The 143,280-nt window shown below is 40.5% G+C and overlaps 9 protein-coding genes across 10 annotated transcripts in view; 5 read left to right on the top strand and 4 right to left on the bottom strand.

Annotated features, from left to right (window-relative positions):
• Positions 1-85: 85 nt before the first annotated feature.
• On the bottom strand, positions 86-1,972 carry foxd2 (forkhead box D2). Its single transcript, XM_030082736.1, has one exon. The coding sequence runs from the start codon at positions 1,529-1,531 to the stop codon at positions 428-430; it is 1,104 nt and encodes a 367-aa protein (XP_029938596.1). The 5' UTR covers positions 1,532-1,972; the 3' UTR covers positions 86-427.
• Positions 1,973-6,603: 4,631 nt separating this feature from the next.
• On the bottom strand, positions 6,604-7,857 carry foxe3 (forkhead box E3). Its single transcript, XM_030082731.1, has one exon. The coding sequence runs from the start codon at positions 7,855-7,857 to the stop codon at positions 6,604-6,606; it is 1,254 nt and encodes a 417-aa protein (XP_029938591.1).
• A 23,293-nt stretch (positions 7,858-31,150) lies between these two features.
• Positions 31,151-35,712, top strand: sac3d1 (SAC3 domain containing 1). The gene is made up of 4 exons (XM_030082733.1): positions 31,151-31,198; positions 32,201-32,615; positions 33,805-34,087; positions 34,369-35,712. The coding sequence occupies exons 1-4, from the start codon at positions 31,170-31,172 to the stop codon at positions 34,833-34,835; spliced, it is 1,194 nt and encodes a 397-aa protein (XP_029938593.1). The 5' UTR covers positions 31,151-31,169; the 3' UTR covers positions 34,836-35,712.
• Positions 35,713-38,545: 2,833 nt separating this feature from the next.
• Positions 38,546-82,253, top strand: cpamd8 (C3 and PZP like alpha-2-macroglobulin domain containing 8). Its single transcript, XM_030082718.1, has 44 exons — positions 38,546-39,276; positions 42,395-42,546; positions 43,046-43,068; positions 43,614-43,779; positions 44,619-44,671; positions 45,239-45,256; positions 45,815-45,869; positions 46,133-46,246; positions 46,540-46,624; positions 47,118-47,226; positions 47,341-47,568; positions 47,743-47,913; positions 48,004-48,132; positions 48,938-49,136; positions 49,405-49,580; positions 50,558-50,707; positions 50,870-51,031; positions 51,114-51,256; positions 52,834-52,896; positions 54,283-54,514; positions 55,957-56,110; positions 57,258-57,388; positions 57,486-57,537; positions 57,708-58,006; positions 58,677-58,745; positions 58,855-59,011; positions 59,180-59,356; positions 60,639-60,720; positions 66,063-66,219; positions 66,794-66,868; positions 68,445-68,610; positions 69,124-69,210; positions 69,398-69,534; positions 69,639-69,794; positions 70,411-70,473; positions 72,970-73,232; positions 73,318-73,405; positions 75,763-75,837; positions 76,017-76,122; positions 76,330-76,440; positions 76,531-76,743; positions 78,424-78,495; positions 80,852-81,053; positions 81,166-82,253. Coding segments are annotated over exons 1-44 (5,604 nt in total). The 5' UTR covers positions 38,546-39,193; the 3' UTR covers positions 81,167-82,253.
• A 2,706-nt stretch (positions 82,254-84,959) lies between these two features.
• On the top strand, positions 84,960-88,921 carry cimap1d (CIMAP1 family member D). The gene is made up of 4 exons (XM_030082737.1): positions 84,960-84,999; positions 85,568-85,678; positions 86,094-86,207; positions 88,434-88,921. The coding sequence occupies exons 1-4, from the start codon at positions 84,960-84,962 to the stop codon at positions 88,919-88,921; spliced, it is 753 nt and encodes a 250-aa protein (XP_029938597.1).
• A 614-nt stretch (positions 88,922-89,535) lies between these two features.
• cks2 (CDC28 protein kinase regulatory subunit 2) lies at positions 89,536-94,942 on the bottom strand. Its single transcript, XM_030082741.1, has 3 exons — positions 94,788-94,942; positions 93,884-94,011; positions 89,536-89,811 (listed from the first exon to the last, which is right to left on the bottom strand). Exons 1-3 carry the CDS (start codon positions 94,838-94,840, stop codon positions 89,747-89,749), a joined length of 246 nt encoding a protein of 81 aa, XP_029938601.1. The 5' UTR covers positions 94,841-94,942; the 3' UTR covers positions 89,536-89,746.
• Positions 94,943-99,936: 4,994 nt separating this feature from the next.
• Positions 99,937-113,688, top strand: shc2 (SHC (Src homology 2 domain containing) transforming protein 2). The gene is made up of 13 exons (XM_030082743.1): positions 99,937-100,968; positions 104,899-104,969; positions 107,118-107,178; positions 107,336-107,455; positions 107,762-107,815; positions 108,014-108,065; positions 108,295-108,421; positions 109,258-109,438; positions 110,676-110,769; positions 112,357-112,536; positions 112,657-112,985; positions 113,115-113,266; positions 113,511-113,688. Exons 1-12 carry the CDS (start codon positions 100,225-100,227, stop codon positions 113,241-113,243), a joined length of 2,142 nt encoding a protein of 713 aa, XP_029938603.1. The 5' UTR covers positions 99,937-100,224; the 3' UTR covers positions 113,244-113,266; positions 113,511-113,688.
• Positions 113,689-115,860: 2,172 nt separating this feature from the next.
• Positions 115,861-128,157, bottom strand: ankrd24 (ankyrin repeat domain 24). The gene is made up of 22 exons (XM_030082742.1): positions 127,869-128,157; positions 127,457-127,587; positions 126,599-126,687; positions 126,436-126,500; positions 126,219-126,276; positions 125,923-125,993; positions 125,697-125,803; positions 124,901-125,073; positions 124,352-124,374; positions 124,011-124,103; positions 122,364-122,453; positions 122,129-122,248; positions 121,883-122,012; positions 121,564-121,742; positions 120,421-120,584; positions 119,321-120,093; positions 118,919-119,235; positions 118,147-118,380; positions 117,305-117,481; positions 117,060-117,224; positions 116,835-116,900; positions 115,861-116,211 (listed from the first exon to the last, which is right to left on the bottom strand). The coding sequence occupies exons 1-22, from the start codon at positions 127,938-127,940 to the stop codon at positions 116,143-116,145; spliced, it is 3,366 nt and encodes a 1,121-aa protein (XP_029938602.1). The 5' UTR covers positions 127,941-128,157; the 3' UTR covers positions 115,861-116,142.
• Positions 128,158-133,469: 5,312 nt separating this feature from the next.
• The window catches only part of shdb (Src homology 2 domain containing transforming protein D, b), a 23,318-nt gene continuing 13,507 nt past the window's right edge, over positions 133,470-143,280 (top strand). For both annotated transcript variants that reach the window (XM_030083809.1, XM_030083808.1), the window contains exons 1-4: positions 133,470-133,728; positions 134,433-134,810; positions 136,688-136,838; positions 139,582-139,803. In XM_030083809.1, coding sequence (XP_029939669.1) covers positions 134,481-134,810; positions 136,688-136,838; positions 139,582-139,803 — 703 coding nt within the window. In that variant the 5' untranslated portion in view covers positions 133,470-133,728; positions 134,433-134,480. The remainder of the gene's footprint in view (positions 133,729-134,432; positions 134,811-136,687; positions 136,839-139,581; positions 139,804-143,280) is intronic.

The following is a 143,280-nucleotide window of genomic DNA, read 5'->3' as shown; positions in this document are numbered from 1 at the left end:
ATTCTCAATTTATACCTATTTAAAACATCGGAAATAATCCCCATAGCAATTGGTGACAGCTTTAATTTATGTTAAAATAGCAGAATTCTTTTTTTCATCCTCCACTGACACATGAAGGCCTCATGTCAGATTTCAAGCTATCATTGTTTAAAAAGATTATTCTCTTGTGTGTCTCTCATTTTTACACATATTTACAACCCATAAATAAACACATCTCTCCACTCGAATTGTCAGAAAATCAGGAGAGCATCAAAACACTCTTCAACAAGAAATACCTTCACCCTACCTTCACATAGATGCCACAAGTGGCGTTTTATATATGATTTACAGATGACACTCCTGCAAATTTTTTAAAATTTGTTTTTCCCTTTTTTCTGTTTTTTTCTTCTCTTGTTTTCTCTATTTGTTTTTGTTGTTTTCTTTCTTTTTAGAAAGGACAAGTATTTATATTCTGAGTTTTGCTGGGAAAGGTCTGATTTTGTGGTCCTGCTTGCAATATGCTCTCCTGTGATAAGTTCAAATGACTGGAAGCTGAGGCCAGTGCAGGGGTCAACATGGCCAGGATCTGAGCCTGGCTGCTAGGCTGGGCGCTGTATGAAGAAGATGTGGAATTGGCTGCACCTATGATGTTGTCGATGGAGAACGAAGGCCGACTCTGGGTACTGGAGTCCGTCTTGATTGGCTGCAGAGAGGGGCTTAATTGAGGGTAAAAAGGCTTTCTTAAATCGGCCCCTAAAAGTGAGGGCAGGTGATGCGGTGCAGGGAATATGGAGGCTGATGAGGGCAAGGTGCAGGGGGCATTGGGGAAGGTGAATGAACCACCTGTGTGGTGAGGGTGATAAGGGCTATGAGTTGCATGGAAGTTCTGCAGCTGCAGTCCATAGTTGTATCCATACGGGCCGTATCCAAACCCTGGAAGAAAGCCCCCAGACTCCCTGAGGATTTCGTTACTTTGGTGTCTCTTGAAGCGCTTCCTCCTGCGCAAGAAGCTCCCATTGTCAAACATGTCAGCGGAATCCGGGTCGAGGGTCCAGTAGTTGCCCTTTCCGGGGTTGCCGGGTTCCCGTGGTATTTTGACGAAGCAGTCGTTCAGAGAGAGATTGTGGCGTATCGAGTTCTGCCACGCCGGGAATTTTTCTCGGTAGTATGGAAATCTATTACTGATAAACTCACAGATCTCACTGAGAGTTAAGCGTTTCTTGGGGCTCTGCAGGATGGCCATGGTGATGAGGGCGATGTAAGAGTACGGTGGTTTCACAAGTGCACTCTTCCTTGGTTTGTCCCCAATCATGGTCCCATTCTCCGCTCCGGACCCCAGCTGGTCTGAGGGACATTCGGAGCTGCTGAGTCCGGGAGACGAGCCTCTTTCAGCTGCGCTCTGGGTGTAATTATCGTCCGAGTCATTCTCCAGGTTGAACTCGTGGTGGATGTACTTTCCGTCTTTCCCAACGGATATGTCGCCACCAACAACATCAATGTCCACGTCTTCGGACAATGCAGAGCTGTCGGACATATCCGTACCTAAAGTCATCTTGTGAGACTTCGCCTGTCTTCTTCCTCTCTCCCAGACTCCCTCCCTCTCTCTAGTCCAGCGAGGCTACTGAGCGAGAGCGCAAGCACACTCTCCCGACAATATCACACCCTTTCAGTGCAGCTTTATCTCCCACTCAATGCACGCATCGCAATAATCAATGAAAGAGATGGACAACTCTTTGACCTGTGAGTCTGGCGAGTCCTTGGCATCCAGCGCTGGTCAAGCACGGCCGCGTGAGGTTCCGCCGCAAAACTTCTGATTTACAGGCGCACAAAGACAGTTAATGATCAGCGAGCTTGCCCCGATGTGAACTTGCGGTTTCTTCAAATGCGTTCTGTGCCGCCTGGAACTTCACTGTGCCGTTGATCATCGAAAACACTACTTTTGGATATCCAAATGTCGTTCCAAAATAGCTTTTACGCACGGGATTGGGTAGGTATCCAGCCCGACTGTCACACTATCTTCCTTCGCTCTCAAAAGGTATTTATAGGACCTCTCCGGTCACGTGGTCTTTGAGTCACTGTTACCAGGAACAGGGCTAAGTTATCCCATAGTGGGTGATATTTGTTTTTGAACAAAAAACAAACAAAAAAAATCTTAAGAACATGGATTTAATGAAAATGCTATGAAACCATGAGTAATTTTTCGTTATAGTATTTTTTTCACATCATATACTTAATTTTAACTTTGTTTAACTTTGTATAGAAAGTTTAAAAAAACGTGAAAATGCACATTAAAACAAAATAACGCTCTTTCAGAATATACTCGTCACGCTCTCAAACAAAGGTGCTCAGTTTGTGGTCAGGAAACTTTTAATCAATCCAGATGTTCCTTGCTTTTGTAAGGTGTGCAAGGTGCATATCTCTGAAGATGATTGATCATAATGAAACAGCCTTGAAATACAAGCATGAAAAGGAAAACATGCATCTATATGGATAAATCGTTGCTGGTCATTCATAAATAAATGCGTTTATGATACACAGGCTCAAAGTCCCATTATTGAAATACTTGAATGATATGAGGCGTTCAAGGTGTGTATTACTGTTAGAAGTAGTAGTTGTAATAATAATAATAATAATAATAATAATAATAATAATAATAATAATAATGATAATAATAATAACAATAATAATAACAATTATTATTATTATTATTATTATTATTATTATTATTATTATTATTTTGGTTCTATTTGATACTTAAATATTGTTTCGATTTCAAATCTTTAATCACATTCTCTTTTTCTATGAGAACCTCAGCGAGTGTCGAACTAAACTTTTTTGCTTCCAGTCTGACTGTATTGAGCGGAGCCTCGTGGATAATTTATTCTCCGACCATTTGTTCTTCATAACTTCTCGTGGGGTTTGTTTTCTTTGTGAACAAATCACAACATTGTGCGTCTGCATTTTCTGCATAATTCACACGAGCGCACTGGGGTAAAGGTGGCTGCAACCTGCTTCAATCCGTCTTCGTCAGAAGTGAAACGCCAGTAGATGAATATATGTCTGTCATGTGTGCGGGCTTATTTAGAGCGGGCGGGCATCCCAGTTCAATAAGCTGCGCAAACACCGAGTTGTTTTAATGAGTTCACTTCAGCAACCCATTAATCATTCAGGTCAATTTAACATGGAGACATTCAGACTATGAGAGTTTTTGTTGTCATTTTATCTAAGAAGCAGTAGGCTAATTCCCAATTGTTTGAGTTTTGATTTCTCCCGGTTTTTGCTTGTTGAGGATTTTGTTAATTTCATTTTTCAAAACTAATAATAATAATTATAATAAAAAAGTCAAGTTCAACTCTAACATGCAATACCTCCCGACTGATTGTACCCTGCTCTCTGACCTGCCATGAGCCTTTAAAAAAAATGTGAAACAGACAGACACTTGTGTGACAGCTGGTCCAGACAGTCGACCAAGTACTTTCGCCATGCAGGACTCCGACCACATTTTTTATTTAGCTCAAAGATTTTGTTGCAATGCGTCCTTCACGAATGCTTTAAAATAATGCACAACTTCGTTGAGGTAAACGACTTAGTTGCGCCATCTGAGAGGCCAGTGGTGGTGAATATACCAAACGCAATTATTTCCCCCCTATTATATTATTATCTAAAATATAGTTATTTTCTTAAAACAAGCAAGCAAACAAACAAACAAAAAACAAACAAATGAATAATCGGCAGTCTAATTCTGTTTTTATTTACAAGGTTATTAAAATGCTTCGAAGCTGCGGCCACACATTAATAAAAAGTAACGAGATCACCTGTTTCGGAAACATTTGAATTTATAATAAATTGATCATAAAACATGTGAGATTCCTCCACTGTCAGTAATTAATAACAGAAATGTAAATGGCCGAGGGTTGCCGTGGCGGCAGTTTATGGTGTTAAAGCGCCCCCTATTGTTACCGCGGGAGAATAAAACTGAAGGGTTTAATTTATACTCAACATTTACAAGTCTTTCACAGTCATACCAACACTGACACACACTAAAGGCTACCAAGTGTCTACAGAGCACTTTTTCGCTTAGCCGCAAACTAGGAACCCGACTTGAAATGGAGGGATCTGTGCACCAGCTGTATGACGGTGTCAGTTTTCACTGTTAATTTACCGCAGAACCAAACGTGTGGATTCCAACATTTCCTATAGCTACAACTTGATTTGCAAGCAGTTATCAATTTTTAACCAAGTGTGTATTACAATTTCTCTGGATGTTTTTTTTTTTTTTTCAGACTGTACAAGTTACATTAGACTTTTCATAAAGATAAAGTATGATGGCACTTTAATGTCATTAAAGCTTGTCTTGTTACATTGTTTATGTCACTGTGACATAAAAATTAAAAATGAAGGAAAGTCCACCTCACCATATCTACACACTGGCTCGCGCACACGCACAATTATATATATGAGAATAAGCCCATTTATTGCAACACATAACTAAATAAAGCCATTGACACAAAGATAACAACATAACCTTGTGTTCACTACTGCCTTGCTGCTGCCATCTAGTGGCAGGGACTGAGCGAGACAACTCCAGCAAAGGAGGGCTTCTTATTAGCCACAATACCAGATTCATTCATACTGGGCAAGCTATGCTTCTCTGGATTAATTTAGCCGTGGGCAGATTGTGTATCACGACGACCAGCTGCATCATTAAATGCTTTAAACCAAAAAGCCTAATTAGCTGTTCTCTATGAACTGCAGGAGCTGCCGAGACTTGTTATATTGTTGTTTTGACCTTCTCATTTGATCACAGGCCGATATCATTAAACAATACTAGACATTGCATATTTATTTTTAATTTAATTTAACAAGGGTTTCTACTGATGCATGGTTTTCGTTTTGTATCCCTTTGTTAGTTCAACAACAGTTTTTTTTAATTAACTTGTTTGTTTTCTGACTAAGAACTTTCATAATAACATTTTAATGATGATCATAATTTTCTTGTGAAGTGGTGATAGGTAATTAGGTAGTTGATGTAATTTTAAAAATTAACTTACCAAAATCTTTTTTTTTTTTTTTTAACCAGAATGCATTCTAAAAAAAACCAATTGAAACAAAGAATTTTAGTCCCACGTTTTGGACATATAAACTTTAAAACGATACAGTTATTCCCTATATTTCAAAACTTTGGTTTGCCAGTGAAGTTATTACATAAAGTCTTAAAATGTTATTAAAGATAAGCCGCGCTCTGATATTCAGGTCTAATGTAGGTTGTTGAAGACCTGTTTATTGAAATTGTCTCGAAAACAAATTGCTCTGTATAAACATATCAGAAAAAATATTTACCTTATACTTAAAGAAATATATAAAATTTATAATATATATGAATTAATATTTATACAATCTACTGCATGTTTCACTTTTGGAAAAGAAAATGAACTGTTGTTATTGTGACGGAACACCCGCACAAAAGTGGTGGATCTGCATCTATGCAAGTAAAGTAAAAATAAAAGTATTATTTTTAAAACTTTTCCACCTGGCAGTCTTCAGTTTTGGGAAAAGATATTTTTTTTTTTTACAACAGACAGCTCCATTTAATATGGTTTGAAAAATACAATGAAGAGAAGGTGAAACTAGAATACAATGTGAAATTGAGGCCGTCTCAAGCACAAGCTACAAGTAAACTATCCATCATAAAACTGAATCCATCTTAAATCATTCTCTTATGATTTTGAAATAGGAAGTTCAGTCATCACTGTAAGAGGTTGAAATAGATAATAAAACAGTTTGGAGGATGTAAGGAGTTTTAAGTATAGATATAAGTCTATTTGTGTTCACATTTAGGGAGTAAAAATAACAAGCCTTCCAAAATTGGCTATTCATTTGAAATAAAGTAACTCCGTTACTTAAACCCCCTGCAGACTAAACGTTGCTATTGTCTGAAATAAATTTCATAAAGAAATTGTGAGCGGGTGGTTTTAGTCGTCTTCAATATTAATCAGTGGATAAAATTTCAGATTGGGAAGCACAAGCTCACTTGACGCACTTACCGCTTTCATAAAAAAGTGGTGAATGGAGAAGCGTGTCTATTGTGTTGAAACGTTACATCAGTATATAACCATGACCCATCATGATATAATATAAAGCCGACTATGACTGATTTCATTACACTGTAGAAATAATTTTATTTCAAGGGACAGTTGTATGTACATTAATAAACTTTTTACATCCACACAAACAGAAGCTGAATGGTATAAAAACATGTAAACGCATTCTAAAAACACAAATACAAGCCAAACAAACCACGGTGGAACAGTAAAAAACACATTTAGTAACTCCATGCATCGAACTTATCAAAATGGCTTTGTAACTGATAAGTAGGAATGTTTTATAAAGAGGCTCGGTCATATTGTAACACGTCTTTTTTAACTTGACAACAAATAAATTGTCAAAATTACTGCATGAAATGAACTTGACAGGTGTAACATTCTGACTATTCACATCTCCAGCAATGGTTATTTTCATTGGTGGCACGTTGCTGTAATTTACTCTTGACAGGTCTTTCCTATATATAATTACTTTGGGTGTAGGGTTTTTCTTGTTGCTGTTGTTTATGTCAGCTATAAGAGCTCACATGTAGCGCTCCAGCCCTGAAGCAAAGTTGGCCTGCCTCATGTAGGTGTTGTTGTAGGAGTTCATGGGGCTGGAGAGGCCCAGCAGCTGCTCCGTGTGCTCCGCACAGGAGCTGGGGCGCAGAGCGGGCAGTGACAGCCGATTGCCCGAACAGTACACCTGAGAGCTCCCCGGGGAGAACCCGGACTGGCTCATGGTGGTCAGGTTTGGAGGGGAGCCCGGAGAAGAGTAGGGGTACCCTGCAGTCAGGTTGGATGACAGGCTGCCAGCGTTTCTGCCCAGCATGTTCGCCGAAGGGTTGACAGTCTGGGTCTGGAAGCACGTCGACGGGTCTGTGACCGCCACCGAGCAGCTGGAGCTCATGGAGCCCAGGTCTCCTCCGCCCAGCCCCAGACCTTGCGAGTTGAGATCTCCACCCGGTCCGCCCTGGACCACCGTCTGCTGACTAATGATGTTGTCAATGCTAAACATGCGCGGCTGTCCCTGGCCCACTCCGGTGGAGGTCTGGTAATGATGCAACATGGCCGGATGAGGGGATGCGGTGGTCAGCTGTGAGCCATAGCCGGACCCGATCCCTGCGTACAGCGTGTTGGGGTACGATGGCCTTCCCATTGGTGTTGGGGTGAAGGCGCTGGAACTCTGCATGTACCCAGGATATGTGCTCACATCTGTGCGCTTGAATCTTTTCCTCCTCCTCAGGAAGCTTCCGTTGTCAAACATGTCCTCAGCTGCGGGGTCTAATGTCCAGTAGTTTCCTTTACCCGGCCTCCCGGGCTCTCTGGGTATCTTCACAAAGCAGTCGTTGAGGGTCAGGTTGTGGCGGATCGAGTTTTGCCATTTCTTGGAGTTCTCCCTGTAGAAAGGAAAGCGCTCCATGATGAACTTATAAATCCCCCCCAGGGTGAGCTTCCTCTCCGGGGAGTTGGCTATGGCCATGGCGATGAGAGCGATGTAGCTGTAGGGGGGCTTCCCCCTCTGGACTGGCCTCTTCCTGCGGCGACTGCCCGTGGGCAGGTGGTCCTCCGTCTGCACCAGCGCGGCTCCATCCTCCGTGCTGGGACTGCTCCCCCGCGGCTCAGACTTGATCAAAACACCGTCCTTCGACCGCGCCTGCAGCATCAGAGGCGGCGGAGGCAGAGGAGAGTCCAGGCTCATATTTGGAGACATGACCACAGGACTTGCCTCGGCGGGCGAGTGCTCTGCGGTCATGTTGCACATGCCAGAGAAGTAAGAATAACTTGCTAGATTCATAAAAGAAACAATATCTCTCTCGTCTTTTAGCGGTAATGAATTACAGGGGGATTGAGACCCGTCGAAAATAACTAAAAGCGTATTTCACCACTTACTTTTATCTGAGTAAAAAAAAAAAGAAGAAGAAGAAGAAGAAGAAGAAGAAGAAGCATGCGCTGCTTTTTGGGGCGGTGCGTGTCAGTCCAGGTGAGAGAAATGCTTTGACAGTTTTATAAGACAGGCTGGGAATGACGACACAGGGTCTCCTGTGACGATGGAGCCACCCACTCTCTCCACATCCACCTCTGGCCGCGCACAAAAGGCTGTATTCACCACTGGATCAGGATGATAAGAGTTACACTGTCTTTATAGCGTTACAGTGTTGGATTAACTTCCATCACCTAATCTGAGAGATCATTGTATATGACCTAGACAACTGAAAACATGGTCAAACATTCGCATTGACTCAATACATTGTGAGGTCTAATGGTGGAAACACAGGAGATTTTCTGGAAATCCCTTCTCTGTCTCTGTATCTCTGCTGTTCTCTCATCACTTTCACTGAAAGCTGTGTGTATATCCAAGGCAGAAACAACACTCACAGAGCTCCTCCATATACTCCAAACCCAACAGCCAATCCGCCAATTGAAAAATAATAACAAGCCACTGAAAACAAGCAATTGAGTTATCAAAGCTTTTGGGGATGAAAAGTCAATATCCTTCATTTCATTTTTATTTTTGGAGAGTGATAATCAAACAGTTCCCTTACTGGAGAGGAGAGGTGTTATCTTATGGATTCTGAAGTAAAAACACAGTTGTGCACACAGTTGGTATGCTGACAACACCCTTTAAACACCAGGCTGTGCAGTGCTTTAAATGGAATATTTAGGGAAAACAAAAGAACTGGATGTAATTACAAAGGACAAAATACACAGTGACCTACTGCCATCTTAACAGTGACAGAGACACAGTGCAGTGTAGCAGGTCATCTACATATTGATTTCTGACCATTTGCAAAACTGATTAATAAAAGAAGAATTTTTAAAAGAACATCAGCTGAATAGACCCCATAAGAGTCAATGTGGTTTCATTAATGTAGAAATAATTAGCTATTAGAGCGATTGATATTGAACCACCACATTTATTGAGAAAGATCTGGGATATTTCAAATCAGTTTGTATCACCCTCTGCAAAAAAAAAAAAGACTCTTCTGAATAAACAGACAAAAAAGTGCATATCTGCACACATGAAATGGGTAATGAAAAATATATTGCATATTTAAAACCCAAACAAAGCACCAGTAGACATATTGGGATATTTTTAAAGAATACATTTCATTTGTGTTCTTTTGCTTACTAACAGTACAGTAACAGTATTTGCGAGAAATTAATACAGAGATAATGAAAGTAGATTTAGATGACACTCCAAAGACTTTTGCTTGAGGATTTTTTCATCTTCAGCAAAAGATAATGTAAATATCCCAACCCAGGGTCTTAATCATCACCATCCATTGTTAGATGCCTGTTTCTCCTGTCTCCACCACTCCACCACACATAGTCACAAGCCCCCCTCCCAAACCGATGACTGGACCCCTTCCCACCCAGCCACAGCTCAGACAATACTAAGCCCAGCTAGCTACTCACAGCCAGTGGCTAACAGCTTCAGACAGGCGTGGGAGCGTTGATGTATCCAAGCAGGATCTGCCCCCAGAGCTGCCAGGTCAGGCAGGACAAACAGGGGCTCAGGCCAGGAAACGAGGCCCTCTGCCTCGGGGCCTACGGCCTCTTGTTAATCCCGTTCCACTCCATCCCATTACCACTCAGAGAATGCACCTTTGCTGTACCAATGCCTTAGTTTTCTTATATGGACAGTCTGGGTATGTATTTAGTAGTCACTTGCCAAACTAGACTGTACGCTACATAACTGTGCAGAAGAATTGACATTTTTCAGTGTGCCTCATATCATTTTCACATGGCTCTACATCTTTTATAAAATTATGCAAATAGTAATAATAATAACTGAGTGTAACAGACATATCCTAATATTATAACAATTTTCTTGTTCATTCACATCTACATTTTATTTCTGAATCAAGGTAAGTCTTTACCTAAAATGTCAACAGGTGACATGCTTTCCTGTTGCCTGTGGCTGAGTGTATTCTTTAATATCTCCAATGAAGCTTACTGTGCCATTTAGCATGACTGCAGCCTGGAATAAATCTATTAATCTAAATAAATGCATCTACATGAATCAATGTTTGCCTTTTCTGATGTCATCTCCAAGTGAGAACTTTATCTAATTTGTCATGAATTCTGAATATACACAGGCATTAACAAGACTCCAATTAACAAGACAATTGAATGCAATGCAGTGGTGACACAACATAACACTGCATCCTCACAACCAACAGGAGCTATTTGGGACAGAGGTGCAAACAGTTGTTTTCATTTACAGTAACTCTTGTCATCAAGAAGTAAACTGCTCTATAAAAACTGTGATAAAATGTCATGCAATATGATATTTATTTGCTTGCCTCACTGAAGGTTGCTTTATTTCCAAGTAAAGTGTACAACATTCATTGTAATCAGCACTCAGCAGGACGTTTTTCAGGGTTCTCTGAGGTGGAAAGTGTTTGTTCCTCTGTGATTTTTTTCCTGCATGTTTGTGCTTCAGTGTTTTCAGAATTTTTGGGAGTTCTGTTTCTAATGACTACACAGTGGCCTAAAATAAAAATGACGGGGTGCAAAAGGTACCTCAGTATATATTCACCAATGCTGCTCATTCACACCTACAGTCTTCTCGAGTGGCAGTTCCCAGCTCCTTTCCCATTTTTTATGAAATTTTGAGAAGTATAGCGGATGAGAGAGACAGAGAAGTTGCTGAGTAAACACTTGGAATCCATTCATTCGCAAAGTGGCTCCAGGGAATGGTGCAGAGGGGGGCATGAGAAAAAAAAGGGGGGAATGAAAGAGTGAGAGAGAAACACACAAGAGAGCGCAACCTTTTTCTTGCCCAAGCTCATCAAGTACGGGCCAGGGCTCCTGAAAACGCAGGGATTATCAGGGTACTCGGGCTGTACTGCCCCGGCAGCCTCTGCTCGCTCCTGCACTGCACGGTACACTGCGCTGCTAAAGCACTGCATATGGTTCTCACACACACACACACACACACACACACACACACACACACACACACACACACAAAACCAGTCATGCTTGCTGATATGGTGCTCATTTCATTTGTGAAACATTCACATGGATGTATAACATAGACAAGTAAAAACACAGTGTTTTGAACAAGCTCACATGAATACTGGTATTCAGTAAATTAATATGCTTATAAGGTATCTTCTTGCTTTGTAATTACTTGAGTTCAGTGTTACATTTACGGTTGATATTTAAAAAAAAACAAAAAACTTCTTGGTCACACAAAACAGATGATTTTGTCTGACTAGCATGAACCTCTGACCTATGACATGAGATAAACTCCTGTGTGAACTTTCATCATCCTCCTGCCCTGCAGACACCCAAGGAAATCTTTCAGCCTCCAGCAGTGCAGCAATGGATGATACAAAATTCAGCGAACACCATGCTGAGGTCAAATCCTGTTAAGATAAGTACAGCGATTAAAGAATTGACATGTGGCATGTGCACGAGGTGGAAAACAAAGGCCCTGACAGTCTGATATCATTTAGAGTATCCTTTAAGCACAGGTTCTCCTATTCATTAATTAGAAGCTAATGTGAATTAACAGCATTTATAAGCATGTATTTACTTTTCTGACAATTTCTTGTCAACATATTTAATTTGCTAGAAAGTCAGTTGCTGCCTTCTTCAAGGAGTTAATTTTACAATTCAATATTTGTTTCTGCAACAAAACTCACTTATGTTCGTAATCAAAGTAAAATGAGAAAATACCTTTTTTTAAATTTAGACAGGGAAATATCTATTACCTGCACTTTAGTAGAATATATTACACCTGTTTTTTCTGCGTTACAACACTGTCAAGCTAAAATGCTTCATTTTGTTCAGGGTCATGGACAACAACAGCTGATTCCAGTTCACGATGGACGATGCCAGGATGCACCCTGAACAGGTTGCCAATCCATCACAAACACACGAACATTCTAACACACGCTGAGCGGACAATTTATGGCCATCAGTTAACTTGACGTGCATGTTTTTGACAACGAGAGGAAACCGGAGTACCTGGAGGAAACCCATGCACACGTAATGAGCAAAAGCAAACTCTACACAGAAAGGCCAGGCCTGTAATTGAATGCAGGGCTTCTCACAGTGAGGTGAGAATGCTAACTAATGTTCCATCCTGCGGTTCTGCAACCTTTCACAATTTAAAACAGCAACTATCTTCATGCAGTCGTACTCTTCTGGTTTGAAGATGACAATGGACCACTTGAGCAGCAAAGCCATCCTTTAGTGGTTCATATCAGAGAAGCCTTTGTCGCTCTGATGCTGCTTTCTACAGCAAAAACTACTGATGTAAGAGCAGGGGAAATCATGCACACATGTTTAACCAAGCTCAGGTGAATACGTTACCTAAACCTAAAAAAGAAGAAGACGAAGAAAAAAAAAAGGCATGTAAACTTTATAAACTTTGTTAATAGTCTTTAATGAAGACATGTAGGCTACACACAAAATAAAGTCTCTAGCAAGTGACATTATAGGTCGGAGCAAGTGAAAGACATTGCCAAGTGTGAAAACAGTTCAGTTCAGATTTGAGACCAATGCTGCAAATAACGCTTGTGTGCTTTACTGCATGAGGCACTGTGTATTTGCAGCATTCCTGGAAGGCTATGTGGACCAGACTGGCAGACTCGGTGATGAGTAACAGCTTACCGCAAAGGGATGAGGGGCTTTTCTGGGCTGTGTGTGTGTTGCTCCCGATGTCTGTGTGTGCGCGCATATGTGTGAAAAATTGCAGACACAAATTTTCTTTTCATTTTCACAGCAAAAAACAACCCTGTTTCATCTTGATTTTTATCACCCCGAATTGTCTCTGAGTGGCAGAGCGGAGTATCAGTGAGGTCACAGTGACATAGGTAAATCCTTCAGCAGACGTCAGAGTTTCGGAGCAGAGAGAAAGGTAGGCAGGGTGCACTCCAAAAACAGACAAGGACTCTCATTCACTGACTCCATGTCTCCTTTTAACGCTGTCTTTCAGCATGCTCTTCTCACTCTTGTAGTTCAACTCCATAAGCTAAGACTAGATTTCGCTATTCACTTTATATCACAGGTAAAACCTGAAGTTTTTTTAATCAAAAAATTTACAGCACTGAATTAAAAAAAAAAAATCAAAATGTAGTATTTTTTTTATGTGTTTTAAAGTTCAGACTGTTTGTCCATCTCAAAGTTCTCATTGGTCTGGGCATTACTCGGTGGTGAGAGATGGATAGCTGACACGTAGACACTCAGCAGGCAGACCTGAGGTCTTTATTTCAGTGAAGGAAAGAGCTGGAAACCATGGAAAGACCTTTGTGACTGATAACATAATTTAAGGCTAGAGTCTCTCTCTCTCTCTCTCTCTCTCTCTTTCTCAAACACACACACACACACACACACACAGACACACACACACACGCACGCACACACACACACACGCTGGTGTGCTTTTTCATGAAAATTCTGTGTTAGTATGAAGCCCAAATGGCCAACCTTGTGATGAAAATCAATTGAACCAGAAAAATCAGAATAAAACTTGTTTCTTAGTCGGATGTCATCCATTACTGTCACTGTGGTGAGAAGCTATGGTCTTTAATAAATATGAGTTTGATTACTGTAAAAAGTACTCTAAAGATGAAGTATGTTCAGAATAATATTTCAGTAAAGTTTGTTTTGTAAAACATTTCTTCATCCATTTATTTCAACTTTTGAGTGCCCACCTATGAGTCACCAGTTTCAGCTTTGCACTCTGTGACCTGTGCCTGTTCATAAACCTTAGGATAAACTGTATTTACCTTCCATTACCACACCTCCTTACTTTCAGCTGTCCTTCCCTTTGTCTGACACTGGCTTAGATAGGTGGGATAATCCTTCAGAAAGACTAGCGCACGCCAACAAGTAGTAAGGCACCAATAGGAAAAGAATTTGCAGAGGGCGCTCACATAAGAACTGAAGATGTACACATGCAGGTAAAGCCGTCCTCTTAAGTTCATCACCTTGCATAGAGAGCCAGTGCCACTGCTGCCTGGAAAGTCCGAAATGTGACTAATATTTGAAGTTCTTTGAGTACCGTTCAATCAGTTGCAAAGCAAAATATAAATGAAATCCATTCACCAACAATACACATGAATTGATATTGACTATATTCTCTATAGTCACTCAAAAAATATAGACATAAATTTAATCTGAAAAGACACTAGAAGAAGATTTCCCAGATGTGTGCATCAATTCAAAATGCAGAACTTTACACCCATCTAGTGGTTATTAAATCAACTGTAGTCTTTGACGTTTATATGCAGCAAACTTTTTATGACAGGTAAGGATCACCTTGGGCTGGTTGCGGTGCATCACGAGCTTTGTGTTTCTAAAAGGAATTAAATCTACAACATTAAAAACTAAGTAGTTCCCCATCTTGATCAGTTTCATCATCTTATCTCTCTGTTGATTTGACAGCATGCCATTCCTGCTATAAGCACACTGCCAGCCACTGGCCCAAAAAACGGTATCAGCTTTGATTTTGCAGAGCCCATGCATGTATATGAGACAGTTGACTGAAATGTTCGATCAACCTTCAGGCACAGAAAGCCCACCATAATCAAATGTAAATTATTAATAAATATCCAATCCTTTTCATCAAAATCTTTACCAGTAAACCGACAGATCACTAATTTGACTTATTTACATTCAGTGAAATTTGGTTGCTGTCGAGATTAAGTGATCCCCAATAATATTGTTTGACATCATATTCCCAAGAAGCTGGTTGAGGAGGAGTAGTAGTAAAATCTTTTAAGAATCTCATTCTGAGCCTCATGCTCTGACTGGAGAATATTGAAGCTTATTGTCTTAGGGTGTCATCCTGAAGCTCCACTATGAGTTTTTATCTAGATTCTCAGGCTTTCTTTCCTGCTTATCATTGTGCTATCAATTATCATTGGTGACAGTCATGACAATGATAACTAACTTCAACACTACATGTTGTTCATTATTAGATACAATTAGCCTTTTACAAAAGGTGAAAAAAACTCATTTGAATGACACCCTTGATCTTGTTCTAACATATAGTATAGACATTGATCAAGTTGATTTTTTTTTTCCTCACACCCCTCTGTTTTCTGGCCACTTCCTGATACTGATGGAAAGCAGTTATTTTACTACCAGCCCCATTCAGGTTGATTTGGTTGTAGATGGTGCAGCAGCCTCACTTCGCCTCACAATTTATTCTACTGTCCCACCAAAAATGAAAGCAAGAACTCTGAGGTTAGCACCATGGCATAATTAATAATTGTAAACATTGTTAAAGTCAGCAATAAAACTGGAGACAAAATGAAATATAATTGAAACAGAAGTGTTTTGTACTGCCTAAAGAGACAGTTTTTTGATCTATGAAAAAAAGCTCTTCTCAAAATTTGAACTGCCTACTATTCTTCCTAAATAGAATAATACAAGAACAACGCCATATTTTTCATTATTATCTATTTTATTTATGCCTTTAAACTTTCAATAAAGTTCAGTTAATTTGTGTCCCCATTGGACAATTTGTTTTGCAGGAAAGTATAAAAAATGAACAACGAGCATACATACACACATAAACACATACACATGTACAACATTTAAAAATCCAAGAGGGAGGGATACAGTGTGCTGAAACAGCATCAGCAGCAGTGAGTGACTCAGGCAAAATAAACTAAAATAGCCTGTTGTAAAAAGTTTGCTAAAGTGGCTTCCATGTATATTCTAAAGTCCTGTCTACCTGTGTGAAGTAACAGATTAGTTACGATTCCTTTTGCTCTGTTCTGAATTCAGAAGGAAAATTAACAAACCACTCCCACAATCTTCCTTCTAGTCTCAGTCATACTGCTCAGTGCAATTTTTGACCTGGTTTTAAGGTTACCATACTAGCAAAGAAGAGAATAGGGTCAGCACAGTTTCAATATACAATCTATGAAATAAAAATTTTCCAACTGACTGTGGAAGTCAGTGGTGCACAAAGTATAGAGGAGGCAAGGACACAGCCTTGGGAAGACACTGTAGATAATGACATCTCTCCCAACATACAATCATTCACCCTCACCCTCTGTGTTCTGGATGTTAAAAAAATAAATATATCAAAAACCAACCCTAAAATATTAAAACATAAATTAAAATTGTTAAAACTTTTGTCAGTTAAAATTTGGTGTTGGATGTGTTAAAAGCAGATCTGCAAATAGCAGCTCAGCAAGGAATTTTGCTCCTCCAAAATGTATAAAAACCAGGTTCACTAAAGTTGTGATGGCATTGTGAACTGTCTGACCGGTCCTGTTTACAAAATGGAAGAAGGGTTAAGTAATGTTCTGTCTTGGTAACAATTTCTCTCTTAACCAATTTTTCAAAGGAATTTATGACAAATGAGGTCAGGGCAATAAGTCTAATATCGTTAAAGAATTTTTTGTAGTTAGTTGCAGCCACGAAGCATCACTGTGGACTGCTTAAGCCCACAGTGCTGTTTCTGTACAGTGCTGTAATCCTCTGTTGGTTGAGTGACAGCTGGAGAATAGAATTAAAGATGGGAGCCAGTTGTTCTGTACATGAGGAGAGCAGTCCACCAATTGCAGAACCCAGGGTTTTTCGAATTTTAGAATGTTTAACAGATTTTTGCCACAGAGAGAACATAAAAAAATACCAGGACAGGATAGCTTAGTTTTTCTAATATCTCATTACTAAAATCAAAGCAGTTAAATCTGAAATAAAACCTTTTGAAGTCATGTGCAAATTGGTTGTCAGAGTTAAAACCATTTTAAAATGCCACTTTTGTGTTGCTCTTACTGTCTTGGCAGGTTGCCTTTTCTGAAAGTCTTTCTCTTCTTGTTCACCTGTTTTTTTGGAGATTTTGATGGCCAGCATCTATTGTTAGAAGACTTGGGAGAAATGGATTACATGTAAAGGTGTTACGTAGTTAAGATGATATGAAATATAAATGTAATTTGTTGCAGGACATTAAAAAAATTTGTAATATGAGTTTTTTTTTAACAAGCATCATTTAGCAGGATTAAAATTTATAATCTAAGTAGATGTGCAACAAAAATTATTCTTCAGAAATGTAAAGCGTTCAGTCACATCACCTAGACCAAAAGCAGCATTGTTGTGGCAGTAAAAGTCAGTAAATAGAGCTGGAATAAATTAACCAACTATGCATAACTTTATGAGCAATATTAATTCATTCAGTTCATCGGATTGTATCAGCAGTGTGTTAAGTGTCAGTATCAACACTGTGATCACCTTGTTTCGCTTTTTCAAAAGCTTAATGGTCAGAGCAACAATTTATCCCACACCACAATAAGACCGCTTTCCTCTCACTAACATGGGGGAAGAGGTAAGCGTGCAGGAACCTGAGATATAAAAGAGGGTTTCACATTTTAACATGTAAAAAAGGGTAGAAAGTTCCCCACTCTGACTCCAAAGCCCAACTTCCTGGTATTAAATAAAACAAATGCACATAAAATAAATGCTTGCACATATTTAATTTATTTATAACAATAACAAATGTAGAAAAACATATTAAACACACATATACAGTATAGTTGACCCTGTTACACAAGCACACTCACACGCACTGAAAAATAAATAAATAAATAAATAAATAAATAAATAAATAAACCTGCATACAGATTAATAAGCAGTTAAAACCAGAAGATGGCAGTAGCGTCAAGTGATGTACTCTTTATACCACCGAAGGACTACAGCCAGAATACAAATGCGGAGCCAATCATTACGTCTTGTTTCTCCTGGTCTTTTCAGATACGCCGAACAGTTTGATTCGAGGTGGTATGGCGTCCGGACAGAGAAACACCGTTAAAAGCACCACTCAACTGAGCAGGTACTCTTGGGTTGTTCCTTGCATTTGTATGGGGATTTTAAAAACGATTTAAGGATCATTGTTAGCCAATGTTAGTGGTGGGCGATACTCCAAATTTTGGTATACCAAGTAATTACTGGGCCAGTATCGCTGATACCGATACTTTTCAGTAGGTTTTTTTTTTTTTTTTAACATTTTTATTTTTATTTTGCATACTCCCACCCCTAGTAAATATGTTTTTCTTATGAGCCAAAACATCGATATTTACGGAGCCCCTAAAGGACTGCGGTCAAGTGAGCCTACACTTCTTAGCCCACAGTCAAATGAGCCGCACGTTCACTAGCTGTGCGCAAATACACCGAGCATTACGGTAACACCGTTCCAAAACCCATTTAAAAAAAAAAAGTGGAGCAGTACGGAACACAGTTCACTGCATGTAATACATTATATATTGATGATTATATATTACTGCACTTCATAAATTATATATTACTTTCATAAACACTATGAAGTATGAGTACTGTGTACTTTTACTCTCATTTGTTGCCAAAGTTCATTAGACATAGTAACACAAGCCATTGTTATCCGACTTTGAAGTGCATTAAAATCCTGTTTTTCAATAAGTAGTCCACAAAATCAGTACTGCTGGACTTAATACATTACAAATTACTTGCACAAGTACTATAAAGTACTTTTACTGTGTACTTTTCCTGTAATTTGTCGGCAAAGTGTAACGTTGTTGTAAATAAAAGCCATTTTCGCATGACTTTGAAGTGCAATAAAATCCTTTTCTTTAATAAGTAGTCAAAGAAATCAGTACTGCTGGACTTGGTACATTACACATTACTTGTGCAAGGACTATGAACTACTTTTACTGAGTACTTTTCCTGTAATTCATTGCCAAAATTCCCTGTTGTTGTAAATGAAAGCCATTTTCGCCTGACTTTGAAGTGCAATAAAATCCTTTTTTTAAATAAGTAGTTCACAAAATCAGTACTGCTGGACTTAACACATTACATATTACTTGTACAAGGACTTTGAAGTATTTTTACTGTGTACTTTTCCTGTAATGTGTCACCAAAGTTCCCTGTTGGTGTGAATAAAAGCCATTTTCACCTAACTTTGAAGTGCATTAAAATCCTTTTTTCAATAAGTAGTCCACAAAATCAGTACTGCTGGACTTAGTACATTACATATTACTTGTACAATGACTATGAAGTACTTTTACTGTGTAGTTTTCCTGTAATGTGTCACCAAAGTTCCCTGTTGTTATAAAAAAAAAGCCAATTTCACCTGACTTTGAAGTGCATTAAAATCCTTTTTTTCAATAAGTAGTCAACGAAATCAGTACTGCTGTACTTAATACATTACAAATTACTTGCACAAGTACTATGAAGTACTATTACTGTGTACTTTTCCTGTAATTTGTTGCCAAAGTTCCCCATTGTTGTAAATAAAAGCCAATTTCGCCCGAGTTTGAAGTACATTAAAATCCTTTTTTTCAATAAGTAGTACACGAAATCAGTACTGCTGGACTTAGTACATTACATATTACTTGTGCTATGACTATGAAGTACTTTAACTGTACTTTTCCTGTAATTCATCGACAAAGTTCCCAGTTGATGTGAATAAAAGCCATTGTCGCTTTGAATTGTCGCCCGACTTTGAAGTGCAATAAAATCCTTTTTTTTTAATAAGTAGTCAAAGAAATCAGTACTGCTGGACTTAGTACATTACATATTACTTGTGCTATGACTATGAAGTACTTTAACTGTGTACTTTTCCTGTAATTCATCGACAAAGTTCCCAGTTGATGTGAATAAAAGCCATTGTCGCTTTGAATTGTCGCCTGACTTTGAAGTGCAATAAAATCCTTTTTCTTCAATAAGTAGTCCATGAAATCAGTACTGCTGGACTTAATACATTACAAATTACTTGCACAAGAACTATGAAGTACTATTACTGTGTACTTTTCCTGTAATTCATCGACAAAGTTCCCAGTTGATGTGAATAAAAGCCATTGTCGCTGTGAATTGTCGCCCGACTTTGAAGTGCAATAAAATCCTTTTTTTTAATAAGTAGTCAAAGAAATCAGTACTGCTGGACTTAATACATTACATATTACTTGTGCAATGACTATGAAGTACTTTTACTGTGTACTTTTCCTGTAATTCATCGACAAAGTTCCCAGTTGATGTGAATAAAAGCCATTGTCGCTTTGAATTGTCGCCCGACTTTGAAGTGCAATAAAATCCTTTTTTTTCAAGAAGTAGTCCATGAAATCAGTACTGCTGGACTTAATACATTACAAATTACTTGCACAAGTACTATGAAGTACTTTTACTGTGCACTTTTCCTGTAATTTGTCGACAAAGTTCCGCGTTGTTGTAAATGAAAGCCAATTTCGCCTGATTTTTGAAGTGCAATGAAATCCTGTTTTTCAATAAGTAGTCCCCGAAATCAGTACTGCTGGACTTAATACATTACAAATTACTTGCACAAGTACTATGAAGTACTATTACTGTGTACTTTTCCTGTAATTTGTTGCCAAAGTTCCCCGTTGTTGTAAATAAAAGTCAATTTCGCCCGACTTTGAAGTGCAATAAAATCCTTTTTTTAAATAAGTAGTCAAAGAAATCAGTACTGCTGGACTTAGTACATTATATATTACTTGTACAATGACTATGAAGTACTATTACTGTGTACTTTTCCTGTAATTCATGGGCGAAATCCCCATTTCATGTGAATAAAAGCCATTTTCGCCCGACTTTGAAGTGCATTAAAATCCTTTTTTTCAATAAGTAGTCCACGAAATCAGTACTGCTGGACTTAGTACATTACATATTACTTGTACAAGTACTATGAAGTACTATTACTGTGTAGTTTTCCTGGAATTCATTGCCAAAGCTCCCTTTTGTTGTAAGTAAAAGCCAATTTCACCCGACTTTGAAGTGCAATAAAATCCTTTTTTTCAATAAGTAGTACACGAAATCAGTACTGCTGGACTTAGTACATTACACATTACTTGTGCAATGACTATGAAGTACTTTTACTGTGTACTTTTCCTGTAATTCATCGCCAAAGTTCCCTGTTGTTGTAAATGAAAGCCATTTTCGCCTGACTTTGAAGTGCAATAAAATCCTTTTTTTCAATAAGTAGTTCACAAAATCAGTACTGCTGGACTTAACACATTACATATTACTTGTACAAGGACTTTGAAGTATTTTTACTGTGTACTTTTCCTGTAATGTGTCACCAAAGTTCCCTGTTGGTGTGAATAAAAGCCATTTTCACCTAACTTTGAAGTGCATTAAAATCCTTTTTTCAATAAGTAGTCCACAAAATCAGTACTGCTGGACTTAGTACATTACATATTACTTGTACAATGACTATGAAGTACTTTTACTGTGTAGTTTTCCTGTAATGTGTCACCAAAGTTCCCTGTTGTTATAAAAAAAAAGCCAATTTCACCTGACTTTGAAGTGCATTAAAATCCTTTTTTTCAATAAGTAGTCAACGAAATCAGTACTGCTGTACTTAATACATTACAAATTACTTGCACAAGTACTATGAAGTACTATTACCGTGTACTTTTCCTGTAATTTGTCGCCAAAGTTCCCTGTTGTTGTAAATAAAAGCCAATTTCGCCCGAGTTTGAAGTACATTAAAATCCTTTTTTGCAATAAGTAGTACACGAAATCAGTACTGCTGGACTTAGTACATTACATATTACTTGTGCTATGACTATGAAGTACTTTAACTGTACTTTTCCTGTAATTCATCGACAAAGTTCCCAGTTGATGTGAATAAAAGCCATTGTCGCTTTGAATTGTCGCCCGACTTTGAAGTGCAATAAAATCCTTTTTTTTTAATAAGTAGTCAAAGAAATCAGTACTGCTGGACTTAGTACATTACATATTACTTGTGCTATGACTATGAAGTACTTTAACTGTGTACTTTTCCTGTAATTCATCGACAAAGTTCCCAGTTGATGTGAATAAAAGCCATTGTCGCTTTGAATTGTCGCCTGACTTTGAAGTGCAATAAAATCCTTTTTCTTCAATAAGTAGTCCATGAAATCAGTACTGCTGGACTTAATACATTACAAATTACTTGCACAAGAACTATGAAGTACTATTACTGTGTACTTTTCCTGTAATTTGTCGCCAAAGTTCCCCGTTGTTGTAAATGAAAGCCAATTTCGCCTGATTTTTGAAGTGCAATGAAATCCTGTTTTTCAATAAGTAGTCCCCGAAATTAGTACTGCTGGACTTAATACATTACAAATTACTTGCACAAGTACTATGAAGTACTATTACTGTGTACTTTTCCTGTAATTTGTTGCCAAAGTTCCCCGTTGTTGTAAATAAAAGCCAATTTCGCCCGACTTTGAAGTGCAATAAAATCCTTTTTTTTAATAAGTAGTGAAAGACATCAGTACTGCTGGACTTAGTACATTACATATTACTTGTGCTATGACTATGAAGTACTTTAACTGTGTACTTTTCCTGTAATTCATGGCCGAAATCCTCATTTCATGTGAATAAAAGCCATTTTCTCCCTGACTTTGAAGTGCAATAAAATCCTTTTTTCCAATAAGTAGTCCACAAAATCAGTACTGCTGGACTTATTACATTACAAATTACTTGCACAAGTACTATGAAGTACTATTACTGTGTAGTTTTCCTGTAATTTGTCGCCAAAGTTCCCTGTTGTTGTAAATGAAAGCCAATTTCGCCCGACTTTGAAGTGCAATAAAATCCTTTCTTTCGATAAGTAGTCCACAAAATCAGTACTGCTGGACTTAGTACATTACATATTACTTGTGCAATGACTATGAAGTACTATTACTGTGTAGTTTTCCTGGAATTCATTGCCAAAGTTCCCTTTTGTTGTAAATAAAAGCCAATTTCGCCTGAGTTTGAAGTACATTAAAATCCTTTTTTTCAATAAGTAGTACATGAAATCAGTACTGCTGGACTTAGTACATTACACATTACTTGTGCAATGACTATGAAGTACTATTACTGTGTACTTTTCCTGTAATTCATGGCCGAAATCCCCATTTCATGTGAATAAAAGCCATTTTCGCCTGACTTTGAAGTGTAATAAAATCCTTTTTTTCAATAAGTAGTCCACGAAATCAGTACTGCTGGACTTAGTACATTACATATTACTTGTGCAAGGACTATGAAGTACTTTTACTGTGTACTTTTCCTGTAATTCATTGCCAAAGTTCCCTGTTGTTGTAAATGAAAGCCATTGTCGCCTGACTTTGAAGTGCAATAAAATCCTTCTTTTCAATAAGTAGTCCACGAAATCAGTAATGCTGGACTTAATACAATACATATTACTTGTACAAGCACTGTGAAGTACTTTTACTGTGGACTTTTCCTGTCATTTGTCACCAAAGTCAGGCAAAATTGGCTTTTATTTACAACAGGGAACTTTGGCAATGAATTCCAGTAAAACTACACAGTAATAGTACTTCATAGTACTTGTGCAAGTAATTTGTAATGTATTAAGTCCAGCAGTACTGATGTCATGGAGTACTTATTGAAAAAAAGGATTTTAATGCACTTCAAATTTGGGCCAAAATTAGCTTTTATTCACACCAACAGGGAACTTTGGTGACACATTACAGGAAAAGTACACAGTAAACTCGCTTAATTATGTCTCAGAGCCAGACGGCAGCAGCACCGCGGCCCGGTCTCCTCCTCACAGCGGTGACAGTCCCACCGAGACACACACACCCGGCACCGGACCCGGTGCCAAGCAGGACTCCGGACTGAACAGGACACAGGACTTAAAGGTGCTGTAGGCAGGATTCCGCATGTCCACCAGCACAGCCAATCCTGTCCTGTTTTCTCTGACATCACGCCCTTACACAAGTTAAGCCCCTCCCACAAGAACGTGTGACGAACGCCCCTCGACCAATCACGGTTAGAGCCTCAGGGGCTCTTCTGATTGGTCAAAGATACCTGGAGCTGTCGAGATTCTTTTTCAGCTCAGAACAGAGACAGATGGAAACACTGCGCCCTCGTGGTAGTGCAATTATACTACACTCGTAAAGGATTATCAATGGATACTCTAACATTTAATCCAAAGAAAATACAGAAAAATTAGCATTGACTAGCAAAATCCTGCCTACAGCACCTTTAACAGGACCCGGGACTCAGGCCACAAAGGGCGGCGATTGCCACCTGCTGCGGGTGCTGCTTAAATTAAAGACAATTCATAGCAGTCTTAATAAAATGTTTGACTAGACGTCCTCTGTCTGTATTTAATCTCCCTTTAGCTAATATGTTATGTTCTAGGCTGCTGCACATCACTGATTAAATAAATAGTTTGCTAAACTTTAGAGTTTTTTTTACATGTAGCGGTGAAGGTTTTAGGTGCGCACCTGAAAGTTTTTGGTGAGCACGTGAAAGTTTCAGGTGCGCACCTGAAATGTTTTTTTTATTTTATTTTTTGCACGTCCCTTTAGGGGCTCCGTAGATATCAAAGACAGTCTCTAGAGCTTTTAATTTCATCTGGTGATACGGTTGCAATGGCGACACCTTATGGTCGATACGTGAACACATAGGGGGTCAGAGGTGAGGTGTATTTTCATCAGAGAGCCGCAGCAAGTTGATGACGCAGAGCCGGTGCGAGTAGCATGGATGTTAGCACGTCGTCAGAGCAGCCTTCTGTGAGCCGCGATGGTAAACATCGAACTAACGGATTTAATCCAAAATGGTTCGTGTTCTATCCTCAAAATGATTCACTGTCCAAACGGTGGAACTGCGGTGCTTCTGTTTAATGAAGCAGAACGAACAACATGCTTCGTCAGTCTGGGGGATTCCATTCATACACATTCTTCTTCTACGTGCTTCACACGGCACTATACATCTAACAGTAACACTGCGCCCTCTGCTGGACAGAAGGAAGTACTGCTGGACTTATGCACTGCTGTGAACTCCATATAAACAACAAATACTTAAAGAACAGAAGAATATTATTAACTGTAAGCAATTTAATAATTTTTCTTTAGTTTTTCATTCAAAAAGTAGACGAGGTCAGACAGTCCAGTAGATACCTCTTCAGCCTCTGAGTGCCCTGTTTTTACACCTTGATCATGTTTGCACTTTTTTATTTTTGTTAATTTATTTTACCTTTAAATGTGAACAGCAATGCTTTGTTTTAAGATTCATTAGGATTTAACTTAATTGAAAACAATTGATATTTATTTTAATTGTATTTTTTGTGTTTGTTAAAACTTTATTTAAGATTATGCCTTTTTATAAGACTTTGCATTTAAGTAATGTTAATGCTTAAAATAACACAAAATAGTCATAATTTCCAAATTTCTGTCAACTTTTAACTTTTTTTTGTTACATAAACACGGTGGGCTTCTCTAGCAGTCCAACCACCGAGCTTAGCAAGTTTTTTGGGGGAAACCCTGCATCCATCCATTTTCTGAACCACTTCTCCCTTCCGGGGTCGCGGGTGGCTGGAGCCAGTCTCAGCTTCTGCGGGCGAGGGCGGGGTACACCCTGGACAGGTCACCAGTCTGTCACAGATAGACGAACAACCATTCAAGCAACAATCACACCTACGGGCAATTTTAGGGTGACCAATTAACCTGACATGCATGTTTTTGGACCGTGGGAGGAAGCCGGAGTACCCAGAGGGAACCCACACACACATGGGGAGAACATGCAAACTCCACACAGAAAGGCCCCGAGCCCCGGCCGGTAATTGAACCCAGGACCTTCTTGCTGTGAGGCAAGAGCGCTAATCACTGCACCACCGTGTGCCCCCAGGCAGCATTTTGAAAATTTCTTCTTCTTTGGGTCACTTTTCACAATATACTGCAATGACTCAGAGCTGTTTTCTCCCCAAAACTGTATTTTGATTTAGAATATAACAGTTATGCTTGGATTCATGGTTTGGATTCGTATACACAGGCCAGAGGTTATTTTGCCTACCTTGACATGTTTCGGCTGCCAAGCTGCAGCCTTCCTCAGAAGTGTCACGTGATGTTGTCTGGTCGGCTGATTTATACAGGTTTTGGCGCCAGCTTCCTACTGGGTGCAGTAGGATGACAGCGCCATCTGCAGTCCGACTTCTTCAGTACTGTGTCCCAGGTATGGGAAAGTTGATACGCCCCCTCTGCCCGGTTCACAGTCTGGGGGGCGCATTTCCGGATCTCGATGGCCTCCCTGATCCAGCGGTGGTACTTGTTGCTTTCCGTGCCGATGATCTGGGCATGATCCCAGTCCATGAGGTGGTTTTCCCTCTTGCAGTGTTCGGAAATGGCAGACTTTAGCTGTTCCTGCTCTGCCTGTTGTTTGGAGGAGCGTGTGCACGCTTTAGATGTTTCTTTTTTGCATTCAGTGCAATGTTCTTTTGTCCTGATGTTGAAGGCTCTGCCAGTCTCCCCGACGTAGGATTTGTTGCACGACAAACAAGGTATTTCGTAAATGATATTGCATTTGTGTTGTGGCTCTATTTTGTCCTTGGGATGTACTAGTAACTGCCGTAGTTTTATGTGTGGTTTTACTGGGGTGCTGATGTTGTGCTTATTCATGGCCCGTTGTATTCTCTCTGTGATCCCTCTGATGTATGGAAGTGTCACCATGGCCCTGTTTTGTTTCTCAGTTTGTTTAGTTGTTGTTCTCTTTTCTGTGTCTTTGTTTTGTTTTGCTTGTTGGCGGCCTTTGTTTATGGCCCACATCGGATAGTTGCACTTTCGTAGTGCTTTTATGATGTGTTGTTCCTCCTCTTTTCTGTCTTCTTCCTGTGTGATTAGTTTTGTGCGTTCGAAAAGGGTTCTTACGACTGAAAGTTTGTGGTTAATGGGATGTTCTGACATCCAAAGGAGGTATTGGTCTGTGTGAGTGGGTTTCCGATATATGTGAATTTTAAAGGTGTAATACAACATTTTGATTTCCGGGTGGATCACCTAAATAATTGGTGGGTCTGTTTGTCAATCATTCTGACGAGCTGCTTTCGTAAGGCGGTTCTCCGCGCTTGCGCCCAATCAACTTCTCCCTTTTGCGCATGCGCATTCAGAGTGTTTATGTAGCCGGTGAGCTTCTGAGCTCGTACTTACCGATGGCGAGTCTGACATAATGAAACTGTAGCTGTTTCGGAAAAAAAAAGCTTTATTTGTGAGCGAGGCGGATCGCAGAAACTGTACAGAGCCATGCACGCCGGAGACGAGGAGATCGCGCTCGTACACTTCCGCGTTTTCTGGGAGAAGCAGGAGAGCCGGGCGGATGGTCTGGCGCATGCGCGTTGTTCAAAAAGTGAGTAACAGACGTGGGGCTTCGTCTTTTCGAGAAAATGTTGTATTCCACCTTTAATGCTGCCATCTTCCAGGTGTTTTATGTCCAGGTCCAGGAAATGTATGGTGCTGTCTGTTTCCTCTTCGTGGGTGAACTTGATGTTTTTTGTGTCATCCAGTGTGTTGAGATGATCCGTGAGTTCTTGTGTATGTCCTTTCCTTGTTATTTCCAAAATGTCATCCACGTACCTCTTCCAGAGGGAAAGGCCGCAGTGTGGTGGTACTGTTTTGAGGGCCCGGGCTTCAAGGTCTTCCATGAAGAAGCCGCTCATTATGGCAGACAGCGGATCCCCCGTTGCAAACCCCTCCTTCTGCCTGTAGATGGTACCCCGATACTGAAGTAGGTGGAGGTGGAGACGAATTCCAGGAGCCTTGTGATGTCCTTGACAGTGAGTGGGGTCCTTCTTTTTAATGATTTGTCCTCCTTGAGGCGATTATGTACGATGTGTATTGTGACGTTTATGGGAGTTTTTGTGAATAAAGAAACCACATCATGTGAGATAAATATTTCATCTTTTTGAATTGTTATATCCTTCAGTTCCTGGGCCAATTGCTTGGCATTTTTACAGTGTTGGTCTGTGAGGCCAAGGAGTGGTTTTATGAGGTCAACCAGGGCTTTAGACAGATTGTATGTCACGGACCCGATGCTATCCACAATGGGTCTAAGCGGTGTTCCAGGTTTGTGTATCTTGGGGGTTCCATAAATTCTAGGGGTGATGCTTGCTGTGGGGATGAGATGATTGTATGTCTCCTTACTTATTTTTTCTTCATTGAGAAGGGGTTTGAGTAGTGATTTCAGGGCCTTCTTTTTGTCTTCAGTTGGGTCTTTCTTTAGAATTTCATATGTATTGGAATCTTGTAACATAGTATCCATTTGCTTTTCATAATGCTCCGTGTTCATTATTACTGTGGCTCTCCCCTTGTCTGCTGGTAATATGGTGATGCTCTTGTCTTTGGCGAGTGTTTGTGCTGCTTTCACCTCCTCCTTAGTCATATTGGCTGGTGGTAGCTTTGCGGATTTTAAAATGCCTGCTATTTCGTTTCGTAGTTCTGACTTTTTCCCCTGGTCTTCTATTGATTTGCACGCTATTTCAGTAGCTAAAATGTAATCGTCGTACGGAATTTTAGCGGGTGTGATGGCATAGTTCAGACCCCGGGCTAAAACGCTTTGTTCCGTGGTGGTTAAAGAGCGACTAGAGATGTTATGCACCCACTTCCTGGATGCTTCGTCGTGCGTGTTACGTTCCCTGTCTTGTTTATTTTGAATTAGTGTTTCTAATTTCCTAACTTGGCGATGTTTGGCTTCTGCGAACTGCCATTCGTGTGCATGCTTCAGATGTGTTTCTATCAGCTTGTATGTGTCCTTGTCCATATTGTATGTCTGTCTGAAATGTGCCGTTTTTTGTGCTAGTGACAAGTTGATTTCTTTTACCTTGTTTGCCGTGCAGCGGATCCTTTCCTGTAGCAATGCACTTTGCGCTCTCCTCACGATTCTGTCCGCGTTCTGCGTTGGTATGGGGTTCTTTAAATCCAGGCTTGATGGTATGATGCCTTCGTCTCGGCACCGCAGGTTGAATCTCAGGTGATTCCGGAAACGCGCTCTCTTCTGTTCCAGCTGTTCCATGCAGCGGAACTCTTTGACACAGGTTTGTCCATGATTCGTTCTTAGTAGTCCGATAAGGTTCATTAGGCCTTTTTTTGTTATGCAAGTTATGCTTGGATATTAACCTTTTTTTATTTTCTTTTCCAGTTCATTTGCAATGCTGCTGAAGTTGTGTTGGCTGGGCTGCCGCTATTCAATTAATGTCCAGCAGGCCAAAGAAGAAGAACAACTTGGTGATTCAAGGATCCATGACCTTTTCTCCACCAGTGATGCTCAGTAAAGTCTGAAATTACGTAGCTCATGCACTTTGGCTCCTCTGAGAAAACTGTTAAAATTATTGTATATTTGTGTATTTCGGTTGTATATTGTTCTGTCTCTGATTTGAATATGTATAATAGCATTCTTCATTTTGACGAGGTGATAAGTGACCTGACTTCTAAAGAGCACAGCTGGGAGTAACGGCCACCTAAATGTGACCAGAGTTCACAGTATGAAATGGATATGCAATTGCTGTTTATCTTTTCCCAATAAAGAATTGAATTGCTTTGGAGGTCCTGTCATCTATATTAAGGAAAAACTTCCTGTAAATGGCCACAAGAACATGAGAAATTGCCACAAATGTGAGGCAAAGCTGTATCATGCAAAAAAGCCACAGGAGAATATGATTGCTTTGCTTTCTATTCTGAACCAAAATGTCTGAGGTTAGATAAATTAACTATTCAAATATATGGCACTGAGGATGCCGTGCTTCTAATAAGGACAGCTTGCATATTTGAAAGATATAATAAATGCCAAAAAGTATATGTTCAGGTTTTAGGGAATGTTTTTACATCCAGCTGATTTATGGAAACCAATTTAATATGTCAGCTAAACGATGTCAAAGCACTTGGATCAGTCTCCTTTGCATATCATTGAAATTGAAGAATTTGGATGCTGAATTGCCCTGGATGCAGACCAGCCTTTACACCAGTAGAAAACACCGATTTAGTGCATCATAAACTGAGAAGTCAGACAGTTGAGGCCCAGGGCTACTGTTGAATCTTTTAATGGATAAGAATGATCTGAATTTCCAGCAACTGGCCTTCCCAGTTTCCAGAAAAATATATATGGTTGTTAAACTAAGAGGCTAAGTTACAAAATAACAAATATAGTCTTGTCCCATATTTTCAGGTCATCAAATTCAAAATGTGCTGGAGTTTCTATGACATGATAGTTTGAATATATGAATTTAATGAATTTATTTTTGAACATGGACAACATTTAAACATAGCACTAGACCATAAACTAAAAACAAACTCAATTTATACATAAAACAACAATGAGAATCAAAATTAGCTTGTGTTTTTCAGGTTAAAAAAAAGGAGTGTGAGGAAGTGTAAGTCCCACCCCTTCACTTCGCCTGAGTTAACAACCTAGAATGCCTGCTTCCAAATAAGTTTAATCATAACGATCACAGCATAACAAACAACCAATAATGTAGTGAAATATAAATTAAAATGAAATTATATTAATTAAAAAAATGAATCAGTAAAAAAGTAAATAGTTAAACAAGGAAATAAGGAAGAGGAACACAATCTTTTGTTGACATTTATGAATTTATATAGTTGTATCTTTTAAATATCTAGATTTTTAAACGGTCCAATATTTCAACATTGTTTCAATTCATCATTCAGACGGTTCCATAGTTCCACTCCATATATGGAAACGCAGAATCTTTTCCTTGTAGTTCTTTTATGTTTTAAAATAAAACAATTACATTAAATTATATTTTCCTCATCTTTGTTTAAACATTCCCTGGATGTTTCCTGGTATTTAATTAAGTTTCAAAAGCTAATATATGTTCAGTTGAATATTAAAATAAGTATTTGTTACGTTTTCAACTTCTCCTGTGGATTTGTGTGCTTTATTAGCGCTCAAAAGCATGCATGTGAGATTAATTAGTAAACTGTTTGCATGAATGTGTAGTTGAAGTATGTCAAGTGTTCTCTGCTGTTTGTGGCTAGAAATCAGTATATTAGATGGGTGTGTCTGAAATTTTTAATCATTGCATTGTTCTTATTTATTTATATACAAAAAAAAAAAATCCAAATTTTGGGGAGGGGTTATTGTCCATTCTTCTTTTATCTGAAGCCTTTCACAGTTTACACTCTGCAAAGGGATATTATAGAAAAAGTTACAGTATTAATCCTTAAAATAAAATGTCCACGTTTAAGATTTACAGGATAAACCCACAACGAAAGCCTATATTTGTAGCTATGTTGGCAAACAAAAGAAAAAAACTTTCATTCATCAAGCAGAGAGCTTACGTACGAATGTGACGTCAGAAAAATAGATACCTCTGATTGGATAACAGCACATCGTCACTCGGTGTATTTTCCTGAGCAGTCAATGAATCGGCGGAGAGCTCCTCGTCGCACGTGAGTAAATCCTGTTAATTTATATGAAATCAACCCCATCTTGGCCAGTGAAACTTTTAAGTGTTGCGTTCTATGGCCAGTTCGTCTCGTGATGTGAACGTATCGGAGAAAAGCACATATTGTCTGTGGCGTTTAGCCAGCTAGCAGCTAGCTAGCTAGCTAGCTAGCTGTAGTGTGTAAAGATCGACAGGAAGAAATGAACGATACTGTAGCGCTGACTGCATTGATGTTGTTAAAGCAGCACTTGTGTTGTTCCTGTATGTGTTATTCGTTCTGCGAAAGGTGGTATCGACACGATGTTGCTTATAAGCAGGACGAGACAGAACAACACCGATCAGACCAGTGTACCGCGAAAAGTTTTTGAAGCCCGAGTCCATCCATGTCAATACCTTGTTATGATAGGACTGGCCACACATTAAACGAGCAAGTACCGTCCATGCTTATTAGGATTAACCATCGTATTCAATGTGAATGAAATGTCTAAGAAAGTCCTGCAAACGACAGTGGTTTTCTGTGCTGTCATCGTTTCCATCACATTCCACATACTCTACGTGTTTTAAAACAAATGAGCAGCATTATATGCAGTAGCAACATACAGTAATGATCACACACTGTCGAAGTCACTTACTGTCACCCTCAAAATATTGTTTTATTTGACTTTATCTCATGCAAATATATTAAAATTCTATCAGCTCAGAATAATGTCAATACCATGAAATATTTGTGGTGTATGGTTCTTGACAAAATTACTTGCTCTGTGATTCTGTAATCTCAATCTGAAATCCTTGGAGCATACAGAAGTCATGTCTCTATCAAGAAAACTTCAATCAACACACCTATTAGATACTTTATCTAAAGAATGAAACCCTGTAATTACTTTACTACACAAGAACTTTTTTTCTTTAGCAGAAGATCCCATACTGTGGCCAAAAAAATGAGATTTTACATGATTTAAGTTAAATTTCTTTGTTAAAACGATCTTTTTCTCTCTCTGTCAAAAAGCTCTCATTCGCAGAGGAGCGAGGCTTCATCAAACAAACAGTGGATGCAAATCAATGAACAACAATGCCAGAGCAAAGACAAAGCGCATAGGAAAGAAGATGAGGAGAAGAGACACAGACTGCTGGGAAAGGAATCGGTACCCTTGGGGACTTGCCAGACCATGTGCCCTACTCATGAGCTACTGGATCGTGAGGCCAAGAACCGCCTCCATTGTTTTGAGATGTTGCGTGGAACAGAAAAAGATCGAAAGCCAAGGGGGGATCCACTACGGGCAGTCAAGGAGTATTCCAGGCCAGCAGCTGGGAAAGACTTGACTAACCCCAGTGCCCTCCGACCACCTGCAGTGTTGCTGAACACTGTCCATTACCTTATTGATGACATTGCAACTTCCCCAGGTCTGCATCCATGGACTGAGGCAAGTATTTACAAATGTTTGGGCCAATTTTAAAACTGAGTTTTTGTCAAAATAATGATCAAGTTCAATTTGATTCCAAGTGTTAACATATGAACATTTACAAGATGTCTAAGGATGTCCTGCACGCAGATAAAGGCCATCCAAAGTTCACGTTCACGTTTGTTTGTGCAGATTTTTTTTCTCCTTTTATTAAATCATAGTTGGTTCCAGAAAGCATTTAAAGTTTCACATTCACCAACACTTTTTAGAAATTGTTCCACCCCGTTTAGATGTGGATTTGGTAGTTATCGATATCCTCCTATCTCGATTTTATGGACAGTCACCTGCTCTACACCAGGGATGTCCAGCTCATTTTTTTGTTGAGCCCAATGGGGGCATAGTAGGAAAGATATCATGATAACTTAAAAACAAATCTTGAGTTTTCTTCATAATTTCAGATCAAACAGAAGCCAATTTACCTTTTTGTTGTTGTTGTTGCTGCGTGGGGCTGTGCATTTAATCGAGTCATGGACATCACATTCACCATTAGCTACATAGTGAGAATGGGATTGTGTTTATGTGAGCACTCCTTCCACAGTTGTTACCGCCACAGTTATTGTTTATTGTTCTTTCAGTTAGTACCACATACTTAGTTTTTCAATTCCATTGATTTTATCAAATTTAAAATGAGCTTTTTTCATGAAATGATCAAATGTTTTTATCTTTTTATCTCACCATTTGATCGTGTGTTCTGTTGTAAATAAATCCTTGCATCCTGCCTTTTTTCCCCCCCACATTTTCCACATTGTTCAAACTGTTTCGGAAGTGGGGTTTTATTGTTTGTAACAAGTGTTGGTTACATTACAGAACCTATTGGGAAACATGTTTTTTTAAAACCCTAATCCTATTGCACACAATTTTAAGAATTAGTCAACTTGATTGCAGCTAACGTTGATTTAACTTTTGTTGTATATTTTTGTTGAACACAGGCAGTTTTTGCCTGTTGGTTGGTTGAGCTATGTCTGAATTTGTGTCAAACATCTTTAGCTTTACTTACTCTTGCAAATGCGGTGCTACAGTAGATTAGTCTTCTCTGCATTGACGGCGCCGACTTTAGACTTTCACTCAAACCTCTGAGGGTGTGTATAATGTTTGACTTCATTGGCTGTGTATGTAGAGATAAAGAGACTGAATGTGTTCTTCTCTTCAGGTGTACAGCTTTGTCTTCGATCGGCTTCGTGGTGTGAAACAGGACATGATCATCCAGAGGGTTTCTGGTAAAGACTGTGTGGCAATTTTAGAGCTGACAGTGCGTTTTCTCATCTACGCCTCTTATCGGCTTTGTGGCCAGCCCCTGCGACTCTATGATCCACTCATCAATGATACACACCTACAAGAGAACCTTAGCTGGCTTTTGGATTGCTACTCAACAGAAACAGGACCGCATCCAAACCAGGAGGAATTCCAGGCTATTGGTTTGCTGTACAATCTAGGTTGGTGCCCATGTTTGATCATTTTCTCTTTGGTGGATTTATAGGTATAATCTGGGAATATCATGGATTTTTTTTTTAATTGTTCCAGATTGTTGTTGCATAAGTGGGTTGGTGTTTGTCATTGTCTGAAGAAGTTACTGAAGATTTGACCTTCCGTCATGTTATGTTTCAAAATGCATGCTGATTTCCAATGTCGGGGGCGAAGATTATTGGCTGACAAGGTCCTCTTGAATCATGGTGATGCTATTCATAATTCCTTACTTTGTCTTTGTGTTCTCCAGGTTCCCATCGTGCCGCTCAGCACATCATTGAACTCCCGGAGCAGCTCCGCAGCAGTCCCTCTGTCCGACTCGCTTTGTCCATCAATCAAGCTTTCCTCGAGACAAATCCTGTACGTTTGCTACGGCTGGCTCACAGGCTGAGCTTCCTGCAGGCATGCGCCCTGCATCGTCACCTCCCAACATGCTGTAGGGATCTTTTGCTGATTTACAGCCATGGATACAGCAACCGCAACTGTCGCTTCCCTCTCGGCAAATTGGCGCAGCTCCTGTCCCTGGACATGAAACTCACAGCTGAATTCTGCAGGACGTTTGGAGTGGATGTGAATCAGGATGACCAAGTGTTTTTCTCCAAAGGTGCTTTCACTGAGCCACAACAGAAACAAATGTATTGTCATCTCTGTCACAGTATTGTGTCTGACAAACAGAAAGATTTAACCCTTGGGAACATCATTCATGGCTGTGCTTGAGGCAGCTTCTTAAGGTACATGTAAAAAGTCATGTTTTTTTACCCCAAAGTATTTAAAAGGGATTTCTTAGTTTGCTCTGATTGTTTTTCACCAGTACTTGAGGGGACTGTTTGCCCACAGCTTAATATCTTGAATTGGTCCTTTTGAATTAAGTGATAAGGACAGGAAGGGCTGGATTAAGGTTGTTGGTTAGGTGATATAGACCTAATTCAAGATCAGGTGATAGATCTTTGCTCAACATAGCCAAAATTACAATTTTCAAGATTTTTTTCCCCCCCAAAAGGGATCTTTAATGTAAATATCTCTGGTACTGGTATTCAAAGCATTGGAGCACAAGGTAGTTTTATAAATTTGTTATTGATTGCTGAAACAGTATATTGTCTACAGACACAACATTTAAATGAAGTGTCCTTTAACAAAGGAAAAAGTCATACCTAAAAGCATTTCTTTGATTGAATGTAAGTTTGTACTTTATTCAGGGATAGGCATCAGCAATGACAGATGAAATAAACCACTGACAGTCTTAATTAAATAATTAACATTTTGATGCTTGTTTTGCTTTCTGAATGTGGTTTTGATCAAAAATTACCACCGTTTTGTTTACACAAGAGACACGTCCAAGTAGTTTTCACAGACATTTGCATTAAGAAAAGACAAAATAAAAACTTGTCAAATCTCAACAAGTGCTCAATACGTTTGCAGAGTGACACGTACGATATACACGTATATACAAATGATTGTACACCTGATCTTGAACTTGGTGACTGTATCCAACTTATAGGGATGAAATTACATCCATTTAAGATATTTATGTTGCTACTGTTGGGTGTTGATACTGTCTGAATGTTTCTTATTTTGTGAATAAAAATACTTTGCAGATGTGTTGAGTTATCAATGGCTTGTGACATATTTTAATAAACCTTAATACATTTTGTACAAGTTAGGGATTTTTTTTTAATTAAAATTAATAGTTACTTAAAGGTAATGCAGCTGTTTTGTTAAGTTTGGTTCTGATAATACATTTTATTTGGCAAAACCTTTCAACCTTTATCTAAAACAGGTTGATAATTTTACTGGTTTATGATATTGATATGAACCTTTTTGATGTCAAAAATGATGAAGCTTCATTTGAAGAGGGTATGCTCAAGTATTTATAACACTCACACTTTAAAATGGCATTGCACATAAATATATGCCTTTAAATCCATCATTAATGGCTCTTATATCACTCTCAATGTAAAAGTGACTTCATCCTGGCCACTAGATGGCCTGCAAGAGAGAACTAATCAGGGTCTCTTTCAGTGGTGGCTGGCCAATAAAGACATTTTCCCCTTTATTAGACCACTTGATAAGTGAGTATGAGTGTCTCAGCATCATTACCTTCAGATTTCTGTCATACCAGAAAAAAAATTTAATGATGGTTGTTTATTGGTAGGCTTTAGACGTTTTTTTATTGACCATGTGGCTACATGGTAGTTCTTGATGACACTTTAGCCAAGGCTTAGCTACTTATTTAAATTGCTTCAAACAGGGGTTCCTAACCCTTTTATCACCGTGGACTTTATTTTTCAATCATTATTTAGTTTTAAACTACATAATGGTCAGTTATGGAGATTAGGACAGAAGATTGGGGGTCTTTCTCATCTAAATTTGATTAAAATGAACAAAAAAGGGAGAAGGTATCTCCTTCCAGCTCGGGTCCTCTACCAGAGGCCTGGGAGCTTGAGGGCTCTGCAGGATCTTAGCTGTTCCTGGTCAGATGTTGTTCCTGGTGTTTCCTGGAGCCATGCATCCAGCTTGGGGGTTACTGCTCCCAGTGCCCCCATCACTCCTGGCACCACTGTTGCCTTCACAGCCCGTCGCATCTTCTCCAGCTGCTCTTTCAGCCCTCGGTATCTCTCCAGCTTCTCCTGTTCCTTCTTTCTGATGTTGCTGTCACTGGGGATTGCTACATCCATCACTACTGCTCTCTTCTCATGTTTATCCACCTCTATGTCAGGCTGATTGGCCATCACCTGCTTGTCAGGCTGAATCTTGAAGTCCCACAGGATCTTGGCTCGGTTGTTCTCCACCGCTTTCGGGGGTGTGCTTTATCTAGACTCTGGGGTCTCCAGTCCGTACTCGTCACGGATGTTTCTGTATACTGTGCCCTCAACCTGCCGTGTCTGCGTTTCCTTCCAGCATCTTGCACCCTGCTGTGATGTGCTGTACTGTTTCAGGGGCTTCCGTGCACAGTCTGCACCTGGGCTCTTGTCTTGTGTGATACACTCTGGCCTCTAATCATCTTGTGTTTAGGGCCTGTTCTTATGCAGCCATGATCAGTGCCTCTGTGCTCTTTCAGTCCTGCTTTTTCCAGCCACTGGTATTTTCTCTCTATGTCAGCTACTTCTTCAATTTGTTGGTGATACATGTTGTGTGTTGGTTTGTCTTAGTATGTGACTAGAAAATTTCTCAACTTGTTTCTCCTGTGCAATCACCTGCTGAATTTCTATTATCTTAATACAGCAGTACTCCCTCAGTTCTCAAGATAATTTAATCTTTGTTAATAGCCTGCAAGTAAATCTTGTAATATACTATCAGTCATGACTGACCACTATGCCACTTCACATCTAACTGATTCAGAGTGATATAATAACCATTTATGAGTGAAGCGGGTGTTTTTCAGGTGTGACATAGTGTGTGTTTGCTCACTGAGTTCCTGGAAGTTGATTAAGTCTTATTTCTGAAATATCAAATTGGACTATTCTGTTTCTCCCATCAGTCTATGGAAATCTTTCACCCCTTGTTTGCTATTGTTTCACTGCTGGAGAAATTTGGGGTTTTGGGAGGAAGATGCTCATTACAAAAAAATTGGAAATTTCCAATGAAATATCAGAAATCTCACGATAGCAGATTGACATCTGTGAAGATGTTCCAACGTCTAATACTGCCAAATATGTTATGTGTGAGAGAAAATTGAAACAAAGTATCACTTTTTTCAGATGTGATTTTTAGAGTAAATTTATTTGTTTTTTTAAGCCTTGACATTTTATGTGTGTGTAAGTTTTTTGTCTGTTTACACTCTGTAGCCACCAGCATATTAAATGAGCAAAATTGTAAATCATTCAGTCTGGATTGGCTCAGTACTATCCAGGTGAGTAGCACAACAGAAGCTGGTCTTGTATCAGATCACAGGGAATTCAATCTTTTTCAAACCCTTTGGGTCTGATTTTATAGGATCTCATTTAACTTTAGCTAAATTAAGCAAAATCATGTCCAGATTATGCTTCATGAGAAACTGACTGCTCGAGCCGGGATTGTTTCCATCTTGGTCCGCTTTCATTCCACCAGAATCACAACATTATACTAAAGATTCAGAACAGATACAGAAAACACGGGTCCACATCTCTTTGCGCTGGAAGACAACACTGCTAGACGCTGCAGCAGTGTGCTGCCAGCGTATCTACTCCATTTACAAATATAGATTTTAAAAGAAGAATTCTGGACTGAACGGGTCCGCGTTCCTCCTGTTTGACCCCTTCTGACGTATGAAAACGTTTGGTCCGTCAAGACGTGTGACTCCACTCACCACTAGGGGGCAGCAGTAGTCTACACAGGGCTTTTACGCTCCCCGAAAACTGAAGTGTAGTCGGTCCTACGTCAACTGTGTGCAATGCGCTTTCTAAACTCCCTCTTCGTAGCAGCTCCTTTGTGCTTCACACCAGGTCGGAGCGGCTTGGAGTGTGCTGACATTTGGGCTCGCCAGCTGAGCCATGAGCCTCTGCAGCGTGCAGGTAGTCTGCTGCCGCCCCGCACCGCTCCTTCCACTGGCCTCGTCCCAGCGGCGCAGGACTGAGAGGAGGTGTTAAAGTGAATGGAGCCCGACGCCGATCGCCTCCAGAGTCGCCGCGGCCGCTGCAGGAGGGGAAAGAAAACCTGACGGACTGGGGATCACCCCGGGGACTGTCGGAGGAGCTCGAGTTTCTCACGTCAAACTTCCCGTTATAGTGACCTTTCTGCGCGCCGAAGTGGGAGGACACCTACGAAGTGTAATGCTGAAATATGAGAGAACGGAACCGGGGCGGGTGAAGGCACATGGGAGAGTACTGTTCGTGTACTCTGGGCTCTGAAAGAGAGAAAAAACACGATTTACGTGGAGCTGGATTTGGCGACGAGGGATGAGTGCAAGAAGCTGATCTGTGGTTCCGGACAAACCTCTGCACGCCTCTCTCTCTCCAAACAACCTCAATGGATATATAGACTCAGAGGGCTGCACACACGCGCTGTTACACCTAAAGTACCATCAGATTTTACAAAGCCGCGAGCTCATCTAGAGGGGAGAGCCAAAATCAAGAGGAAGCTCGGATTCAGAAGCCAAAATGTTGCGGTTGTCTTTGACAGCTTTAAGTCTCTCCTGGACTTTGTTCATATGTATGAACAGAAGTTGTGCACAAGAAAGACAGTAAGTATGCTGGTGCATGTGCTATGTGAGAGGTGCTGTGCTGTGGACTGCTAAGACTGTTTACAGTTTGGCAATTTAAAGCCTATTCTCTCAGTTTCACTTGGTGGGATTTTAAAGTTACTGCTAAGTTTCAGTCCTGAGTTTATGGCATTAAAAGTGCAATGTGTCTTTTACCGGTCAGAGTGTCACTTGTATTTGTGTGAAGGCAACTTCATAACACTTCTGTATCTGCACACCTTGTTAGTTCTGTTCTGTAAGGCAACTTTACTGTTTGTCTGACTGACCTGGAAGGAGTCTCACAGTGACACTACTCTGCTGTTGCATCGGTGATAGCCAATTTGAGATAGCTGTATGTACGACTGTGGAATTCTCACATAAATTTAAATATTTCCAGCATTCTCAATAACATTTTAATTCCCTGTCACTGTTTCATTCATGCCATTGACCAGCAGCTTGTGGCTTCAGTTCTGAAAGTTCCTTGAGAGTAAATAGTACCATATAAGTAACTGTTCCATGTTGTCCACAGGGAACGGAAATGTATCCAGGAAAAATGACAAATTATCAAAAGTTTTGAACATGTTGGCTGCATGCATAGAAGGAAGCTTAATCTTCTTTAATGTCACATAAATCTGTGGCAGAAGTTTGAGCACATCGCAGATGTCTGAGAACCTAAAACCATGTGATTGTTGAAAGCTTCACCTACAAAGGAGAACACAAATCCTTCCCTGGCACTGACTGAACAGCTTTTAGCTGTCAGAGGACAGAATTTGGGCAAAAACAATGGGAACATAAGTACACTGAGCCATGTGACTGAAAAAAAAGTGTGGTCTCCACCACCTGATCCAGGCTCATCTAAGAGCTGGTTAAAATGACTGTAGATCAAACACACAGTCAATTTCCTCGTATTATTGTCCTCCTCCTGAAGCCTTAGTTTCCAGGGGGATTTTCTCATGGCTTTCGCTCTCCTAAGATCTGAATTTGCCTCTGGCCTTAAGGCTGAAGTGCCGTAATGCCAACCACCTGATCCACCTTTCATGCACGCAGTTGGGTTTTTGCTCAAGGCTTTGCTCACTTCTAGTTTGTATGATTTTCAGTGAAATTTCTGGGGCAGTGAAATGGCCCATTTTTCTTTTTGGGAAGACAAAAAAAAAAAACATTCTGAAAAAAGGGTGAATAATTAATTTGAAAGATGTTAAACACTTAAGTAGTCCTGTGTTGTTTTGAATCAAAATATCTTGTTATACAGGCTGGTACAGGGCACACACACATATCAAATATGAATTCAGTGAGATAACCGATGTGTTTTAGGCGCTGCATTCTGGAATCAAGAAACATTTTTCTCTTGTGCCAATGACAGTTTTTATTTAAACCCTTGAAAGATTAAAATATATATGTATGTATGTATATATATATGTATGTGTGTATGTATGTATGTATGTATGTATGTATGTATGTATGTGTGTGTGTGTGTGTGTGTGTGTGTGTGTGTGTATATATATACATATATATATATATATATATATATATATATATATATATATATAGTGATGATTAAAATCACCTCCTGTAATCAAACTCATATGCCAGAAGCAAACAAATAATTAGTTTAATTTCAAGATGCAGAATCGAAAAAAGAGGTTCCGCTGAAATGGAACTACCGTAATGAGATACTATTAGTGGAATCTTAACAGACAGACATTGAGTTTGGTAGTTTTCTTTATTTTAGGTGTTCTAGTAGCAGCTGTGTATGGCATAACTGATTCATAGTGTGACGTGCATTGTTTTCAACTGACATGACTGACATCTGCTCTACAGGCTCGTACAGAATAACTGTGCCCCAGTGATGAATTTTTGCAATACCATACTAACAAGAACATCTATCCCTCAACTTTTATTACCTGAGTAATGTGATTTATCCATGCCAGATGCAACTGGTCCTTTTTTTCATCCAAATGTGATGTAAAATCGATCCTTTTAAAAGAATTGCCGTTGCTCTGCAACCTATGTAACCGACTCCTTCTCTCAGTTCAGTGTTAGAGTGACTTTGTGGAATCTCAGTCATTGTTTTTGAAGTATATGATAAGTTTCTGTCAGGACTACCAGACCACCAAAAGAAAAAAAAACAAACACTTGGGCTCAAAGCTCATTGTTCTACCAGTACTATATCTCTCTCTAGTCCATCTGGAATGTTCTTCTGTGTGTGTGTGCGTGTGCGTGTGCGCGTGCGTGTGTTCATATATAAAGAAAAAGAACAGAAATTGAGTAATCTAAATTTGAAATTGATTAGAATAACTATTAGCATCAGCTGAACATCCGTACTGTTTAGCAGCCCACTAAGTGCAAAAGAATACAATTTGTACTAAATATGTAGCTGTGTTTGTCTACTTGAGTGTAGAAGTGGTTTTAACCTGATCCTGTTGAAGTTTAAATGACTTTTCTTGTGTTTTTAAAGGAGAGCAGTGAGAACAGGTGATGACCAGCATCCATTACAATAAAGCTGGCTCTCTATAGGTGACCAATGCATCAGTTCCCTGAGGAAAGACAGTTTTTAGGTTTTCCTTACCAGATGGGAAATGTTTGCTGTCTGGGTGAAGTAAACTGAGAAGTGAACACAGAAAATTTTGAAGCTCTCCACTGTCTTAATCTCCTGCTCAGATATGTGAAGGACAGATTTTTAAAAGCAATTTGAAGTGTAATATCAATTATGTAATCCTTGTAGCGTTTATCCCCGGGGTTTTATCGGAACGTTCACTTGTCAAATGCTGAATTTCACTCTGTATTGGTCATTTGGTAGTTGTTTGCTCTCAGTCCTTCTATAAGGATGTCTTCAGCAAATATGACCTTGGAGATGCTGGGGTAGTTAACAAACCAGCAGAAAAGAAGAAATATGAAATTGTACATATAAATTCAACAGGTTCTGTGAATCTCACAATAACTTCCCTGTAGAAATAAGAACAGGCGCACATAACAGAAATCACATGTATCTCGTGTTTGATTCTCTCCTCATTTCAATGGATCTTTTCTGCTTGACTTCTTTTGTCTCCTACCACTGCCTGTATTCTTATCTCTGTCTCATGTCCCATCTCTCGCTTTCTGTGCCGTGTCACTCATTTCTCAGGGGTTACTTGGTTGCTGCACCCTCTGTGTTTCGTGCCGGCGTTGAAGAGACTGTAAGCATAACCATCTTCAATGCTAAAGCAGAGACACGCGTCCAGTTGCAGCTGTCAGTGAAGGGACAAGCAGTTGCCCACAGCCATGGCTCAGTGCTCGGTAAGATCAAGCCTTTTAGCTTATGTAACATGGGTACATTGTATCTCTTTAAAAAGTGAGATATGAGGTGATTTGTTTCCTGGATGGTGAGATTACTCAGGTGTACATAAACATACAGTTTAAGCCCAACTGACTTGTATTGCAACTTTGTGTTCGCATCCACCTCTGGTTTTCACAGATATTACTTTTGACTGGAGGCATCAATTTGAACTATCCCACCAATCACTCAGTGTATACAGTGAGGCATTTGTTTGACAGCACCATTAACAGATGGTGCTTGTGCTTGCTCTGCCTAGAGTGGCATAAAGACAGGTTGCAGCTGGATTTACTGCTAACATAGGAGGAACTCCTCCAGGCGAGCTCAACCAGTCTCGGCTCTCATAATTACTGCATATTAGAAGCATTACACTGATCATTATATAGATTTGCAAAGTGTATAAGTAAATAACAAGTGAATGTAAAATATGTTGCTTTATATCTCTGCTTCTTTCTGTTTCAGAGAAAGGAACCATCAAACTAAAGGTAAGTCTGACCGTGGCAGTAATATTCGTGCTGCTTTCGGGGCATGATTAAAATGAATGCCACTGCTCTGTGGTGACAGCTGCACAGTAGTGAGAGCCCCTCATTGGAAGTGTGCACATTCCTGAGGCAACATGCAAATCAACACCAACATTATTTGTAATGCAACATCTGTCTCTGCTCATTCATTGGGAATAAGGTAACAGCCTCAAATATAATATGCAACAGCTGTTGACGTGCATGTATGGTCCGCCGCCCCTGAAGGCTGGAATAGATCAATCTAGTATGCATGTCTCTCTCTCTCCCTCTCTTTCACTCGCCCTCTCTTTTCCTGCAACCTCCGGTCTCATTCTCATGAGATACTGTCATATGTAGTGTGCTGTGTTGTAGCCTGGCGCTTTCTTTTGCCCTTGTATATGGTTGTTTTGTCGCTTAGTGACACCAGTAATCCTCAGAAAATGACAAATTGAGAACATCTTTGAACAAATATTAAAACGTTCATGACTTTTATTTAGTCTGATCCAGATTTCTGTTTCTTTCATGTCCAGGTTCCCCCTGGGCTCAGAGGCCAGGCTCATCTGAAAGTCTGGGGAAACCGTCACCTCACAGAGGGAGGTTACATTTTCCACAACTTCACCACCGTTACAGTGGAGAGCAAGGGCACAGCTGTCTTCATACAGACTGACAAACCCGTCTACAAACCCAAACATAAAGGTTCCGTCATAGTGCACCTGGTAGTTAATCAGTTAATCACACAGAAATGCAGAGAGCTATGGCACTTTAATTAGTGGTTGTTTTAATCCTGACTAAAGTGTAAATAGGAATATGTAGTCAGTGCCATGCTGACGTTTCAAGTGGAATACAGTGCTCCAATTTTGTAATCCTAACAATTATTTTTGTATGTTTTGAATGACATCAAATCCCATCACATTGCTTGATCTGGGAAGTACATTTATTAAGACTACTTCAATTACTAAGATTGAAAAGAAGCATGCCTGTGTGTGTGTGTGTGTGTGTGTGTGTGTGTGTGTGTGTGTGTGTGTGTGTGTGTGTGTGTGTTCTTGTATTTCTATCCTTGTCGGGGCCAAATGTCCCCACAAGGATAGCAAAACGTGGAACGACGTGCCTTGTGGGGACCTTTTTCCGGTCCTAAGTAGGAGAAACAGTGTTTTCTTGACCATGTTGTTGTTACTGAAAAAAGTAAAAGTGCAAAAACATTTCTTTAGGGTTAGGCTTTGTTGTGGTGTGGGTTAGGGTTAGGGTAAGGGTCAGGGTTAGGGGCTAGACATGAATGGGAGTCAATGGAAGGTCCCCACAAGGATAGAAATACGAGACTGGGCGTGTGTGTGTGTGTGTGTGTGTGTGTGTGTGTGTGTGTGTGTGTGTGTGTGTGTGTGTGTGTGTGTGTGTGTGTGTGTGTGTGTGTGTGTGTGTGTGTGTGTGTGTGTGTGTGTGTGTGTGTGTGTGTGTGTGTGTGTGTGTGTGTGTGTGTGTGTGTGTGTGTGTGTGTGTGTGTGTGTGTTAACATTTTTTTCTTGTTTTTTTGTCTTCAGTGCTCATCAATGTTTACACCGTCACCCCCGACCTGAGACCTGTGAATGATAAGGTAATTCTGGCTTTCATCCAATAATATCAATAGAAATTGCAGCATTTATCTTTGATCAATAAGAATGGGACCTTCAGTAAATCATGTCAATGTAAATATAGCTCTGTCAGGAACAAAATAAAAATTCTGGATGTTATTTTATATCAGTTATTTGATATGTGAACATTTCTGCGTCTATGCTGCTTTGACAGTAATTTGACATAACATTTATTACAGCATACTTTGCAACCTTTATTTGGTGGAGTTAAAAGACGAAGCCTTGCTTTGGCCCAAGTGCTGAGAAATGTACAGTCACCTATTTACAGAAGCCAAGCTGAAGTGATTTCTCTTGGAATGTCAGCTGTGGCTCCAAATATGCTGCGCAACTGTGAAGACAGATGGTTTATTGACGTTAGCAGCTATAAAAGTTTGTTGCAGGTAAAGGGCCGTGCTCACTTTCACAGATGGGTGATTGTTCTAAAAGGAATTAATGAGGCGAAGTTAGATTAAGCTTTAGGATTCACGGTTTTTTATCCAGTTTGTGTCATTCTGTATTTGTGTCTTTTTTTTTTTCTTTTTTTTTTTCAGATTGAGGCATATGTTTTGGTGAGTGGAGGCTGGAAGGACCACCCAGGGTTGGCAGAACCACGTCCGGGAGGGGATAGTGGCAATTTTAGTTCCCAGCCTGGTTAGAGATTACAGAGCTGAAGTCAGCGCAGCTCACCTAGATAACAGGGTTCTTTTTTGGAGCAGTGCAAGGATAAACAACATGAAAGAGGCCTCTTCTCTTCTCTTCTCTTCTCTTCTCTTCTCTTCTCTTCTCTTCTCTTCTCTTCTCTTCTCTTTCTGCCTGACTTCACTCACTGTTTGTTCTTCCAGGTCTTCTAGAACCTTGATTTGTTAGGAACACATCTATTGAGTTTATGGAAGCTTTTATATAAGATAACAGTTTGTGACAACAGAAAATGTTGTATAAAGAAATTTGATCTGTGGTAAAGAGCCAGGATTTTTGGATCAAGTTCATTTAGTTTAAGGACAATTTCCCAGTCACAACACATGAACGTATAGGTATAGTGACAACATGTAATACACAGTTAAATTATGTCCACATTTCTTGTTAAATCTGGCAAAAGGGTCTTATTGAAGTTCTGATGATGCTTTCAGGATCCAAGAGGGTCCAGGATGGTCCAGTGGAAAGACCTAAAATCTGTCTGCTGTGGTGAGCCCTTTTTCAGCACTATACTTAGAACACTGTAGTGTCGCATTGTATTTTAATTGCGGCGTTCTTAGTTAACTAGGTGAGCTGTGTAAAAATGAGCTTGTCTCCCTTTTTCCCTACATTTGAAGAAAGATGATGATAAACAGTACATTTCAATGTGGTTCATTCCGCCTGCTTAGTTCTTACGTTGGTAATGTGTCTTGTGATATGAAGAACCAGTATCAAACCCCTCAGTGTGTTAACCACATTCTTCTCTCTTGCAGGAGTTGTGAACATGAGTTTGCCTCTGTCTGACCAGCCTCTGTTTGGAGAGTGGTTTATTTTTGTTGAGGTGCAGGGCCACACCTATAACAAGTCGTTTGAAGTGCAGAAATATGGTGAGGATCCACACACATAGATAGTTTCTTGCGCCGCAGATAATGCCACAGGGACATTTCCAGCCACTTTGAGTATTGTTCAGAATTTTCCTTTTTCTAGTGATGCACTGATATTTCATCTTTAATTTATGTTTGTTTTGTTCATTTGCATACATCATTGTTGAAATTATAGCTATTGCTTTAGTAAACATGTTTTTTAGGAGACACCCTACTGCAATTAGTATAGTTTTACATTTTGTGTTGTACACTAATACAGTACCGTATAAAAATAAAATAAACTATTCAATTTGCAGTGATGCCCAAGTTTGAATTGGTGATTGATCCTCCAAACTATATCCGGGATCTGAACTCATGCGAGGAGGCCACTGTCAGAGCAAGGTAAGTCATTCACCGTTCATCAATATTTGAGAAGTTACTTGACAAAAAAAAAAAAAAAATCACAGTTTTTTTGGCTTATCATTCATACCCAACATTCCTGACAGAACTTAATGTTGTAAGTGGACTTATTTCATGCTTTTTCACCACTTGAACAAACTTTCCATGTGCAGTCTCATTTACTGATGAGAATGATGTTTGTGGTGGCCGCCTTGACAGTTATTTGCACACCTTTGGGAGCAATTTGGAGTTGAGTGTTTTGTTCAGGGACACTTTGCAAACATGGACAGGGTGAGATGTTCGATCGAATTGATCGAACCAGCAACCTTGCAATTGGAAACCAACATGCTCCTCTAGCTCAGCCGCAGTCGCTCCATACTGAACCACAGCAGTACCCCTCTTATGTAGCTGCTGACTCAGAGTAAATCTTTATGCATTAAGAAATGTCAACAGTTCCATTTTCCATGTTCAGCAATGACATGTCTTTGCTGTGCAGGTATACATTCGGGAAGCCAGTGACGGGGAAGATGACAGTCAATATGACTGTTAATGGAGTGGGCTATTATCGACATGAGATGGGCCATCCTGTGATCAAAACCATGGAGGTCAGTCTATTTTATTCCTTGAAATCTTGATTCCGATTGGAAGCTGTTACATATCAATGCTAATATGTGGGGTTAAAAAAGTAACATACCTCATCATGTCTTCTCTGCACTTAGATCAGAGGCTCAGCAAATTTCAGCATCTGTGTCAAGGACATGATGCCACTGGACGTGGCTGATCACTTCAGAGGCACGGTCAGCATTTGGGTGTCAGTGACCAGCGTCGATGGAAGCAGGCAAACCACATTCGACGATTCCACACCGGTCCATAAGCAGCTCATTGATATTAAGTACTCCAAGGATACACGCAAACAGTTCAAACCTGGCCTGCCGTACAAAGGAAAGGTAAGATTGTCTTTGAAACTCAGGACAATAAACTTAAAACAATTCATACTAAAAAAAAACAAAAAAAAAACATGAAGAGCTTTCATAATTGATTTTTCGTTAAAGGCAAATTAGGACACCATTGACACTGTAGGTGGACTCAGATATCCATCTTGCTATTATCCTGCCCTGTAGATTGAAGTCACTTTTCCTGATGGAAGTCCAGCTGATGGCGTGAGAGTGCGTGTTAAGGCAGAGCTGACACCCAAGGACAATGTCTACACCAGTGAACTGATCTCAAAGAATGGGCATGCCACCTTTGAGATCCCCTCAATTCCTATCGCTGCGCAGTATGTCTGGCTTGAGGTGAGTGACTGTACAAACTACACTTGTTTTTTTCTTTGAAAAAGAAATGGGAGAATTCAATAAACAAACTTTTGTTTTTGCTTGGCACAGACCAAAGTGACTTCTATTGATGGCAAGACGGTGGGAGACCAATACCTGCCCAGCTATTTGTCCATCAGTAGTTGGTATTCGCCAAGCAGGTGTCATATTCAAATCCAGAGCCTCAGCGGTCCACTCAAGGCAAGTCTTAGGCTGCATTTACCCCGTCAGTATAATGTGACCCAATTCTGATTTTAGTAGGGGTTGTAGGAAGTGATTTCCTCAGAGTTTCCTCTAAATTTAATATACATGCTTGTTTTCTTTCTGTTATCGTTGGATCACCCGTTGTTACTACCCTGTTCAGTGCAGATTTTGCTATATCTGTGTAACACCATGAGTGAGAGGGTTGTTGTGGCCAGTTGCACCTCTTTTGTTGTATGGTGTGTTTGGGTTCATGCTAATAAAGTTGAAATTCTTTATTCCAGTTGAAAATGTCAGCCATCCATTCCATTCATAGCATGGCCTGCTGACGCCACAATATGCGTTAGATGCACTTCAGATTTTTTCCTCCTTCTCATTCTAAAAATCCTGGCGTTGTTTTGTGAACCTCTCCGGCACTGTGACGTTATCATCGAACATATGTTATTATTCATGAGTTCACAGTTTGGTTCAGAAGTAGCCCGATGTTTCTAAACACTACAAATATGCTTGTGAAATGTTTCTGACATTGTTGGCAAACGTAATCATGAGAATCCGGTATGGTTCACTTGATAAAATACATGAAACCACACAGTAAAAAAAAAAAAAAAAAAGAAGAAGAAGAAAAAAATCAGATCTCGGCAACAAATCCAATGGGGCCATTAGGACTTGCAGTGTAAATAGAGCCTTAGTCTTCTTTAGTTTTTTGTGTTGCTGAAGTACCACTGTGGCTGTTTGATGAAACAAAAAAAAACATTTGTTGTTATTGTGATCTTGAAACAATACTTGTACCTCTCTGTTCGTATAGGTTGGCCAAGAGGCAGAACTGGCTCTCAAGTCTACATGTCCCTGTAACTTCACGCTGCACTATGAAGTGGCATCCAGGGGAAACATTGTTTTATCAGGTCAACAACCAGCAAATCTGACAGCCTCACACCGAGGGAAAAGAGCCACAGTCACGTTTGACAAGAACATACACACCACTCGCCTGCCTCCCTCTGTTTCTGGTAAGAAATGGGTCGATTTATCTTGTTTACTCACTGAAAAAGACGTCTCCAGTAGATGTTAAGATTCACAAATTCACAGAATGCCATTTATTGAAGTGGTTATTTCATGTTGTAGTACTCAGTAAACCAGTAATTTCATGTGATAACTTTTCTGAATGAGTTTGGAAAATTCCTCCAGTGTTCCTCGACATTAGGTGCTATATTTTTTTTGTTTTTTTTATGAGGAATGTGTCACCTTGGTCATCTTATTTTGCCGCCAATCTGCCAGGTGTGGCAGGCACTTCCTCCCAGGCCGAGATGGACAGCTGTGTTTCGTATCTACGTTTCCCTGTTAGTCACAGCATGGCGCCGTTCAGCCGCTTACTGGTCTACTACGTGAGAGAAAACGGTGAGGGTGTCACGGACAGCCTGCAAATCCCTGTCCAGCCTGAATTTGAAAACCAGGTTTGTAAACACTGTCATTGTAATAACTTCAGTTTTATAGAAAAAACAGTGTCGTTACTGTAGTGCAAGATTGTTTTCAAATGTGTTGGTTTACAGTAAATCTATCTTTCTCTCTGTCGGTGTAACTGTTTACTAAAACCCAGAGTAAAGGGCGCACTCTCTGTATACATTTTGGAGCTTAAGCTAAGTATTCATGCACCAGCCATTACACCACAGTGTAATGTCTGTAAACAAACAGCTGTGTTGGCCTGTGAGAGCTCCGCAGTTCCTGCCTGCATTAGGTGGAGTTAACTCCCTGAAGTATTTACAGCTCTCTGGTATGCCCTGCAAGACTTTGTGTGTGTGTGTGTGTGTGTGTGTGTGTGTGTGTGTGTGTGTGTGTGTGTGTGTGTGTGTGTGTGTGTGTGTGTGTGTGTGTGTGTGTGTGTGTGTGTGTGTGTGTGTGTGTGTGTGTGTGTGTGTGTGTGTGTGTGTGTGTGTGTGTGTGTGTTACGAGTTTTGTGAGGAGGGGGTTGTGAGTTCAGCATGAGCCATGCAAATAAGTGGGTTTGTGACAGAAGGGGATGACATGTTACGTAACGGTGAAAGGAGGGCAGTACAAATGATTAGCGGGGCTAATTTGAGACTGTGTGCCAGATAAAAAAAAAAAATGTTTTGGAGTGTGAAAGTTTACAGCACACCATTCTTCTTTCGTTGAGGATTCCAGTTTTCCACTTTCTGTCATTTCTCACCACATTATTGTTATAAAAAAATGTTATTATTTTGTTTGTTTGTATTTCTAAACAGATGAAATGAGTAATGAATCTGTAACGTTATTTCAGGATGTTATCACTGACCTCATCAAAATTGTCTCATAAATGAAACGGTGAACATAAGACTGGCATTAAAAAAATAAGTATTTGTAATGAAAGTGTTGAATGCAGCGTGGTTTTGTGAAAACAACTTTTCGTCTGCATCTTGTCTTTACTGGACTACAGGTATCCATTTCTGTGTCAACAAATGAGTCCTTGCCGGGAGACCCAGTGACTCTCCGTGTCCGGGGCGAGAGAGGCTCCTGCGTTTGTGTGGCCGCAGTGGATAAGAGCCTTTACCTGTTGAAGCCTGACTTCCAGCTGAGTCCTGACAAGGTCCATCATATTTAAAATTCAAAATCAATTTCCAATTTGATAACGATTCATAAATCTTTTTGTAACTTAAAGAAATGATTTGTACTGATGTGTTTTCACCGCATTATCTTCTGACCAAAGATTTTGACTGTGTGTTTACATGAATGTGTTTCCAAAGTACAGGTGTTTAAAGAGCTGGCAGATTTTGATGTGTCAGATGCTTTTGGTGTCCCCAAAGATGATGGACACTTCTGGTGGCCTGGACTTGCATCAAAGCGACGCAGGCGGTCCTCTGTGTTCCCCTGGCACTGGGACATCACTAAGGATGCACGCTTTGCATTCACAGTGAGAACACACACTGAGATAATGAGCCCACCTTCAGTGTACAGGAAATAAGTCATAATATTTTCATGTATTTTTCGTGCAGGAAACAGGTCTAGTAGTGATGACAGACATGGTAAGCTTAAACCACCGGCAGAGTGGAGGCATGTATACAGATGAGGCTGTTCCTGCCTTTCAGCCGCACACCTCCACCCTAGTGGCTGCCATGCACTCCCGCTCCACAACCAGGTAAAGAACTCAGTCTGTCGGCATCATCGGACTAATTTCTAGCACGCTTAAAACTGAGTGCATTGGCTTGTGTTGTTAGTAAAAGAGTTGAACTAACTTTTACAAAAAAAAAATACACTTCATACTGTGAGTGGTTTGGGTGGGTGTGATGATATTATATAACTGTATATGAGTTCAGTTTATTAAACTGTCTGCTTTTCCATGTTCAGAGGTGCTCTTAAGCTCATAAATTTCCATAAAGGTTTTCCTTTCTCTCCTTAACCAAATATTTAGTTGAAGAAAAAAAAAGTGTGATGGTGGGAAATTTGTAGTGTTTTTTTTTTTTTTTTTTTAAACTGGACCACACACAGTAATGATGGGTGTATACTTCACAGAAAACAATGACCATGAAAACAATCCCAAAGAAGAGCAATAATTACTTCACAATCCCCACATTTATTTCATAGTAAGACACTTGAGCTAGTTTCTGCTGCAGGGTCCCACGCTCTCTCGCACTGCGTGAGCAAGGCACCACTCCCTCATGCTGGACTTCACAAGTGGCGGTCACGTTGGCCTCCCACATAGCTTGTTCTGGCTACTCCTGACTGGGACCTGTGGGCTACCAGGCCCCAGCGTTAGGTCTTGCTGACCCATGTCCAAGCAAGGTACACAATTAAATTGTGTGCCTGCATGGGGTACTTTTGAGCTCGTTTGTGTTGGTATTTACGCCAGACCTGTCCGCCTTGGGTGGCCTTACCAGGAGCTCATTGCTCCAAACAGCAAAGCTCTAATCACTCAGCCACTCAAGGCGTCATGCCAGGAAGAAGCTGCAGACTCGAGACAGGTGACTGTGGTCGTCACTGCACAGGACCGTTGCAGTGAAATTGGGGTGAGCTGTTTACTGGCCAGTCTGCAGTCCCACCCTCACCTATGGTCATAAACTGTAGGTCACGACTGAAAAAATAAAATTGTAGAACCAAAATGAGTTTTCTTTAGAGGGTGGCTGAGCTCAGCCTTCCAGGAGAAACTAAACGTTGAGCTGCTGCGTCTCCACAGCGAGAGGAGCCGGTTCAGACGGTTCAGGCATCTGATCGGGACGGCTCTTGGTAGCCTACAGTTGGCTTTACTAGGGAAGGCCAAATGAGCGTTGGCCCGGAGGTCAGCCCGGTATCCACAGGACAGACTGTGTCTGAGGCTTGGTCTGGGAGCAGCCCGGGGTCCCATAGAAGGAAGACGTGAGGGGCAGAGTGCCTGAGAGTTGTTGCTCTCCGTACCAGCTCTGGATAGTATATTTTAAAGAATTTGTCACAATATGACAATTACTCAACCAATGTGTATCGATCAAAGAATAACATTAGTTGAATAAATGTGAAATGAGTGGAAGATAGGCATAGGAACAAAACATAACATAAGAATTGGGGGTCTCACCATTTTATTTGTCTACACGTTTTCCAGTGCCACCAACTTATTTGAACGCATGATGTGACTCTAAAATAATCAGTGTGGTATTATTAAATGCATTTATGTTCACTTATGGGGATGTTTTCTTAGACCAGCTGAAGTATTTTACTGATGACAACTTATGTTTTGGTTTGTAGAACTGAGAAGCGGAGGCGCACATTTTTCCCGGAGACTTGGGCGTGGCACTGCTTCAATGTGAGGTACTTAAATAAATCTCTACATGAATATTTCAGATGTCATGTTTTTTCATTCACTACCGTTACCAAAATTCTATGTCCTCATAAAAAAATGTAAGTGTATTTTGGGGTTAGGGATGTGGTTTCAGGTTCATAATTACTGTCTCACATTATAAAACTATGAACTAAGTTTTTGACACATTTTAAAACTATTTGGGTTAAAGTCAGGGCACTCAATTATTAGTGGTAGTTAAGGTAAGGGTGGGTCATGTTGGTCACTGAGGACAGAATTCCACATGCCCTCACTTCAACACACCTGATAGTAATGATTGGCTCATCGTCAGGCTATCTGCAGAGCTTCATCATAATGCATTCATTAAATTTTGGTGTGGTCCCCACACAGACACAGCTTCATGTTTGTTTCTTTGAAAACACACTTTTCAGCTAGATTTGCTTCACATTCTCCTTTGGTGTAATTCGAACACTGTCTAAAACATTAGAGAATAGTGAAATGGAGAGCTGAAAAGAAAATGTACGCGAACTTGAAATATGACAAAGCAAATGCTGAATGAATGAAAGCTAAGAGTAAGACCCGGCACAAAGAAAAAAGTTAAGCAGATGGACATTTTAGGATTGAGAGTTTAACATTGAGATAGTGAGATAAATGCATGGATAAAGAATTTTACAAGGAACAAGTACAGATGCAAATAAAGAATTTTGGGAGATGTTTGGGACACAAGAAGTGTGAGACTCTGCTGCATGTGTGAAGGTTTGTGTTCCATCATGTTCAGCATCCATCATTTCTCCCTTTGGGTGTAAAGGCACCTCATTTAGTCTTGGAACATAGCCGTACTGTCTGAAGAGCTCTTACCATTCATTTCGAGCCAGTGTAAATAACTTGGCCCATTGATTTCTTTGGACGTGACTTCAGCTCCCCCTTATTTCCTGAGAAGTCTTAAACTCCCATTTTCTTAAAAACTCTATTAAACTGAATTTTGGGCAACTTCGATCAAAAAAAAAAAAAAAAAAAAGCCCTCAAAAAAACAAAAAAGGCGTACACGCAGGTTTTCAAGTTTATTATATCCTGTGACTCTTAGCCAAGACCAACGTTAAATATGTGCTGCCAATAATGATCTCAGCTTATTTCATTGAGAAAAACAGATTGGGTCAACACCTGACTGTCTCTCATATATCTGCTTCAGAGTGTTTTTGCTGTCGTTACGTTAGTGCAGGTGTTTGTGTTGACACAGGTGTTGCTAACATTAGAGTAATCCACAGTGTTTCATCAAGCCGACCTTGGAGCCGGTGCCTTTTAATTCCTTGTGTTGAGTGAAGTTATGGCCGGACCTTTTTATTTCGCTGTCCAATATGGTTTTCCTCTCAAGTTGTGTCTCAACATGTCTTTGACAGCTCTGAAACCGGGGACGCTGAGCTCCAGCTGGAGGTGCCAGATTCAATCACCACATGGGTGGCAGAGGCCGTAGGGCTGTCTGAAGAGCGAGGACTGGGTTTAGCCGCGAGAGCTGAACTTCGTACTTTCAAACCCTTCTTTGTGGACTTCACGCTGCCCTATAGCCTCATCAGAGGGGAGCAGACCAAAGTGCCCCTAACAGTCTACAACTATCTGCCTACATGTGCCGAGGTAAGATCATGAATGAGAGGGCAGCTGGGCAATAAAAAAACAAGATGCTTTTCATTAGTCAGCGCACTACACATCTGATGAGCAGTAGTGTTCACACACAACCAAACACAATCTGAACATTTAGAGAGTGCTTTTAGTGAATGAGATGCAGTTCAGAGACCCAGTTTGAGCATTTTGACCCTCTAAATATACATGTTGTTCACTTCATTTGTCGTTTCATTCATTCCTCTTTCACTAATGTGAGACAACAGTGCTATTATATTATGCCATTGTGTTACTCTGTGTAACCACGGTTCATTTTAAAGTGCTACTAAAACTTGAAATTTTTCTACATTTTTAACAGTTTTGTTTGTCAGAAAAGATTTAGATTTTGATCTCCTCAGAGCGGGTCAGGGTTCCTGGTAATCCTGGTGTCCCCACTTTAGCTTTGGTGGTAAAAGATAGTTCATGTAGTGTGAATTCTTGTGTGTTTCTTTACTCTCACACCAAAGTCCATCAAAAACATCTCACAAAAGATAGCAAGTTTCACAGAAATGTACGTTTGCAATTATTTAATTGAATTTATGCATGCCTGAAAATAATCTCGGTAGGAATTATGCAGGTGCTGATAGCATCTTCAATGTGACATCTGTAAAACTAGCTATCTGTATAAACTTTCATGAAGTAATTGGTCCTGTTGATGACACATGAAAGCATAAAGCTTTGAAGCATTTTGAAGCTAATACAGATCTCAGATGGAACACAGTGCCTCTTTTAGGTGCTGAATATGTACACAAATCAAGGACACTCATAGGGTCTCTCAAGTCAGGTAATGTCCAGGGTCAAAAAAAAAAAAAAGAAGTAGGAAAAAAAGAATAAGTCTGTCAGGTGAAATTAGCCTAGGAGTAGGTATGTGTACGCACTTTGAAGAGCCTTTAAGCCGTGCCATGGCCTTAAATGGGTCCATCCTGCGCTCTGCAGAGCTGACATCATGATGTTTGCAGATGAGTCTGTTAAATGGCCTGTGCGTGTTCTGCCCTGATGTCATGTTAGGTGAATATGCAAACCAGAATAGCCCTCCCTTTGATGTCCACCCCTGAAACATGTGATTCTTATATTTTCTGCTCAGTTATTTATGACTAGTGGCATGCAGATAAAGGGCAGTTAAAAGATCCCTCTGCATTACCGAGCCCTGCGAAAATTGGACTATGAGTGGAACTTAATCCTTCAGGGAGCTCAAGAAGCATGAGTCAGTCAGCATGGAAAATTCACAATGTGATTTTAAAAATTCTCCTTCGCTTTCAGGGCTTTGAGGAAACACGCTATATGAGGGAGAGGCGTGCCTGGCAGATATGATATCATTGTGAGCTGTCAGGAGATCAACCGCCTCTGATTTGTCTGTTCCTCTCCTCTCCTCTCCTCTCCTCTCCTCTCCTCTCCTCTCCTCTCCTCTCCTCTCTCAGGTTCATGTAAAAGTGTCAGTGCCAAAGGGCATCAAGTTTGTTGGCCATCCTGGAAAGCACCATCTCACCAGAAAGAAGTGTGTTTCTCCGGGAGAAGCTACTCCTACATCCATTGTTTTGTCTTTTACCGAACTTGGATCCGTCAACATCACAGGTAGAGCCAGAACTAATTAAACCTCCTCATGACGTCTACTTTCTTATCGTTTAAAGTTCTTTCAATGGACACACTGTAATGTCTCATGTTTATAATATTTTTTTCTATTCTCCTGTAAAAAAAAAAAAAATAGATAAATAAAAATACTTGTGCCGTGACCGTGACATTGGATCAAAATTAGGCTAAACCATGGATGATCAATTACAGTCAGTAATCAATAAGTCATACAACAATGTTGGCGTAAAACATGACAAACTGCAGCATGATAAAACTAATGATGGCCTAAACTGATTAGCGAAGCTCTATAGCTCTCGTCACATGTTTATAAAGAAGAAAGAAAAACATTTCTTGTGAGGATCGGATACAGAACTTTCATGTTTATGTAAACAATAAAGATTCGATTACGCATGCCAAAATATTATTAGGATTCATAAGTGCTCAAAAAACCTCTTGCACTATAGCTTCAGTCCCTTTAGCGTTGTGCCTTCCAAAAAGGCAAGTCCTTGACTTAGGAGAGCTTTGTTGGCGAAGATGCTGAGCTGTGTGTGATCCGGTCACCCAGCCAAGTTACAAATAGTCCCCTCCAGAGCGCATGTGAAAACAAAGCAGGCCAGCAGTGGGGGAGTAATCAGAGCTGCACTGTGACACTCAGTGGCATGTTGATGAGCTTGCAGGTCACTGACGGTCAATGGGCCCCCCATGGCCCCACTCCTAGTCCTCTGGCCCCTTGTGTTTCCTTCTCACTACACACACACAAAGAGCCGACACTGGCACAGGGCCACATGTCCAGTGGGCTCCCCAGCAAGAGAACGGGGAGTCCTTTTAGGGACATATTTCCCCTGTGTGATGTATGTTGATGTCCACAAATGACATTAGTAATGTGGCCTCATTAGTTATTGTTGACTTCACCATCGGTTTTGATGTGATTCCTCAATAACTTGACAATTTGCCAACCTCATAATTTATAAAATAATCCTTATTAGAAGTGAGTTAATCGGGTTAAGTTTTGATGTATAGATTTATAACAGTGATCACAGTGTAGTCCAGTCACATGAAAAATGCTTCTTTTTAATCACTGCTTCTGAAGTGTGTGTGAGCATTATATGCATTAACACACCTCTGACTGTGCTGTTTGTTTTCTCGATAGCGCGTGCCATTGCATACAGTGAACCAAGCTGCTGTTCAGATGGATTTCCGGCAGCAAAAATGGGGAATGATGCTGAAGAAAGAAGAATCCCTGCTGGACATGACTTCGTCCGTAGGACTGTCCTTGTGGAGGTGATTATAGCAACTCTCAGGAAAGACATCATATTGTTGCCTTATATTTGAGATAAAAGACTTTTTTTTCTTCATGTCCCTGTTGTCTGGTTTTCAGCCAGAAGGCCTGCTCAGAGAATACACCTACAGTGTCTTCTTCTGCCCTAACGGTTAGTGCTCGTGTATTAGTCTAATGTCATAAAGCATTGTGGTCCTCTGAAAGGTTTTAAGAAGGACTGCTTGACTGCTTCTCCTCCATCCAACAATAACTACACTTTTTTAATGTATTCCCGCCTTAACTGAAGTAAATCCTGAGTGTGTTGTGCATTCAATTTCACAGAGAGGATCCACATTTCCACTCCTAACAAATATGAATATCAGTATGTGAAAAAGCCGGCCAGGATGAACCAGTTCCAGGTGGCAGTGAAGACCCACAACGATGCCCATTTTGCCCTCTCTGCCAGTCCCCACGACAGCGCAGAGATGCTAGAGATTGTACTCGGGGGCAGGCAGAACACTCGCTCTTGGATTTCAGTGGGCAAGATGGGGGATCCACTGGTCAGCGCCTCGACGCCAGGCATCCTGTCGTGGGATGAGTTCCGCAGCTTCTGGATCAGCTGGAAGGGCAACACGGTACAGGTCAGTGATGGATTCACGTGTTTGTATAAAGCTGAGCTACTCTCAGTCAACAGTGTTTGTTCTTCTGTGCATGTGCCTACAATCAAATGAGAGAAAAGCCCTCAACGGGCCATGAGGTTTGTGTGTTAGGAGAACTGGCGCCGCTTTTATTTGGTGTGTCTTCCTGTAAGGTCACGCTTAATAGGCCGATGTCAGTGAGGACGCTCGGTGATCCATGGCCCGGTGCTTGCATGGCAGTCAGTGGCTGGCACACCGTTCCCCAGCCCTAGCCTCAGCATTAGCCTCGCATCATTTACCAAAGGCAGTAATTAAAAGCCCGCGTATAACAACCCAAAGCATTTCATTTATTTTCTTAGGGGGAGCTGACTGCGGTGTTTTAGGCTGGCTCTGGGGGCTCGGCCCTGCATGGTCTTTGGTTTAATATGATTGGAAAATTAAACTCTTATATCAGAGAGGAAGTGTGCTCTACATGGGTCTTTTCAAATGTTTGTTTTTGTGATCGTGTGTGGGAGGTGCATGAATCACATTGGCACCACCGAGTGTTGGCAGGAGAGCCAGCTGCAAGGGAGCAGCACCACTTTCCTGTTGCTCATTAATGCTCTCTTAGTGACACTTGCCTCCTCTTTCCAAGAATTATTTGGAATTACCTTGTTTTCTTTTTTCTTTTCAGGTGGGCCATGGCTTACATCCGTCCAATGAATCGGTGATCCTCCAGTGGGATGGCCAGTTCCAAGGACAGGTTTGAATGTTTTGTGATTTCTTTACTCTGAATGCAGATTTTATTTTGTTGTGCTTCACTTCCTCTTCAAGGTGTTTGTGTGTGTGTACTGTATACGTTTATCTTGCAGGTGCGACACATTGGCTTTTCGACAGGCTGGGGCTCAGTTGGAGAGTTTAAAATCTGGAGGAAAGAAGACTCTGATGATAACCACAATGAGGCCTTCACACTGGGGGTGCCGCACAACATGGTGCCAGGATCTGAGAGGGCCACTGCATTTATGATTGGTAGACTTTTCTTTGATTCAATGCATATGCATGATCCTGGTGATCTGAACTATTTTCTCATTCGCTTTCTATAGAGCTGTCCTACACAAGGCTGTGATCTCTTCTTTTGAACTAAGCTGAACTGCAGTAAGCTTTGCAGCTTGAACCTGTGTGTTCACCTGTTTTTAGGGGATGTCATGGGGCCAACACTAAATAACCTGGACAAGCTGCTCAGGCTGCCGTTTGGGTGTGGCGAGCAGAACATGATTCACTTTGCTCCAAACGTCTTTGTCCTGAAGTACCTGCAGAAGACCAGGCAACTCAGCCCCGAGGTTGAGAATGAAGCCACTGACTACCTGCTTCAAGGTAAATGAAAAGTATGTTTTACAGGTGGGGTGGTTTTAAGCTATGGACAAAGTGTTTCGAATGCATTTGCTGTTTACACTGTAATCTTTCATTTAAGAAAATAGGTACAAAATACTTTTTTTTTTTTTAAACATACATAAATTAGCAAAACAACATTTGATCCAGATGTTTTACAAATGCCTCCTCATGTACTTTCAGTGAGCCTGAAGGTCTTTCAGATGATGAAATGAAAAAAAGCCATTTAAGCCTCATATGAGTCAACAGATCAAATCCCTTCTGCCCAAAAGTGCACAAAGTGGCTTTCTACTGAGAGGGTGGAATGTTGTCTAATTGTTGGCAAGTTGTTTTCTGCTGTTGAGTTTTCTGGAAACTATTACAGTAAAGTTTACATTAGATGATGAATTTTGTTGGTGGAAGTGTGAAATAGTTGATAGAGGAAGCGTGTTCTGGTTAGCACTAAATACAGGGGATCACGGACTGGAACGTGGGGCTGGACTTTGTTATTCTGAGTTACCCTTTCTATCGTTCTCTTTTTATTATATTTTCCTTAAAATGTCCCACTGTTTGAAATACTGAACAATCGAAAAAGTGCAATGATTTTCACAGAATGTGAAATCTTTTTAGATGTTATTGATTTGTACACAAACTTTAAACAATCAGAAATGTTGAAGTTAAGTTATTGTAATTAATTTGGACCAGAAAACTGATTTACTAAAATATGGAGCAAAAAAAAAAAAACAGCCAAGCATCTGTATCAACTGTATTTACACATGATCAATTTTTTCCTCACTGTGACCTCCCTTTAGTATTCTGTTTCCAGTCAAGTTGTAAAGTACTCAAAGATCTTCACTCGTTATTGTCGTTTAAAGTACAACAAACATGTCACTTTCCCTTGGTGTGTTTCTCTTGTGTGAAAACACTGAAAAACAAGAACTGGCTGGTGGTCAAAATAAGTCTCCTGTCCATAATGTTTACAGGAGATCAACATTGTCCTGTATTTCTTGCTCATTACACCAACATTTAGAGTCCAGTGTCAGCTTGTTTCCTTTTGCTTCCTCTGATGGATAGATATACACATAATGTAAATAATAATTGACAAAACAACCTAGCATAAGATTGTGTTTTGTCCTTGCTTCTGCAGTGTTTGTAATGAGAACCATTTCTTCCATGATGTTAAAGATTGTGCAGATGTTTCAGCCTCAATATGAAAATGTCCTTTTCATCATGTCTGACCACTCTTAAACACTCTCTGAATACCTCTTTCACCTTTTTTTGTGTCCAGGATATCAAAGACAGTTGACCTACAAACGACAGGACGGCTCTTACAGTGCCTTTGGTGAAAGGGACTCATCTGGCAGTATGTGGTGAGTTTAGAAGTTTAACCAACTTATTTCAGCCAAGGTTTTCTGTTGCCACAATTTTCTTCGTTAACTGACATTTTGAAGGCCAAAACAGTCGGATTCAAAAATTATAGTTTCAGTACATTGTGCTCATTATTCTTTTCCTTTTCCTGCCTTTTAATCTCCTGTAAGTCTTCCATTCCTGTTTATTTCTTGATTGCGCACCCTGGGGCAAGGCAAACAGGCATACGGCGTTGATACTGAGATTATTTCTCTCAATGGGGGCCCCACTGTGTTTATTTTGAGGCACAATGTGAAAACTTCTGACTGATTTATGAACTGAAGTGGGTATTATGATCTTTATTAGAGCTAGCGCTGTGAAACAGCAGGTAACACAAAAGACAGAGAAACATAAACAAATGGAATAATTGGATCCCTGAGGTCGGCAAAGCTGTCAAGATTTACTTGCAGTCAATCAGGTTTCATACCTGTGCCGCCTTCTGAGTGGACCCATGCAGCTTTGGCCCCTCAGGCCAGCTTTTAATGCCACCATTCTGAGACAGTGTTATAGGTTTTCTGGAGCCCCATTGCCAAGAGGCTCATTATTTTTTTCAAACATGGCCCAGAAAGTAGATGTAGTGCATGATTCCTCATGACTCACTACCTGCTTGTAATTGGTAACATTAGACTGCTACGGAAAAGCCTGAACTCTTGCCCTGATGACTGTGAGAGGATATGAGGATGTAACAAGCAGTGGTTTGAGTTTCCTTTGGCACTCGGGGCAGCAAGCGTGGGTTTTGGGCACAACACAGATGGCGAGCCTTCAATAAACCTCCATCAGACACTCAATGAATCCATCAACAACACAGTTGCATCCAAAGCAAATGCTGCTTGTTTTTTTCTTTTTTTAATTTCCAGAGTTCATGTACAGAGCTGTGCTTTTACTACATGCAAAAAATAAACAACGCAGTCTTAGTGTTTCTCAGTGTGTGGAGGTTTATCTGAGTCGAGCTTATAATTAAAAGGCTGAACATGTAGTTGGCAGGAGGATGGTGTTGGTCATCTGTGAAGTCAGGGCTGCCGCGACACAGTGCGAGCTGAGGGTCACTAACGTAATGCTAACAGGGAGACACTGACAGACACTGACAACAAATTATAATTTAGGTTTTAAAATCTGACTTATTTTTGTATTGAGGTGAACTATGATATTCTGCTCTTGCAACATACAGATTCGAGGTCACAATCAAATTAGCCAAAAAATTAGCACTTTATTGAAGTTCCTCAGTACATGAAGGAATGAAGTGACTGCTGAAAATAAACAATCAGCTATTAACTATTTGTTTGTTGAAGTAGTTTGTTTTAAAGCTATAGTGCGTAACTTCGGTCGCCCCCTAGCGGAATTCTGCGTTCTTACAACATTAAAGCCGGCGCTTCCACATGACATACGCCCAGGTGTCCCCGGTGTCCCCCCCTCCTCCTCTCCCCTAACTGCTGCCAGGTGATTCGCGTTTCCACAGCGTGAATCAATGATGGAAACGGTTTTTATTCAGTGTGAATAAGGACAGCTGGTGAAAAAAAGATGGACTCTTCCAAAGAGGTAATTATTGTTTTTTTTTTTTTTTTTTTTTTTTTTTTGCCACAGAAACGCAAATAGCTTATTACAAACGGGAGACAAGGTGCCTGCTTTCTCCACCGAGGAAAAGCCACGCCAATACAAATCCTCGTTTGCCTTCTCCGTCGGTCACTTTCCTTCTTCGCCAGCAATCCTTCTGCCGACCGTCCAGGCTTTTCTTTTGGTGGTAGGATCCACTTCAGGACTCTTTCTCGGCCATTTCTGCCTGAGCTCTGCCTGTCGCTATGAGACCCTCCGCGCGTCCTCCCCCTCCCTTCTTGTTGTGACGTAAATGCGGAATTTCCTGCGCGCCAGCACGGGAATGTCGCCGGTCGACAAGCAAAGCAAGAATTATATATATTGAAAAATCCCGCGAGATGTTAGAGTAGCCGATCGGCTTAATCTGCATTTTGTCATCTCCACTAGTCGTGGCTTGGCTAAAACGGACATTCATAGACATTTAAAGTTACGCACTATAGCTTTAATTACCTCTGTCAATCACGTGCAGGTAGTTGTGGTGTTGCCGTAACACATTAGCTGAGCTGTCAGCTAAGTCAAGTTTAAAGATTTTTATAAACTGATGACATTGAGAAGCTGCAGATAAACTAAAAACATACTGATAGCAGTAAATAACCTATTATAAAAGTGAGCTATTTTTTTTATTTAAGGCCTCAAATGCCTGACAGGCAGTACGGACACAGCCGATCCTCCGCAGCTCAACAACTGCATTCATGTAGATGAGAGTAAAAAGTGAGAACCTCATTACAACTTTAAGGATTGTAACAGTTTAACAGTGTTGGGAGCCCCATAGTTCTGTTTAAAAAAGGCTACCCACCACAGTGTTTTTGATTTTGTAATAATTATTAGTAATAGAATTATTTCAACTTTTATACAAGCACGGACACACACACACACCCCAGTATTGAGCGGCTTTGTTTTTTGTACTAACCAGATTTGATGAAACTTTGGTTTTAGCCCCTACAAGTTTTCTCCTCTCCGCTTGTCTCAGCTTGCGTTGATTCACCTCAATCACACAATTCTCTCCCATTACTGCGTCTTACCTGGTTACTGGGTCCTCCGTGATCCATATGTTTATCACCATACTACACAAAAATGGATGACACCGTGTTGTTGCAGACATTAAGTCCTTGGTCCAGACATGACTCTGTCCTAAAAGTTTGGAAAACAGTTTTAAAGTAAATTAAGCTGTTAAGGTTTTACTTTTCTCCTTTTTTTTTTATTTGTAATGACGGGGAAAAAAATAACACTAAACCTAAAAGTGGGCTTCAACAAATTTGTAAAAGGCTGCATCTTCCTAATGTGATGGTCTTTGAAGAATGGGGAAGTGGCTTTTTTTTTTCATTTTCTCAGACAGTTTTCATTTTTTTGGAGCTGCTGCATGTTGAGGCTGGCATGGCATGTGTGTCTGCCCAATGACTAATCTGACAGCGTTCGGAGGGTTGGGGGGCTGAATACCACAGATTGAATTCCGTGATATCTGCTGCTGTATTAATCTAATATCTATTGCTACTCCTGTGCCAAATGGGCAAACCAGCAAGGGTTTCCTTGTTTCTTTCTCTGTTGCTTGTCTGTCACTGTGGAGTTGGAGCAGTTCCTGGGGCCATTTTTAAAGTCTATAAATTTGGTATAATCAGTAAGAGTGCACATAACATTTAGAACTTCAGTTTTGTTTTGGCTGATTTCCATTTCTACCTGAAGTTGACATAAATTAATTTAAGACAGTTTACCAAAAACAAAACATGAGGTTCTTCAAAAAAAGTCCTGGTTAAAGGTGCATGAAGGAGTTTGCACATTTTATGCGAAACAACGGCCCCTGCAGGCCTTGGGCATAACTGCAGCTTAGTGAAACGCTCGTGCCTGTGGCTTGCGTCCATGTACATGCACGGAAGAGGGGAACTCCTTCCTCGCTCTTTAAGTAGTGCTCGAGTAAAATTTAAGTTTCTTTTGCCTGCTGGGGTCTGTGCTGGAGTTGTGGCAGTGCTAGAAGCTGGTCTTTTCTTACTTTCTGGAAGATCCATCCTCAATACTGTTCAGTTGTTGCTGCTTAGCATCTGGCGGAGTAATGGCGGACAAAACGAAACCTCAGGATATCAAGCCAGCAGGAGCGCGCATTACGTCACATCATCTCAAATTCTCCCCAAAAAATTTGTGGCGCTGGACCGGCACTGCAACTTTCAAGCGACAATTTAGCGCTGTTAGCGGTACTTACAGTGAATATGTCAGGGCACATTGTACACACCATTGAATATTTGTAATGTATTTATGGTGGAAAATAAGTTTTTTTTTAAAGTTGAAAAACTCCTTAATGCACCTTTAAGGAGATAGTAACGGCCTACAAACACTGAAAAATAAAAGTCACTCTGACTTCTAAAGTCATTCAAATTCTGTAAATTGCCAGCTGTGAAACACATTACTTAATTATCTTTAAAACAGAACAAATCAACCAAAAAAAAACCTCATCTTCCCTTTGAACCTTTGAAGTGTGGCGCAGGATAAGAGCAGCTTGGAGAGGGGAGTTGACAGTGAGAAGTCTGAAAACAGGAAAAACAGCGAAGGGAGGGGTGAGGCTCATGGGAGGGTGACCCCAGTTGAGGGCTAAGTGGTGGAAGTGAGCTTTTCTAGTGCTTCCTTCCTTCCCTTAAGCTAAATCATATTTACACTTTCCAATACCTTTCCCTGAGGCACGTCACTGACACAATATTACTCAAGATTATAAATTCCAGCAGGCCTGTGGCTCCATCCCAGTTGTTTGATCTCCATGGAGGTTCCTGCCAGGGACAACTTTGTGTTCTGGTTTATGGCACCAAAGTTGTTTTTTCAACTATCCCGCTCAACATACACTCCACCCGGTGCTCTTTTTCTTGGACTGCGATCTCACGTTGCAAGCTGTATTGATAAACTACAGTGAGGCCTGTTTGTTTATCCCTTGGTTTTCCTCTTGTGTTTTTCCTCTTTTCATGGTAAACAACTTGCCTCATCTTCTGAGTCACGCATGGTCCGGCCCGCTGTAATGAAACATCGTGCTGTCGATGAGCAGTTGTTAGCCAAAGAGGACAACTTTCAACAACTACCGGGAGGTCTGTTGTTTATGGATGAGTGTATGTTTATTAGCTCAGCCGCGTCCCCCAGGGATGACCTTGGCCTCTCTTCGTCACTTCTTCGGTTTCTCTCCACCATGGCCCACTAAAAACCGTGGCCCATAAACTTTCAGTCGCTCTTCCAGGACAGCCGGATTCATACCCTTCATCCCCGGGATCTGTGTTTGTATAAGTTGTGGAATGCTTTTGGGGAATCTTCAACTCGCAACGAGAAACATACTTGATTGGCCCGTGTGCGATTTCACATTCTCAAGAGCACAGCTGCCACATCCTGTAGCACTGATCAAACCCTGCCGCTCCCATCTGCTCCCCTCCTCACTTCCTTTCTTTTTTTCCATTTCATCAGATCATCTATACATACCAGCCCTCTTGGACAAAAACATCCCTCCATCTATGCTCTTCTCTATCAGCCCTCCCTCCCCCCTCTGCTGACAGACCGAAAGAGTGTGACTTGTTGAAAAACTTCTCATTCCTCTGAAATGGTGATTGCCTTTTAAAGTCTTGTGAAGTGTGATAAGCATTTTCAGGGATTTGCCAGCACATGTTGGAAAGGATCTTTGATATAGTCCTCCACCCTCACTTGTCTTTTTTTCCATCTTACCCTCTTCACCTCCATCTGTCCTTCTTCTATCTAGGTTGACAGCGTTCGTGCTGAAGTCCTTCGCTCAGTCTCGGGGTTTTATCTTCATCGACCCCGAGGAGCTCCGGGCAGCCAAGTCCTGGCTCATCAAACACCAGCGAAAGGATGGATCCTTCCCTGCCATGGGACGCATTCTCAACAAAGACCTGCAGGTAGGCCCGCGTCTGGAGGTGATGAGTGGCTGTGGAGTAGTTCACTTTTCTGTGCTTACAAAGCAGGAACATATTCACCCAGCCACTCTGTACAGTTTTAATTTTCTGTGGACAGGTTACCGATCCCTCACCAGGTCGACGCAAAAGCACATAATTCACACACTCTTACACTCGATGCCTCTGGATAACTTGGCGTCTCCAAGTAAACCTCAAGTCCAATTTTTTGGGACATTTACAGGAGACCAGAGAACCAGAGCTAATTCACAGAGATCATGCAAAAAGAAATGCTTGAATTAAAGCAGGTACATTGCCGCTGTGCTGAGCCATGATGTGATCTGATGATAGAACTGATCAAGACTGGCTTGATGAAAAATGGAAATCTGCAAATTCTTTAAATTAACGTTGTTGCTCTACATTTCTTGGTGTTACCGTTGCTACCACATGGCAGCATAAAATGTAAAGAATGCATAAAAGATTTTTGGAATAACATTCATGCTGGGATGACATGAGAGCTGAGGAGTTCATGAAGAGGTTCTGAAATTAAATGAAAGCTAATGTTTGCCCTCGTTCACAGGGAGGGATCCACGGGAAGATTTCACTCACAGCTTACGTAGTGGCAGCTCTGTTGGAAACAGGGATAACCACAGAGGTAAGCAATCCAACATTTTAATTAACTGCAGATTATTTCGCCTCAAAGGAAAGAATCAGACACCACAAATATAGTTTAATGTTGTTGTACTGGTTTTGCTCATAAAGATTTTGGCTAAAATATACTGTGTCTGGTTAACAAGTACTTCAGTGTCATTCAACAGATTAATCTATGATTGAACTGAGTTTCAGGGAGCAAAGTTTATAATCATGAAGTGTAGCCTGTCCCGCTCGAACTGTCCCACTTAAACAGCTTACCATTTTTCGCACATCCGACCAGCCCGGATCGTGTGTGAACATATCACTGCATTCCTAATAGCTGCAAAGAGGGATGTGCTGGCAGTCAGCCTACTCAAATTTGTTATGCCCCGGCGCTGTTAATGTAATGTCTAATCATGCTCAGAGTGCTTCAAAGGATCCGTTCTGAGGTGCAGACAGTTGAAACCTTCTGTCGGCACTCTGCCTTTTCTTTTGTCACACATACTTTCTCCTTTTCTCTCTTTCTTGGATTCAATAGTTAAATAATTAGTTTGCGGTGATTTCTGTCTGAATATACTGTAAATTTCAGAGATTAAAACTCCTAAATCTTTCAGTGCCTCCATGTGTGTGTAGTTGACTCTTTGATTTAACATTTCCTCCCCTTGGATCCTCTCCATTCATCTGCCCACCACCCCCGTGATCTGCTGTCTAACCAAAAGGTTTTCTTCAGAGAATGCGTCCTTTTACTACTGATAAAAACTGAAGAAGGTATCCTTCACTTCAAAGCCGTACCCTTGACTCCTTACAATTTCACTTAATTAAAAGATGACTGCTGCAATTACAATGACTGATTTTGGTAGCCTATCATCTCTGGGATGATGGGGAAGGTCACGTATGCATGAGATGAAAGACTTCTAATGGCCAAAATTAATGTTTATGCAGTAACTGCATCTTCACAAAGGAGACAGTTGTGCACATACATGGGGTAGCCTCCATCCAGCTTTACACTGAGATCATGTTTGTGCATATAAACTCTGCCTTATGATCTCAAAAAGAAAAAAGATAAGACTATGTTTCCTTCAGACAAGATTAAATCACAGTAGATTCCAGTGTACTCCCACAAACTCTTGACTTTGTTTAGGTGTTGTTAGTACACAGTGGGGCATGGCTGAACGCCGACTATCCATCTTTTGTATCAGTTTCATCACAGGATGTCTAAATCTGAGCTAACAATGGTGAAAGTCACTGTGAAACCTGGACAGGTTCCCTGTTAGTCAGAGAGACAGATAGCCACAAGCTCAGTTACATCTTCAGGAAATCAAAAAACATTGATTGAACTGATAGGAATATCTGTGATATGAAACTTAAGTTTCAAAATATTTGCATCCATGCATAGGGTGAACATGCAAACTGCACAAAAGAAAAAGGCCCCGCACATCCATTTGGTCCACTTGGATCAAATCGTCTTCACCAGATTTCTCAAATGCACTGAAAACAGAATCAACACAGTTGTTGGAAGTCGTTTCTCCTCTGCACAGTGCACGTCGTTAACTGTTCACATTTTCACGTTATCTTTGGGGCTGTCCTCTCTGGTCCAGGAAGAGAAGGTGGCGGTGGCCAAAGCCAAGGATTTCCTGGAGAGCAACACATACTCTGCCGATGATCCTTACACTACCGCCCTGTCTGCATACGCCTTGGCTCTGCTCCGGAGCCCCTACGCCCCCCTGGCTTTGCGCCGCCTCAACCACATGGCCATCACTCAAGGTACTCCTGCACATCTCTGTGGGCCAAATCTCCATGTTCATCAGCTTTCATTCAGTCAGCTGTTTTTTCAAGGAACAGGTGACTTATGTAGGTTGAATGCATGATAAAAACAAACTGATGTGCTATAACAAAAAGTCATGATGTGAAAGCAATTAACGCACACGTTCATCTGAAAACTTAGAAATTTAATGTTGTTGCAGATTTACACTTACGACTCCCTTATTTAGGAGTAGCCATGTTTTGAAGAAACAGTCAGAAGCAAACATTTTGACAGTAGCTGCTGTAGCTCTCAACAGCAATTCAATTCATTCCTCCCTGCTCCCTTCTGTTTCTTATCTGGCTCCTGGTTTCCTTTGGCCATTTCCTTCTGTTCCTTTTGACTAAAACTTTCTTGGCAGGTCTGCTGCATTTGAAGGGGAAAAAGAAAAATGTTCCTGATCAGAATAGTTTAATTCTCTGAGTATGATAAAACCCAGATGGTTTACCCACCTGTCTTTATTGCATCCGTTGTAGATGGACTCACACACTGGAGCCTGACTGGCAGCACAATGACTGATGAAGACACCTTCATGGGCTTCAGCGATGGCCTCTCACAATCAGGTACATTTTACAACGCTAATATTTATTATCACCTTCTCGCCTAATGTAATACATTGGCGATAGCATTGCCGGATTTTAAAATTTTTATGAACCACACAGATAGATTAATTTTTTTCTTACAATTTCTTAGCAATAAAGCTCAGAAATCAAATGCCGCTCATTTTCAGTACTTGTTGTTTGTTCCCAGTTGTGTCTGCTGAGGTGGAGATGACGGCCTATGGTCTTCTGACCTACACTTTGCTGGGTGACGTAGCTTCTGCCCTGCCTGTGGTCAAATGGCTCTCACAGCAAAGGAATGCATTGGGAGGCTTCTCCTCGACGCAGGTACCCCCCCACCCCCCTTCTTCTTTTCTTTTCTGTATCACTACTGGAGACGAAGGACTTTGTCATCCTATCGATCTATGTAACTTTTCTTAAATCTTCAACAGGATACGTGCGTGGCTCTGCACGCTCTGTCCGAGTATGCCATCCTGTCATATGTCAGTGGAGTAAACCTCACCATCTCGCTGGCCTCCACCAACCTGGACTTCCAGGAGACCTTTGAGCTCAACAGAGACAACAAAAAACTCCTTCAGAGTGCCAAGGTGAACTAAAAACAGAAATTGTTTGATGTTTTATTTACTTATTTCAAGGCTCCTCGTTATTTTTCAGGATGATCAATAAGAAATGCGTGTGTGATTTTGTTTAGGTGGGAGGCACCAGGTCAAAATGAATTGCCAAAGATGAGCAGCCATGTATAAGAGCCACTCTGGCGTTAATCTATAACTTCTGTGTTTCTGTGTTCAGTTCCTTTGGAATAAAAAATGTCACACTTATCAAACCCAGTTTAACTAGGCTAAATTACCCCAATGCCGTGTGTTGGCCTGTTGATTTAAAAACTGTGTTATAATGGCTACATGTTACACTCATGACTGTGTGGACATGAATGACCTTTGGCTCGGTCAATGGGTGTCCAGTCAGCATTTTTGGAGTGGTTCAGGTGAGAGTGCGGTAGTTTCTCTTTGCATGCTTCTGCACCATGATTAGTGGTGTCAGCTTAATTTGAGGCAATTAAGACTTGCTGGTTAGTAGCCAAGGGAACCACTAGTGGCTGTGCAGCAGCCTACAGCATTCATTCTGGTGATAAATGACTCATTCACCTCTCCCTGCCCCCTCTGGCTCTCTTTGTTTCTCCTCTTTCTTCTGTCTCACTTTTTTCAGATCCCAAGTATTCCCACAGGCCTATTCGTCAGTGCAAAGGGAGAGGGCTGCTGCCTTATGCAGGTAATGTAGTGCTGTTACCATAAGCTTCCAGAAACACACATTTGCAGTCTTGAAACTTTCCCATAATGGAGCCATAATGCAGGGATTACTTCAGTGAGTCACGGCAGGAAGGAGTTAGTTCCTGCAGTCCGGTGATGCCGGAATTCCTGCATGAAACTTGTTGTAATCTGGTAAAAATTAGCCTTTTGCTTTGAAGTGCGTTGGGTCCCGTTGTCTCTCTCTACCTTGTCACAAACAAAACCCTTTTTATAAACAACAGTTATTTCTTTCTGTCTTTGGCAGATGATATTCAGTCCTCTTATCATTCATGTTTGAACTTTTGTCTGCTTTGAGACCAAAACAACTTATAAATGAAAAAACATGTATCATCAAAGATGCTTGTAGTCCTGTTTTTTTTTTGTTTTGTTTTTTTTTTTTTTGGGGGGGGGGGACTTTTCTGTGAAAATGAGTATGGCAGAGCCAGCCACAGTGGAGGATGTTGTGGCCGGCTGTGCAGCTCCTAAGTTTTCTTCCAACTTCCTTAGCTATGTTTCTCAAAGACAGCATTTTTTTCTTCACACCCCTTTTTCTTTCTCCTTTTCTACTATCTGCACCTCTTTGTGCATCAACACACCCCTTTGACAGCCCCCGAGGCCAGGCAGCACCTGGGCTCTACAAGAGCGGAGCAATCAAAGAGCCCGTGCGTGTTTGTCAGCACGCTGTGTGCAATGAGCAAATGTCCAGCACTCATTCGTGCATCCCATCATTTACTGGCTTTTCTAAAGTCTCCAATCACACTGCATGATTTATTCAGGATGTGTACACTTCTGGGAATACTAATCTCCTGTGAAATAAAAGAGTGTCATTACCATGACTTGACCCTCAGGCTGAAATAGTAGTCTGCTGAATGCATGTTATGTGTCCAGAGAAGATGATTTGTGAGTTATGCTTTTTCAGTGTTTTTCTTCCCTTTTTAGTCCCAGAGGTCATGAGATTTTAACTCTTTGTTGCCAGTTTGGGACGCAACAATGAAGTAAATGTTTTGTCATTAATAACTAAAAAAAAAAGACAAAACCTACCTTTGCTCCTTCACAAAACACTTTGCTGACAAAGTACACCATATATTTAAAATTGAATTTCAGTCACACCATCAATGTGCTTTTTCAAAACCAAAGTGTCTTCATCTCTTCTATTGTTTATCACTTCAGATGAAGATCTATAAGATGAATGAATACTGCCTCAAGATCTACTTAGTACTTCCAGTCATATATACCACTTCCGTTGGTTTACAATTGTGGAGTCTGTTGCTGATCCTGGCTGGTTATGAGCGACCAGTTCATTGCAGCAGAAACAATCAAACATGTACTTTCACACATAGAACAATTAACTTCTAATGCATGTGTGTGCACACCACCGTATGGCGCTGTACTTTAAACCTGATGGACCTAATCATGTTAACAGCAGGTGATGGGGCTCAGGTGAGTGCAGCGTTCTACACAAGGAACAACTGAAGATTTTATGAATCTCAATACTTTTTAGGTTTTTCATGACTCTCAAAAAATTGTAATCGACAGAACATCACCACCGACTTTAGAACTTTAGAAAGCTGCAAATTTTTGAATTAAAACTTTTCCTAGTAATATTGGAATTCATTCTGAAAACTCAAATCAGACTTCTTAAATAGTTTCTGGTTTAATTCTTGACCCAGAGTATTGATCCTTATGATGACGCTGAGGAAGAATATCGGGGATTACTAGAACCAAGATGCTTAGGTCGCGAGAAATACAAAGGGCCTGAATCTTTTTGTGCTTATTATTAAAAAAATTGCAAACGTGAAATGTGAAATGTGAAATTGTGCAAAAAAAAAAAAAAACACGTGGAGGATGATCTGGGTGCACAGAGGATTGTGTCCAGCAGATGTGCAATGTAACACGTGCTATCCATTTAGTGTGTTTGTGTTAATTACAGCACAATGTTGGGTGTGTCTTCCAGAGTGAAATACTGGGAACAGTGTACACATAGCTTAATCTATCATTCATAATGTGATCTGCAATGCTTCAAAGCTGTTGTCTTTATATGATTGAGTGTGTTTATACCATGATGGAAAGAATCAGCCAATCAGTTATTGCTGTATTTTGGTGAGAGGCATTTCCTCTGCTGGGCTATCACCTGATTTATTTGTGAATGCTACACTGTTTTTGTGGTGTTTTTTTGCACAGCTTTGCAGATAAATTCCCATATTCCATTTTTAACAGTTTTTTTTTTTATTTTTGATGTCCAATATGTTTGTTCCCTTTCTTCACCAATTTGTCCTACTCCATTTTTTTTAAAATCAAATTTAATTTTTTTAAAAAGTAGCACATTGGCTCAACAAAGTGAGATGACCAATGAGACTATGATAGAAAAAGGAAGTGTCTTTATTGCTTCCCTTTCAGATAAAAGCTGCTCTCTTTCGCTGTTGAAAATAACAATTTGATGTCATTCCTTTTTTTTTTTTTTTTTTTTGCTTATCTGTAGATCGATGTTTCGTACAATGTACCTGATCCAGTATCCAAACCAGCCTTCCAGCTCAAAGTGGTTCTGAAGGAGCCTTTTCAGGATCGACATCTGCAGCCCTCCTCATCTTCATCACCGTCCCGTCAAGCAAACTCGCGCTCCCGTAGCCGAGCCGACAACCGCTCTGAGCTCATCCGAAGGCGTCGGGCACCCATTGACGACGACGATCCTGCAGCCCATCAGGATAAAATGGACTTCCACATCACTTTGGAAGTTTGTGCCAGGTAAAAATTAAGTTCGTCTCAAGCTTGTTTAAAAAGCTGCCTCATGGAAAGATCGCAATTCATTGTGATCCTTTTTATTTTCTAGGTGGCTCCATTCAGGTTCATCTAACATGGCCGTTATTGAAGTTCCTATGATTTCTGGTTTCCGAGCGGATGTTGAAAGTCTTGAGAGGGTATGTAATAGCACAGACACACATTACCAGCATACATGTTCTAAGTGCTGAACATAGCCAGACTCTGAGACATTCAATGGCTTTGCTGGTTATAGTGACTAACTGGACTGGAAGAGCAGGTACTCAGGTAAATGTTTATACTGAAAGATAAAAACAGCAAAATAAGTCGGTCCCTGCATTTATTCATGACTACAGCATCCATGAAAACAAGACATGACTGTAGAAGCCAAACTTCAACAGCAACAGATGCATCTACATCTGGATCACACTTGAGAGAAAACAATGCTCACTCGCAGCCTAACAAGTATTCCTCATCTTATTCAAATAAATGCACAAACTCTGGATGTAGACTTGAATGTAGAATAGCAGCAGGAAATCTTTTGATGTCAAAATTTGTCAAACTGGAGGCAGGTAAATATACACCATTCTACCTCTCATTCTTGTCTGAGATTGTTGATTACAGTTCCTAGGGTAGAGTAAAAGCATTTCATGTGTTTGTATGGGAGTGGTTTTTAATGTGTTTAAATAAATTTGATAAGCGATAGACCAACTCAGGTGTTACGGAGTCGGAGATGGAAGGCATCAGACCTCTCTGGGTCTACAAGATGTAACACAATATATTTTATTTGGCTTCATAGAGTCCCCCCAAAAAATGAAATGTTTAGATTGAAAAAGCAGGAAAGTAAAGAGAGGTAAAGCTTTGTATAGAAGAAGAAAAAAAAGAAACTGGATTAACCTGATTAAAAAAAAAAAATGAAGGTATGTGGAAATGCTGAATTCAGGTCAGATCCCCAGCCACCCATCAGGGGCTTGTTACTCATTACTCTGCAGTAATAGAGTCTTAGTCAGCAGGCATCCACATCTAAAAGAGCAACCTCTCTGGCTACCTGGAGAGATGTCACACATACACACACTCGCATACATCTGCTGCTCTGAGTATATTAGTGGAAGCTGACCTGAGTTCTCGTGGCTAACAAGCTCAGTTTATACCCCCGCTGGTCTCCCTTTGAGTTTTACTGCTGCCTGCCCGACTGGTAGTTGCATTCCTCAATTTAGAGTAGCAAGCTTGGCTTCTACAGTCATGTCTTGTTGCTTTCATAGACGCTGCAGTCATGAACGATTAGTGCAGGGACTGACTTGGAGCCACCGCAGGAGCGACCTCCTCATAGGGCTCGTTTAACAACCCAAGATAACATTTGCGCTCTGGGAGTTCATTGGCAAAATTTAGTTACTATATAGAAAAACAATGCTTTCGTAGACCGAGACCATTTGTACATGCGCATGTCTCTGTGGCGCCAGCTCAGGCTGAGCACCTCATAAACCCCTGCGGTCCAAAGGCTGCCACCTTTGACAGAATGAAAAATCCCCCAGTGGGGATAATTAAGTGTGTTCTCTCTAAGCACACACTCTCTTTCTTGGTAAACATTGTCCTCGTTGCCCATTCATACACAAATTTATTAGACAGAATTACGCATGTCTGCATCACAGGAGCAGATTTTATTTAAAAAAAAAAAAAAAAAAAACTGAAAATCACTCAGCATGAAACATTGTTCGTGCTGTTCCAAAGCTACAGCTAAAGCTATGATCCCTTGTTGATTTCAGCTACCATGAGCTTGGCTCTAGTCAGTGATTGGTGAATTGTAAACTTTCCCCCTTGACCATCGTTTCACGGTGGAATGCGTATGTTTTGCATTTTAGCTATTGCCCACAGAGAATACTGAAACGCAGACCATCTGAACTCTGACAGATGAGCGTTAGAGGTACTGAACAACGCAAATGCTGTAACTATACTGCTGTGATGACCTTTGCAGGCAGAGAATAGGACTGCAGCAGTTGGAAGTTCAATATATAAGGTTCAGGGTTGTGTGAAATGAGAAAAGTATCATGTTAATGGCTCATGAGAACACTACTCAGATGAGGCTATTGAGGAATGACTAAGACGTACCAAGGTTTCCTTTACATGTTTAAAACAAATTGTTTCATTGTTTTTGAATAGTGAACCGTAGTAAACATGAGCTGGAGCTGTCCGCTCCGCCGTGGTGCTGATTGCTGATAAATTCCCTGTTAATAGCAGACGTTCAAATGTGTTTTGGTGAACTTCTAAATTGTGGTCATATTCAGCTGTTATATTGTCACAGCATCAGCTCTATTTATTCCTCAGTAGTTGTCCACATAATGGAGAAATACTCATAGGCCTTTATTTTTGTCTTCTTTTTTTCTCAAATGAAAATTGTGTATATTACAAATTCACTGAGTTGATTGGCATGGCTACTGCAAATTTTAAATGCTTTAAAGTGTTAATGTAAGTATAGATTTATCAACTATGGATTCTTCTTACATGTTGTTGTCCTTACCAGCTCCTGATGGACAAGAGAGTTGGCCTGAAGCGATATGAGGTGAACGGGAGAAAAGTGTTGTTCTACTTTGATGAGGTGAGTTAAATCACTTTTGACAGTTTACAGTTATATCGTGGTGCCGTGAAAGACACGAAGCCTTCTCACTGCTGTTCACACGGGATTATGTTGAATTATCATGAGCTTGCGTACGTCTGTTTTCTTGTGTATGTGTGTGGATTTTATTTGTTATTTTTCTGTTTGTTGGCATTTCTTAGATTCCCAGTCAGTGTATGACGTGTGTGGCCTTCCAAGCTGTCAGGGAGTACATTGTGGGCAAGACTGCGCCTGTTCCAGTCAAGATCTACGACTACTATGAACCAGGTGTGCATCGGATGAATATTGTAAAGACATTTCAAAACATTACAGACAAGGAAAACCACTTAACTCCCCATAATTCATAAAGTTTTCTACTTTATGTTGAAATTGGATTTTGCAAAGTTTGTGACGTAATTATGTTGTGTGTGTGTGTGTGTGTGTGTGTGTGTGTGTGTGTGTGTGTGTCTGTGTGGTTACCTTCATCGAATGCAGCTTTTGAGGCCACCCGGTTCTACAACGTTAGTGAGAGCAGTCCCCTGGCACGGGAGCTGTGTGATGGACCTACATGCAACGAGGTGGAGAGTTCAACCAGCCAGTGGACCGGTGAGATGCTGAAATGCAGTGATCCTGTTGGGTTCTCTGTCGCTCCACATTCAACAGGCTCCTAAAGAGATAATGCTATCGTTTCTGCAGGTTTTGTGCAGGCAAACCAGTGCAACAACGTGTTTGGCTGTCTGGAAGAGGAGCAGTTTGAGCGTTGCACTTGCTACAGGGACTGTGGTTACGATGGAGAGCCTGTTTGCGGGTCAGATGGCCAACTGTACCAGAACCAGTGTCAGATGGAGGTCTTCGCTTGTCGTAATGGGACACGGATCAAGCAAGTTCCACTGTCCCAATGCCCACACAGTAGGTTCTTCTCCGTCACACATTCCCTGACGTCTTATCTGTTCAAGATTTTAGGCAGAGTTTAGAAACTAACTTTTCTAAATGATTGCAGAAAACTGAAACCCATTTCCAAACTGCACAGATTCTGTCACATGTTGGATTTGTTCAGAATCTCAAAAGAGCCCCATTGCAGTTTAGGGAAAAAAAAAAATTACATTGCTGGCAATTTCTCCAACTGTATGAAAATTTTGATGGAACATGAAAAAAAAACTTTAATTTGGTCAATTTCAAATCATAAGTCATTTTAAGGTGCAGGCGCATCTCAAAATATTAGAAGACCACTGGAAAGTTGATTCTTTTGGCGTAGAGTTGAAGAATTAGTCATGAAGTGTTCTAACACGTGACACTACGTTACAGGTTTTCATGCCTTATATGGTAAAATGATGAACATAGAAATAAAAACGGCTTCTAGCATTTTAGTTATGTGTAAAAGTCTAAAGTATAGGGAAGTTTCATTGTTTGAATCAACTTTTTTGACATGCACTGTCATATATAAAATTAAGAAGAAAATTCCTCATTAATCAAAATTACAAATGCAACAGAAAAAAAGTCTCAATAAACAAGAAATGGGCTAATGTCGATGTAATACTGGGCTGAATAGAAGTAATAAAAATTTAATTCCACCCTGTTTATTCTAAGTGGAATTAGTGCACTTTGATGAAAATGCTTCCTCAAAAAGTACATTTTATCATGATTAAAGTGTATCTCTGCAATCTAGAAATTCAAGCTAATATCGACTATTTACAATATTTATCCATTATTAATGCAAGTGGGATGTTATTTTGACACTGATATCATATCCCAGAGAATGTGTCTTTCTTTGTTCTCTGCTCTTTGTTAGTTTCATCAGATACAGTCACCCGAGCTTTGATGTAACTGAGTACATACGTGTGTCTTTTTGCCCGATCGCGCTTGTGTCTCTTCGTGCACTGTATCTCAGCTCTAGGAAACAGCTGTTCAGGTGTTAAACTGATTACTAGATGACTTTTTCTGAAAAAAAAAAATAAATAAATAAATAAAAGGAAAACCAAAGCTACCCATTGCCCTGCCACCCCTATCCTCTCTCACTCTCTGCTGTATTACAGGGCTCCCTCAAAATGACAGAGTGCTTTTGTCCAGCCTTTGAAACCCTTGTCACATTCCTTTCCGACGCACAGCCCAACAACAAAGGAGCCTTCATGTTGTGGAGCAGATTGGGAAAAGGCATAGACAAAACTTTGATGGGAGCGAAGAAAAAAAAAAAAACTTAGCTTGTGCCAAGTGGTTCATGCTGTAGATTATCAGCAGGATTGTATATTTGTTTAGAGCTCCATGATCTTGTTTGTTTATGTATTGGTACGTTGAGAAGATTCATGTCACCGTTTTCCCAGTCTTAAAAAATGGAAAAGGACACCGTTTGTTTCCACACTCTGCCTCCTCGCAGGGCATGGCGAGCAGCCATGCCATTTTTTTAGTAGATAGATTTTATTGAGTTTTCATCACAGTTAAACTGAACAATGTTCCTCCGGGAAGTATTTAATGCTTCAAGGCAGCTGTTACATTATGTACCCCGGAGTTCTGTTTGTATTCATTACTAGTTTCTTTGGGTGCGGTGAAGACTTATATTTGAATGATTTGAACTGTTTGTGTTTGTATTTCCAGTGGCGACCACAGAAAACACGCAACCAGCAGTCAGCCAGGAAACTGAGCAGCCCTCTGTGCCCGTACACACAGGTAGCTTCATTTGCTTTACCCATAGACACTCTACACAGCTTTGTATTTTAAGACCTGCCCCATAATCTTTTCTTTCATTTTTTTTTCATATTACCTCTTTCTTGCTTTCCAGCTTCCACCCATCTTCCTGCCAAACAGGAATGAATGATTATTGTATTTTCTCCCACAGTAGCTTTTACTTCCTCTGACATCTGTCCTGAATCCTCTGAGGTTTTAAAAAGAAGAAAATATGTATTCTGAGTTTGAACTTGGTTTCTATTAAAGATCATTTTTGAAGAAAAGGTAAAACTGAAATCAGTAACATGATTTCTTTATTCAGGTTAAAAAAAAAGTACAGCTTTTTAACTTCTTTCATGTAGGATGAAATATTTTAAAGATATTTTATTGACTGATTCAACATGTGTTGCAGATAATTCCTAAATAAATCCAAAGATTGTAAAATATTCACTGCTCTAATGTTTGAGTCATGTTTGCACTAACTTTTTCAGTCTTACGTAATGACATTTAATAGGTGGATTTATTAGGTCTTGTTTGTGTGTTCCATGCACTGACAAGTTTTACTCCATTTTCTGTTTTTTGTTTCAGTCTGATGTGCATTGATTACACTGTTAAAAATACTCGTGTGTGTGTACACACACACACACACACACACATACATATATATATATATATATATATATATATATATATATATATATATATATATATATATATATATATATATACATATATATATATATATATGAAAGCTGCTTATAAAGGTCAGTGAGTGAAAGGTACGACATTTATAATCCACCTTGTAATTTGTTCCGTGGGAATGTTCGAGGCATGAGGTAGAGAAATGAGGCACAAGGTGGTGAAAGGTTGAAGTAGGGAAAGACGGATGAACAGGAGAAACTTTCATACAAAAGAACAAAAGTTGGGGTCATCAGGGAGATGAGGTGGTACACAAGAAAGTATATATTTAGGAGTGGGATGTGAGTTACCTCATTCTCCTGCTGTCACGTCGTGTCTGTGTGATACGTTTGTGGATAGTTTTCACACTACAGGCAGGATAGTTTCTTGCAGTGAGTGTGCATCAGCTGCCACTTCCACAGACGCAGCCAAAGAGTGCCTGATAGGAAGTGTGGTTGTGTGTCAGTGGAGGAAGTAGCTGTGTTACATTTGGCAGTAAAACATGAGAAGGCACTGCAGTCATCCGCTAGCTGCAGAGGACCACGAAGCATTTCAGCTGCTGCATTTGAACACTCTCTCACATGCATATAACACCAAACTGTGCTTGAGCGAATGTGTGAGTTATGGAGAAGCGCGTGTGTGCGCGTGTTTGTGTGTGTATGATGTGGCGCAGCCTGCACTGACTTGTTTTCCTGCTTGCAACTCCCAGTAGCTGCTGCTCACAAAGCTGCTCTCACTCAGAGGTCTTTTTAGTACAAAGGCTAACGCTTCGCCCTCACCACAGGAATGCTGTTATGCTCTTTACACACACGTGTGCGCATTTATATATGCAAACACACACACACTCTCATTGCATGCCCACACAGGCAATTGTATGCCCACACATACACAAGCAGACACATATTGAGCTGTGATAAGGTGGCGTGGGGGTGATTAGAGTGAATAAGTACTGTAAAAACACTGTCATTGTAAACTATTAGAATGTTGACGACATGCCCGCTAAGTGCACCGAGACTGTAATAAGCGAATGAGGCTTGTGCCAAGGAACTGACAGCTTGTACTGGAACAGGAAAAGAAGCTGAAGCTCAGGAATTAGCTTCCTTGTGCAGACTTGTCTTATTAGTGAACTTGGACCACAGTGTCTCATACAGAAAAATACATACACTCACTTGTAAGCATCATACTAGAACAGTTTTGTTTACTGTGATTACACTTGTTGATCATGTGACTTTCAAATTCAACACTTTACTTATTAAATGTGTACAAGTTGTGCTTGTGTATGGCTAAATCTCACCAGAAAGTAGAATGGGTGCCATGAACTTGATATAAATAGAAGCAACATTTGCCCTCTGGGGGATTGTAACAAAGTCAACTCTGAATAAATCTATACCTTTAAATAAAAGAGATTTGATAAGTTGTTTGGGATGTGGGTATAGAATGTTTTTGGCAGGGTGGGACCCCTACTGTCTCTTATGTGACATTGCTGCTCATCAAGATCAGATACTCAGGGTCTACAATTCCTCTATAAATGATAATCATGTTTACATCAATGACTTGTTCTTCATCAAAAATTGAATGTTGTGATCAACAAGTATTTCTCGTCCTTGTCATCTCTTTACCTCTGGTGATAATCATTAATACAATATGTCTTTTCCTGTCATGTCAACCCCGATTGATCCAGGTGAAGAGGAGCAGGGCTCCATAGCAGAGGTTTCCTACTATTCCTATGAATATGACCCGGATTCTGACCCCTTCCTCGCCGATGCAGATGGAGGGGATCATTTTGACATTCCTGATAGTGGTGGGGACTTAGAGCAGAAGGTGCTCCTACCAGCAGATACCCAGCTTCCCACACTGGACACAAAGAACACCCCAGAGCGATGGTATGTGCAGCACAATGAAAAACAATAATTTATAATGTAAATTAAAAAAAAAAACAACAACATTTCTTAGTTCTTACATTAAAGCTGTGTCCTGTTTTCTTGTCGCCCACAGAAATGCTCACAGAGTTGAAGCCATACTCTCTTAAATTGTACATTATTTGTGAATATGATAGTGAATGGAAAGAGAAGAGAAACTTTGGACTTGATCAGCCTGAGAAGAGGAGTTGGTGTGGTCTGGAGACTGAGTGTGTGAGTTTGTGGATTACATGTGGATGCTTCTACCTGTCTGTGTGCAGCTGAATGTGACGTTGTGATTGTCATTATGTTAGAATCGTCCAGACTTTTATATTTCTTCCAGTAGACTCTTAGTCATCAATAGGCACCATAGCATCTTCGTTATCCACTGTACTGCCTTTGTAATCATTAGAGGAAATAATCAAGTATTTATGTTTGTAATTACACCTGAGGGTCAACAAAATATTTTGTTATATTTTCTATCTGTGGTATTTATTTGTAGCTAGAGGTCATATCATTTTTTAAGTCATCCTCTGCCCAGTTTACTTTTTGACCTGACTGTTCTTTGAGATGTGCTTATTATCTAAGATATTTTTTTTTTCCTCTTTCATAGCAAGCTTTAACCCAGTTATTGAACTGTTTGACGAAATTCTTGTACTGGTATCCTGCTGGAAAAAAAAGACATGTCAGCCATATGCTTTACAGAAACATAAGCTGAAGTGTTTTTCATTTTTAAGCTTTTTGTTTGACTGTTTGTCTTCATTAGACAGTTCAGTGTAGACTAACAGGAAACACAAGGGGAAAGGAAGGAGACTCACACACAACAAAGGGCCTCTGGTCGAGCCGAGCCAAGAATCTGGTACAGAGGACATGAGCCTTTCGACAGCCGGTCATCCTGAGCGCCCCGGCTCAATTGTTCCTGAAACTTACTCAACCAAGATACCAACATGATCTACTCTCACCGCTCACCTTAACTTCTTTGAGATTTGATTGTACAGTTCATAAGCTATTTTGTGTTTGTCAAATTTTGATTCATGAAGCAGTCAAGTCAAACTTAAAGAATGAAGTTATGAATTTCTGTAAATTCACCAAATTTGAAACTGTAATCCCAGTACATATCAAACATTGTGATTTTTAAACAAAATAAAAATTTATATACAATCCAGGGTTTGGAATTTGTTGAGTCAAGTGAGAAGAAATAAGCCGAGGAATCCACTGTCCTGCTTTCATGTTGCTGTTTGTGTTGTTTCATGTTGGATAAATACTTCAGCCCCTAAAGGGGCAGTGATGAAAATGGTAAAATGACCAAGTGAAATGTTCTGAGTTTGTGGTTTCATATCATTTCAAATAAGGACGACTGGATGTTGCTGAGACTACTGAGCAATGGAGCCACAATTCAACAGAGATCATTTACGAGAACCAAAAAGATCAAACGTTATGTCAGAATTTACTAAATGTTCAAAATTTTAAAGGTTTAGTCGATCATGAAAAACAAAATCATAGAAAAGACACAAATTAACTTAGGAGATAAACAGGACTACACACACACACACACACACACTATTTGTTGTGTTACTTATGTGACTAAAATGACATATCTCCTCCATTTAAACCAGTAATTCATTCATTTTTTAGGGTTTGCTTATGTGCTGCAACTAAAGAAGAAAGATGAGGCTGTTCAGTAAAAATGAAAACACCTATTTGTATGAGTACTGTAAGTGACACACTAACTGCAGTCGCAACCAGGAGGTGGTGGAGCAGATAAGATGAAGAGGTGCGATAGTTCTGCAGAAAAAAATCCCTCCTTGATCTGAAGCAGTCATCAGGAGGAGAGTTGCGTGTCAGAAATGTTTCACATTGTCTCTTGTAGTGAGACTGACTTTGGAAACATGTGAAGAAAATATAGAACAGCAGTGATGTGAAAACTGATGTCTGGCTGATGTTATGTTGTGTGTGAAAATCACAATGCAACGATAAATAGCATAGACCAACGAGTGTGTAAATTTACTTGTGGATGAATATCTGTGGAACTAGCAAATCTTCCTCATATGGATACATAAAAGTCTTATAAACACAGGAACTACAGATATTACTATCAACTCCACAGTGATGAATTTATAATTTATATATGTAGCTGACCAACAAACCTTGCACTGCATGCAGCAGATTTCAGGCCTGTGTTGAAACTGTGGAAAGAAACAGGAGTACATGGGGCAAATGCACACAAACAGTCTGCACAAATAGCACCCCCAAACTCAAGGTGGCTCTAGGTATGACCACCAGACTCGTTCGCCAGTAGAAAATCATAATTTTTTTGGTTCTTTAAGCTGTGGACGCAATCTTGCTTTAAGAAAAAAACTGTTGAAGCATGGATAAAATTTCATTAGTGTCAGATGTCCCCTTCCTATCATGAGCAACCTTCAGATGTGTTGAATGCCCCCTTTGTAATAGGCTCACAGGGTGTGTATGAGTTTTGTACCTCACACATAACTGAAGTTTGGATGTGCACCACATGTGTTTGTGTTTCTGCTGACAACAGCCATGGGTTACCAGAGCAGCAGCCTGGAGAGAGTTGGAAGCTGTTAAACTTTAATGTTTGTTTTGGAGCGCATGTCACTTGTCGGCCCTCTCGGTTACTGTGGCCCTGCGGCCGCTGGCAGCTCAGCCCTTCAGACGAGTCGTTCATCTCTCATATCAGAGGAGATCAAACAGGGCTCAAGTCTAATATGTGCATCACAGCAATCTATTACACACAAGCAACTTCAAACTTTTAGTACTTTGGGTTTCCTCACTGGGTTCCAGTTGTGTGTTTGCAATTTTCAAGAGGTTCTGAGCGAGTCTGCAAAGTTATTCTGCTGCTGCTCCACATCTGTGGAGCTTTACTTGGAAGATCTATATAACCTTGTGCAGATTTTTCTGACCTGAGTTGATTTTATTACATGCATCGTTTGATTAATTCTAGAATAAAAGACTGCTTGAAAGCTTTTCCACATTATACAAACAGCTTTTCCTGTATTACAGTGCTGTTTAGGGAGGAAAATGGCAGTTGGCAATGTTTTGGACTCAGAATCTTTAAGAAAAACATTGTCATTTTCATTTGACAACTCCCAGTTGCATGAAACAGAAGCATGCTCCTTGCTGTGCAGGAGGCCCAGTTGCACCACAGTTGCTACAGCAGTCTCCTCGGAAACTGCACGCATGGCTGAAGAGTGATATTGCGTGTGCACACTTTGATGAGCAGAAAGAGTAAAAAGAGAGAGGAGGGAGAGAGGGATCCTGGTTTCATGGTTTGTGGGGGAGCTAGCGTTACATGAGAGTGAATCGAGGCGATGACATTGTTTCTCAGTAGCAGCTGAGTGCACCTATACATCCTCCTCTGTGGGGAAAGGGCCATTCACCTGTCTGAGCCACCACAGAGGTCTGGACAAAAGGGCAGAGCAGGCAGACAGATAAAACCGCTGTCCGGGGTAGAGCACACTCACTTGTTGACACAGTTATGTATCATCGGTCTCAGGTTTCCTGATGGCTTCAGAGGAAATTAGGGATTGATTCTGGATCAGACTGTGGTCTGAGTTTCACTGTGAGCATGGAAGCAGTGCCGAAACCAGAGAAAACGCTGTGAAATATCGAGTAAGGTCACAAGATGTACAAGGGTGCAAGAAGGGAACTGTTCATCTGATTTTCAAGAACTATGTAGCCTTCCTCATTTTTGACTGAAAAGGACCTGAGAACACCTGTGTGGTAAGGTGAGAGAAACCAAATTAATCTTGATTTGAGTTTTGATTATGAAGTTAATGAGTGCCTTATTGATCTGACACATGTTGTATGACTATGTAGGACTGCTGCAACTGTAGAATTACCAAGGTGTCAGTTGCTACTACAAATTGTCAGATGGAGAAAAAATACCCTGTCATTGCAGGAAGAGAAAGAGGTGAGTCTGCCAGTCGATGAAAAAAGTAAATAAAATCGGATAATCTACACAAAAATTTCAACTTTGAATCAATTTAAACAAAATGGGGGGAAAAAAACTGCTCCTGCTTGTTCTGCTTGTGCACATAGTGTTGACTGCTGATCTGTTTTTTTTTTTTTTTCAAGGTTATGCACTTCTTTCCACTGAGGAAACATCTAACAGGACTCCCCTGTTAGATGTTTTGTCTGGCCTTGTTGATGGATAGACAAAACAAGGTGGATGTGGATCCGTTTTGCTATTTCAACAGGAAAAAAAAAAAAAAGAAAATGCACACGTGCCAGAGGGATCTAATTTCGATCCGTTTAGTTTCATTCCCCATTTGACCAACCTTTGCTAATGTATAAAATTTATATTATGGCACATTGAACATTTAAGTACCTCAACAAGGCTTCAAAGAAAAACTGCAGTTTCCCTCCTGTACCTCCATGTGATCTGAGCACTAGAAATGGTGTTAATGACATATCTTGGGCATGTTGTTAAAATGAACATGTACTCTTCTTCTTTGTGACCTTTAATGCCTTCTCTGAAGGACCAGGACCGGGGCGGTATGGGCTTCCTCCCACCATTGGGTTTATTGGCCACGACTTCACAAAACCAACCAGCCCTGCCTACACTTTCCATGGCAGGATGAGTGATAATAGTGAGCCTGTGTCTCTCACTTACTATTGTTTCAGAAAAGTCAAATTTGGAGATTTTTATTACATAAAATTAAGATCGTTTTGGAAGAAAGTTGACACCAAACAAAACTGTTATAGGCAACTACGATATGAGACACAATGTATTTTAATTGTCATGGCACTTTGCATACAGTAGGTAATAAAAAGACTCGGTGTTTCTTTTTAGAAATATGCCTTCTTCTAAAATATGGCACCACAGTTTATCAGTTGGAATTTCTGTGTAATGTAAACTGTAAACCACTAGGGGGCGAAAGGATTCAATATTTCTTAGAAACAAATACAGTATATGATAAACCCAGATTTGTGTGTGTGTGTGTGTGTGTGTGTGTGTGTGTGTGTGTGTGTGCGTGTGTGTGCGTGCGCGCGCGCGCTTTTCAGTGTACTACGTTGACTCCAGTCCAGGGCCTAAATATCACATAGATGCAAAAATCACCCGCTTTGGAAAAGATGGCACACCTGCACATTCAATGCTCGGAAGAGTAAAAGCTCAGAGTAAGTTTATTTCCCTCACTGTCATTATATGCACAATGTTTATCTAATAGTCTCATTAACTTACAGTGTTGAAAATAAATAAATCTTATATGGTTAACCCCCTCATGCATTGTTTAATTTGACAAATTCTTGAGCCATGAAGGGCATAAATGCCACCCCACCAAAAGTTAAAAAAAAAAAAAATTGCACATTGCACATTTGAACATTTTTTTAATTCATTTTGGGCTTTACTAGCTTCAAAAATGTTCAAATCAAGCAAGCATGTACAGTCTAGTTGTAAAAATCTTTCCATGTGACAAATGTTGGTTGGATTTTTTTTTTTCCAATCTGATTTGTCACAGAGCGGCCAGAAAATTGAAGCAGCTAGTTTTCTTATAGAATTGGATTTAAAGGTGCATTAAGGAGTTTTACAACCTTAAAAAGACTTATTTTCCACCGTAAATATATTACACATTTTTAATGATGTGTACAATGTGCCCTGACATATTAATTACAAGTACCTCTAACAGCGCTAAATTGTCACTTGAAAGTTGCAGTGCCGGTTTGGCACCAGCATTTTTTTGGGAGAATTTGAAAGGAATGACGTAATGCGCGCTCCGGCTGGTTAGGTTTCATTTTGTCCACCATTACTCCGCCAGATGCTTAGTGAGCAACAACTGAGCAGGATCTTCCAGAAAGTAAGAAAAGACTGGCTTCTAGCACTGCCACAGCTCCAGCACAGACTCCACCAGGTAAAAGAAACTTAAATCTTACTTGAGCGCTACTAAACGAGCGAAGACGGAGTTCCCCTCTTCCGTGCACGCGAGCCACAGGGACGAGTTTTTCACTAAGCTGCATTACGCCCAAGGCCTGCAGGGGGCGCTGTTTCGCATAAAACGTGCAAACTCCTTAAGGCACCTTTAAGCAAATCACCAGCGCTGTGGCGCAGCACTGCGCTTCTGGGACTCAACGCAGCGCAGCGCGGCGCTTTCGCGTCCGGTGGAAATTGCGGGTAACAAGTGTTGTTGAACTGGCTTTTATTTATTTTTTGTTAGTCTCGAACATGTCTAAGAAAAAATATTAACTATAATGCATTAGTTTTTGTGAAACATTATTAATGTGTTTCACACTTAAATCATTAAAAAATTAATTTACAATTCCCATAAACCCCTTTTTTTAAATTTCACAGCTATTACAATCACATATTCTGTAAATGTATAGGTACAATTTAAAACCAATATCATTTTCACCCTTCATATATATGATCCTTAATTTCCATTAACTTTATTATAGGCCTATTACTTGAAGTATTGTCAGTTCATTAGTTTTATGTGTTTGTGTCATTGTGCTTTGAAACATACTGAAGCTTTTATAAGAGGCCAGGCATATTCTCGTCCAGGTAAACAAAAGCATGAGCCTGGTGCTTTTATTGCATGTAACATGTAACAACAAGCCACACACTGTTCCAGTGGGAGTGCTCTTTCCCCTTAGAGAAAGTCCCAGTTTTGACTCTGAGTTGGGCAAAGGGACCTTTAAGTGTGAAACTGTGCATGCTTCACCTGTGAGTACACAGCCCAAAAACCTGTGCCCTGAGGTGTTTGGTGATTCTAGATTGCGCTCTTGTTTGAATTGAGAAGGGCTGCTGGTACTTCTAGCTTGATAGTCACAGTCAGAATGGATCAGCTCCTGAGTCCTGCAACAAAATAACAGGAATGGACTTAAAAAGGTTGTAAATTTAAAATGTATTGCTGCTTGCTGTCAAAATATATCCACTCCACCCTTCTTTTGTAAAATGGAAAATAGCTAGCTATTTATTGCTTTTTTTTTCTAATAACAGAAATATGAAGCTATCAAACTGGCATTTCAATGGTTATAATTCCTCAAAATGATTTGTTGGTTTTCATCAGGATTTAAATTTTTGAAGGAGGATCTTCCAAGCCACATTGACTTAAGAGAAAGGTTTAAAACAAACAACAAAAGACCCTTCAGTGTTCTTCAGTCTAAAAAAAATTTAAGGTTTGAGTTCCAAACATTTTCAAAGGACATTATCTTACAAAAAAAAAAAAAAATGGCCGCATCCAGAGTAAATAGTGTCCATAATGATGCATGACTGTTCTGTTTGTTTCACAAAGACATTTGCGTCTGACACAGTTTGAATTCCGGTGTCAGCTGTTGGAACTGCACTCTTTTCTCTGTCATATGGCAATGAAGTGACAGTTGACAATCCAACCGTTTTCTCTCCACCAGAGGAGCTGTTCCACACACCTGGACCTGGCGCTTACAGCCCAGAGAAGGCCTTACCGTGCAGCCTGCAGCGCAGACCTCCGTCCTACACGATGGGTGCTCGCACTCACTACCGCAGCATCGACTCAGTCCCCGCGCCCAACAAGTACTGTCTCCCTCCACTGATGGGCCCTCAAGTCCCCAACAAGTCCGCTAGTGCAAGCTACACGATGTCAGGCAGACTGAGTACTGGAGGACCATCTGTGGATTTGGCCAAAACGCCCGGGCCTTGCACCTACAATCGTACCGACCCAAGTGTTTATCTACCCCGACAGCCAGCTTTTTCCATGCTGGGACGACACAGTCTGCCGAGAGATGGTACCAAGAAACCAGGACCAGGAGCCTACAATCCAGAGAAAGTCACGGTTCACAAGTCTCGGGCTCCAGCTTACTCCTTGGGAATTAGACACTCCGAGTTCGTCACCCCACTCGTTCTTAGTGTTTCTGACTGAATGGACTTACTCTAAGAATGTAAAGAAAAGGCGCATGTCTGGAAATTCACATACGATGAAATAATGCATTTAATTACATCAATATTGATTTTACAAAAACCACGTAGTTCTAAATATTGAACAAAATGAAATGTATCAAACCGATTTTGCTTTGGTTTTTACCAGTTGAGCTCAGAAGAGTTAAAATCCAACCTATGGTATATCTCTCTAAATGTTATATTTAGTAACGTATTTTTTTTATATACATAAGCCACAAATATCTCAATTTTAACTTCAGTTCATATGTCATGTGTATGAATGACTTACTGAACAATTAACAATTCACAGGTATTGTATTTTTTTTCTAATAAGCAAATGTCAGGCACACTAAAAAAATAAAACTGAAAAAAAAACAAAGAAAGAACATGAAGGAGGAGCACTTTATTTCAGCCTTGAGTAACAATACAATCAAGGTTACAACTGTGGGAAACCTTATAGTCTCGTGAAACAAAATATGTACATAAAAAAAATAATTACAAAACAAGAAATACTTAGAGTCATAGTTTTGAGAATAAATCTAAATAATATGAATTTTGAAAAATATAATATAAAGAAAGGTTAAGTTAAAGACAAAACAAATACTCTTTACCTTCACAGGGACCATAAGGCTTTCATTCACAGTTAAATAGAACCATTTCTCTCATTGCCTCTAAAAACTGAGGGAGTTTGAAAGAACAGCATATACAGAACCACTATACAAAAAAATAATCTAAGCAATGCATTTCAACATATGCAGGAGAGATGTCTGGACCAAAGACATTGAAAGTCAGCAAAAGGCTGCAGCAGCTATTGCACCGACGGATTTGTGTGTTCTTTTGGAAGAGGCCTCCTGAAAAGCAGTATGTGTGGCTCTGCGAAGTAAAGAAAGAGAAGTCAGTCTTATCTGCTATAAACAATGAAATGTGAAACAAATCAACAACAGACTTTAGTCTACTTATGCATGGTTGACACTATTAAATGATAAGCTTAAGTGGATTTTACTTCGTCTAATATTTTATTTAGGCAAATGAATACGGTACTGGTACGGTGCTGACAACTGTTCTTATTTTCCTCTATGCTCGTCACTCCAAAAAAAATTTTTTTAAAGGGGCTGTATCATGCAAAATTCACTTTTTGTATGTTTTAACCTTGTTATATAGCTATGTACGGAGCCCCGGACATGACATGGTAAAAAAAAAAATTAAATTGTGGCCACGAATTACTAATTCGTTCCCTCGAATTAATAAATCGTGCGCACGAATTACTAATTCGTTCCCTCGAAATAATTAAATCGTGCGCACGAATTACTAATTCGTTCCCACGAATTAGTTATATCGTTCATATACTGAACAGTTCAGTAAAGTTGGCAGCATATTGACAGATACGGACTTTCAGTCTCAATAACTCTTTAACAAAATGTCAGTAACATACAAAGGGCGCCTGCATCCCATCGTTGTGAGGTGGACGCTACAAGTTCATTTTTATTAAAAATATCTGTCTATCAAGCAGCAGAAACAATATTGATTTCAATCAGCACCCGGTAGTGCTGCGGGCTTCAGGGACCGTCTACAACTTACAAGACGCTGCAACAGTGAAGACAAATAGCTCAAAAAAACAAACAAACAAAAAAAACCCAACAACTAAAACAACAACAACAAAAAAAAACGTAATACCACCACTGGGATTTACTACAGTGTCACCATAATCGCTACAACCTTCATTTGTCTCCTATCAAATTTATTGGATATGGTGTTTGTCTTCACTGTTGCAGCGTCTTGTAAGTTGTAGACGGTCCCTGAAGCCCGCAGCACTACCGGGTGCTGATTGAAATCAATATTGTTTCTGCTGCTTGATAGACAGATATTTTTAATAAAAATGAACTTGTAGCGTCCACCTCACAACGATGGGATGCAGCGCCCTTTGTATGTTACTGACATTTTGTTAAAGAGTTTTTGAGACTGAAAGTCCGTATCTGTCAATATGCTGCCAACTTTACTGAACTGTTCAGTATATGAATGATATAACTAATTCGTGGGAACGAATTAGTAATTCGTGCGCACGATTTAATTATTTCGAGGGAACGAATTAGTAATTCGTGGGAACGAATTAGTAATTCGTGGCCACAATTTAATTTTTTTTTTTTACCATGTCATGTCCGGGGCTCCGTAGCTATGTACTCACCAAAAACACCCCCAAAGCATTTTTTTCCTTCGTGCCTGCGTGTTTGAGCTTTCCTCGTGTTTGTGCTGCTCAGAGGCAGCCCCTCCCGCACCCATGAAAACGGTCGGTTCCCCATGTTCACGTCACACGGAGAAGATGGCTCCCCTGAGCCCCCTCCCGCAGGCCCTCGGCAATCAGCGTTGCCGCTTTTGTCTAACTCTGATTACGGAGATAAACTTTAACCATTATCTGAAAGCAACAATCATGCAAGAGCAAGAGTCTGAAGGGTCTGCGCTTGGTGAGTTTCTAACATGAAAAGACATTTTCGAGTGTAGAGAAGCTAAAGAGCTAAAGCTAGCCAGCATATTTGTTTTGAAGCGCTGATTGGTTGAAGTACGCTGTCAGTCAAAGTCCACAGGGGGAGAGGCGGGATTTTCAGTGAAACAGAGCGTTTTCTTTTCGTTTCAGAATTAGCCCCAGAAAATCTTTTATTTCACACAAAATAACTTTTCCTTAGCGCCAAAAATAAACTATTACCATGTTAATGCCATTTCTAGGGTTTGGACTAGCTAAAAAAACCATGATACAGCCCCTTTAACATAAACTGTTAAGCAAGAATGACCAAACTGCAACGCAAAATACATAATATATATTCAGTTATCTGCACTTCACACCGACTGTTTCAACAGCAGAGGAGTTGTTGACTTTGTAGTTCTGAGTTTTTCCTTGATTTCTATTGATTGCCAGCACATACAAGGGTGGCAGGGCTCCATCCCTGTGCAAAAAAAAAAAAAAAGTTTTATTAACCTAGCTGATGCTAAATGCCTCAAGTCAGTATCATTCATAGAGTGGTGAAATAATTTCAGGATGAATTTGGCTTTCATTTCCCAAGTACCTGTTCCTTTCCTGCACGGTAGTGACGACACTAAGCAATAATTGAGTTCAAAAATGAGAAATAACCTGTAAAAATGTTGCCTTAATACTCAAATTTGCACTGACCACACTGCAACTTGCAGATTTGGTCTCTACACTTATGCATTAAGAAAGTTAAAACTTATCAGCTTTTTTCATGAATGTGTAAGTTTAACAAAACTTGTCCTTTGAGTTGATTAGATGCCATATGAATCACTTTCTTTTTTCAGCTTGAAAACTACAGGTGAAATTTTAAACTTAAAACGTGAGTTAGCTGTGTCTTATCAGCAAACAATTGTGTCACAAGTTTTATATTAAAACAAACACATCTACACTTTGAATTTCACCCATGATAAGGGCACGTCACTGCTAAGGCATACAGATAACTGCTACAAACAGCACTAATTTACAAGTTTGTCGTTGTAATCTGCCATGACATTATGACCATCACTCTAATAATATGTAACCCAATAATCACTGCACTGTGTATTCTCATATCTGTCCACGAGAGCCAGAATTAATTTCTACAGCAGTCTGAGTTATAGTAGCTCAAAGGTTATATGGGACACCAAGGGCCATCATTTGCTCCTCCACCTACACTAATGAGCTTGGCATGGCAACATCCACTTTTTAATAGATACTGAGCACTGCATAGGGAAAACCCCACAAGAAGGGCTGTTTCTCAGAGGCACTGAGTCAGTGGTTTTAAAATTAAAATTTGACCCTCATCGAATTCAGGAAAAAAATGCCATGCTTGCTAATTTTTACACTTATAATACATCAACAATAATCACTTGCTGCCTTTGTTTCACCCACAAACAGAAGTTGTGATAAAGAGATAATGGGTGTTTCTCAGTTCTCTAATCAGTGGACAAATATAGGGCTGATCCGTGCATCTTGTACTTAAAGGTATAATGGACGATTTTCTCGAAAAAGTCGAAGCCAAACATCTGTTACTGGCTTTTTGAAAAACGCGCATGCGCCAGACCATCTTACCTGCTCTGCTGCCCTGACGAGCGCGCTTGACGGCGTTACGCAAGCATTTCTCCAGCGTGATTGACATGTTGGAGGACCAATAGTTGACACTCGCATCACGCCATTCATTGGCTAAAACATCGTCCACTACACCTTTAAGTCTGATCAAATAACGATGAGGTAGTTTTTGAATAACATGCATGCAATCCTGTTTTAACAACTTTAAGTTTATTTGTCTGAAGATTGCATGAAGAAACAAGACGTCGTGAAAAGACTGTCAATAGAGAAACATCTCAGTCCAACAAATGACCAAACAGGAGCTTTTAAATCTGGTCTATTTATATTTATGCAAATACAACTGAAGCCACAGCTCTGGCCACAAAGTAGGGGGGGTAAAGTTCTGAATGTGGTTCAAGTCTTTGTGTTTGAAATTTGCATGCTTCCTCCCACAGTCCAAAAGCATGTAAGAGGTCAACTGATTACCCTACATTGTTCACAGGTGAGTGTGGTTGTCTGTCTCTCTGCGTTTGCCCTGTGATGTACTGATGACCTGTCCAGGATGTACCCTGCTTTTGCTAGTTTTAGTTTAGATAGGTTCTGGTACCCTGAGCGGCATGGAAGTTGGACAGAGCTCTGCTTTAACTTAGCCAATATAAAAGAAAAATCTGAGTACTTTTTAAATTCACAAAAATGCATCCAAGAGATGTTGATAGAATACAAATTTTGTTGGTAATTAACTACATTTAAATAGTTGAAAAATCATTTTCTGTTGATCTTATTTCAAATGTCCAAATGACTAGAATTAAAATGACTCAAACAAAGATTGACTATACTTTAATTTGAGGTTTTAATGTGGTTGTCTTAATATTTAATACACTGGATTCACAGTGTACTGACCTGGTTTGTGAATCATGTAGTGAATCCAGCCTTGACTCTGCTGGACCCCCAGTCCTCTCCATTCCTGCTCGGTCATCAGGTGGGAGGTGGGCACCAGTTTGCTCATGTACTTCGGAAGCACAACATGTCTGTGAGACAGCATATTGAAATGAGCACCAATGACTTCTTACAGCTCACACAACAGCTACAGGAAGCAAGACACTGTCTCATAAAGCCTTGATTTGAGCAATTGGTGGATGCAATAAAAACAGCTGTCACAGTGAAGCTGCAATATTCTGAGGTGAAGACGTACTGATCATTTGTACATATGTATGAAACTACTGTTTAACATAATTCAGTAAAATTGCTAATTACTTAGAGCAAAGACCATCGATTCAGATCCGTGCACTATTATTGTTATTGTTTACAGGGATCAACACAGCTTCTACTCATATTTACAGTTGAAAAACACTGTTGAAAATGTAGCTTTTGTATGGACCATCAACTCTCAATACTTGATGAGTAGAGTAATTTGAATGTTGAGTGACTACAATATTGTAGATCAGTGGGTTTCAATATTAAACCAGAAGCCACTTGGGACTTTGAGCATAGTGCACACAATGTAAACAGTACTTGAAAAATGCTCTTTGAAATATCGCCATTTTAAAAAAATTAAATACTTAATTACACAGAGTAAGTACTTTTATGCCATTAGATATTTTGTCCGGGTTCCGCTCCATGGCTAGTTGAGATTATTTCCATTACATGCTGTGATACGTACTGTCAGATAGACTACAATGAGTCGTTTACGACTTCACGGTACTTTTTCCACCAAACCAGCTGAGTAGCTACAGCAATAAGTAATGCTAGGCCAAAAAACTTATAAGCTAGCCTCACATTTGAGAATTTCAGTAAATTTAAGCACCTGTACTCGAAGTCGTCGTCGCTGTATTTTTCAGAGTAGAAAATCTTCGACATTTTGGCTCGATTCGTTAACAGCCCGGTGTCTCTCCAGATAGTTTTCTTCGGTGACTACGAAGCGTTTCGGCTGAAGAAGTCGTCTCGCGCTGCTGCAAGTTGCTTTCATCTGCTGCTTGTTAAGTTGCTCTCATGTGCAGCTGTTTTCTAACGAGGATTCAAACGTCAACGGCTGCGCGCGCTCTCTCGATTAGTGGTAGCGAGCAGTGGGCGGGCTGGACAGCATCGTCTCCGCACGAGATGATGAGGCACTCCACTCCTAAATAACAACTCCCCAACGAAAAGGTACAAGGTTTCAAATATAAGCTGCCATATCACGAGTGTTTCGATTTTGAGCTTCAATCTAAAAACAGGCTGACAAAATAAATTTGATGTTCGGGAAATTTTCACGGTGAAAACGTTGGTACTGCTTCAAAGAGAAATAGGGGCACGGAGTGACAGCTCTTTATTTTTTCTTATCTTTGAGTTTTACTTTGCGGAAAAGCTGAAATTAACCATTAAAATGTTGATTTCAACATGAATGTTATTGTTATTATTATGATGATGATGATGATGATGATGATGATGATGAGTGTGTGTGTGTGTGTGTGTGTGTGTGTGTGTGTGTGTGTGTGTGTGTTATAGTTCATCATTCATGTGCAGATGGGGTATTCACTTAGTATTTAAAAAACTTACTAGTTATCTGCAGAAGATATCCACTTGTTAATATGTCATATGGCCTTAAAATGTCCTACAGAAGTCAAGGATGCTGTAAGGTGGAGGTTCTGCACGTGTTGGAGCCCTTTCATCTCAAGTGGGGTCAAACCACCAAAAAGGACAGAATAATAAGCAGCACTGAATAGCAATTCAATTTTGTCCTTTTGTTTAGTGAAACAAATATTAATTCAATTTAATTGGTAAAACAGTTATTTAGAGGAAGTGCAAATAGATCACAATGATCACATTATTGTGACACTGATGCTGTGAAGCAAAAAAAAAAAAAAAAGAAAAAGAAAAAGAAAAGCAGCCAAAACATGACTAACTCATGACTTTAAAATATATACAAACAATAATGATTCCTAACATGTGTATACCTCCTGGGGACACCAAAGAACTTCACCTGTCACAGAAATATGGAGGTCATGGATATAATTTTTATTTCCATATTCCACAGATATCTTTATTTTTAAGAGAATGTTTTATAAGTTCAAACACTCTGTACTTTTCAACTGCAACATTGCTTCAGATTGCCTGTTGTAAGCTGTAATCACTGTTGTCAAGGTAATGGCTCTACTAATGAGTGGTCATGTATTCAAAGCATGACTTGTTCCACTTGTTTATGCAAAGTATCAAAGTCAGGAGGTAAGTTTGTTAACTCTTCACATATAGAGTATTAGAGTAATGTTAAAATCACATTACTACTTCTAGTCTGTTTGAGCGGTCCCATGTATCAGGTCTCAGCAGACTGAGAAATAGTACCAACTCATAAAGTGTTTGATCAAGGTCCTTGATTTTAAAATAAAGTAACATAATTAAATTATTTAGTATTCTTTTTTCTGTAGTGTTAGTGCAATTATTTTTCAGAAGAAAATGGAGCAAAACATAATGACCGAGGCCAGGACCTTATGTGTCTGTCAACATACACTGATCACTGATTTGGTTTATCAGTGACCCTGTATACTGACAAACACAAAGTCATTGGTTGCTTAGTGAAAGGTGGGGTGGTAGTGGTGGTCTGGCAGCATTTCTAATGTTAGTTTGTTCAGAGGAAACTACAGCACTGTGTGCTCTGTTAGCTGATACTTTCTCTTAACTGTGATATGATAGAACCGTTTTCGCTAATAGGTCACAAGTAGTCAGTTTTTATTTTCTTTTCAACAACCTCACATCAAAGGTAAGGGTCTTTTTTCCTAAATAACAACTTGTAATTAACTTGAAGCTTGTAAATTCCTTAGTAACTTCTATGTAAGATTGGGTTAAAACTGAAAGAATAAATGTGACTTTGGTTTGTTCATTGACCATTTCCCAACCTTTCACGACTCTTATGTTGTACTTTGTGCGAACCCATGCAATCCACCTCCTTTGTTTGCACATTGCCTAAATTTTCACTGAACAAACTATTGTGTTAATTCATGATTTGACATGTTTGCAGTTGCATATATTTGACCTCATTTTTACTTTTATCTGTGTGCATAATTTGACTATAAAAGAAAAGAGGAAAATTATAAGGTCTTGCTTTACCTACATGAATCTCAATGATTTCTTGTGCTACCTTTGTGTGAAATCAAATGATGCAACATCATGAGAGAGAGAGAGAGAGCCAAGAGAGTGATCATGGTTTAACAGTAAGTGAGGAAAGTGAGAAGCTCAAAGTATTGTGCTGAGATGTCTGATTGTTTCCTTGGGGGACTGATGGCATTGAAGATTGGAAGACATCTGAAACAGATTGGGGTAGATGTTTTCAGATTTGGATTCCTTATAAGTGGAGCTACATTGTTTTGTTTTTGCTTGGTTTATTGTCAGTCACCAGTGAAAAAATACATATATTTACTGATAATATTTGCATTAGCTAATTGGATATTTAATTCCAATATCTATATGGATGCATAATCAATTCTTTAGTTGAATATCTATTGACTTTTGACCTATTGGTTTTATTATAGCATGATGTTGTTATAGCCTGTGCATATTCTTGCTCGTTGCAATGTTTTTGACAAATACTAATTAGGAATAATGCTTATTGCAAATTAAACAAAATGCTGCAACTGTAAAAGTAGAGAGTAAACACACATGAAACAGATTAATAAATTCACTTTGTAGTTCCATTTCTTAAATCAGATTTATTTTTTTGTTGAAACTAAGAATTTCAATGAGTTTGTTTAATTATGTTCATTCACCTTCATCTTTGAACAATATAAATATTAAAATGAACATGTGACCTTAAAAGAATCAAATCATAAAATCAACTAGACAATTTGAGCAGAATTGATTCACATTGAATCAGCACTTTTTCATGCAGTGCGCAGGGTAGAAAAAAATGTGGTGTCTTGAGAAGCAGGAGGCGAAATTGCTAATTTTTTTTTTCACCGTGTGAGTCATAAGCCTTTCATGGATTTGTCGTGAAAATGTCATGCCTGTAGGATGATCCATTCAGCCACACCAAGGGTGTAAACATGAGTGAAGTTTTGGATTCAGGCGTCTCCAAAATGCATTGGAGCGAACAGGAGAAAAATCTGCACTCTCCTCAAACAAATGCAGCTGGAGAGAGAACCGTTTGAGATATAGACAAAGTGATTCAATTGTACGTGTCACAAGAAAAATTACTACGTTTTGAGGTATAATTTGTGAGGACTGATCCAGAAATGTGGCCAGGAGGACGAGAGAAAGAAGTTTTGGGGTGTTTGAACGGAGAGCCTGCTGCACTCTAAATTAAATATGCACACTCTATCCTCTCCAATACACACCCATTATTAACTCCAGAAACGACTGAAATTCTCTCCGTACTTGAAGGCTCACCATTTAAATTTGGTAAGAGATATTGAAATGAGGTTTTAACATCTGCATAGAGGACAAAAATGCCTAAGTTTTCATGTATAAATGACGTCTCTGCGTGAAAGTATAGCGACTCACCGTGGAGTTGTTCGGGGATGAATTTTTAGTGGTTTTCGGAAAAAGTCTATGGGAAATGAATGGGACGAAAATACAGTTTTGTTTTGTTTGGTTTTTTTTTGCAATTTTCTCAGCAAATTTTCACCGGAACGGCGACAACAGCCATAGCACATCATTCCCGGAATTTACACACGTTCTGATGTGACTTTTGCGGTGCTGCTAAACGGTGCGGGAGGTTTTTTCCGGCAAAGTTTTTGTGTCAGAAGAATAATAATAAAATGTTGACACTTGATGAGGTCCGCCTAGGATAGTAATCTTTGCGCCTTGGCAAGGCAGGCACAAAGAATTAAACGTAAAAACATTGATCTGTGGGATAAGAATTGAACCAGTTAAGAGCAGCACCAGAGAGGTCGACCAGGTGTCTCAGCTTATTTATCAAAATGATGGTCTACAATTTCAAAAGCAGCACTCAGGTCTGGTAGAACCAACACTGTGAACTTTTTATAATCCAAGTTCCACCCGATGTCATTTAAAACCTTTAAAAGTCCTGCCCCGGTACTGGGGTTCACCCTAAAACACGCCTTTCTAAAATATTACAGATTAAAAAGTCACTGATTTGGTTAAAAACCAGTTTTTCTAAAACTTTACTTAAAAACCGTAAGTTTGATACTTGTCTAGTTATTTAAAATGTTGGGGTATAAATTGCTCTTCTTTGGAAGGAGCTTCACCACCGCTGTTTTAAAGGCAGTGGGGAAGACACCCGTCTGAAGAGAGTCATCTATAATGAAAAACTGTTCCTCAAATAATCCATAAAACAATTTTAAAAGTGTTGTTGGAATGGGACCTAAAAGGCAGGTTGTTGGTTTTACTTGGGAGAAAACTCGACCTATAATCCTCTCATCAAAGTTCTCCACTGTTTCCTCAGGTATGGACAATAGTTCAGCTGTGTCCACTGATTAAAATTCTTTGGGCAAAAAACTGGACCTGATGTCCATGAAATTTGTTCTGAAGTGGTTTGCGAAGTTCTTGCAAAGTGCATCTGACAGCACCTTAATAAAAGCTTTATTAAAATTGAAAATTGACACCTGTTCCTGACCTTAACAGCACAGTCTGTTTCTATAAACCTTGCATAGTCAGTGTAATCCTTTATGATTTCTTCTCTTAAATTCCACTTTGTTTCATTTGGCTTTTCTGAGTGGTTGGAAATACAAGCAGTCATTTAAAAATACAAAAAAATAAAATAGCTCTGAAACAAACAAGGAATTTGTGAATGTCCTTTATATAAAAACAGGTGATCTGCAGTGTGTGTGTGTGTGTGTGTGTGTGTGTGTGTGTGTGTGTGTGTGTGTGTGTGTGTGTGTGTGTGTGTGTGCGTGCGCACTGGGAGCAGGGTGGTTCAGCAGGCAGATGTGTTTTAGCTAATACAGTCTGAGAGCAGCTGGGCAGGGCAGGGCTAATAGACCAATGACATCATCCAGAGAGAAAGAGAGAGAGAGACAGACTGGGAGCAGACGAGCAAGCTTGCCTAAGGCAGTAAAAGGAGGCAGGCCAGCTCAGACACAGAGGAGAGCGGCATGAAAGCGAGACAGTATGTGTACGTGTGTGTTAATGGGAGAGGACCAGACATCATACAGTTGACTCTGACAAGGATTTAGGACTCGGTCCAGAAGATTCTCTGTATAGTTTTTTTTCCTTCCACCATTTCATCCCCCTCCCCATCCCCTTTTCCTTTTCCCCATCCATCCTCTGGCAGTTATCCCCCCTCTTAGCTCCTGCTTCGGGCGGCTCCACCGGGCATGCTCCTTAAGCCAAAGTATGGCCGCTTTCGCAATGAGTCTGTGACCTCCTCCGACGACCTGATGCAGAGCTTAGCCATGAGCGGCAAAGTTGTGGCCACACCGGTGGTCTCCTCCTCCACCCCAAGTCTTCCTCTGCCTCCTCTGCCTCCTTTGCCTCCTCTGGAGCCCAGTGCCAGGTCCTCTTCCTCTGCTGGAGCAGCTGCCCTGGCCGACTCCCCTTGCCTGGATGGGGAACAGGATGCCACCACAACCTTCTGCATGCTCATCCCAAAGATGCCCCAGTGGAAATTCTCCAACTCACTACTGAGCCGGAGCCCATCCAACTCCAGTTCCAGCTCCAGCTCCAGCAAGGATTCGGGCAAGGCAGCGACAGCTCCTTCCCAGTCTTCTGTCTCTTCTTCATCACATGGCGGAGTGACTGCAGCCAGTGGTCCTGTGGCCAGCCTTGCAGCTGTGCTTAACTCCTGTGACCCTGTCTGTATCACCCCATGTTCCCTACAGGCCTTTCGGGGACAGCGAGCAGTTACTGGGGGGCATGGATTTGGGACCACAGAGGTCATGATGAGCCCTGGTGGCTCTGGGAGTTCCAGATCAGGAATGAATCGCAGGACGAGGGTGGAAGGCATGTGGCCAGGGGGAGAGGACTTCAACCAGAAGGGCAGCTTTATCCACAAACCCTCTCAAGGCTGGTTGCACCCAGACAAGAAGATTGCAGGACAAGGGGCTTCTTATGTTGTCAGGGTAAGTTGGTGGACCATTTTCTTTTTAAATACATGCACTCTATATCTGACCCTGACCCTAACCCTAGCCCTAAAGGAAAGTACAAGTAAACTTAATTTGATATTTCTTTTTTAAACAAGAAAAACTGACATTTTATCATGTGCTAACTGAACTGTCACAGAATATTGACAGCCAACTTAAAGGTTTTCTATCAATGTAGGAAGCAAAAGGATGCATCACTACTACGCAATTTGTTATGCAGCTCATGCTGCAAGGACTGAGAAATACATAATTTAATCCAGATAGATGGCTTGGTGTGGCAGGTTGGGACACTGCGCCAGGATAGCACGCTGCCTTCAGGGTGGAGAATGATAAACCACCAAGATATTATAAACACAAACTGGAGTCAGGCCTCTAGCAACAGATGCATGTAGTATGCTTTACTAAAATAAAGAATCATTTGTAATTTTACTGCATGTTACCTGTGTGTGGTTATGTACTGCTACAGTAAGTAGGGATGCTTTTTGTGTGTTCTCATGATTGTTTGCTTTCATGGTTGCAAGGCAGTTAGTCCAATTTTGTCTCTATTTGTATGTCAGGGTTTCGTACAAATTGTGTCATCCTACTATGTTGAAACCTTTAAAATATTTAACAAACTTTAGGTGTTGTTTAAACCAAACAAAAAAAAAAAAAAAAATGGCACATGAAGGAATTGAGGGGTGGCTGCTTAAAAACATTTGTAATAAAGTCAAACATTTTATGTTCACAATAAATGTCTTCATCTGAGAGCATATAGTGACCTGTGTTTACAAAGGGTTTCCATTTGAAGCAGACATCTTGACGTCAGTTTCAGTGATCCCCTCTTAACAATCCCCCATGACCATTCACCTCTGGCCCTTGGCTCACTTGTCCTCCTTAAAGTAATGACATGTCTCTTGATTAGCTTCGTCTGGAGCTCAAGCGCACTGCCTAATGGCATCATACAGGCACCATTCATTCCTATATTTAATTACATTTGGTCATAGTCATTTGCATCATGTGATGTGAGAGGGGATGGTTGGATCAGTAAGGAAGCGGCCCAAACGTTGAGTAGCTACAGCCTCCATGCCTGTTGTTGTGCCCACTGAAGCTGTACTTTGTATGCATTTCATTGTTAAATCTATGCAGGGAGGAGTGTGTTCTGCATAGATTAGTGTCACTGTGATAGTAGATTTCTGCTGAGCAGGGACATTTCTAAGCAGCATTACTCCCAGAGTGAACAACTGCCTCTCTATCTCAATTCCTGCTCTCTCACACACCTCCACTCCTCTACTGGGAGGGGAGACAAGTATGATGCAGAGGAATGGTTTTACACTTCCCCTATGTCCACACAGCCATGTTAGGCTCAGAGTCGTCATTGCATCTACCATCACTGCTGATAGCTAAAAGTATACAGCAACCACCAAGCATGGTGCTGCAGTTGCCGACACTGTTAGCATTTTAAACAATATAGTACTAAAAGCCATGCTTTAATCATTATGCACTCTTTTCTTATAGTCTTGTATGAAACATTCACAGGTTGAATTCTTCGTGTCTCCAATAATATGACTAGTGTTATGAGTAATGATCAAGCTTCCACACATAAATCATCATCAAAATCCTCTATGGTGATTTCTTATGATATAAATTAGGAACAAGGACTACTGTACTAACTGGACTGAAAAGGGGACAGCAAAGTAATCATTTACTATCAGTTACTATCATCTGGTCATCCTACTGTTACGCAACAGTCAAGGTTGTTGTTCTGTATTTGCCCGAGGGCTAAATTTAGAGCATATTAGATCATAAACCAAAGCTCAGCACATTTTCTGTAGTGATATGAAACAGCAGTGACTACTGTCAGAGAGGGCAGCCATGACAAAACAGAGTTTGAAACGGGACACCAGTTTCAGTGCATTTCTGAGGAGTATTTTTTTGAAAAAGCAGAATCCCTGTAGTCATACAAATAGTGTGCTAAAGCAATCGGAGTGCAGATAGGATGATAAAGGAGGGGATGTGCTGGATCATTAGATGAGTGTCTGACAAAGGCTGCATTGGTTATAAGAAGGATAGAAAAAAAAGAGGACAATTTTCCTGATGGAAGACTTCCCTCATCTCTAAATCTTGTTAAGCTCATTAAGCGCTGAGGCTCAAAGGTTGTCCTCCCCCTGTTTCTCTCTCTCCCATTCTGCGTATGTGGTTGTTGACAAGTGTTGTGGAGAAAAGCTGATGAGTTGAAGTGCAGAATGGTCAGAGACTTTGCAGATGTTGTACATGCCAGTGTTTATTTAAACGAATATGAGCTTGGAGGAGTATTGTCCTGAACATAACTCATGATGTTCTCAAATTTTGAGGCAAACGTTTGCACTAGGTCAATCGATGACCATGCACACAAAGGGCATGGCCAAAATTGCTTTTTGTTTTTTTATTTGCTATCTTGCAGTAATTAGTTTCTGGCTTTCTTTTGGTCCCCAGTACAGAAAATATTACTACCTAGTCTTGTTTTGTTGTGAATCTACATTCTGCATGACCATGTTAAAACTCAGATGTGACATACAGTAAAGTGCAAATTTGTGGCCCACATTTTAGAAACTGCTGCATACTAAATAAAACATTTAACATGGGCCTATGTAAGGGCAGAGGTTATTGTTTGCTCAAGGTCTATCAATTCAGCCTGACATCTGCAAGAAATAACGTTGCCATGTATACCAATTACTTTTGATAATCTCCTTTTGTACATGTTGTATATTAAGTACAGTTGTTGGGTATGCGTCTACCCCTTGGATGCACAGAGGAATACTGTTCCTGGTTAAAGGGGTGAATGCTCGGTGAACCTATTAATGAGGGACAGACTTAACTTTGGTTTTACAACTCTGGGCTTCAAATGAACAGTACTAAATAAAGAATAGTAAATTAAGTCTCTTGGCAGGATCTATGGGGTGTAAATCATATAGTGCCAAAAAAAAAAAAAAAAAAAGTCAAAGCTGACAGACTCAAAAGAAAACGTATATAATTTTAAAAAGATATGGTTTCAGGGTGTGTGTATATATATATATATATATATATATATATATATATATATATATATATATATATATATATATATATATATATATATATATATATATACACACACACACACACACACACACACACACACACACACACATATACATATATATATATGTGTGTGTGTGTGTGTATGTATGTATGTGTACATATATATATGTGTGTGTGTATGTATGTATGTGTACATATATGTGTGTGTGTGTGTATGTATGTATGTATGTGTACATATATATGACATAAAAAAATGTCAGAATGAGATTAAATATATATATGTGTGTATATACATGTATGTATGTATGTATGTATGTATACATATGTACACATTACATACATATATATATATACACACATATATATATTTATTCTCATTCTGACATTTTTTTTACACACACACGCCCACACACACACGCACACACACACACACACACACACACACACACACACACACACACACACACACACACACACACACACACGTTGGATACTCAGAAGGCCAATAAGCAGGTGTTCATCTGTGATTTTGGAGCTCTTGTTGCTGATAATCTAGTTAAAATGCCATTAGCACTCCACCTGTTATCCACTGGGAAGCTGCTCATGTGGTAGATTTTCATTGTTTTGCTCTCCAGTGATCTGCAAAGGGACTTCATTTTGAATATCAGAGATATTCACAATTAACAATATTGCGTTCTCAAAATTATTTGATTTCTTTAAAGATGAAAATTAGTAGTGGTTGATGCCTAGCATGCCAAGTATAATTGAAAACAGGAAGTAGGATTATTTGTTGAACCTGAAATCAACCTGTAGCCACTTTGGAAAAGACATTTAATACCATTTCCTCTGTTTTTGGATTATTTGTCTTCATAGTATATGGGCTGCATTGAGGTGCTGAAGTCAATGCGGTCCCTGGACTTCAACACTCGGACTCAGGTTACAAGGTAAGATAATTTCATATATAATGCTTTCAGCACAGTTTTACTACTGGCTGATAGTTGTAATCATGCTATAACAATTGGATGCTGCTCATGTCACATGTCTTAATTGAACAGAATGGCACCTGTAGCTTTTAATTAAAACTGATACCTTTGGTAGATTGTAAAAGAACTTTATTGTAGCTCAAATGTACGTATTTAAATGTATTCAGAGGTAAAAAAAAAAAAATCTTATTTAGTACCAATAAAAATAAAAGTGCAAGAAATGAAAATCAAGTCTCAAATTCAGCCTGAATTTGGTGAATTTTATGAATAAAGAAAATACTGCTCCATTTGTGTTCACAGATATATGTCGTTATATGTTTACGTATGAAACAATGCCTCAGGGTCTCAGTGTGTCTGATACTTTGTGTTTTATGACCTGCATGTGATGTTATTGTTATGAACGCAGGCTCTGTGGCAATCCTCTCCCATGGGAGAAGTACACTCTCGCATCTTTCTCTCTTGCTCTCTCCCATCCTCACTCTGTCCCACCCTCCCGACCTCCCTCTCACCATCGATCGGCAGTAATCTGAGCCCACCATGCATCCAAGGCTTAAGTGCAGGGGGGAGGAGGCGGGCGAGATGGAGTGATAGAAAGAGAGATCTATTATTGATGATGTTCACTAATGACTGTGGAAAGCTGCAGTGGTCCCCACCAAAACACCCTGCTGGATGTTGTCTGCAGCTGAAACTTCTTGAGCAGGGGGAGGGGGGAGAGATGCTCAAAACAAAACAATAGCATAGAGAGACAGTGGATAGTAAATGGTCAGCTCTACTTCTGGTTTTGTTGTGTGATTTCATTGCAATGGTTTCTGCTTTGGCACGGCTGTTGTCTGAGGAGAAATCTGTTATAGGTTTGCATTCTTGATTGTCAGCTTTCACTATATTTACACTCATTCTACATTACTATGGTCTTTTGCACAGGATCCCTGGCCAAAGCACATTAAAATGGGTTTTGTCGCTTAAATTGTGCATGATAATGGGGCAATAGGCCCCTGTTTCAACTGTTTAATGGTTAGAATTGGGACGTATTTACTCTATCACTATTCTGCTGTGTACGATCCAAAAGGTTCATGTAAAAGCAGTTGCTTAGTCTAACTTGCCAGCTTTCTAATTCATGCACAAGGGAATACCGTTTTTATAGACTACAACGGAACACAAATTTAATTTCAGAATTTCAAAAATGTCCTTCAGTCCTTGCAGTGGAAGAGGGTGCTTTCTCCCAACAGTGCTCTCAGTGTTATGCTGTGTACGCTGGTGATAATAAGGTCCGGCATTTTGTTGCAGGAGAGATACTAAGACTGCTGACAGATAAAACAACAGCTCGTCTTTACTGCGCTACCTCTCTCTGCTGTCTCATCAGCATGAGTCATTTAAACATTGTGGTGTTTTTCACAAATCCCTGAGAAGACCTTTACTGGAGAAGGGGCCTGGGACACTGCTTTTTAAATATTTACTAGCTACTTGATAGGGGCAGCTGGCTTCTTGATTGCTGTCCCCACTGTCCCCTGGCAGAGAGCGCGTGAGCACCAGCCAGAAATCCACATTATGCCTCAGTCCAGCTATCAGGCACATGCAGGGAACAGACACCTCAAACGGTCATCAGTCATCTCCAGCAGCTTCATCCCGAAGTTGGACTAATACAGCAGAGAGAGAGGAAAAAAAGAAGAAATAAAGAAGAAATATGAATTAACAAGCATTTCACTCAACTTCATAGTAGAGTTTTTTATTTCTACACAATTTGACTTTTCACCACACAGTTTCTTTTGTTTTCCTGGCACATGGACCGAAACCCGAACTCTGATGAATCTGTGATCTAGAACCTTAAATCAAGGAAGGAAACACACCACTTGATGCAGGATTGACACAGTTAATGCTATTCATTATTATAATTTAGTAGTTTGGGGTTGCTCTGGACACATGATTGAGAATGGTAACTTTTGATTTCAACTGCATTGACATAGTTTCTCCAGGAATATTATGTGTAATAAAAAAAAAAAAAAAAAAAAAAAAAGCAGTTGTTCTTATATCATTAATCACCCAGTGAGCACTGTTCATCTCGATCTAGCATGAAATTTAATCTTTAATGATTTATTTATTTTTTTGAATCAGGGAAGCCATCAACAGGCTGTGCGATGCTGTGCCAGGAGGAAAAGGAGCTTGGAGGAAGAAGGTAGTACATTTCTCATCCTGCCATGCATGTTTTGTCTCACTTTAAAGATACATCATATCAGTTCTCCAGTGTGTGAGAAATACATTCCGGCTCAAAACATCCACACATGTACAGTTAAAACTTTAAGATGATAATTTCTACTTTTCTTTCTTTGTAGGCCCTGAACAAAGCTCTCCAGTCAATCATGGGAAAGAGTAACCTGCGATTTGCCGGGATGAGCATCGCAGTCAATATTTCTATAGATGGCCTTGGTCTACTTATTCCGACCACACGTCAGGTCAGGTCATATTTAATCACAGCGGCTTGTTCAAGGGTTACAATGGAATCCATTGATTATTATGATGTTATTATCTAATGACAATTTGGAAAAGGTGCTGTGGTGGCCTAGAGGTTAGCAAAGCGGGTCTGGTATTCAAGCAAAGAGATTCAGGAAGTCAGAAGACCCACGTGTAAAAACGTTAACTTTTTCTGTGTTGGATTTTTTTCTCTTTAGGCTTACAGTTTATGAATACGTAATTCCATATGCAGATACTTTAGTACATTCATTTTTAATATTCAAATCCTGTTTTTCTGTTTCCTTCAGGTGATAGCACATCATCCAATGCAGTCCATTTCGTTTGCGTCTGGAGGAGACACAGTGAGTACAGCATTTCAGTCCTCACTCTACATGCAAGTTAAAAAAAAAAAAAAAAAAAAAAAAGAATAAAAGCATAAGGGTAGTTTGTGTGTATTTTACTCATTACAGCTGATTGATTTCCATTGTAATCATGAGACTTGGCAGTATATCTTAATTTCATGTCTGGCCTAATTGAAGTGTTCCTTCTGACTGTTGCAGGACACACCTGATTATGTTGCCTATGTAGCCAAGGACCCTGTGAACCAGAGAGGTACACCCTGCAAATGATATGTCTCTCTGTCTCTCAGCTTACTTCATAATGTGTTTCAATGTTTAGTAAACATGGAGCAATGTGACAGAGGTCCATTTAAACTCACTTACACTTGCTGAAAAACTTTAAACTGAGATATTAACACCTGATCATGAGCTTGGCTGCATCATCCAGTAGCCGAAGAACACATTTCTTTAACTTATCCTTTTACTTTTGTTCAATGCTTCAGCTTGCCACATCCTGGAGTGCTCAGATGGTTTAGCGCAAAGTGTGATCAGCACCATCGGCCAAGCCTTTGAGCTGCAGTTCAAACAGTATCTTCACAGTCCTCCTAAAACCATGGCGTCCGTCGAAAGGTAAAGGAAACTGTATACACACAACAACACACACACAACACATTTTAAAGAATATTTGTTTCTGTCCTCAATTCTTTGGCTTTTCTGCAGTAGTGGAACATTAATAAGGCACACATTTGATGGTTGCTTGTTAACCAAGAGAGAACTCTGTGTTCAGTCTTTCTATAGCGTAACCTTAAAAGAAAAGATTGTATACCTGATATAGAAAGAATTTAAAAATAGACAGAACCTGCTCCCTGTGAAGGATAATAAATAGACTGAATATTTTCAGGAAAGTGTGCTGAGTGAAGGTGGATGACGTTTCCTAATCAATCTTTGTTACTCTAAAGACAGTACGGGCAAAGCATTGTGAATAGAAGCTTGGTCACCACAATAACCTGACCTAGAATATAACTCTTATTCTTTGATATGTATTACAATGGCATCTGAACATTGTTCTTGTATTACTTCATATGGACATTCTGACATTTTAAACACACGTTAATCTCACCAGGAAGCCCATCTATTCACAGTGATGTTACTGTAGACAGAAGTCTGTATTCTGGTTTCAAATGAACATCTTCCTTCCTGTCAGTGGCTGCAACCCTCCAGTTGATTTATACAGATCATATTCGGATGTGGGGATGTCATTTCATAAGTAATTCAAGCCTCCCTGTTTAATAATGATTATTATTACTATTAATATAATTCTAACACTGAAAAACGTGCTACCAGCATAGATACTCTTTACAAAGATGTTTTATTGATTTTGTTGCAATGGTGTTATTTCTACTGCCTGTATTTAGGTCTCTGTCAAAATATGCTGTTGATTATACATTCGGTATTCGCCTCTTCAGGTCAGCCAGGACAGAGGAGCCCATGTGGGGGGATGAGGAAGACTTTTCTGAGCATGACTACTACAACAGCATCCCAGGAAAGGAGCCCCCTGTTGGAGGGGTGGTGGATTCCCGGCTGAGGCACAGTGGAGCCCTCCTGGGTCACATCCACACACAGCCGCAGAGTAAGACAGCAGCACAGGTGAGCGTCCCGGCATAGCTGTGGAAACAGGGTTGAATCAGCCTGTCAGCTGTTAGAATTACAGGAAAGAGATTTAAATGCAAAGTTTGAGAGAAGTGATGATACTCCAAAACAAATATCATTGATTAATCCAAAGTGCAGGACAAAGTAAAAAGAAACCCAAGTAACGACTCCAACATCTGAAGTGAAAACTGCTGCAAACAAGGCTGATTTAACAAAAAAGAAAGAAAAAAAACCCAACAGATTCATAAAGACAAGGTTAAACAGGCTTGTACCAATAAAACAGTATAACAGTCTCTAATTCCACTAGTCTTTTGAAGGTGTGTTACAGATTTTTCTAGTCCTGGAAGTTGCAAGGTGTTTCCTTTGAGGGACAACAAGCACCAATAAGCTTTGACTGACCCCGACTGTCGCTGCTTCAACAATTCCCCTTCTGTCAACAGTGTTTGATCCTGATCACATTAAACCAGGAATATCCTCCAAAAATACTGGAAACTGAAAACCAGAAACCTAAAACCTTTCAACTCATCTCATCACAATTTTGTCCTCGTCAGACTTTCACTTCTCTGTTGTTCTTGTTTCTAACACCTTGACGAGCAAAATGTTCACCTAATACCTTCCATGCCGTGACAACAAAATGATCAGTAATGCTGGGCACTAGGACACTAACTGCAAGAGACAACGGGACCAAGGTGGGATTATAAACACCAGAAAGACAAGATACCTGGAAACCACCTCCACCACAACTGTATTGTGTTGTGTTTTGCTTTAATTCAAATCACCACTAGTTTTTGCAACATTATCGAATGAGCCACATGTAGCTACAATCTTAATCTCAAATTACATCAAAAATATAACTCAATCTACATCTGGTCATCGTCAAGACCTTGGTAATCTAACACTCGAACTCATGTTGCATTTTCTTTTCCTTCTTCATTTTGTGCATTGAAGCATGGCACCAAAATACACTACCACTGTCCCTGTGATGGGTCTGCTCCATAATAGCAATGGACAGATAGGATGATATAAATATAATTAGCCACTCTGCTGCCTATCAGGTGAAAATAAACACTGCTCTCTGCTCTCTGCAGCATGGGCTCACAATACATGAGCTATTGTTTCACAGAGTGCTTCACAACCACATTATGCAGGGATAAGAGAAAACTGTCTTATATTCAGACGGAAAAATATAAATACACTAAATATATGTCTTAGTTTTATGTTTGTGTATTAGCAGATGGGATCACCAGCAAGGAGAGAGCAAGGGTCTTACCCCCCTGGCCAGCTGTGCTATGAACTTCACTGGGACACTGAAACCACCTTCAACTCAGGTGAGACACCCTGTGGCAGACAGAAGATATAACAGCGAGGGGGAAAAGGCTGGCTGCCTTTCAGCTTGTTGGTGATCAGTTTCCAACAAAAAGTTGGGAGAGTATTGGCTGACCCCCAGTGACCCACAATTTTGTGTTTGTATTGGTTATTGTGATTTATCAAAGATTTTACCTAGTAGAATAAAGTTCAAATGAAATAAAATGGCTGCTATATGAAGGCTTGGGTTTGTTATTGTGCCTCCATCTGCCTGTCTCTATTTGAGGGTTTTTATGTTCTATTTTGTTTTTTTACTTGGTGGTCGTACATGTGCAATCTTTAACATCCTTAGTGGCCTGAATGACAGACAGCTGGACTCCTCTCAAGGTAACATGAAGGCATGAAGGAGTTTTTAGGTATTTTTTGGGCTGTCCAAATCAAAGGGTATTGACCACATGACTGCTTCATCTGTCATTGTGATTCTAAGGAAAGTCTCATGTATTTGAAAAAAAAAAAAAAACTTAGAAAGAGTGAATTCATAAGAAAAGGAAAAAAATTCAGCCACTCTAAAACTGGAATGTATGATTTGATGGAAAACCTAGGACTTTATCCTGTCTAAGCTGAAAACATTTTTGAAAATAAATACAACAAAGTCACATATAACTAAATATTTAGTACAATCAATAAAGCAATTTAGCCAGTCTAATTCTATTTATTTATGTAATCAGTGAAATTATAGCAATTTAAGATAATGAAAATAGACATATCCGAGAAGACGTGACAGACTATATGGGCAGCAAGTGTAAAAGTGGTAAGGTGTCTTTCTCAAGGAAGAAACTCATAGAGGCTCACCCATAGTCATCGTGAACTTTTAACATCCATCTTCTGTACTGCTTCATCCACTTCAGGGCTGCAGAGTTCTTGAGCTGATTCCAGCTGACTATGAGCAGAGGCAGGGTACGGTACAGCCTGGACAGGTCGTCTGTCCATCAAAGGGTTAACACAGTAACAGAAAACCACAGACACACATTCACAGCTGTTTGAAATTTGGGCTCAGCCAACTAACCAATTTTCACACATTTTAAACTTCGAGAGCACATTTAAAATGCACATATTTTAAACCAATACATGTAAACTCTACACAGAAAAGCTTGGCCTGAATGTGAACTCACCATCTTCTCACAGTTCTAACTTGAAAACAAGTTATTTTTCTCTTCTGTCATGCTGACCAGTGTTGGATCCCTGGATTTGATTTTCCTCCATTATCTGTAGAAAAACGTTCATATACACTACATTTTCTGATATATGTAGAGTCTGAGGCTGCACAGTTCCTTCATGGTTTTTCTCTGGGCTCTTGGTTTCCCTCCCAAAGTTCATGCATGTGAGGGACTGCCTCTCTGTGTTTGTCCTGTGATGGACCTTTGACCTGTCGAGGGTGTACTCGTACACTGAAATCGGCTGTAGTGCCATGTTACCCTGAACAGGATGAAGCTGTATAGAAGATGGATCGATGGATGGTGAATATCAAAATGTGCAATTTAAACTCAAAAGTGACCAATTATAAGATCTTAATAATACAGCTGCTTCATGATTGTGCCTGTGTTTCTCAGGTCTGACGTCAGATGGTTACCTTTGTGCCGATGGTCAGCCACCAAACATGAAGGACTACGAGGAGCATCAGTATGTCAACACCCAGAGTCTGGAGAACTTGGATTCATTTACACAGGTCCATGAAGGATACAGAGGAGCAAGAGCACCTGACAGTCCCAAAAAGGACCTCTTTGACATGAGTGAGTCTGAAATGTTGGTATGATATATTGAGACAACATGATTGGTAAAAACGTGCTTACTTCATTGTTGGGAAAATACTGTATAAACACTGTATCCTGAAAATGTTGCTGTTCCTGTAGGGCCTTTTGAGGATGCTCTCAAGCTCCATGAGGCCTGTGAAGGAGCTGCTGGATCTGGCGCTCAAGCTGGAGGAGGAGGCATTCGTGTATTAGAAGATCAATGGCCCAGCCCTCCACGACGCAGAGCTCCTGTCGCCCCAAATGAGGAGCAGCTCCGCAGGGAGACCTGGTACCACAGCCGGATGAGCCGACGTGACGCTGAGAAACTCCTGGTGCGAGATGGAGATTTCCTCGTTCGTGAAAGCACTACAAACCCAGGGCAGTATGTGCTGACTGGCATGCACTGTGGCCTTCCTAAACACCTGCTGTTAGTGGACCCTGAAGGAGTGGTGAGTCCTAACTCTCAATGAAATCTCCATCAAAGAAGTTTTTAATTCAATTAAAACCCGTTTGTCATCAAACTTTTAATGATCATACCATCCCTTTTAACTGCTGAACTTTTGCTTTTCTTCATTTAGGTCCGGACCAAAGACATGCTATTTGAAAGTATAAGTCACCTCATCTCATACCATCTGAAGAATGAGTTACCTATCGTGGCCGCAGAAAGTGAGCTCCATCTTAAACAGGTGGTCAGGAGGAAACTGTGAGAATCCTGGTCCTGCATGTGACGGTAAGCATGCAGCATGGAAGCATTAAAAACTAAATAATGATCATTTTGACTTAACTTGTTATGTTTAAACAAGAAGAAAAGGTCAAATAGGGAACTTGTTTTAACAGAGATAAAAGTGGACTGAAATGTAATTACTAAAGGAACTTTGAAAATTCCTTTACTATTTGGAAAGTTGAACATCCGTTTTCAGAAGGAAATACTGAAAAACTCACTCTGTGTTGTTTTTTTCTGCCTCGTTCCATAGCTGAATCCATGCGTGTCCATGAGCCATGATAAAACTGAAATTGGAAATAATTTCCTTGGGAAGATAATTGATTCAGTGAGGAATATTCTGCAGATACTTTTCTTCCAAGGACAAACCTGTTATGGAGCATGAGGTATCTGACACCACTTTGTACTTTCTCTGCCTGTCAGCCACCTGGATCAAACAAAATACTCCTCAACTGACAAATTCTCACGAGCATGCAGCTATAAACGTAAACCAACCAGACGCCACGGTTTGACCTACGCCAGAACTGGATGATCACCAACCAAAGTCAAAAAAAATAAACTGGCAACTATTGGTGGAGGACTCAGCCTCAGGAAATCATGAGATGATTTGATGCACAGTGAAGAAATGTCCTGCAAAGCCTGTCATCATGAAATACTTCCAGTAAACCATGACTCACAGGACTACTCAGTTACAGGTCATTCTCTCTGTCAGCAGTGGACACCATAACAAAACTATCACAGATTTGTTGGAGCAAAAATGGGGAAAAAAATAAATAAATCTGTAGTTGATTTCCAGTGTGAATGCAAGAAATTGAAACTCAGTGACTTTGAAACATGCAGAAATGCCTCATTGGAATGTAAAGATGGTCTACAGTACCCGAGAAGGCACAAAGGATGCACAGCCAACATGACTCAGTGCTGTATTCATAAAAGAGTCACATTTTATTCATCCGTTTTGTTAACTTAAATGTTTAGCATCAAATTCCATGGAGAAATATGCAGTTATAATATATCTAGTTCTCTGGAAATGCATTCATTTTAAAGAAAGTGTTTCATAGCATCCACCTTTAATCAGTCTTTTATGTTAGTGAGGCTGGTTTATTGTCTTGGTCAGTTTGTGTGCTATTTAGGCCTTTAATAATTTGTGGTCACACTGAACACTGTAGGGAATACTTCATCCTGGGTTAACAGCCAAGTCCTTTGCAGTCAAACTCCATGTATATCTATGCCAGTTTTCCCCCAGTTGCACCCAACTTTAGTGCCTTAATACCTACACCGACAAGCATCTGTGTCAGAGTGTATATAATGTGCATTTACGCTCCTACTGCAAAAGGCTACTTTTCTTGCCATGCCAATGAATAAATGAACAAACTTCAGGATGATTAAGCTCTTATACTTGTGAACAGTAATGTAAGCTGCTCTTAGTTTGGGGTGAATAATAACTAATAATGTCATTGTCTTGTTGTGGTCTTGATTGTCTTCCTCTGTGTATCTGTTAGAGTAATCCTATCTAAGATATTTTCTTAGAAGTAGGGATGGGTGATACCACAATGATGCTGGGATGACTATGAATATGAATCAGTATGACAAATTAAAGTGTCACGTTGTCTGATTTCACCCTCTCATTAAAAATCAATGCATATGAAACGTTTTAATTTCTGATGACTGTTGTGACAGTGTAAAAATTCCAATGAGATAGAACAAGATATGCAGTCTTTGAAAAACAAGAAATTTGAAAAATACTTTCACAGCTGTGTGAGATCCACATTTATAATTCGTCTCGAATCTTGAGGTTGTCATCATTAATATATTGCCCATCTCTGCCCCAAAGTCAGCTATAAATGGCACACGTGTACAGTGACTGATTTTAAGGAAGGAATTTGAACTTGGAATTAAATCCTTTATCTGTCCCTGCTCAGGGAAATGCAACTTTCATGTTGTTCTTGTTCCATGTCTTGACATTTCAATGACTAGCTTGTGTGTTTGTGCTCCTTGGGTTCTCTTATTGCAGACTTTGTACCGGTTTCTTTGCCAATAGTATGCCTGTACATCTGATTTGTTAGAATGTTTGCTTTTCTGTCTCTCGCAACATGTATCCTTTCTCTGTTCATCTCAGCAGCCTCATAAATGCACAGAGGGATGAGGTAAACTATAAGGTTCTTGGTAAGATCCAAGCGATCAATGCAATGTTTTTCTTCAAATTTTCTGTTTTGCTTCCTCAGGAATTTCTTGGAGCTTTTTCTTTGTGATTAACCAGAATGGCTTTTTTGTCAATAAAATTAATGTAAAACAGGGCAGTTGAAATGCCTTCTTTTTTTCTGACTGACACTATACTTATTAATGTAGGAAACCTAGATTAACACCAAGCTGTTCGACCTTTGACATAAACATGCAATGTATAAAGTCAAATTCCAACGCCCCATCACACAACAATAGATGAGTAGATAAGAAAAGGTATTTTGCATTCAGTCAAATTCATATTTTGCTTTTAGTAAGGCAAAAGACAGGAGCAACAAAGAATAAATTAGTTTTCTTTTTTATTAAAACCACATTTATATATATATATAAAAAAAGATCAGCTTGTAACAAGCAACATACCTGATTCTGTCATCTAAATAACTATTTCACTTTCACATTCAAGTTTTCGGCTATCATAATCCCCTGACTTACAATAAAGGCACTCCACATTCGAGTTCTCCGCATTGTTGTTTTTGTTGTTACAATTACTACAACATTAACATGCAGCTTTTTCCGACCACAGATCAGTTGTTTTTGGCTGCGTGGACACGGTCGTCATAATGTCAGTCACATAGGATCAGGATGCTGGACTGGAACTGCTGTATTATAATATTGAGTTGAAAAGGAGGAGAGAGATTTGTAGGTGTTTAGTGTCCCTGCTGTGTCATCCTTAAAATCTGGAGAAGCAAACGCTGCACCTCTTCATCCATGCGACCCTGGTAGGAAAAAGATATACTGAAATTCACTTATAACCAGTACCAACCAGTCATTTTATTTTTAACCTTTATTTTACCAGAAGAGTAGCAAGAGATCAAATGACCTCTTTCACGATTAAGGCGTGGTCAGACTTATTATATTAATCCCAGTAGGTCAACATTCAAACAAAATGTCTGTAGTGATTTACTGTGACCTACAGATGACGCATGGTACATAAAATGTGCTTTTCTAATTTACTGTAATGTTACTCACGTTTCTGTTTTCCAAATTATCTAATCTAATTCAAGCTAATCTAATCAAATCCAATATAATCTAATCAAAATGAACATAAGTGTGGTGGTGATGTTTCCATGCTTGACTGTACTGTTAATTAATGCTGAATTTGAATTAGAGCAAAGGCACACCATGCCCTTCTGTGTGGGGACATTTGATTAATTAGAACAGTACTGTGGCTTCTGCTAGTACTGCTTGTAAGGTTCATTTAATTGGACTGAGGTCTTTCTAAAGGTAATATCAATTCAGAGATGTTTATGTCGTCTTCACCTCAAAAAAGCAGAATATCACCATGTTGATGTTGTTATTCCAGTTCAAATAATGTGTACAAGTGTCCAAATGAACTGACCTGCACAGCTGCCAGTAAATGTGAGCGGTACACAGTCACCACCTGCCTGTGTTTCCTCTCCCAATCCTGCCAGAGAGAAAATAAAGCTGTCGTTGTTATCAGCAAGTGACAATCATGTGTGGTCGTTCTCAAAAGTGAGTATGATGAACAAAAGAAAAAAAAAAAAAAAGCAAACAACAGCAAATGTCTGATGTTCCAAACCCAAATTACTAAATCTTTTTTCACCTGAAGCTGCTGGGTTAGGATGGAAATCCTGTTCTGCAATGCCACTTGCTGTCCAGGGTTGCCATGATGACTGGAGGAGGAGGAGGAGGTGCTGATGCCAAGAGGAGGAGAAAGAGCTCCAAGAGCCTCTTTTAACCGGAATACCTCCTTGGACAGCTCTGTTATCTAAATGAAAACCAAACACATTAATTTCCTTGTCTCAATCCTTCAGCAAAGCTCCTGGATTTAACTCTGCAGTCTTTTACCTTGCGGTCCTTCTCCTTGACCAGGCCCTGGGATTCCTGGATATCCTTGTGGAGCTCCTGGATGTGGCTTGATTGGGCTTTAAGTTCAGAAAGCTGCTGCTGCACTGTGGCCAGCTGGGACTCTGCAACTTGCCGCTCACTCTTGTTAAAGAGCGCCTCCCTCTGCACCTGGAACACCTACATCAGTAAAACCACAAGTTGCACCCCGTGACTTTACAAACGACGCCTTCATTTAGTGCAATTTACAGTTAAAACATTTTCTTCTAGTGTAGAAATGAAGTAAGGCATAATCAAGAGTGCTGAATTCTACAATAGAGTTGCAATAATTAATATAAATGGACAAAAAAAAAGGCATCTAAAATGCAACATTTTGAACAAATTTATGATTCAGCAGTAAACTACCGGATTAAATAACCCAAAACCACCTAACAGTGAAAATACACACGTACACGTACACGTACACGTACACGTACACACACACACACACACACACACACACACACACACACACACACACACACACACACACAGTCTTGTATTTCTATCCTTGTGGGGACCGTCCATTGACTCCCATTCATGTCTAGCCCCTAACCCTGACCCTTACCCTAACCCTAACCCACACCACAACAAAGCCTAACCCTAAAGAAATGTTTTTGCACTTTTACTTTTTTCAGTAACAACAACATGGTCAAGAAAACACTGTTTCTCCTACTTAGGACCGGAAAAAGGTCCCCACAAGGCACGTCGTTTCACGTTTTGCTATCCTTGTGGGGACATTTGGCCCCAACAAGGATAGAAATACGAGAACACACACACACACACACACACACACACACACACACCTCAGTGCAGGTCTTCTCATGTTTACGAGTGAGGTCATTGAAGCGAGCAGTGACGGCGTTGATCTCCGCCTGCAATGAGAGCCGCAGAGCCTCATGGTCCTCCTTGGAGATCAGACCTTGTTCTGCGGCCTTCTGGGATTTCAACTCTCTTAACTCGGTCTCCTTCTCACTCAGAGCTTCCTGAGCTGCAGCTTCACGGCCTTCGCTGGCCTGCAGGGAGTGCTCCAGCTCTGCCTGTTAGACAAGATGGTTTACCAAAGTTGAGGTGAGAGGTTAAAATTTTAAGTAAACGTAAAAGTGCAGTGAAAAGACGCGACAATGTATTTTTAAATATGGATGCATGCACATTGCTTTTGTATTTGTGATGTGAAATAATGCTTGTATCTCATTTGCTGATTGGCTGCTCTTTGTACACTCCTTTAATATGAACTCGATGGCTGTGATACAAGACATCACTGTCCGTTGAAAACTGAGCAATTGTGGAAAAAGTGGAATGTTTTTGTTTTCATCTTCACTTTGACGGAGCAGCTTCCAGAGAAAGTGAAACATTAGGTTTTCTAACGGAACTATGGATGCAATGTAAACAGTTTAAATTGCAACTTGATGCATTTCATGCTACAGAATTTCTATCTAATAGCATAAATCACTGTATTTACCATAACTGCTGTTGTAAATGTCTGCATTGAGCAAAAAAGTCAAAAAAGTCCTAAAAATCAACATCAGCACATGATATGAAAGAGACCGTAAAAAACAGATAGAAAGTAATACAAACCTTCACTTTCTCATGCTCCTCTTTGGGTATGGCATCCTGCATGGCTTCCAGTTTGGCCTCTAGTTTAGCAGCCTGCTCTTCGGCTTGAGCCCGAAGGGTTTTCTCTTCTTGGAGCTCTTGCAGGATCTGAGCTAGCTGCTCAGACACTGCAGAGAGGGCCTCCTTATGTTTGGACAGGGGCACAGCGTCTTTGAGTTGCAGGGCATCCTGTGCACGGCCCTCCCTCTCCGCACAGAGACAGTCCAGCGCCTGGGCTGCTTCCTGTCTGGCAACCTCAAGTTCTTCTCTCACTGCTGCCAGGGAGCGTCTGGACCGGTCTGAGGCAGCGGAGACACAATCATTCAGAAAACAACATGTCCAGAATGATAAGCTGAATTCAAAGAAACAAAGAATGCTACACACCTGATATCACTGAGGGCTCCGAGCTCTCCGAATGCTCTTCGTCCTCCTCTTCCTCCTCTTCATCATCTCCACGTGCTGGAGGTCTGAGTCCCTCTAGTTCTAGCAGGGCGTCATTGAGCCTTTTGGCCACCTCTGCCCTTTCTCGTGCCAGCTGCTCACACTGCAGCCCCAGGGTCAATTGCACCTCCTCCAGCTCTGAGCGGGGCACACACTTTCTCAGCTCCCCCTCCAGCTCACCCAAACGCTCCTGCAAGCGGCGGACCTGGTCTCCATCTCCTGCCACTCTTCCCTGGTTCCCTGATGCTCTACTATCTGCCAGGGCTGCCTCCAATTCTGTAACTTTGTCACGCAGACACTTGACAGTGTCTGTCTCTTCGGCCCTGTCTCCTTCCTCCTTCATGCAGTCTCTCTGAGCCAGAGCATGCTGCAGTTCCTGTACTTTCTCTGTCAGCTGTTTGATTGTGTCACTGTCCAGGCTGCTCTGACCTCCAGCCTCGCCCTGTCTCTTTGCAAGCTCCTCCTCTAACTCTGTCACCCTAGCTCTCAGCTGCCGTGCCTCCGGGCCAGGGCCCTCTTCTGCAGCCCCAGCACCTGCTGCTGTAATATCTCCCTCTCCACACTCCACAGAAAGCACTCCGAGACGCATCTGCTCCTTCAGCTCCTCCAACTCAGACTGGGAAGAGGCCAACTGCTCCTCCAGCTCACGTAGTTTCACCTTCAGGCCTTCTGTACTTTCTACATCTACACTGCCTTCGTGGGACTTCTCACTGCCACTGCAAAAAAACAACAACAATTAAGCAATCATTTCAGTGTTTTCAAAGTTTAACATGTCAAATGATGTATGAATAATAAGCAAAGCCACACCAAAACATAAAACAAAACATCCTGTATATAAGTCACCTTAAAATTCATTATTCGGCAAAAGTTCCCACTGTCTTTAGAAATGACCCTGATAGAGGCACCAGAGACAAACTGATAAGATTGTAGGACTGTTATGAGAAAATATCCACCAGCTCAAAAGAAACATTTATTCATCTGAAGACATACTGTATTAGCCGATCAAGTTAACTCAAGGTTAATCATAAGAGGATCAATCTTACCGTTCTTCTGCTACACTGGAGGATTCATCTGAGCCTTGGACCTGAGAAAAGCGCTCCTGAAGGGCCTCAAACTCTTTCCTCAATGTCTCATACTGAACTATAGGGACAAAGTCTGAACTGGAGGCCTGCATGTCTGTGTCATCCTTCTCAAACATCTCCAGCATCTGGCCAAAACAGGGAGAAACAATAACAGGCTGTAAGAGGTCAATAATCTCTTCAGACTGTCACATTAACAGTGTCGCACAGAATACAAATAGAAAACAAAGAATTTTTCTAGGAAATACAATTTCTTACTATTGTTACTAAAAATAAAATAATAATAAAGATAATACAAATATTAAAATCATTACAATTTTAGTATTAGTGCCACACAGTGGGGCAGTGGTTAGTGCTTCAGCGAGAAAGTGAAAGATTAAAATTGTGGGATGGGCCATTCTGGGAAGTGTTTGCATGTTTTTCCCATGCATGAGTTTCCTCTGGGCATTCGAGTTTTCTCCTACAGTCCAAAAACATGTATGAAAGGTCAACTGGTGACCCTAAATTGCTCATAGGAGTGATTGTCAGCATATAAGTTAATCTTTCTGTGTCTGAACTCAGTGATGGACCAGCAGCAGGTCCAGGGTAACTCTGCTATCGCCCTCTGTTAAATTGGTATAAAAGAAAGATCAAAGAAATAACACCACTAAGAAAAATAATTAGAAAAAAATATTATTATTGGCCAAATACTTCAAAAAAACTTTTCAATGCTAAAGAGCTATATTAATTTTAACCAACACGACCCAGTTAGTGAAGAATGTCCAGAAACAACCGCCATGTCTGCATCTGATGATGTTCCATTCTATTTATACCCGTGTGAACAGCCTGCCTGGGTGCATTAGCGTGCCAGAGCACAGTGTATGAACATTTAAGTAGCTATGATTAATAATGGGTAAAATATATTTAGAAAATCAGCCTATTAATAAGCAACCTTTAAGGAGGTCAGGGACATTTAGTGTCAGTGTTCACAGAATAAAGACCATTATGTGCATTAAATGTGTGTATTCAATGTAGTGTGTCAATGACAGTACAGGGTGTTTTACATGCATTATTTGTTTTTGCATATATGTGGTTGTTTATACATCAGGTAATGTTGTTTGGCCTTACCTGCACTTTAAGAATGAGTTCAGCGTTTTGGGAGGTGAGGTTCTGTATTTGTTTGTGGAGCTCAGCAACTGTCCCCAGATCTTCTGGGGCTGGGGAGGGGCTGACTGAGTCTCTCTCGGTTTCAGGAGTGGCCTCATCATTAACAATCGAGGTTCTGGAGCGCTTGGAGAGCAACTTTTCTAGAGAGAGGGATAAAGAGAAGCCACAGCAAAAATGAAGTGAAATGTAAGGAGTAAGTTTTAAGTGGCAGGCATGCATATACAGAAGAACATGTATGTTCTGTTTGAAAGTCATCCAAGTTTACAAAAACACTGCATACCAGGGAAATCCAGCATTTCATCCATGTCCTCAGAGTCACTGGCTCCAATGCCGTGGCCTCCCTTCAGCTCCTCCAGCAGCTTGTCCCTCTCTTCTTCTGCCTCCTCAAGACGCTGCTTTAGCTTAGACATCTGTTGTAGAGGGATAGGCAATATTAGTGACTGGAATTAGTGTGAAAATTCACACAGACAGAAAGGACATATGTTAAGACAACAGCGAAGAAGAGAAATTATTACAGCCTCAGGACCTCTTCCAAAGCAGAGAGGGCAGTCTGCTGCTGCTGTTCCAAGGATTTGATTTTCTGTAGCAGACGGCCTCTTTCCAGACGCAGTCGTCGGATTTCTTCAAATACTTCCTCATCTTCTGACTAATACATAGAACGCCAGGAAATATGACATCTAATCACATATCTAATGTGTGATGAAAATTAAAATATGTTGCAACGATATAAATACAGATAAATTCAGGCTTACTGTTCTAACCTGGGCTGACTGCTGGTTTTCTGAAGGCTGTGGAGACTTGGCTGAAGGAGCTGAGCTCCGGGGCTGTGGAGAAGGTGGCAAATCCTGGATCTTTAGATGCCCCCATCCCCAAACAAAAAAAAAGAAAAAAAAAAAAAAGAAAAGAAAATAAAGAAAGGGAAAAAAAATCCATTAAAAAATATAACAATGATAGCATTCAAAGACTTCAGTAAGCCATTTGCTGAATGATATAAAACTACTTTTGTTTAATAACTTGATAAACCAATCTAAAACAGGTTCAGTTTATCTTAAATCTTGTCTCACCTCAGTCAAGTCCTGGATGTCCCAAAACTTTATCAAACTGAAGCTATTTTCTTTGGCCCATTGACCCACACCACTGCTCTGACCACATCCCTGGGACTTCCACTAAGCAACCTCAAACAGTATGTCAGAACTCTTAGAGACCTGTTTGATGCCAACTTATGTTTAAACGACCAGGTTAAATCAGTTCCTGTTTTTTCCACCTCAGAGAAATATCCAAAATCCGATCAATCTTATCATCTGCACAACACAAGGTAATCGATGCCTTCATCTATTCACGCTTGGACTATTGCAGTGCCTTTTACACTAACATCAGGAAGTGCTCTCTTCAACGCCTCCAACTAATTCAAAATGCTGCCGCCATCCTCAAGAAATTAGAGCAGACACACCCCGTCCTTGACCAGCTCTGTTGGTCACCCAAACAGCTCGCATTGTGACAAGGGGTGATCGAGCTTTTGCATGAGGGCTCCTAGATTATGGAACTCTCTACCATTCAAGGTCAGACTCATTTACTCTCTGACCACCTTCCAAATACAGCTCAAGACCGTTTTCTTAAACCTCTATGCCAATTCAGTACTTCTTTCTCTTTTTTCATCCCTTGATTTAAAGCACTCTGTAACTGTGTTACCATCATTATTCTTATTACTCTAATGTATGCGACTTTTATTTATGAGAGTAATATTAAACCTCTGGTAGCTGGACAGTGTACACCTCAGTTCAAGACCTGGCTCACCGAATACATTAGTGTACTACTCATGGAGAAGATCTGGTATGGCATGATGAGCAATCCCAATATCTGGCAACCTTTTCTGGAACCTGATTTAAACACAACGTCTCATAGTTTAAACACATTTCTTGACAGTGAACATTGCATGCTAACATTTTTCTTTGAATGATTGCATTGAGATGAACTGTGCTGGAGTTGCAATGAAGCATAAAGTCTTGAAATGTGAGTCCTGTTTTGATTTGTTTGTTTGCTGTATGTTCTTTACCCTAAAAACCTGGAAAACTCTCAATAAAATACTATTTAAAACAAGAATGTAATGACTATAAAGATATTTACTATGTAAACTGAAAAAGACAACTTAAGAACACCAAGTGCACATATAATTATCAGAGCTATAGAAATATTTCTTTGACTTTTTCTAAGCTGTGATGAGAATCTTTCATTTTGTTTGATTTTATTTGCTGTACCATGACCAAAAAAAAAAAAAAAAATCACTTTTAAGATTAAGCGATGTTGCGCAGCCATATGTTGACTTCATTTGCTCAACATATGGGAAGCATTGATGGTGAACCTGGTGATTCAAACATTCTCGCCATCGGCTAAAATGTTTTTTACAGTACCTGAAGAGGCGAGCGGGGTGGTGGAGGAGCTTTCCGTTTACGTGGGGTAGTTCCCCCCTGCACTGATGAGGTGCCTGAGGGGGTCTGAGTAGGCTGCGTGGGTGTGAGAATGGGGGGGTGTAACAGACAAACTGAGGTCAAGCTCAACATAAAAAGGAAAATGGAGGAAACTAAGATAAGGAAAACTGTCTGGAGTAAAGGGGAAAGAAGGCCAACGAAAAGAAAGCGGCACACAAAAACAATGACCTCATATTGGAAAACATGCACAATATGATTGCCTACAGTCAGCCATGATCTCACTGATGGAGGGAGTGACGCAAAACAACGCTATGCGTTATTACCTCCTCGCCTGTGGTCTCAGATGCTATGAATGTGTTGGGAAAAAGACACAAAAAAGCTCTGAAACATCTTCAAGGTTTAGCAAACAGCCACACAATGTGGTAAGTGTATGCACTCCAGTCACGTTTTAATAAGCTTCAACAGCTGTCTTGTGTGAGACTGTGAAGCAGTGAGACTCTTAACATATCAAATTATCATGGCATCATACGGACATTAAATTCTTCATCACTTAAGTCCCACCACACATCTGTTTTTAATATTTTTGTAAATTGTGTTTTAGGAGATAAAAGTCATGTCTTTCAAATGGGTGGGGGTTTAAACCCAGTTTACAATCACACCCAGCTGTCCTCCTGGTCCATCCCCTCCTGTCACAGTTAGGATCTGGGGCAGCACAGCTATAAACAGAGCTGAACTCATTAGGCTCGATTTCAAAGTCTCTCTGAATAAACTGACAGCAAAAGAATTTAAAATGTAACATCATTTAGAAAAGTCCATGTAAATTTCTAGCACCACAGAGTCAAACATACTCCTGAAAAGAAGTGAAGGTGTACCTGGAGGAACTCCATCCTGCAACATCTGAATGATGCGCTGGTTGCCAGTGGCTGCGCTGTAGTCGGCGGCTTTGTGTCCAAGAGAGTCCACCAGTTGGGTGTCAGCTCCACCTCTCAGCAGCGCCTCAACTGTCTCAACACTGTCACTCTCACATGCCAACATCAGTGCAGTCCTGCAACACGAGACAAAACATTAAAGTAAAAATTAAAGTACAACCAGTGTATGAATAATCAGTTATGATTAAAATTACAAAGTACAGGGCATCGACACACAATATTCACCATTTTAAAGCAAGAATGAGTAATCATTGCAACCCTGAAGTATAATCACTAAAACTGTACTCAATAAAGTAATGTTTCATTTACTCTCAGGGAATCCAAATATAGAACTAGAATAGACATAACTTACTAAATGAAATGTATGAATTTCGAGCAGGGAACTCTTCTCTGATAACCCACTCCTAAAGACAGGCCAAAGTGAAAGCTGCTGCTCAGCAGCAGGATAACTGACCTGCATTTAGTCAAGCATTTCCAATGCTGAAGTCTTTTTCCATGTAAATCTATTTTGTATTGTAACCAAAAGTGCTGTGATAGTAATCCTGAAGACATTTTCTATTTCTTGCCTTTACTCGGACAGCGGTGTTGCCACTTTTTGGGCTCCACTGGCTCATTGCATATGTAACCTGTCTAGGAGAAAACATACTAGTGCAACTTTCTCAATGAACCTTCAACAGGGAAAGCAGAAGGTCTCAAGAAGATGATCATTAATCGCTCAGTGTCATTAGCAGTTCGGTACCTTCCTTGGCTGTCCTGCAGGTTTGCATTGGCCCCTCGGTCCAACAGAAAGACACACAACTCCACCCTGCTCATCTGAGCTGCTAAGATCAGAGGAGTCGCTCCATCCTGCAAAAAAACAAATACCCAATCATAGCAGAGCAACAAGAAGACTTCAACAACAACAAACTATTAACGAAAATGTCAACTAAAACATCCCTGACTGCAGCTTCAATCTATAAACTTACATTGTCTTGAATGTCCAGATCAGCCTTAAAGTCCCAGAGGGTCTCAGTGCAGGACAAGCAGCCCGTCACAGCTGTGGTGCATAATTCCCATTATCGTCATCAAAAATTAACCCCGTGAGTTGAGCTAACTTGATGAAAATACAAATACTAGCTTTTGTCGGTAGTCGGAATTCCTCTACTTAGCCAACCATCAAAATTCAAACCAGGTTGATTAGCAGTCATAATAAGAATATGCTGCATGCAGATAGCCATGCGATTAAATACAGCTTTGTCATTTGTTTTGCTGTAACATTTACCTGAATGATGAAGAGGTGTCCTGCCAATACTGTCAGTGCAATCTACAGACATCCTCTCCTGACAGAATAAACATGAAAACAGTGATGACAATTAAAAAAGAAAACTGAAACGAATAAATATGTCATGTTTGAAATGAATACAATATAAATATGACAGATTAACTGTTTAAATGTTATTTCTAAAATGTACTGCTAGAGTATCATGTGACTGTTTTACCTGTAAAAGCCTCTTTAAACACTCTGACTGGCCATTTTTGGCTGCCAGGTGAAGAGCACTGAAGCCTGGAGTCAATCGGTTACAAGCAGACATTTAACAAACTTTGATACTGTTTGATTTCCAGCTTAAAGGATTCATTTTTTTCCATGAAAAAACACCTTACCGGCACCATCAGTTACACTGATGTCTGCTCCATGAGAAATGATTACTTCCAGACAGTTCAGACGGCCTCGGGAAACAGACAAGTGAAAGCTGCCAGAAAAAAACAAGACAAGATGTGCCATTAATTATCATGAATAACAAATATTAATATTATTTTCCTAAAGTAAGGATGATTTGTATAAAATTTAAAAAAACACAGATGCTATTTTTGCTGACCCCTTTGGTTGGATTTTATTCACAACAGAATAAACATATTTGATGTTGGAGGAAAGTTTTCTTTGCAATTTCGTCATCTCAAATCAACAATATTTCTTTGTTTTTTCTTAAAATTTGTCATTATTATGTTGCACTTTGCAATACGATGCAGTATCCTTTTCAATAAATAAAGACATCTGAAATGTTTATTGACTCCTTTAACAATGCATTTATGTGCTTCTCGCCAATAGCTGATGGTCCCTCTTCTTGGTTTTCTCTGTACCTTCCTGCAGGTTTTCTGAAAATTGAATGAAAAGTTTCTTATCTGAGTTCCCTATACCTCCATCATTCTGAGCGTTAATTTGTTTGTGCTCTGATGTAAAAACTCTTTGTTCTCCTCTGCCCATGTCCTATTCTGTGCTCTCTTCCAGTCCCCAAACCCCAACCCGTGCAGGCAGAAAGCTGCCATCTCTTGATCTGTTATTGTCTCTGCTAAAAGATAGATTTTTCTTTTCTTTTCTTTTTATTGTGGAGTGCTGTCAAATGGCTACACTGTAATCGATGGCATATGAATATAATCATTGATTTAAAAATGAAACAGTTATTTCTACAAACTGATCTCTTCACACACAACTGCAAGGTAAATGTTAAGTACTTAACTTACGCTGATTTTCCCTCAGCATCCAGCTTGGTGGGACACAGACCTTTTTTGACAATGAGGGCAGAGACTTTGTCAGGTTCGTTCTGCTCGACAGCCTGCAGAAGCCTTTCATCACTCTTACTCCAATCCTGACTCTGAGGGGGGTAAAGCCAGAGAACAGGTCACCACCCACCCGATCGCTGCTGCAACAATGAAAACTCATCACAGACTGAACAAAGCAGCAATGGAGTAACAAATAGCATGCAATATCATCATGAAACAATAACAGATTTTAATGTACATGTGCTCTTTCTTCTTTCATATCAATTTCACAACTTGCAGAAAACAACTTATATTATAGATAGAAAGTTGGTTTGATAAAAAAATTGAACTCTCTTTTTCCTATTTCTTCTGGGTAGAGAGAGAAAATACCTACTGGCAGTGGGAGCAGGCTGAAACACGGACAAAACCTCTTCATCAGGTTAAAAACAGGCTGCTGAGGATCCATGCTGCTAGCCGGTTGTCACACACAACAGCTACAAAGTATGACGCCACGACTGTATATCCTGCCTGACAAAACAAACTGCAGCCCCACTACATGGCAATAAACTATTCCATTCCTGTAGATACCCTTCAGAGGTCAAAACACAAACGAGCTGGACACACCACAGAGCACAATGCTAACCTGAAATCATACCTGCAGTGAAACTGAAGAGCTTTCCACACATGAACTGTCTCACACACATACACACACACACACACATACACAGGAAAACAGTTATTGTCTGTCCTCACTTAGCCCCCGTGCAGCACCACCTCTCCCTCTCCGCATTCAGAACTGCATCCTCTCGTCCTGCTCCAGCTGCTAGCAGGAACGTCGTCAGGCTCTCCACTGCACCTCACACACACTGTCCCACACACGCACACACTGTCCCACACACACACACACACACACACACACACACACACACACACACACACACACACACACAGACGTACTACTTTCCTTCCCCACCTCCTTTCACTGTCCTCCTTTCACTAACCTACTAATTCCTCTGATGCCTTCTTCTCTCCAGCCAGCCACATTCTGTCCTCCGTTAGCTTTTGTCAGGTCCTGTACTGTACCTCCCTGGCAGTGAACGGCAGATTTCTTCTCCTGCAGCTGCTCAACGGGCCCGTGTGATGCAAGGACTCAGCAGAAAGAGGAGAAATATCTGCACTCTGCTGGTTTCACAGCTCATTTAAAGGACAGAGTGGACAAACTGACACAAGCCCCTGCCTGTCTCTCCATCTCTCTGTCTGTCCTTTCTCAGTAGCATGTCAACCTTGACATGTCAGTCACTAAATGTGCAGGTAAACATGTCAGGAGGGTAAAACATCCACTTAAGACAGCAACAGACACAATTTATGCTAAAAGCATCTCCAATGTTCAGACCACATCACTGAACCAAAAGGCTCCTTAGGGAGAACTTCATAAAGTTGCAAAGTGATTGTTTTTTCAGTTTATATTAGTTCCAAATACCAAAAAAAATATGGTCCAGTAGGTTGCCAGCTAAATCCGTTTTTCTTGATCCTTATTAAAAAAACAGAAGCTTAAACAGCTCTTCATAGAAGTGAACAGATGACAGCAGGAAAGTAAGAATTCTTTGTGTGAGCATGTACATGTGAATAATTGAGGGCTACCTGAGATCTCTGGTTATAGCTGCAGTCTGGACACAGCCCTGCTCTCCTGCTGCCACTCAGTGACACTGTATCCCATTGCCCCAACCCGCCCCTACTCGCCCAACACCCCCCACGCAGAGGCAAACCTGTGACTTATGTGAATGGCTCTTTGATGCAAAGCAGATTAACACATTAATGTTAGGTCTGATAGATCTAGGCAATGCAAAGGTGTGACTACTTCTCCAGAGCAGGAACACCTGTACAGCTTAGCACACTGCACTTCAACAGTGACTCTTACCTCATTCTTTTTGAACTTTGCTTTCAGACTTTTCATTGCAGAAGGATAAACTCTGTCACAACAGGAACACTGCAAGAACAAACATGATAATGTACAATCACGTAAACAAAATATATTTTATTTTACACTGTTCAGTGAACCTTAAATTGTTTATAATGGTTTCAGGGGTTAATAATCTTAGCAACAACCTGCTAATGTACCAACATGTTCACATAATTTACGGTCTCCAGGCTAAGATGAACACGAATGAACTGAATACTAACCACATGTCTACAGGTGAAACATGCAGCCTACCTGTGGAGGACTGTCCCGTCCAGGTGGAGAGTTTCCTGTGTCCCATCAGTCGCTCACAGCTCAACACTGAAGGCACTGCTGCCTGGCGGACAGCCGGAAGGTCCCGCCCCCACCACCAGGCAACCAATCAGAGAGGAGCATGTTGCCGGATCAGCCTGTGATTGGCTATGATGGATGGCAGAGTGTAGCCAGCACACCGTTGATGCTCAAGTATACGGGATGTTGTAACAATCAAGTTTCCGTCAGTGAAACTATAACTCCTCTTTCTTAAAGTTCTTATTTTCAACAGGTCTGTTTAGCTCCCATTTCAAACTCCAGAGGCGGTGGCAAAGTTTGTCACTTTATATTTCTCACCAACTCCATTCATTTTTTTTTTTTTTTTTATGGAGGAGGAAATTAAAGCGTAAAGTTTGTCACCTGGCGTTCACCTAAAGTCTAGGTCAGCAATAAATGCAGTCCTTCTGATGTAACGTCCGAAAAATGAAAAATACAACATGTTATAAAGGAAATGGTGTCAATAGAACACACACACACACACACACACACACACACACACACACACACACACACACACACACACACACACACACATACGCACGCACGCACACACACACACACACACACACACACACACACACACACACACACACACACACAAATTTGACTGATTGTATTAGAACTATAGCTGTCAAATTTCTGAGAATCTCTGCGGACACGCGCAATAAACACAAGTCACCAATTGGGGGCAGTACAAGCAAGGCTGACAGGACTGCATCTTGATCGTTTTTGCAGGTCTGTGTTGCTTTTTTCCAAATGTTTTTTTCAAGTCAGATGATGATGATAAGCTGATGTATGCTTTTGAACGATAAGCTTGATTCTACTTGTAACTGTCGTCTACAGTACAGACTAACAGATCGCAAAGTTCTTATAGAAGGTGCAATGTTACTGTGAATCCCGAACTTCAGAGAAAATGTCACTTCCATATTTAGCATTGTTTAATGAGGCAGTCTTATTAATTCTCCGGGAAAAGAAATCCTCAGCCTCCTTTCATTTTCTTTCTTTAATTAATTAACAGCTCTAACAGCCAATAAATGTGTCTGTTTTCCATGAAAAAAAAATTCCCACTGTGACTATATAAACCTGTCTGACTATATTTCATTGTCTCTCACTGAGACATCATGGTTTTCATTTAGATTGTTTTGCGTGTGTGTGTGTGTGTGTGTGTGTGTGTGTGTGTGTGGGTGAGCGCGCGCGCGTGTGGGTGTGTGTGGGTGTCTTATCATCACTCACTCTGACAGCTGATTTTCTTTTAAGATCTGGTTTTCATCAGGCTAAGATGAGACAGAAATAGATGTTCAGTACATTCCACAGCAGCAGTGAGTAGAGTAAGCAGGAGTAATGTGACAATATGTGACTACAAAGGGGGGAAAACAACTAAATATGACCAGAGGTAGAAGGTGGGAACAAATGCCAGTGATAGGGCAGAGAAATTTTGATGCAACAACTAAAATATTGTGCAAACACGTAGTCATGTGGTATGGAGATGAGGATGTACTATCAAGATTTTGGTGAACTTGATGAATTAACTGACCAAAAAAGCTTAAGATAAGACCTTGAACAAGGGTCAGTGTACTGACTGATTCTCTCACTTCACAGATAAACTATCCCTGATCGTTTGATTCCAGGTGCTTGGACTCTTTCTGCAGGGACTTTACCTGTTGTCTCTACGCATGCGGGGTTACTCTAGGTTCCACCCATCGTCCAAAAAGCATGTAGTTGAGGTTTGAGGATCATCATCATCATCATCGTCATCATCATCATTATCATCCATCAAAAGAAGTGAGCCCAAAAGAAGTGGCACAGAATCTGAATGAATTGACTATTGAATAAAGAAGAGGAAACTATTATGGAATCAATAACTCTGTAGTGTCTCTAGCATCACATTGTTCACTGACAGACTCAACTATTGCCTGGAATACAGTTTCACTGTAGTTTCAGTGAGAGCTACTGGGACAGACATCATTCGGTATAATATCATGAGTATTGAATGCTTACAGAGAGAGAGAAAGAGAGACAGACGGAGGGAAAGACAGAGAGAGAGAGAGAGAGAGAGAGAGAGAGAGAGAGAGAGAGAGAGAAAGAGACACATTTCGTTAATTGAAGCCAAAACAAAAAGAGGAAAACAGAGGGATAATGCACTTGTTTGCACTTTTATCATGCTGGTTTGAGGTTTATAATGTTTTCAGATGATTTATTGATTTGGTTTTTAGAACAAGAATTGTGTGTTCATTTAGGAAAGATCTGGATTTGTGCTAAAACATCCTGCACGTTGTCATTGTTTGATGATACTGACTCTTTTACTCTTCTCTAGCAAGGCCTCATATCAAGAAGACTGCTGTTATTTATTTATTTATTTATTTATTTATTTGCATTAGGTGGCTTCGCAGTGTGTACCAAAGTGAGTTTTCCTCATTTTGGTTGTTGTGATGTTACTAGTTTAATATATGTATGTATGCAAAGTTATGTTTGTGTGACTGGGTCTCTCAGTTATCTCTGTGATGTACCAACCAACTTGTTAAGCACCAGCATTCAACAGATACCTTCCAGAGTCCAACTTGCATGATCTTTGTGAAGTAATGTAGTGGCATTATTTAATTTTGTTATATCAATATTGTCACCCAAAGTTACAGTAAATTACAGATGGCTCATAGGCACACTTTGAAACTTTGATGGTATTTAACTGAGGTTAAACTGAAACAGGCAATCCTTGGTGTTTGCATCCGTGGAGAACTCCCTATGCAGACACAAAAAGTGCCTTTGTTGACTGATTAAATTGATCCTACTTTCAAACATACTGCTTTGCCATCATAATTGATTTAAGTTGGCCTGCAGGGGCTTGAGAGATTTGCACTCACACATCTATTTCACAAACACTTGTGCTTTTGATGTCCATGACCTTCCTGTAGGCCTTGAGCCAGTGCTGGGTGAACAGGATGGAGAGGATGTGATAATGTGTGGATGGTGACAGTGGTGGGGGTGGGCCGGAGCTGCATGACCTCATCCAGCCTCCCGCCTCTGGGAGAAAGTGAGCTCAGGACTGACGTGAAGAAGCATTTACGACCTTTTAACAGACTAGAAAGCCCTTACCCACGGTAGCAAATGATTCAATTTACCTGCCCGGGTACGGGATAATGGGAAATCTCTAAAAGGATGAAACGCAATTGAGGATATGAGGCTTCAGACAAAGGGAATAAAACTCACAACATGATTTAGGTTTTCTACAGGGAAAGCTTATGTCATCTTGCCTGTGTGACACGCATCATTATTATTTTATCCAAAACGTTTTTTTGTCCAGCATGTTCCACAAAGAATAATGGAATTTTGATATTTCTCCAAGACCTCTCACAACAGAGGCACATAACACTTGGCGCTCACACCTCCGGGGGCTTTCAGATAACTGCTCTTGGAGGGTTTTCCCTTCAAGGACAAAATAATTTAAATATCCTCGACTAAAGCTGAAACATGGAAATGCTCCACTGATGTCACGCGAATAAATAATGTAGGACTGTATCTTCGGAGCGCATCCGCGCGGGCTGGTGTTTCATCTCCCTGATTCCGATCTTCATTTGTTCCTCTCGTGCATTTCTTGAGGAAGGATGTGCCTCTTGTTGCAGCCCGTGTGATGTACTGATATTTCAATGAATGAACGGTCGGCTGACTGCGAATAGAAACGGGAGGATATTCCCCCGGGAACGAAGCGCCTCCCCTTTAATCGCTCGGCTGAGTTTTTCTCGGAGCTGTTGTCGCTCTCTTCACTCGCACATTTGCTGTCAGTCGCTGGAGCAACTCCGGCGGATCTCACGGCGAGTCTGCGTTGTGGTGCACAGAGGTGCTGGTTTCTCTTTATTTTCCGGAGGCTTTTGTGGAACAGAAGCTGTCACAAGTGGAAGGTTTTGTCAGTTCTTGGTGTTTTGTCTTTGGCATCGACATGAAGAAACGTGGGATAAAGCACCTAAAGTGACCGGAGGACTAAACTGGCTCGGTAAGTGGCTGAGCTGCGGAGCGCTGCGCTCTCTGGTTCTATTTAAACCCCTCAGTCTGGTCTCTGTTTAGAAATGTCAAAATAGTTTTTTGTTTTGTTTTTGTTTTGCGTTGGCTCGCGGATTTCCAAGTAAACTATGCAAAAGCACTAAACTTGTTGTATTCCACGTTAGAAGAGTCTCAGCAGAAAAGTCAGCAAACCTCTTTCATTTCTCACAACTTGTGTTTCTTTCATTCCACGTGAATTTTTAGTATGCTCTCTCAGTCTTTGTCTTTACTTTTATATCACCATGATAAAGTCGCAGTTTATTGAAGGGTGTGAAATGTAATTGCAGCCTTTGGGCAAAGTCCAGATGCCAGACGTTATTGCTCCCTGCGTAAAACAAAAGGAGTGCGTAAAGCCCAGCTGTCGGTGCTTTTTAATGTCACATCAGGAGCGCACGTAAAGCGCACAAACTGTCGGATTGTGACTCTGTGATCAGATAATCCTTTTTAAAAGTGGATTTTCTGAAATATCAAGACCTTTGGATTAAATTTTGGATATAGTCCACAATATAATTGAAACTAAATTTTAATCTTTAGACTGTTTAGTTATGATGAAACAAACTCAAGCCCACTGAGCAAATCCAATATACAGCGCATACAATCTCATGGAACAAAATAAGGTCAACAATAACTCTGTCTGTCCCTGTCTGCCCCCTGCAGCCTTCTGCTGTCAGTTCATCACACACCAGCGTCTGGAGCTGCGTTGCCATGGCCAAGTGGCTGAAAGACTACCTGAGCTTTGGCAGGAAGGTCCCTCCACAGCCACCCACGCCAGACTACTCAGAGAGCGAGATCCTCAAAGCCTATCGGCTCCAGAGAGACCTGGACTTCGAAGATCCTTATGAGGAATCTGAAAACAGATCGAGGGGGGAATCTGGGACCTCTGACCCTGCCACACCAGTGTATGGGTCTCCTATGAAGTTATCCAATGCGGACGTGAAGTCTCCCAAACACAGACTGATTAAAGTCGACTCACAGGAGTTGGGGCGCACGAAGATTCTCCTCAGTGCCATCTCTCTGGAGGACCAGCAAGAGCCTGTAAGACCCTCAGTTTCTTCACACTTTTATAGGCACTCTAAGATGGGACGAGGCAGCGAGGACCGAAGATTTTTATAGGGTCCTCTGTCCCATAAAGCAGAAATGAAGGGAAAGCAAGTGAGGAAGAAAAAAAACCCCTCTCCCCCACTTGTCTTTCCCATCCCATTTCCATCAACGTGACAGCTTTATTGATCAGACTCCATAAGCAAGTGACTGGTAATGTTTGTCACAAATATGCATTGTTTACATAAATCACATTACATCCCACGTGCCACATAAATTCAAGACTGTAGATGAAAGAAAGAATTATTGATGGCTTGAGCGGACCATTGAATCTGAGAGGGTCACAGTCCCTTGAGTTTATGTCCTTACATAAATAATAAATAGGGTTTAGTTTTCCAAGCTGAGAGAGCGAGAGACCCCCACACTAGCACATGTCAGGGGCCATATACAGTATGTTGTGTGGTGATGAGTCAAGGGCCACAGGGAGATATAATTTATACTTTAGCGCCGTTGATATCGTCAGGATCCTGGTGCTTTTCTGGCTCTCTATTCAGCGTGTGACAACATAGTAACTGAGAGGTGAGGCTCAGGCAGATGTTGAGAGAGAAACTGAAGCAGAAGGGAAGGTTTTACAATGAAATGGTCTGCACATTAGGCCAACTCACATATGCTGAGTAAGTTAAAGAGTATTTCAAGGTTTTCATCACTCCAGTTAAATCATGACTCCACTTGTGGAAAATGCTACAAGTGCAAAAGTGTTGAAGTGGATTGAGGTAATAGTCTTAACTGGAGTCAAAAGCTCCCCTCTCAGCCTCATGCTCCCTATGCTCTCATTAATTTCCCATGGTCTGTGGGAACATCCGCACTCTAATTAACATTGCAGATTCCTGTGCATCAATAGATAACCTGTTACAGAATCAACATGGGATTAGAATGTAATTTTGTGAGGGCGTGTACGTGTGCAGTGGGAATTTGGGAAGTGAACCTTGCTACAGTGATTTCCTTTGTCAGAGAGAGTGAGACACAAAGGATATACTTGTTTCTGGGTTTGTGTATGTGCGTGAGTGCGATTTCATAGGAGCGATTGTGTGTGTGTGTGTGTGTGTGTGTGTGTGTGTGTGTGTGTGTGTGTGTGTGTGTGTGTGTGTGTGTGTGTGTGCATGTATGTCTGTGTGTATTTGTGTATGTGTGTGTGTGTATTGTGTGTGTGATACCATATGGTTGCTGAAGTTGCTGTCAGTGTGCCAGATGAGTATGGTTTTTCTCCTGCGCTTGCATAAATGAACAAATGACCTGATATCTGCTGATTAAATCCCTGTCCTCTCTTCCTATAGTCCAGAAAAGGTTAGCCTCAGACCTCAGACCCTCGGTGATGATTTTCTGCTACATGCTGCTGTCATGTAATAACAACAGAGGGTTTTTTGTGTTTTTTAAAAAGGATCTTCAACATAGTGTTCCTTCGGTTCTCCAGATGTGATAATGGTATGTGATAGAGTAAACATATGAGTTTTCATCCTTAAGTGATGCAGCTCCAAAGTGTTTTGTCTGTAATCAAGCGTTTCTTGGGCCATTCAGTGAGCAGCTGATTACTTGTTATAAGTGTTGTGCCCCTGCCTTCATCTGAGGTGTTGATGAGCTATTGTTTGTGCAGCAGTCCCTGCTTTTAGCATTTACATTCCCATTGGGTTTGTGGGTGTGCGTCCTTCAATACTTAAAGTCAGGTGTTTCATTCTAGTGCTTGATAAAAGGCGCTTCAAGAATGTTGATATAAAAATAATAATTGCAGCATTTTCTTTTTTATTCATCATATGAAGACAGAGATCAAGGTTGAAAAAAGTATTTTTTCCTGAGTAAGTGTGAGTTTTGTCTTGTAGGTGGTACCGTCGGCTCCATTGGCAGGGGACACAGATTATTCTGATCCGTTTGATGCTCGATTGGACCATCGACCAGAACGAGAGCCTGGACCTGTTCCCTGTGAGAATAATGGATACATGGAGCCATATGAGGCCCAGAGGGTCATCACAGGTCGGCTTCACTGCTTATTTTATGTATTGTGATGTATGTAGTTTTTCATTCTTTATTTTTTGCTCAGATCAATACCTGAAGTAATACAGTTTGTAATTCTTCCTTTGGTTGGGCTACAATGAGCATGCGTTTGTAGAAGGCTATCATTTTAAAGAACCGTGACCAATGAAATTTATTGCTCCCTGTAGTGATATATATGAGAAATGGAGCAATGTCAAATCCAGTGCAAAAGGGAGAAATGTAAATGGTGCAGTCATAAAATGCAAATATTGCTTCATATAATTTCTTCTCCTTATGTATTCATAATGGTCAAATGAAGTACCATTGCCTTGAGGCAGTAAGTGGACAATTCAAAGGGGTGAACTAAATCTACTCCTCTGAAAATTCATTGTTGTAATTTTTGGCACATTTAATCATGAATGACATGCTAATTTGTTTACAAATAAAGTCTACATTGAGCCCTTGGAAATCTGGTAATCTCAACATATAGATCTTCCTATACAGTGCATTTTTTTTTAACTCTTTTTTTCTCAGTGTAGGGTAATATTTCTGATTTATTCTTATTGCTAATAGTTCAGCCAATTTATGCTTTTGTTGAATGTACAGCTGCTGTGTGAGACCCTTTTAACTGCCACATTTGTTAGCGGGCATTTCATCGTTAGAGTGTTCTTACAGCCCACTTCAGTGTGTTTTAGCCCATCACAGCTGAGCCGGTTCTCAGCCTCATGAAATGTCTTTTTAAAGAGTCTATTCACTATCCACTCTCAAACCCCTTGCCTCCCTTGTGATTTTCTCCCACACTGTCTATCTCACATCTATCCTTTTCCATTTGTCTCTCCTCGTATAACATCTCTGTCTTCCCCCTTCCCCTTGCTCTCTCTCCGGTCTGTCCCAGTCATTTAGTGTAAAAGCTTGCCCCCTCCGCTTTCTCCATTTCCCCATCTCGCCTCATCTGGAGGGCTCTTGTTGGCCCACGGGGGAGTCTTTCACTGTCATTCTAATATGTCCTTTGGTAAATTGTATGCTTTGTCCTCTCTTGGTTGTCACTGGTGCTGCTCTTTTTCTCTTCCAGTGAAGTTCATAATATCAGGTATAAGTGATTAGAGCATCCCAAACTCTTGCCAAAGTGACAAACCTGGAATAAAATCTATTGTTAGTGCAGCTGGATGGAGCCTTTGGAGAGATTAGATTCACAGTGGTGATGGCAGAGCATTTGCCAAAGCATTGTCACAGTTCTTTCAATGACGCTGAATTGAGCCTGTCACTCCTGGGCTGTCTGTCAGCCTGCTTTTGTCTGTGTGTTTCAGTCTGTTTTTGCTCATTAAAAAACAGGGAAGCAGCAAAGACAGATGTGAGATTGAAACTGTATACTGTAGTTGCCCTCCCTCCCAAAAAAAATAAATAAATAAATAAATAAATAAAGACTTCCTAAAGACATACCATTGTTCTTATCTAACTATGCTTTTCGGAGGTAAATCTAATTGAAAACCTCTCTCTCTCCAGGTTGTGTCTTTCAACCCAGCCATGATTCTTGAGTTTGGTTCATTAGGAGACAATTTTTGTGTCACAGCTGGCGCTCATCTGCATGCTAAAACACTCACCAGACCTACCTTCTTGCCGTTCTTCTCAATCTTCAATATCTGCCACTTTTTCAAATTGCTTTTCTGCACTCTGTCCCCACTCTCGTCTTGTGTTTTCTATCATGTTCCCTGTGAATTTTTCATTATACTTTTTCTGCGTCTGTTTTTATCACTCAACTTTCATCTTCTCCATCTCGTGGTCGCTGCGACACCACGGGCTCCCAGCACAGGTAGAGCAACATCCAGCCCCGCTGTGCTTCTGTCTCAATGACTTAGCATCAAATCGTGACAGCCGCCCTGCCTCCCTCCTCTGTCCTCTCACAGCGCCCTTCCTCATTGCTTCCATTTCCTTTTCCCTTTCCCTCTGCTGCTCATCACTCTCTCTGCCTCTCTCCGCCTTGCTCCTCCTCTCTCCATTCCCCTCCACCTTTTTCTTCAGAGGGTCTTTCCTCGGGGCCTTTGCTTGGTCACCATGGTGATCACAGGGTGGTCTAATAGCTGTGTCTTGTTGTGTGAAGGCTGAAGTTTTTCTGTTCATTTCACCATCAAACCCTTCCATTAGGACCCTTTCCCTTCTCAAATGAATGTATCTGCTTCTTTGTGAGACTGCCAGGCGTAGACACAAAAGATGCTTACCCTATCATTTTCTCCCTTGTCTGTACCACCTGCTTTTTTAAAGGGTACATTTTTGAGGTCAATATATCAACTGCCATTGTTGATGTTTCCCGCTATGGTCTACGGACTCTAATTGATGCAGAAATCAGACTTCATCTCCTTTATTGCATCTGTAATCTCGAAGCCTTTTAGTGCAGGTGCCGGGAAGCATTTGATTGGATCCTACTGGGAATGTGATGAAAATGTTAACAAGGGATTTTGGGATGCTGTGGTGAAGCATGCTAGCTGTTGCAAGGATTCAATTTGGATGAGAGGAGGGGTTGTCTGCTTTGTTGCCACTCAGCACCTAGCCCAATGCCTGGTTAATTCTCCTTCATTCTGAAGCTGTGGCAAGCAGCGTAAACATAACGTATAATGTATGTCATCACTTATCTCGCCATGTCACATTAGAGCTCAACAGGCCTTTTGTTGCAGCTGTTCAAACGATCAGAGAAATCTATCAACGTTTGCGTATATAAATTTGTGCCATTCTTAATGTGCATTGACAGAGTTGCAGCGTGGCTCTGGTGGAGGAAGGATGCGTGGAGGGGTACAGCTCTATGACACTCCCTATGAAGATGAGCGAGGCCAATGCTTGGGTTTTGTGTTTGGAGAGTCTCAAGAGGAGGGAAAAGAGAGCAGCAGGCTGCCGCAAGATGATGAGAGACCGGCCGATGAGTATGACCAACCCTGGGAATGGAAAAAGGACCACATCTCCAAAGCCTTTGCAGGTAAGCAGAACAATTAGTTTAGTGCAATAACTCTTTAGTCAAGATAAACAAGGTCAAGCATATTGTAGATAGATTTCCAGACATGCAGTAAGCTGCATAAACTGGATTGTCAATTGCCCTTGCCTTTAAACTGCAAAACCATGGCAGTTAGACTATTAAAGCTAAACGCCACAATAAATGCAAATAAATGTGTTTTTTTTTTTTTTTACAATATTCAAACGAACTAAAATGGCTTGATTTGACCACAGTTTTTGTATTTGAAAAGCCGGTGTTTTCCTGCATTTTCAACAGCTTATATAGCAAACAGTTAATCATAGTCCATTCAACTTCTGGTAAGTGTTGGTTTTTCTGGGTCCAAGCTGCCAGACTTAATCAGTACTCTCAGTTGCGTGGAATACAGCTATGGGTTGTATGGAAGTGTCCTAAATTAAGAAAAAAATTATTTTTTTAAAAAATCCCCAACAACTGCAGACTGGAGTTCCGGGTGGTATCTGAACAATGATTATCTTTAAAGATCTTGCTTTAAAGGGACTCATTTAGTGGAATTAGCGAAGATGATTAAAGCCAGACCCGAAAGAGGCTTTTCAAAAGGTTAAAGCTTTCTGTAGAGCACACAGCGATCCCTGCTGTTGATACTTCGTGTTAAAATAATCATCTAACTGTCTTGACCTTTAATTTAGTGCTGTACCCCCTGTCAGTGCATCTCTAAAGTCTTCTTTAACTGGAGATGGGGGTTGCTGTGACTTTCACAGTCTCTGTACAAATAGCACATATCTCCCTTTTTACATTCAAACACCTTCTGCTCACTATTGATTTTTTTTTTCTTTTTGGTTGCACACATGTGTGTGACCACAACCTCCACGATGATCATTAATGCTGACAAAGGTCTCTTGTGTATCTCTGTGGGTGAGAAAGGAATAGCTGCTGTCAAATAAGAAAAGGTTTCCATTAGAAGAACAAGGCAGCTACCTCCATTACCTTTAACAATGATCCTATTGCAAGTATTTTCCAATTTATTTGGTGCATAATTGGTATTTTGTTTAAAGTTTCCCTCGGAGGATGAATCATACCAGTTCTTTTTATTGGATTTAAATAAAAAAGGAGAGCAAAGTGAAAATAAGAGGGATGGTGAAGTATAGAGAAACAGAATAGAGCTGATATATCTTTGAGAAGTGGATCAGTGCAAGTTATGCAGGGCCAAGTTGGCTTAATTGAGCTGCATCTTTAAGACACCAAGGTCAAGGTGATGGGATAATAAATCAGCCTCGCTCCCCTTTATTCCTGCTCGCCCCCTCTTTCTGTGCTCTGCCCCTCGTTCTCTCTCCTCAGTTAATTACATGCCTACATGTGCATGACTGATCCATTGCTAATAAGAGTCATGGTCACTACACCATTGTCTAAATACACCCTGATCTACACACAGAGGTGGATACACTCATTATGTGTTCATGCTGAAGTAGCACGAAGCAGAGAAGAGCCAAGGAGACAAAACGATTTAAGAGTGACGATTATTTGAAAAGACGGTGCGCAGCTGTTGATTTACAAAGCCAGTGTCACCTTTCACCAGTTTCACACTCATCCTTGCTTTATCTGTGATTTTCTTGCTTTCTGCCTCTTTTCTTTGTGCCAAAGACACTATGCACTCCAGCTGAGGAGCGCTTACAGCACCATTAGAGAAGGCAGTGGAGGAAAACGCCTGTGCAGCTCCAGTCGTCTGACCCCTTGTTTTTTCCATTTGGAGTCAGCACTCTGAGTTGGCATGCTGTCTGTCTGAGCAGACCAGAGCAGTGAAGTGTAAACATACAAACAGCATTTTCCATTCTCACATTTAATCCATATTCCCAGACCCTCTCACGTTGCTAGGCACACAGCCTACATCTGAGGACATAGAGAGATGAGAGGATGATGACGGAACAAAAAACAGAAGGAAAAAAAAAGATGGGAAAGGAAGCATTGCACTTTAGAATACAGGAAGACCGAGGAAAATGAATATTGAGGATGCTGGAGAGATCCAGAAAGGGACACCCAAGGTTATGATATGTTTAGTGGCAGCTCCTAGGATGTTGGTTGAGGCCCAACGCCTCCTGTGGGGAGCAGTGGTGAGCAGTATTAATGGTCGGGGGTTGTGTCGGGGTGAGTCGAATGAAGAGGAGGGGGGAGTCAAGGCCATTGTGGCAGGGTGCAATCAGTCATCCGCTAACACAGGCACACACTCTCACACATATACACACCAACACAGCAGCAGTGACAGACCTGTCCCCTCAGCCCTCCCTCCCTGTGGATGTGACACACTCTTTCAGATAACCTGCTGCAGGGGCCAAAGAGGGGCATCGCGATCTGCCCCAAGACCCTCATCGTCACCTACTCGCAAAACATGCACACACATGAACATACATGGGTTTTTCTCTTCAGCTCTGATTATCACCAGCCACCTAATTCAAGGGTGAGAATAGACTGTATGTATGGATTTGGCACAGCTGAATGTGTGGGTGTGGGGCAGTAGGGAGGATCGCTGGCACACATTGTATGTGGATTTGCATGTACTGCATTTGCACAGGAGCTTTTCAGCCTCTTTGAATGTGATTTTCACAGCTTATCAGTGTTTAAATGTAATTGCCCGTGTGGTTATTGAAAATGACAACTGTTTGATTTCAAAAACAGGCTCGTCTCCAAAACGTTTACTTGTTTCCCATCAAATGCCACGTTCACTTTCATGTGCCTCTCTCAGGGCACCTCATGAGTCGGACATGACAGAGCGCCTTCAGACCAGTGGGTTTTCATTACACCAGTACAAACCTGTAGCTAGTTGCTACCATCCAACTCAAATTACTGCAGTCATTAATCCCTGGAAGTTAATACACCGTCCAGCAGTGAGCGATAAACCCTGTGGCCATTGCACATTATTAGTGAGCTAATCAAAGCAGCATTTTATTAAATTTGTGATGGCCACACCTAATGAACAAAGGAGTGGGATTTTGCAGTATTTATGTTTCATGTTTCACAGTCCACATCAGTAGCTTTTAGCCATGTGTTTCCAGCTATGACTGAGGAGGATTAAGGAAATGCAAAACATGATGAGAGCACTACAAATCATCTGGAAAACAGGATTGGAAAGGTGTATGAATAACATCACCACCCCTTGCAATTACTGTTATGGTGCCATTGAGCAAAGCACTTATCTTCCACTTGTTCTTGTGCAGCTGCTCATTAGGCAAAAGTGAAGGACTACGGCTGTTCGCTGAAACTTCTTACTTTGAATGCATTAGTTGTAAAACAAAGTAATGGTGAAGGAAAGTGTTTTTTTATTTCTTTTGGCTTCAGGTTCCTATGAACTCTTAAAATAAGGAATGACAAGACAAACCTGTGATTCCATGTATTCCTGCAATGGCTTTGATGTATTTAACATACATATCACATGTCATTCTATCCTTTGTCTTCCAAGGAACAGCTTGCAACTGAAATTTGATTTTGACATTA

Source organism: Salarias fasciatus, chromosome 23 (genome assembly GCF_902148845.1).
Source record: "Salarias fasciatus chromosome 23, fSalaFa1.1, whole genome shotgun sequence".
NCBI classification, from domain to species: Eukaryota; Metazoa; Chordata; class Actinopteri; order Blenniiformes; family Blenniidae; genus Salarias; species Salarias fasciatus.
The sequence above is the reverse complement of the archived record's forward strand: the minus strand, read 5'-3'. Positions and strand labels throughout refer to the sequence as shown.

Excerpts from the sequence above, each read along its gene's own strand:
- cimap1d (XM_030082737.1), top strand. The coding sequence starts at position 84,960 with ATGGAGAAAAAATACCCTGTCATTGCAGGAAGAGAAAGAG. Across the intron at positions 85,000-85,567 it reads CATTGCAGGAAGAGAAAGAG|GACCAGGACCGGGGCGGTAT; the intron begins GTGAGTCTGCCA and ends CCTTCTCTGAAG. Across the intron at positions 85,679-86,093 it reads TGGCAGGATGAGTGATAATA|TGTACTACGTTGACTCCAGT; the intron begins GTGAGCCTGTGT and ends CGCGCTTTTCAG.
- ankrd24 (XM_030082742.1), bottom strand. The coding sequence starts at position 127,940 with ATGGATCCTCAGCAGCCTGTTTTTAACCTGATGAAGAGGTTTTGTCCG. Across the intron at positions 124,104-124,351 it reads CTGAGACCACAGGCGAGGAG|CCTACTCAGACCCCCTCAGG; the intron begins GTAATAACGCAT and ends ACACCCACGCAG. Across the intron at positions 117,225-117,304 it reads TCAAGGAGAAGGACCGCAAG|ATAACAGAGCTGTCCAAGGA; the intron begins GTAAAAGACTGC and ends GTTTTCATTTAG.
- foxd2 (XM_030082736.1), bottom strand. The coding sequence starts at position 1,531 with ATGACTTTAGGTACGGATATGTCCGACAGCTCTGCATTGTCCGAAGAC.
- shc2 (XM_030082743.1), top strand. The coding sequence starts at position 100,225 with ATGCTCCTTAAGCCAAAGTATGGCCGCTTTCGCAATGAGTCTGTGACC. Across the intron at positions 107,456-107,761 it reads TTATTCCGACCACACGTCAG|GTGATAGCACATCATCCAAT; the intron begins GTCAGGTCATAT and ends TGTTTCCTTCAG. Across the intron at positions 112,986-113,114 it reads TAGTGGACCCTGAAGGAGTG|GTCCGGACCAAAGACATGCT; the intron begins GTGAGTCCTAAC and ends TTCTTCATTTAG.
- sac3d1 (XM_030082733.1), top strand. The coding sequence starts at position 31,170 with ATGAATCGGCGGAGAGCTCCTCGTCGCAC. Across the intron at positions 31,199-32,200 it reads CGGAGAGCTCCTCGTCGCAC|CTCTCATTCGCAGAGGAGCG; the intron begins GTGAGTAAATCC and ends TCTGTCAAAAAG. Across the intron at positions 32,616-33,804 it reads GTCTGCATCCATGGACTGAG|GTGTACAGCTTTGTCTTCGA; the intron begins GCAAGTATTTAC and ends TCTTCTCTTCAG.
- foxe3 (XM_030082731.1), bottom strand. The coding sequence starts at position 7,857 with ATGAATCTAGCAAGTTATTCTTACTTCTCTGGCATGTGCAACATGACC.
- cpamd8 (XM_030082718.1), top strand. The coding sequence starts at position 39,194 with ATGTTGCGGTTGTCTTTGACAGCTTTAAGTCTCTCCTGGACTTTGTTC. Across the intron at positions 47,914-48,003 it reads CGCAGTATGTCTGGCTTGAG|ACCAAAGTGACTTCTATTGA; the intron begins GTGAGTGACTGT and ends TGCTTGGCACAG. Across the intron at positions 68,611-69,123 it reads CCACATGGCCATCACTCAAG|ATGGACTCACACACTGGAGC; the intron begins GTACTCCTGCAC and ends CATCCGTTGTAG.
- cks2 (XM_030082741.1), bottom strand. The coding sequence starts at position 94,840 with ATGTCGAAGATTTTCTACTCTGAAAAATACAGCGACGACGACTTCGAG. Across the intron at positions 94,012-94,787 it reads GACGACGACTTCGAGTACAG|ACATGTTGTGCTTCCGAAGT; the intron begins GTGCTTAAATTT and ends GCTGTCTCACAG. Across the intron at positions 89,812-93,883 it reads CTACATGATTCACAAACCAG|AGCCACACATACTGCTTTTC; the intron begins GTCAGTACACTG and ends TTTACTTCGCAG.